This window comes from Meles meles, chromosome 3, assembly GCF_922984935.1.
Source record: "Meles meles chromosome 3, mMelMel3.1 paternal haplotype, whole genome shotgun sequence".
Lineage (NCBI taxonomy): Eukaryota > Metazoa > Chordata > Mammalia > Carnivora > Mustelidae > Meles > Meles meles.
The window spans coordinates 142,765,069-142,909,247 of record NC_060068.1 but is presented as its reverse complement, the minus strand read 5'-3'; the positions used below and the strand labels follow the sequence as shown (position 1 = coordinate 142,909,247).

The 144,179-nt window shown below is 45.8% G+C and overlaps 1 protein-coding gene, 1 non-coding gene and 1 pseudogene across 3 annotated transcripts; 1 reads left to right on the top strand and 2 right to left on the bottom strand.

The window, feature by feature from the left end:
• Positions 1-66,050: 66,050 nt before the first annotated feature.
• On the bottom strand, positions 66,051-117,721 carry SH3TC2 (SH3 domain and tetratricopeptide repeats 2). Of its 2 annotated transcripts, XM_045998917.1 has the most exons (17): positions 117,645-117,721; positions 108,006-108,104; positions 104,215-104,342; positions 100,999-101,104; positions 98,448-98,591; positions 97,173-97,374; positions 96,320-96,393; positions 93,752-93,947; positions 86,071-86,204; positions 83,554-83,595; positions 81,733-83,430; positions 81,446-81,626; positions 74,641-74,791; positions 71,913-72,035; positions 70,578-70,728; positions 68,493-68,689; positions 66,051-66,877 (listed from the first exon to the last, which is right to left on the bottom strand). In XM_045998917.1, the coding sequence occupies exons 1-17, from the start codon at positions 117,694-117,696 to the stop codon at positions 66,686-66,688; spliced, it is 3,870 nt and encodes a 1,289-aa protein (XP_045854873.1). In that variant the 5' UTR covers positions 117,697-117,721; the 3' UTR covers positions 66,051-66,685. The 2 variants fall into 2 exon arrangements, with proteins under 2 accessions (XP_045854873.1, XP_045854874.1); XM_045998918.1 differs by lacking the exons at positions 66,051-66,877; positions 68,493-68,689; positions 70,578-70,728; positions 71,913-72,035 and adding an exon at positions 73,191-73,299.
• Positions 117,722-120,591: 2,870 nt separating this feature from the next.
• LOC123939528 lies at positions 120,592-120,693 on the top strand. Its single transcript, XR_006817900.1, has one exon. It is a non-coding gene; the product is annotated as a U6 spliceosomal RNA (small nuclear RNA).
• Positions 120,694-132,451: 11,758 nt separating this feature from the next.
• On the bottom strand, positions 132,452-137,559 carry LOC123939283 (annotated as a pseudogene).
• Between the last annotated feature and the right edge of the window lie 6,620 nt (positions 137,560-144,179).

The window sequence follows — 144,179 nt, the reverse complement described above, 5'->3', positions numbered from 1 at the left end:
CTTCCTTGGAATGCCTTGGCATCACACCACACCTCTCCGCAGCCAGCTAACCCCACTCTGCAGATACCACATCATCGGCGTAGCTCAGAGTCCTCCCCAGCAGGCATCGTTGCAATGGTGTGATGTGCCGCTGAAGCAAAAATAAATTTTACACACATCCAAGTTTGGCAGCACATTTGTAAATGCTTTAAACCACACAAGGCGAGAGCACTGGCCCCGGAGCTGGTATTCCAAGAAGAAGGAGTGTGGAGAAGAGGCATTCACATGAGGTTATCTCAGGCCAGCTCTTGCCCCTCGAAAGGCCTGCAGGGGTTCGTGGTGGAGAGGGCAGGGCTACTGGACTCCCAGAAGCCAGTGTCCAAAGTCCCTGAAACACAGCGATGGGAAGTAGCATGTAAATCCCATTTTCCTGTTTCCAATGATTTAAACTACAAATTCATTGGAAGCGTTTCAGTATTCATTTATTTAATTACACGCTCGTGATTTGTTATTTTTTAAAGCAACCTACCAGAAAAATATAGGAACCCTTAATTTATTTTTATTAGGAAAATCATGATGTATAAAAGGGCATCAGACAAAAGCAAAAACGCCTGCATTTTCTTCCTGGTTCTGCTACTGAATGAGCAAGTAGCTGCCCCTCTCTGAGGTTCAATGTCCTTAGTAGCCAAAATATGGGTTAGATTTGGAAACTTCTAGAACACTCTCCAGACTAACACTGTTCTGATTCCTGATATGTGCAAAAATTCTATTCTGGTTTCTAAAAAGCACACAAATTAGTTTCAAAATTAACACATTAATGAAATTATTAACCTTAAATAATAAGTTTATTGCTAAATTAATAAAATTAGCTTAAAAAGAAATGAAGGGTCATGACCCAAATAACTATTTAATGATTATTTACCGTTACCATTTATTTAAAACAACATGCCAGCCATTGTTCTAAGTTCTCTGCATGTTATTATCTATTTAGTCTTACAGCATTCCTCCCCATGAGCTGATGTTATTATCATCTTGCTTAACAGATATTAAAATATTAATCTGTTACAGAATTAAGTGGCTTGGCCAGGACAACGCTGATAATAAGTGGAAGGGCTGGAGTTTGAATCCAGCAACCTGACTATAATCAATCACAATGTTGCTGATTTCTCAAAGCATCAAGCTTAGAAGTATGATAACAGAAGCGGGTGTGTGTATCTTTTTATCAAATTGAAATGTGTGTGAAATGTAAAGGTAGAAAATGACACACAGACTCCTAAAGGGGAAAGAATTCTAAAAGGGACTGGTGTGGTAACAAAATGAACACTCTGGCCAGAGCACAGACGAGAATCTCTCTCACGCATGCCCAGAGACCTGACATGTGGACCCAGGATTGCTAAATTGCTGCAGCAAGATTCCGGAGCCGGGTTCAGGAGGGATCGAGGCGTGCAGGGTGAGCCCCAGAGGGAGGAAGCTGGCAAGGGTCCAAGGGAAGGTGGTGGGAGCCTGAGAGTGGAAACTTCGAATGCTTGTATCTTCCAGCTACTTGGAAGCCGAGAGGTCATCCCATCAAATCTCCCACCCCAAATAGGCATTCCCGTTCCAACCCTGTGGTGAGTGTTTACCCAGCCTTGCCCTAGTCTTCCCAGAGAAGCCCGCTCTGCTCACCGGAAAGCCTATTCTATTGCTGGACACACGAAGATATCAGAAAGCTCTGCTCCTTTTAATGAGACAGAGATGTCTCATGGTGATTTCTACCCTAGGCCTTGTGGCTGTTTCTGGGACACCCAAAAGTGACATGGGACCTCTCCTTTTCTATGATAGGCCTTGGAAATTAGGAGACTCGCTGAGTCTTTGACCACCAAGCTAAAGAGCCGGGTTCCTACAAATATTCCTCACGGGGCCGGCCTAGCCCATCACTCCCTCACCACCATCCTGTGGGCCTTGTCGGACTGACTACAGCTTCCTCACCTTGGTGCCCTCTGTGGAACCCAGCTCAGGACCTGCCACATAGGAGTAGGCACAACTATTTGAGTTGAACTGAACAAGGAAGCCGCAAGAGGAAAATAGGGGAAAAAAAAAAAAAAATCTGAGTCTGGGGCCTCAACGCATCACATAGACAGCACCCAGGTCCGTCTCTAGATCTGGGGCCATTTTCCAGAGCCTCCCTGGGAGGAGCCATCTTCCCCTCACACTGTGGTTGGGGTAGAAAGGCACTGATGTCTGCCCAAAACTTGAAAGGGGCATTTTTGGGATCAGCTTTAGGACCCCAGTGCCTCAGCCCAGGGCCCGGCCCGCAGTAGCGACTAGAGTTACACCAAATAAACCAATGAGCAACAGTAGCTTATTCTGTTCCTTCCGCCTGCCGAGTTCCTCTGTGCATGACGCACATCATCTCGTTCACACCCTCCAGAGTGGTGATGGTATTATGAACATACCCATTTTACAGACAAGGGAACCACAAATCCGAGAGGTCGGGAAGCACACCCAGAGTAACTCAACCAGTAAGTGGAAAAGCCACAGTTCAAACCCAGATGTGCCTACCCTCAAAGCCCGCCCGTAACTGCACCATACCGCCTCCTACAGGCGAAAAGGAAAGAGAACAAGGAGGCGGGTTGGAAGACCACAGCCAGGAAAAAGAAAGAGCGTGGGGAACTGCTCTGTCCACCTCTCTGTAGAAGAAGCATCAGGACCAACGTGAGAGAAGGGCCCTTCCGGACCAGTCACATCCCAGTTTTCTAACCTAGACATCAGGGCTGGAAAATTCCAGATTCTGCTGTCCCTGCTTGGCATACAGACAGAGTTTTGGGGTTGAGTTTTCAGAGCTCCCTGCATTCCCAGGCACGTGAAGTCGTGCATCTTTTTCTCCAACTACAGCTGGCAAGCACAGTTTGCCCCCCACCACATTGAGAGACCGAGCCACAATCCTTGAGGCCAGGGCAGCCCTCAAAGAGCACCAAGATGTTCCCTGGCCCCCTGGTATTTCCTTTTCTACCCCAGACATTCTTCCAGACCCCACCAGCTTCCACTGCATCCCTCAAATGCAAACATTGTCTGGCTTTCGCCCCAATTCAGGCCACAAGGGTTTTACAAGGTATGTATCCTGTGCCCAGCTTTGTGCTTGACACCTGCCCTAAAAGAAACCACGGCTGAAACCCCCTCTCCCAGCTGTGCATACACAGATGAATGATGCTGGGCCACTTTGCTCAGAGCAAGGAGCCGAGAGACGTGTGTTCCGCTGTCTGTCTCCTTCCATCCGTCCAGACAGATCTTATATATGCAGTAGGCCAAACCTCATCCCTTTCTTTATTCTTCTGCATGAAGCTTCCATGGCTCTCCACTGTGCTTAGAATATGGACACGAATCCCATGAAGCCCAAAAGATCTCCTACCTGTACCCCGCCCCAGCTTCCCCTGCATCCCCGCTCCGACGTGGGTAAAATTTTCAGAACCTCAGGGTACACGCTGCTCTGTCTGCCCAGACAAGCTCTCCCCTGCTTCTTCTGAATCTCATGCCTCAAGGCAGGCATCACTCAATGCCAGCTTATGTCCCTCACAGAGGGCCTCAAAAGCACCTCTGTTCTCTCACTGCACACCTTTAACTGTTTAAAGTCTATTCCCCTGATAGTGTCCAAGCTCCATGAAGCCACAGACCAGTCTACCATGCTCACCAACGCTCTAACAATCATGGAGGCAACATCTGGTTGTACGCAGGCCTTCTCTCCCAGCCGCAGGATCTCGTTGGCGTCCACCTCGGGCAAGTCCCTCCGAGCACGAGGCCTCAGTTTCACCAGCTGAAAGACAGACAGATGGCTGAGGTACCCCCGGGCCTTTCACCGTGCTAATATCTGGGTTCCACTTGACAGCATTTACTTGTAGCCTCAGCCCGAAGCACGATCCTTCTAGAGCACCAGGGAGGAAGACTCTGGGAATGTAACTGCCTCCTGTGGTGTGGGCTGTGTTTACAAAATAAACTCAAGAAATCATCATAAATCATTCCAAGTGGAGCTGCCTGGGTTGAAGCAACAAGACAAAAATACTTCTGGGCATCGGTCCTCTGGGCCCCCACCCAGCTGAAGAGAAGCAGGGCCAGATGGGCTGTGCCCGCTGAAGAGTCTGTGGCTGGCTTTGTCTCTCCACACCGGGTCCCTCCGTAGGGACTTCTCTCCTGCCCTTCAGACTTTTAATCCCTGCCGCTACCTGCAGTGTCCTAGTCCCTGGCGAAGGGGCAATGACCCCAGAAGACCGGGGACTGGGTTCTAGGTCAGCCCCTCCTGAGATGTGTGTAACCCTCCGCAACTTTTTCTTTTCGTTCTTATCTGTCAAAGAGCAGATATGACATCTGCTCCAAGGACCTTAGAAAAACACGGAGGAGGAATATGTTTGAAATCTTCAGGGGCCCCACGAAGGCAGGCTTACTTTTGGCCACTGTTTCTGGCTGGCTCACTGACTAAAACGTGGCCACCGAGAAGCCCAGCATTTTCTCTCTCGCTGGGGAATGGAAGTCCTGGTCCTCAGGTCAAAGAATCTCAGGCATCCTAGTAGCAGGTGGTTCAGTCTCCTTGGACTGGCACAGCATGCCCTAAAGGTAAACCTAATTCAAGCCTTACACAGTGTCCCCGGGTTGGGGGTCAGGGGCCTGAGCTCGACATCAGGTCCGGTCCCAGGAGGTCTTGCTGGATGTAAGAACACTCGGGGCCCTGTGGCCCCAGGGGCTTTGAAACCCTGATGTAGCTGAGGGGTTCGAACGTGTGCCTTTCCAGATAGGCCTTGGTTGAGTTTCTCTCTGCTGCTCCTGGTTACCCATGCTTTAGTTCACTCTTCAAGGAAAGAGTTGCCTGACCGGCTTATTGAAGGTCATGAGGCATGTAACGCATTTAGTTTTGTGAACATGTCACATGGTAGGCATTTAAAAAAATATATTATTGTTATTGTTGTTGTTGTCATTTATATTCCAGGGCATGCACAAACACACACACACATGCACACACTGGTCTTCTCTGAATTCCCTGAGTGCTTTTTCCACTTCCTGCCCTGTCTACCCTTGCCTTGTCCTTCCTGTTTTCCCCTAACAACACTGCTAGACAAAGATTTCTAAATTTACCTTATATTTTACCTAATTTTACTCAGTATTGCTCAGTAAATACCCCTGGAAACAAAAGTTCTGGACAAACAAGTCTCTTGGTCAACAAGAGTAGCAGCTTCAAACACCATTATGGCGCTCCCTGGGCATCTGGGCAAGATGGCGCAGGAAATTGAGTCTCGGACTGCTTGGAGTTGAGATTTCTAGACCTGGCTTGGCCATGGGTGAGAACTGCCAAAGGATTTAACATTCCTGACATCTTCGTCTTCCTACCGATAAAACTAAACCACCGATTTTTTGTTTGTTTATAAACCTTTTCTTCTAGTTAGAGAAAACTCTTGATTCTGTAAGAAATCTTCTGCAGAAAGTCAATATATACAATATGTAACAGAATAACAGCTTTGGATACAGGAGGGGGCCAGATAGCCCTTCTTGCCTTCCCACAGCCTTGCCCCTGCCCCCTCATCCCCCACGGGGCACCCAGAAGGCTGCATAGAGTCCGGTTCCCATAACTCTGTTCCTCTGTCTCCTCAGTGGTTGAATGGGGATATTACCCACCCCCCACCCAAATACACAGGGGTGGTTATAACAACTAAATGAGTTAACACAGATAAAGCCCTCAGCATAATGCCTGGACTAAAGTACTTAGTAACCGCTACACGTCACTATTATCACTACTGCCGCTTGGTGGCTAAGGGGCCTCCTATGCAGAAACATTAGGAATTTGTGATCGCACAGACATCATCATAAAAATGTGCCCATGTATATAAATTATAAATCACCCTCCCATTATGCCCCTCCATTATGCCTCCTCCACTGTCTTGATGGACACAGGAGGAGATACGATATTATTTCACAAGATGGGTAAATTCTGTTTCTATGGAAAGCATGTTCTATAAAACAATATTTCAATATTTTTTTCACTCCTTGATTTTTCGGATGCACAGAGCTCCCATTCTGTATGCCGGGGTTGATGCTGGGAGTAAAAATAGAAGGGACAAGTAAAGGAAAAAGAGAACTCAAATTTAACAACGCAGCCAGTCTGTGTTGAATGCCTAGTGGCCCATGCCGTCATTGGTCCGACAAATATTTATTGTGCGATTACTAAGAGCCGGGCAGTGTGCTGAGGACATGGTGACAATGAGGAAAAGCTGCGCCCCGGTCCTTCGGAACTGCATTCTAAGGGGATCAATAGGGATTTCGTGGAAAGGGGGAATCCCCCCGAGCTGAGAGTGAGGGAGGTGGAGACGTGGGAGGAAGGGCCACCAGAGCGCAGAGTGTAAGAGGAGACTGACTTCGGCAGGGTTCGATTCCTGAGCGGAACAAGGGTGTAATCCCAGGTGAGGTGGAGCTAAAGGGAACAACATGTACAGAATTATTTATCAAGGGCTTTCCAAGAACACTACTGTTTGCTTCTATTAATTCGCTTCTAGGAGGACACACATTGCTTTTTTTGGGAACCAACTTCTTATGTTCTAAATAAGCCCTTTTATAAACAGTTGCTGAAGGGACATTTGACATAAGCAACATGATTTTAAATGATCCTAGCATTAATCTTCTCTTCCTGAGTAATAGGCCAGAGTCTTGTTTCACAGAACTTTTCATTCTGGGAAGTCAGCTTGAAAAAATCTTAATTTCCTATAAGGGACACTGAGCATGACTTTCAACGCAGTGCCCAAGAAAGAGCTGAAGATATGGGGAAGACCCGGGTTTGGACCCTAGATTCTTACTAATAGAACTTCCTCCCTCTCCACCCATTTCCTCTTTGGTAAAATATGGAGCCTGATACTCACCACAAAATGGGACTGTTAGCTGAGACAACAGATGGGAAACTGACCTGGAGACCTTAAAGCATATAGAAGCCATTTGTATTTATTTTAATAACTTCCTTTCTTTTTTTCTTTGTTTTCCTTGCTCCAGAGCGTAATGAAAGTGGATCATTTTTATGGCCCCTGTTTGTTTTGTTTAAGAAGGAAGGATCGATATCTAACAATGGCATTGCAATTCCCTGGGGCTCACGTGTCACCAAAGAACCTCCAATCCAATCTGTCACAGAAGCCCGTTCAAGCAAAAAGAGCCTCTTTGGGCTAATCTTAAAAGCCTAATGTCCAAGGTGAGAGGGCCTTGCCCCAGTCCCCACTTGCTTAAAGACAGCCACATTTCTTTTGAAAAAAAAAGGAGGGGGGCGCTTGGGTGGCTCAGTCATTAAGTCATTAATGTGCCTTTGGTTCAGGTCATAATCCCAGGGTCCTGGGATTGAGCCCCACTTCGGGCTCCCTGCTTGGTGGGGAAGCCTGCTTCCTCCTCTCCCACTCCCAGGCTGATGTTCCCTCTCTCACTGTGCCTTTTTCTGTCAAATAAATAAAATCTTAAAAAAAAAAAAAAAAAAAGGACAGCCACGCTGAGCCAGAGTCCACTTTCCAGGACCCCACTGTCTGCCCCAAACGTCCTCGAACTTTAAAGCCTAGAAAAGCCTCTGTCCTTCCTCTCATTGTCCCTTCCTCCATCCCACCAGAATCCATTCGAATCCATCTGAATCCGCCACTTACCACTGGTGTGTCCTCAGATTGGTTAAGATCTCTGTAACCCATGGGTTTTTTAACCCACAAAAAGGACACGACGAAACAATCTTCCCCATAGGACTGTTTTCAGGATTTCAGGTGATTATGCTCCCTAAAGGCTTCACACAATTCAAGGCAATTCTCGACAATCAGAAAGGGTCCATTATGGTGGTTATTACTCGTATTTCCTTTCTTCCCTCCTTCCTCCGTCTTTTCTCTTGCCCTTCATCCCTCCTTCCCTCTCTTGCTTCCCTCTTCTCTGTTCTGTCACTAACCCTGATCCCCTCATTCCTTCCACAGCCCCTGCCTGCTGTCTTCCCCTCATTCTCTGCCCTTGCCCTCATGTGCCCCCAGCTCCCCTCATCCCGACACTGTCCCTGCCATGAGTCATGGGAGTTCACTCCCGCACTGGCTCCCGAAAGCCTCTGGCCAGCAGGCTGGCAGGCTGGCAGGCAGGGAGAGGCAGACCAGGCCCAGAGCAGAAGGCGCCACTGCCAGGGCCAGGATGTGCCAGATGGAGCCAGCCTTGTTCTTGACTTCAGGCTACTTCTAGGACTTGAACATGCATTTATGGAGCCAGTGGTCATTATTTTGGGGAACCATAAGAGACCCAGTCTCTGAGGACAAGGAGAGGATAAATATGGTATTACCCATCTTTACTTAAAAGGGAGAAAGATTGATTCTGGTCATGTTAAGACATTTTTTTGATATCCAGGAAACTCTCCGCTGATTCCTCACTCCATCTCAAGTGTGAGGGCCATGGGCTGAACCCTCAGGTTCTTCCTGTCTCCTCTCATACCATGTTTCTTTCCCAGTTTGAATTTGGGCTCCTATCCTGACCCGACACCCACTGCACTTTTCTCTCTCCTCTACTGGACTGCCAGGTCCTGGAGGACAGTCCTCTGCCCCATCACACCCAATTGTCTCGGCCCTTTGCCCTGGGGAGTTAAGACCATGCCATTTGGATTCAGACAGACCTGGGACTCAATAACATCTTTGCCTCTTTGTTCTGGCGACCTTGCACAGATTGGTCAATTTCTCTACGCTCATTTGCCCCGGTGCTCATCCAACAAATACTCATTGAGCCCCTGTGTCTCAGGCTCGGTTGCCAGGTTTGGATGTAGAGCAGGGAATGAGGCAGGCAGCCTTTGCCCTCCCGTGGCTTTGAGCAGGGGAGGAAGAGAACAAGCGAAATCACAAAGGAACAGTAACAAAATAATACACTGCAATGAGGACCATAAACGAGACACTGAAGAACAGAGTTAAAAAATGTTGGAGGCGGGGAGCAGAGACCATGTCTAGGGTACAATGGACATAATGGCCTGGAGTGGTGCTTCTCAACCTCAGCGCCTTGACTTCTGAGGTTCAATACCTGGGGTGGGGGGCCATCATGCGCACTGCGTAATGTTTAATAGCGCTCCCCTCCTCTACCAAATGGATGCTAGCAGCCACCCCCTCCTGCACTGTGGCAAGCACAAACCCCTCCAAGACGTGGCAGGTATGCTCCAGACAGGCCAGCGGGGCCCAAGACACCCTCAGTTGCGTGTGGGTCACACAGATTTGTGTTTGAGTCCCCCTGCAGCCACTGACTTGCCCTGGTGACTCCAAATCGGTCTTCACACACTGCGAGCTTTTTTCCTCCTGTGTGAGATGGGGGTGGGGGAGGGTGTTCCTGGAAGGAATCCCAACCAGCAGTCTTGTCACGAGGATAAAGGAGATAACCACCGGGCCCTAGTAAGCCCTCAGCAAGGCAGTGAGAACTGCTGAGGCCATCGTCTTTACACAGCTGTCCGCCCAACCAGCCTCTGGCCCCTTGGGAACAGAACTGGCTCGGGATCTTGTCTAGGTCCCCAGCCCACGGCCCAGAAGCCAGGAATCCTCACCAACCTGGTGCTCTCCTGTGGCATAAATGGGAGCAGTTCCCACCCTTGCCCCCCCAGACAGGATAAAGGAGACCCTTCGGGGCCAAGTCAATGACTGTGATTTTGATCTCAGGGAGGGCCAGTGCTCACAGACGCTATCTGCTCAGACTGAGGTTCTTCTCGTGAGGGAGGAGGACACGCCTCCCTGCCCGACTCAGCAAAGTCTGTGCTCTCTGGAAAGCTCGTTCCCTCACAGGGAGGGGCTGATGAAAGATAATATTGCCTTTGGTCTTCCTCTTCTCTCTTAAACAATTGAAGGGGCCTTTCCTTTTCCCGTTTGGCTGGTTTGAAGCCCCTAATTTGCTTTTGCGTGACGGCTCAGCCAGCGGAACAAGGCGCGCTTGTTTTCAGCTTTCCCTGCCAATCCGGGGGACACGGGAGGGCATCTCGCTGTCTCCTTCATGGGACGAGGTTTGCATTCCCTCCCAGAACTGGATTTGAGGGAGTGAGAGCATCAGACTCCCTCCAGCTCCCTATTCGGTTTTCTTGGGGCATGTGTGACCTTGGACACTGGGTGCAAATTTCACTCCTGTCCCCACATCACCGCCCCAAAACCGTTTACAGATCTATGAGTCTGGGATTCGTTTGTCTTTATGGAGCCCCGAGTAATTCCTCGCTGGGACAGATGAAAGCAAATCAAGAAGGGCGTCTGCCTACCAGTTTCCTCTCCGTCGGGATTATGTCAAATACCATCCAGAGATCTTGCTCATGCTGGGGGGGGGGGGGGTGGGGAGGGGGTCTGGCAAACCCTGCTCAAGCTCCCCACTGCTTCTAGATCCTGCATTGAAGCCATTTTGGCAAGAGCAATAGGGTCTGATTTTTAAAACGATATTTCCCCCAACACTCCAATGTTCAAGATTCTCTGCTGGGGCCATGGCAGTTACAGGAACGAGGCAGCGCCCCCCTCCCTGAGTGCCGTGGAACATTGGCACAAAGGTGCTCGGTGAATATTTGTTGAATGATGACATGGCCTTGATGGGGACATGAGAGGACAAACGTCTATGGGATACCGATCATGTAACCGGAACGTACTGACTGTCCAGGTGCAAAAGTGAACACAACACAATTCCTCAGACCAACCCAGTCTTGGTGGAGATGGGGCTGTCCGCAGGAAACATGGGATCATTTGGGCAGTGCGCAGAGAATGCCAGGGGCCCACAGAGGGGTGGTGCTCAGCCCAGCCTGGCAGTCTGGAGGCCTTCTGAAAAGAGATGAGGCCCACACTGACCCATGAGAAGCAAGACTAAGTTAGCAGAAAGGATATTCAAGACAAGGACCAGAGGCATGAAAGGCGTGAGATCTGGGGCACTTCAGCCCCAAGGCATGACTAGAATGTGAAGGAAAAGGCAGGACGTGGCAGAGGATGAGACAGTGGGCACAGGGCCGGGAAAGGAAGGGCCTTTGTGGCAGACATGTGGAGCAATGGCCCAGACCCTGCCTCCAGCCGCCCAGGGCCTGCTTCAGCTGCCCCGCTGCCTGAGCCTCCTACCCCACCCAGCAACAGTGGGGTGGGGATCCCCAAGACCTGGCCATTGGGCCCCACTGTGGGGGAGACGCGGAAGGGCGATGCTCACTCCCAGCTCCCTACCACACTCTCTGGGATTTTGACTTCTGCCTCTGCCCAGCCCTGAGTCTTCCCTTTTCCCTACCCAGGTGTTGATCCCTTATAAACATCTCACACCCCAAACTCCGTCCCCATATCTGCTTCCGGTGACCTCAGCTTACTCCAAAAGAAGGGGTTTATCTGACTGGTCAATGCAGCGACTTAGGGTTCTGGTCTCACCCTCTCTTTTCTTGGGACGGGCTCCACCAGACAGAGGACCACTGTCTAGTCTGAGCTGGAGGTCGTGCAGGAAGCTCAGTGTGGACAATTCTGGGCCTGCTAGGAAGTCTTTGGTGGCCCCGTCCTGCAGGCATGGGAGAACAGCCACAAGCCCATTACTCCCCATGCAAGCAGCACAGCTTACCAGTTGTAATCAGTAATACTAGTATTTTGATCTTTGTCTATCTGACCCTCAGTTCTGAACGTGGGCTGGAAAGAAGGGTGTTATTTTCCAAGGCCTCTCAAATACCCCAACACTCACAAGCCAACCCTTGAAATCGTCTTAATGTATCAATTTCTCAGAACTCAAAGAATACCAGTGATTGCTGTGGGAGAAGTAAAGGTCAGAGAAATGTGTGTTGCTCTATCAGAAAGATACAATCTCACCATAGGAAATATGGCTGTATAATTCAGTGGGGGTTCTACCTGCGCTCAGCGGGAATGATGGACAGAAGCTTCAATTTAATTACGGCTTCAACATTCAATAATGTTGCCTTAGTGGTGAGCCACAGCATGTTTACCCAAGGGAGAAGCCCGTGAACTTAACCTCAGAGGATTTTATACTAGGAATTCAGCGGAATATTTTGAGCCTGAAAACTACAGGACATTCCAATAAAAGATGAAAGCCTCTTTCCCTCTAATGTAAGAAAAAAAAACAGATGAATATCTTTCTTGGATCACCTGCTGGAGGTTAAATAAAATGGTAAGATGTCCAGTCCACTTAACAAGCATAAGGTTAGAAGTCTAAATCTTGTTCCTGACTCACTATGATCAAGGGCTTGCTGAATGATCTGACTCCAGATATTTTAACTCTCTTGGCTTATTTCCATATCTATAAAATGGCTGTGATAGCTGACATCCTGTCTTCATGAGGGGCTTAGGATCGAGTATGATGTTTAATTATAAATCATACTAAGAGATATCAATTATTGGATGCTGTGTGCAAAAACAATGCTAAGCACCTTTCATAGATTTTCACATGAAGTTGTTGCTATTGTTCCCATTTAACAGATGAGGAAACTGAGGTCCAGAGAGGTGAAGTAATTTTCCTGGGTACTCACAGCTCATAAAAGCAGAGCTAGACCTTGCACCCAGATCACAGAACCCAGATCTGATGCCAAAGCCCATGCTTTTACCACCCTGCTGTCTGCCTTCTGTGCTGAAAATAGTGTGAGGGAATAGAAAAATGTTGAGTATCAGATCTGTCCCTCGCCCTGCCTCAGGTAAGTCATTAGCCCTCTCTGGGAAGATAGAATAATAGCCCCCAAAGACGTCCACATCCTAATTCCTGGAATTTGTGAATACGTTCTGATACACGACAAAGAGAAATTCAGGTGGCAGATGGAATTCAGGCTACTGATTAGCTGAGTTTAACACGGGGAGAGTATCCTGGATTATCCAGCGGGGCCAAAGGTAATCACAAGGGTCCCTGAGAGCAGAAGGGACAGGTGCAGGAGGTCAGGTGCTGCGATGGGAGAAGAGTTCATCCCATGCTGCTGACTTTGAAGCTGGAAAGGGGCCACGAGCCAAGGAATGCGGGCAGCCCTTGGAAAGGAATGTAGCCCCGCTGGCATCTTGAGTTTAGTCCAGTGAGGCCCGTGTTGGACTTCTAACCTACAGAGCTGTAAGATAATAAATCTGTGTTGTTTCAAGCCAGTAAGTCTGTAGCAATGTGTTACCGCAGCAGCAGAAACCAATGCACCCAGCACCTGCTTGTAAATGGGAGGGTTGGGCTTGAAGCTGCTGGCTCAGGCTTTTCTACTTCTGACATCCTCTGAGTCTGGTTCTGTCCAGTTCTTTCTAAAGCATGGAAAGAAGCATGGGAATAGGTGACAAGAAGTGACTTGCCTCTGGAACTTAATAGGCAACCAGCCCAGGGCCAAAGTCTCAGCTCATGCCCACCCTCCCCATTGTCCCCTGCCCCCCTCCCTCCCCCCTTCCCCCACCAGCAGAGGCCCTCCTCCAGGCTCCTCAGACTGGCAGGCGGCTCAGTGGGTCTGGAGCCAACAGTAGAATAGAACAGCAACCCTTCCACCCACAGATCCTTTAGTTCCTGCAAAGCTGCCTCTTTCGTGCTGCCTAATGGACATCGGCCCAAAGTGGCTATTTGTTTTAGAATATAATGAGTGGGGACACCTGGGTTGCTCAGTCCTTAAGTGTCTGCCTTTGGCTCAGGTCATGATCCCAGGTTCTGGGAATGAGCCCCTCACTGGGCTGCCTGCTCAGTGAGGAGACTGCTTCTCCCTCTCCCTCTGCCCCTCCACAAGCATTCATGTGCTCGTTTTCTCTCTCTCTCAATAAATAAATAAATAAATAAATAAACTCTTTAAAAAATGGAATATAGGGAGTGGGAAGAAACATGAAGAGCTGAGTGTGAGCAGTCAGGATTTTCTCCCTCCTCCCCTTCCACCCCCTGCAGCGGCTCCACGTTCTGGACACATTCCAAGCCTTCTTGATGCAGCACCCTGCCAACAACACATGAGCCTCTTGGTGGTACCCTATCACATTTTTAGGAGCCATTAAAGACTTAAGTGGGAAGGAGTCAGCCAGGTGCTGGGGCTGCTGGTGATAGGCGAGAGGTCATTACCTAGGGCCAAGGTCTCCAGGCATTTTGGGGAGGGGGGAGTCTTAAGATGGACAGCTGGAGGAGGACTGGGAGGGGCTGGGTAACCGAAGTCTCTGAGCGGAGAGGGGAGGTGACTTGAGGCCCCTGTCCCTCCAGTCTGGGCCTCCTAAGAGAGCATGCCTGGAGGCATCTGCAGGGTCTTGGATGTCTCTGCAGGAAGAGACCTGTGGCCTTTGTCACCAAATCTGACAATTCATAGGAGCACAGGATGACAGATTTGCAGGCTGGAGAGTCTGCCTTAGACCACCTCTATTTTTGTCAGAAGCATAGGCCCTCCATGCCACTCCTTACAGTCATGGTTTCTTTAAATGGCTCCACTTTTCCTTCAAGAAATTTATTTTTAGGGGTGCCTGGGTGGCTCAGTGGGTTAAAGCCTCTGCCTTCAGCTCCGGTTGTGTTTCCAGGGTCCTGGGATCTAGCCCCGAGTCGGGCTCTCTGCTCAGCAGGGAGCCTGCTTCCCCCTCTCTCTCTGCCTGCCTCTCTGCCTACTTGTGATCTCTCTCTGTCAAATATATAAATAAAATCTTAAAAAAGAAAGAAAGAAAGAAAGAAAGAAAGAAAGAAAGAAGGAAGGAAGGAAAGAAAGAAAGAAAGAAAGAAAGAAAGAAAGAAAGAAAGAAAGAAAGAAATTTATTTTTAAAGGACATTTTTAAAATCACCATCTATGGTAGAAACTGCTAGTGCCCACCCTGGGTGGCAGAACTGCATACATAGGGCAAGATGGGCTGGCCGTGAAGTGGGAAGCACCCACCACCCCCTGGCTCCAGACCCCATTACTTGGTACTTGGGAGAAGGATCCCAGCCAAGCCCTCCCTGCCAGTCAGATCCAGAGCTCTGGGAAGGGAGTTTGGGAGCAGGGGAGACCTGGCTGTCCCAAGGACGATGCCAAGGAATTAAGAGAAAGTGGTCTCTGAGTTAGGGAGGAAGCTGTCCATTCTGTCCTTCCTGAAAGCCACCCCTTGTCGAGCCCCGTGAGGGCAATCCTGGTAGCAGCCAGCCGTGACTCCGTTGGCGGATGTCCAGAGGAAAGGTAAGCTCCGTAGAAGGCATGGCTAAGTTCACGCCTTGGCGGCACATGCCAGGTGCCGTGGGAGGGGCTGGGCTTTGGAACCACTGTTCCCGTTCTTTCTCAACTCCCCTGGAGATTCCTGCCATGGTCATTTAGCCAAGAATTATTTATCAAGCTTCCGCTATGTTGATGAGTTAAGTACTATTCTGAATTCTGTTTGACAGATGAGAAAAAAGAGACTTGGAAAGGTTAAGTAATTGGCCCAAGTTAGATACTGGAAACACTAGAACTTGAACTCAGGTCTGCCTGATGCCGAACCCTCCTTCTTTGCTTCTACTCTGAACTGCGTTTTAATCGGAAACTACCATTTATTTCTACATATCAGGTACTATGCTATCATCTTTACGGGGAATTAATGACGTAATATTGGCTGGCCCATAATAAACGGTCAGCAGATATTAGTGCATCATTTTCCCCAGTATCTTAGGATGGGGGAGAAGTGAAGTGCATTTTCTTTCTTTTTTTTTTTTTAAGATTTTATTTATTTATTTGTCAGAGAGAGAGAGCACAGACAGACAGAATGGCAGGCAGAGGCAAAGAGAGAAGCAGGCTCCCTGCCGAGCAAGGAGCCCAATGTGGGACTCGATCCCAGGACGCTGGGATCATGACCTGAGCCGAAGGCAGCTGCCCAACCAACTGAGCCACCCAGGCGTCCCTGAAGTGCATTTTCTTATAACCAAACTCAGTCACCACCTCACTGTGTGCCACTGGGCAAGCCATTTAGCACCCGAGTCTCAGTTTTCCCTTCCAGAGAGAAACAACGCAGAACAAAATCAGTCTGCCAAACTCCAGGGACTTCCGTGATCATGGTTTTTGCCAGACATAAGCACCACCGTGACTAGTTTTGACTCGATGTCGTTCTTCATACATTTAAAAAGGAAATTCTCTATCACTCCATAAATGTCAAAACAGAACCTCTTGTGTTAAAATGCATAAGAAACGCGGAATTATCACAATTTTTATCATTCTTACATGCCAGGCCCCTGAAAGCACGCCCAGCCTAGCTTCAGGAATCACTGGCTTCCAGCTCTGGCATCCCGCCTGTGAAAGACCTTGATCCCTTGCAGTGTTGCTAATGCCCAGGGAAGCCTCCCTGATCCCCTACCTTGGGCTAGTTCGCTCTGCCCAACCCCAGCCAGGGGTTTATTGTGCTTTCCCTGCTAACACACAGTGGCCGAGTTCTGCAATGCCAGACAGCCTGGGACCCAGGGGCCGTGCCCGCAAACCTTACTTAGTGTTAACACCCTTCGCCAAGATCAGTTTCTTTAGCTACAAAATGAGGGTAATCTTTTCTTCAACAAATGGAATCTGAAAATAAATAAATAAATAAATAAATAAATAAATAAATAAAAGTAATATGGGTGAGGAGTGCCTGGGTGGCTCAGTGGGTTAAAGCCTCTGCCTTCGGCTCAGGTCATGATCTCAGGGTCCTGGGATCGAGCCCCGCATCGGGATCTCTGCTCCGCGGGGAGCCTGCTTCCACCCCCGCTCTGCCTGCCTCTCTGCCTACTTGTGATCTCTTTCTGTCAAATAAATAAATAAAATCTTAAAAAAAAAAAAAGTTACATGGGTGAGAAAGGGAGAGGTGACTCCGGTGGTAATCCGGAAGGGTGGAAATCAGGGGAAAGAATTTGTCAAGCAGAGGAGATAGGAGCATGATTACATTATGCAATAATTTGCATTACTCAGTGTAAGTCACATTATTCAGTATAATTATGATGGTCGTAGCTGATCCTTATTGAGTGGTTACTATTGTGTTAAGTGCTTTTGAAGCATGATTTCAATTCATCTTCACCAGCACTATTATTCCCACTCTACAGATGAAGAAATTAAGGTTCAGTCAGCTGAAGTGTCTGGTCCAAAGAACCAATGAGAACGTGACAGGGCAGGGACTGAGCTCAAGTCTGTCTGACTCCAGGGCCCCTGCTCTCAACCCCAGTGGCAGGGGGTTTCTGAACTGGGCACTGTGGGCACGAAACCTCCAGGCTCAGAGCTGACCACCCACTCCCTTCCACAGGCTCTCTTGCTCGTCCTACGACAAAATCGAATTATGATTCCAGATAAGACACTGCAACTCGTGCCTTATCTCTTGCAACGGTTAACTTCCTTTTGAGCCAGCCCCTTCCTATCTTTTCCTTTCCGATCCTTCCTGCATGTTTCACCAGGTTAAAGTGCCTGAGCTCGGCCTTCGTCATGGAAGCCAGCACCCCGCCCTCTGCCAAGGAGTGCCAGTGGCTCAGGGTGCCCAATGGCACAAAGCGCCAGTGATGTGGTGACTTCTAAAGGGAGTTCCACTGTGGGGCCTCAAGAAGAGAGGGGAGGCATACAGCTTCTCCGAGGCAACTCAGCAGAGAAGACGCAGGAAGGGGCAATTGTCCCAGGGCATTTGGAATGAAGAGACCATTGGACTCAATGGGGACATAACACCGAGACGGCAGGCTTTTGCTGGTTAGTTTGAGAAGGGAGATATTAGAATATGTTCCAACCCAAATGAAAATAATCCAGGAGCTAGTGAACAGTGCAGCTAGTAATGCAGAAGGGGAAGGCCATAGGCAGACAAGCAGACGCCTTCAGTACAAGCATGTGTACACGCATGAAGGCGGCATCTGGCTTCTGCGAAGGGACCCTTCCTTCCCGTCGCAGGAGGGAAGAGAGAAGGGGGGCTCCAGGCCCTGTGTTAGGAGGCTGAGGGGGCTCTTGTTGGACTCAGGCCAGCAGTGGAAGTAGAGGTGCTGGGGCTGCAGGACGGAGAAGTGTGCAGAGGTGCGGTCATGAGAGAACACAACCACAGGCACAGACAATGGGCTCTCCACTGCCGAGAGGGCAGGCCCGCTTTGTCTTTACGATACAAGTATTCCCTGCATAAATTGTCAAACCTGGGACACTTCCTGACAGAACAGCTTTGGACACAGATTCCAGAGGCCCCGGCTTGCTCCTGGTCATGCCACTAAGAGCATCTCCAGCCTCAGTCTCCCCATGGGACTGAGGAAATGAGCAGCCTGTCTTACGGCACTGGTGGGGATCCGAGCAGAGACAACGGACAAGACTGGTGTACACAGGCAAAGGACGCATGACGTGTGCATGTCAACAAACCCACGAAGAATTAAGATTAAAAGCATCACCTCTCCCTAGCATTGAAACAATCTCTTTTCCCTTCTTTCCTCCCACACATCCTGGGTTCCATCAATGCTGATTTCCTGTTCATGTCTGTTTTGTCTTCCTCACTCCTCTGGATACCATCTCCTCCCTCCCCGTCAATGCTAATTATAGATGGTTGGGTTCTAAATTGTCCTCTTGGGGCCAACAGCCTGGCCGCTGATTTGGCATGACCCGGAGTAGCCACCAGCATAGACGCACCTGCCACTTCTTGGCTTGTCTATGCGGTCCGGGTCCTCATCACCTCCCTGTCTCTCCCCCAGAGATCTCTGGTCCTCCACAACAGGCAAAAGTGGAATGGGTCAACATCTCCATTGTTAGACCTCTCCTCTCACAACCTGCCAGAGGCAGCCACATGAGGGTGACCACAGCTCTGAGGACCACTGCCCTGCCCTCGGCCAGCCTAGCTGCCTGCTGCCATGGTCTCATGAAAGGTAAAGAATAGATGGGCCAGCGACTGGAGGGACAGGTCAAGGAGATAAGGGTTCTCATGGAAATATAGCTTGTCAAAAGCCAAGACATTGGCATGATGGAGACTCCCCCTCCTTTTTTTTTTTTTTTTAGCCCAGAATGAAGGGAAGCAGACCATTCCCTAACTCCACAGATAGTTGTCCTGGGCAGGAACCATGGGTAACCTCAAGGGCATCAGGTTTTTAGCTTCATCCAGGGGATGCTGGGCCAGGGCTCACCTGTCCCAGGTGGTTAGTGATTATGAATAAATAAATACTTTAACCTGGAGGAGCTTAACTCTAGGCTTTGAGATTTAATTTCTTGTGCCTTCTGCCACGAATGACCCCCATCTCCCCTTGCTGGAAACTATGACTGCCAATCTTCCACAGAGCTAAATTCTAGGTATTTAAAATTAATTAATTAATTAGTTCATGAAGCATAAAGCTAAATTCTAGGTATTTAAAATTAATTAATTAATTAGTTCATGAAGCATGAAGCTAAATTTTAGGTATTTAAAATTAATTAATTAATTAGTTCATGAAGCATAAACAAATGTGACCCTCGTTTAGGACAATTAACACACATGAAAGAACAGGCGAAAATTCACATCACAAATGGTTGACTCCTTAAAGGGAGATCCCTATTCCTGTTGTGAATATAATTTGAATGACAGAAATTCAGGTTAGCCACAGCTTTTCTGGAATACACATAATAGAACATAAACCAAGGGCAGCTGGAAGGCTGAGTGTCAAAAACCCTCTCTACAGAAAGATGGCAGGCACGGTAGCAATCCCCAGACCTTTATGTGCATCCGAATCTCCCGGAGATTTCATTAGTGTGCAGGTTTGGGGGGCTTCCTCTAGATCTACCTGATCTTCATTTGGGAGGATGAGGTCCAAGAATGTGCATACTTAGCCAGCTCCCCAGTGATGGGAAGCAGGCAATCCGAGCCACACAGTCAGAGGCCTGGCCTTGGTCTTAAGGGGACCGTCCTCCTATGCCTGAACCAAGGTCCCCCAGAACTTGTAAGTTTGGAGATTCAGCCCTTTGCACAGGCTGAGTCAGAGGCCATCATTTCTGATTCCCTTTTTCACCCAAGAGTTGGACCCCAAGCTCAGAACCTCAGCTGAGAACCTCATACACGAGCATCCCAGGTATCTAAGGTACAAATTCCCATAGGCAAAAGCTCAGGATTGAAATGCTCTGCAGTTATACAGATGGGAGAGCAGAAGGGGAAAAGGGGAAAGAACTTGCCCAAAACCACGTGCGGCCCGGAAGGGCAGGTGGACAGAGGCCCCATCTTCTGATCCCTCTGCCAGGGACTGCTCAGTCCCTAGGTCTCCACTAAATGGCCCCTCCTTCGAGAGTGAACACAAGAAACAATCAGGGGCACTTGTTACCTCCTGACTTCAGGCTCTGCCTTTCTTCTCTGCACTAACCACAGTTGGTAACTGCAGTATTTCTCCATGTTCTCCACAACTGGGCACCGAACTCCACGAGACAGGGACCTATTTTACACACTGGACATTCTAGCGCCTTGCATAGTGCTTAGCACAGACTACAAAATCAAATCAATAACTATTAATTGGATAGATAGACAGACAAAATTTACAATCGTCTCTCCCACATAGTGGAAAATAGCAATATTGAAAAGAAGAGGGGTTTGCCCACAGCTAGGAACAAGTCTATGGCACGGGGCCAATGAAGGCAGAGGAGACGCTCTCTCCCTCAGGCTTCAGTATCCAGGAATGGACCAAACAGGCGCTGGAGGGCCTTCCAAGTCATAACAGCCTATATGTTTTCAAATTTTATTTGATGAGTCTAGGGTATGGACAGAAGAGAAAATGAGTGAATATCACCCTTCCCCTTCTCCAAACGGGTCGGGGTCCCTGAGGCCACCCAGCTTTATGGTTTCACATCGCCCTCTAGTGGCCAGGATATGTCCCCAGAGTGTGTGATGGTCCTCGAAAAACAGCTTAAATAAATTTATAGGTAGGCCTGGCCTGAGCATAATTAATTTTACATACACACACACATATATACACACACACATATACACACACACACACACATATACACACACACACACACACACACACACACAATATATTAAATCCATGAGATCATCACAGTTCCATTCAACAACTAATCACCTTGCCTAATACGTGCCTGAGTCAGCGTCAGGTAAAAGGGAGCACGTGGGATGTATCCCCTGAACGCTTCTGTCTTGCGGGAATGGGGGCATTCAGTAATCTTTGGGCCCTCTTTGGGAAGGCTTCTCTGAAGCTTAGATGGGAAAGGGGAGAAAGAATTAGCAAGGCAAAAGTGAGGAGTGGGTGGGAGGGAAGGAAAAGGCAGAGAATCCTAGGCAAGGAGTTCTGTGAGCTTGAGGTGGAGGTCAGATGGCCTGGGGTGGAGACGGCCACAGAATGAGGCTGAAGAAGTAGGCTGGCATTTTTACTCCCACGACTGGGACATTCATGTGGGAACTGAGGCCCAGAGATGTGACACGAGTTGCTTGTGGTGACACGGCTTCTGAGTAGTGACGGAGGCAACGAGGGTGGCCAGGGCAGATGCCACAGGGTACTAGGAGCTATGGGGTCTGAGGTACTGCATGACCTGAGAATGAGAGGGGGGAGCCCACAGCTTCTCCAGCCTGACAGGCACTCGGGGGACAGCTGCTGGAAGGTACTTGCAAGGTCACCTAGGCCTCCTGTCCATCTGACAGGTGAGAAAACCCCCAGAGAATGGCAGCTCGTGTAGAGGGAAAAGCAAAGCACTGGCTCCCACATCCTGTATACTGAGGCCCAGAGAACTCACTATTGCCGAGATGCTCCAGCCTGGAGGCCCAGCCTCGAACGAAGCTTTGGAAGGACTCCACGTCTCCTCAGCAAACGCCCCTCTCAGCCTCTGAGTACATCAGTCCTAGGACCCATCTGCCACCACCTTAGGGGCTGCGGCTTCAGAGTCCACATGGACAAGTCACCCATCACCCGCCCCTGCCCTCCAACTGCCCCAGCCCAGACCCACCAGCTGAGGCCACACTCAATGTCTGCCATGTCCCTTGGCAGGCTGTACCCTCTGTCCCTTTGGGGCCTGCCCACCGACCCTTCTCCCTCAGACCACTCTCCTCCCCTCTCACTGCCTGGCTGGCGGTTACGCATTCTCTGGGTCTTAGCCTGGACACCATTTCTCCAGAAGGCCCTTGGCCAGACTCCCCCATCAGAGCCCTGATCACACTGCCCTCTCCAGCAGATCTGAGCATCCAGAGGTCAGGTACATCTCCTTTTCTCCCGTGTCCCCAGCAGCTAGCTCAGTGCCAGACTGAGGTGCCCAGAACTATTCCATAAATAAATAAATGAAGGCAGGTAGGTTACTCTAACCTGAGTCACCTCCGGGTCACCGCCCAGTGCTGCCTTTCTCATCCCCATCCATCCGTCAGCCTCTGTGCTCTGATGTCTAAAGAGGCCTGCTTACTGCTACCATCTGGTGTAAGAGAGAGAAAACCGCTCCGTCCCAACCCAGGTAACAACTCATCAACATTATTACCCGTGGCAGCCGCTGGTGTCCCCTGGTTTCCCCGGGGAAAGCAGAGCCAGAAGCAGTAAGGAGCTGTGTGTGTGCCAGACTTCTCAGGCTTTCCATCTGCCACCAACACTTGTTATCCTGGGGAAGCACTTGCAAGTTGGATTTTCTTTCTTACCATTTCCAAGCATTCTGAGGTTTGCCTCTCTCTGGGTGAACCTGTGAACCAGAGCAGACCGCAGGGCCAAACAACCTGTCCAAGGTGGCCCCGCAATGCAGCAGCTTCTCCCCCAGCTTGCATGCAAAAGGGATCCTGAGCTCTGTTCAGTCAAGGGCACCTGTCCATCGAAGGCCTCCTACATGGCAGGCTGGGGCGCATGCTTCAGTGGAAAATAGTCAGGCTTCGTCCCTGCTCTCTGCAGAGCTACCACTCAAGCAGGAAGGGCAGAATTAAGCAACTTATTACATTATTCAAGGACAGAAGAGAGACGGACCAGGGAGGAAATGGGCAAAGTGCCAGATGAACACAACCTGAGTGGTCCTGGCTCCCCTGGGAGGTCAGGCAGCTGCCCCAAGACTGGGACCTTCCAGCTGAGAGCTAAAGGATGAGTAGGTGTTCATTAGACAAAAAAAGGGGAGTGTGTGCACGTGTGATGTGTGTGCATGCACAACCACGTGGGTGCACACAGATTCGTGTGAGCGATAGCCATCGGTGTAGTGCGTGTGCGTGCGCGCACATGTACGTATGAACACACACACTATGCTGTGCACCCTTGGTGGTCCTTCCCATCGTACTAGGTTGTCTGGATGAAGCAGATTTCAGGGCTGCTCTGCATGGGAACCGTGGGTCTCGGAGCAGGTTTGGCTGGCAGATCACGTCAGTAACAGTAACAACAGCTGGCCCGTGTTAACGGCGTGGCGGCCTTTGTACCAGCCACTTCCTGTGTGTTCTCTCATCTGCTCCAGCAACGCCAGGAGGCAGGAGCGGCTGCTGTCCCATTTTGCAGAAGAGGAAACAGAGGCTCAGGAAGACAAAGGGTTTTTCCCAAGGTCACCCAGCAAGTTAGTTCTGAAGCTGTGATCTGAACACAGGTCTGTCTGACTTCAAAGCATGCACTCCAATTCACTGAACTCTCTTTCCTCTCGCAAAGACAAAGGCAACAGTGGAGGCCCACACGGCAGGTCCCCCCGCCCTCCGCTGCTGCGGCAATGACACCCTCCCAGCAGTGAATCAAAGAAGTCTTCCGTGAAGCCCTGCCTCAGTTCAATCGTGGAGTCACCCTGTGACCTTGGTCAAGTCCCTCCTCCCTCCTGGCTCCCGAGGGCTTCCAGAGCTCTGCCATTCCTTGGTGATGGCTTGGCTCCACCGCCCACACAAGGCAGGCAGGTTACATAAGCTCTCAAAAGCTGTTTCCTCGGGGCGCCTGGGTGGCTCAGTGGGTTAAAGCCTCTGCCTTCGGCTCAGGTCATGATCCCAGCGTCCTGGGATCGAGCCCCACATCGGGCTCTCTGCTCAGCGGGAGCCTGCCTCCTCCTCTCTCTCTCTCTCTCTCTGCCTGCCTCTCCGCCTGCTTGTAATCGCTCTCTCTGTGTCAAATAAATAAATAAAATAAAGTCTTAAAAAAAAAAAAAAAAGCTGTTTCCTCATCTCTTAAGTGGAGCTCACAACGGTGCTCTCCAGACAGCACCGTCCTCGGGATGAACGACTCGCGCATACAGAATTGTCAGCCCACTGACGGCCTCCTCGTGCCTGCTCAGCAAACAGCCGCTGTCCCTGATGCCAAGAATCCAACGGACCAGGGTTCAAATGTCCGCATCTGCCTTCTCATGGCCATGTGACCTTGGCAAGAGCTGCTTTACTGTCCAAGTTTCCTTGCTCATAAAACAGGAATAAAAATAGTACCTACTTCATAGGTTTGTTTGAGGAGTAAATGAGATGACGCCCTGAGCACAAAGGGGTCGTCCTGCAACGCTAGCTCATCGTATTATCAGCCTATGTTGCGCAATATGAGAAATAAGGATTATTCGGGGTCTAATTACATTCCGGTTCAGAGTTTTAGAAGAAAATGCAAGGCAGCATCTGGTTTGACCAGGTTGGCTAGGAGTTGGTTTGTAAAAAAAATTTTTTTCTAAAACCAGACCTGACTCATGGGTCAATGGAAAGTTCGTTTTCCTTTCCTTGGCCCTGAAGCCAAGAGGCTCAGTGAAGTGTATTCTGGTGCTGGCTCGCAGTTTTGTTAGGTTCAAGGCCATGAGCGTGACTAAGTAATCCACTCTTGCCAGAAACTGTAATCACGGTCATATTCTAAATATTGATCCTGCAAGAAACCAAACCTACCCAACGTTCAGGGGCCACAGGGGCCACTCACCAGCTCAATGGGGTTCATTCATTCATCCAGCTCAGAACTGTTGACCATGCACTCACTGCCAGTCACCAGGCGCTCGGCACACTGGTGGCTGAGGGGACAGGAACCCGTGGGAGGCTTGGCTGATTGGAGAGAAGACTGAATCAGAGCCCTTGGGAAGGGTAGCTATTGTTGGGCTGTGCGGAGTCTGGAGAGAAAGCCCGCATGGGCCGGTGTGGCCTGTCTGAGCTAGAACAGGCCCTCGGGGGTCATCTCAGACAACACAGGCACTCGACAGGTGGGGAGGCAGAAGGAAGAGGGAACGAAGCCACAGATATCACAAAACTGCAATAGACCCCTGGTCTTCCGATGGCTAGCGCACCTCCTCCCTCCCGCGAGCGGCTCCCTCATTCCCAAAGAAGCCGCAAGCTGTCAGGTCCTCCTCACACAGAATGGTGAGAGTTCTTGAGACAATTTAGCCCACAAAGCACCCCAAACATTGACAGTAAGTAGGAAAAAGCAACCTCACTAACAACAGTATGTACCATTGCCTGGGGGACCATTCAGTGCCGGGCAGTGTGAAGAATTTGTGGTACCTGCCCTTTACTACTCAAAACCACCTCACTGGGGTGGTCCTTATTATGCCATTTTATAGAGGAGAACATTGAGGGTCAGAGAGGATTTTCCCTTGGTAACGCAGACAAAAGTCACAAAACCATAATTGAGTTTAACTCTGCCTGACTCCAAACCCAGGCCCCAGGACCGCCATGCCATGTCCCTCGGTAGGATACAGGGTGCAGGGGACAAGCCCTGTTTGATCCCCTTCTGAACTCATCCAGACTGTTGATGGGGTGGTGTCTGCTTCTGAGAGGGAGGAAAGAAGAGGAGTGGGTGAGCAGTAGGGAGGCTTGAAATCCGGCCCGAGGACTGAGCACCCACTAAGATCCAGGACGGTGGCAAGCTCAGGGTGATAAAGGTGGAGTGAGGGAGTGCTCCCTGTCTGGTGAGGAGCTGGATGGACAGCCAAACAGACTGTTCCAGAGCCTGTCCCAGGCTCAGTGCGGGGCCAGACACTATGAGGTAACTTGTATCGTGTGACATGGAGCAAACCATTTCCTGTCCTCTACAAGGGGGACACCAGAGAGCAATTAGATCCAGAGCCTCTGGAGCCAGACTGCCCAGAGTTAAATCCTAGCTCTGCTCTGACTACAGGCATGATCCCTTGCAGGATTAGCATTTACTAGGTGTCACTTGCTTATTCTGTAAAATCGAGATAATAATACCTATTTTATAGTGTCATTATGAGGACTAAATGGGTCACTACTTGGTAAACACCCAGATACCTGACACAGGGTAAGAACTATCTACATTTTGTTAGACTTTTTAAAAAATTATTCAAACTTGAGTTAATAGTACCTGATTGTTTAAACGAAGATACTTGCTATAAAATAATAGAATGCCTGACAAATGGCTTTAAAAAGACTTTATTAGTGACTTCTATAATGAGAACTTTTTGAAGGGCAAGATGTCTCCAGGAACTCAAGATCTTCTCATCCTTTCTCCCAATATCCTCTGCATATCACTGATGCTTCCCCTCATGTCCCAAGATGGCTGCAGCAGCTCCAAGCATCACATCCTCACAAGCTCACACCCAGAAACAGAAAGGAAGGAACATGGGGATCTCTCTTGAGCCTATTGCTTTCTTATGAAGAAAGGAAATATTTCCTAGAAACCTCCCAGAAGACTTCCCTTAGCTGATACTAGCCAGAATAAGATTATGTGATTTTCCTTGTCACTGTAGAAGGCTGGAAAAGCACGGTTCTACTATTTTCAGTCACTATCTACAACTGGGCTCCATGACAGAGAGGATGGGAGGAAGAAGAGAGCTGTTGGATGAGCAACCAACCTGCCTTGCAGAATATCTTGAGAAGGAAACTAGAGAAAAGGTACACAAACGGTAAGAAACATAGCTATGCACACTGAAGATATTGTTCTCATAAATAATAATAACAGCAGTGCTAACCCCTGTGGCTTGGAGGCAGAGTCTCCAGAAAAGCAGGATGCCAATAATTCTAGGTAGTCCTGTTCCTTCCCTATGGACGTGGCAAGCAAAAGAAAAATGAAAGGAAGCCAACTGCCTCATGACCCTGACCACTAACACTGACATTATATGACCTCACCATAACCCAGACCCAGGGAACAATCGGTCACCAACTTCCCCTCTCAGTTTGTAGGTTATAAATAAAGCCTGAAGGGGGAAAAAAAAATAAAGTTAGTTCAAGAAACAGTGGTAGAATCCCTCTGAGAGGAGAAAACTTTTGTTTAGAAAACACTTTGATGGGCCATTTTGTAATGAAAAGTCAGCCCTCCAGCCATGGTCTGGATCAGGGATCAGCTAACTTTTTCTATAAATCACCTGAAAGTAAATAGTTTAGGCTTTGTAGGCAATATAACAACATTTTTGCAATGGTATACTCTGAGTAGTGTGAAGGCAGTCATGGGAAATATGTCAACAAATGTGTGCAACTGTGTTCCAATAAAACTTTATTTATATCAAGGTGGAGGGCCAGATTTGGCCCACAGGTCACAGTTTGCCAACCCCTGCTCTACATGGCAAGTTATATAAATATGACAACAACCTTGGCTAAAGGTCTTAAGCTCCAGTGCAGATGAATCTACACAGGTAGAGAAGTGAAGCAGGCTGGGTGGGGTCTGAGCCAATATGGACAACAGCTGACTCATGGAAGGGGACAGTTGTGAAAACCAGTATTGTCAGATCCTCCCACTTTTCAAGTGAAGCAGAAAAGCAGCTATTTTTGTCTTCTCATTTTTAAGTGTCAGCTATCAATTCAAATTTTAAATCTGTCGCAGACCAAACCCAACCCATCTGGAGACCAGCACAGCTTGGGGGCGAGGAGTTTGTGACCTCTGGCCTAGAAGAGCAACGTGCTCTGACAACCAAGCACACATGACACCTGTGAGTGACACAATCCAGGAAACTTAGCACAAAGCCAGTGTGACCTATCACAAATGGAATGCACCACAGCTACCAACCTGCCTGGGTGGCCGGGCGTATGTCAGAGGCCTCACACAGAAAAGACAGCAATCCGCTGGCCTGTGCTGTATTTCCCTTCCTACCTCGCTAATATTTTCCTTCCCATGCACAGAGAGGGCATCACCAGTGCTCTGTGACATCAGGTGTTCTGGAACATTCTTCACCCAGACCTCCATTAAGTTCCTCAGAGAAGCAATGAGGTCGTGTGTAGAAAGGTACTGTGCAAACCATAAAACTACATATATGTCACCTTGACCGGCTTCTGGGCTCCATAGCCCCAAATACTAACTCAAAAGTTCCCATAAAGAGTGTATTTTTTAGAGGGATGTCGAGGTAGCCCTGTCCCAGGACAGACGCAAAACAGAAGGACTCAACAAGATTCCTTGCTGGGATGAAGGCCCTTTTAATCTTTGTCTGACCCGCCTCTGAGGAAGCCCAGGCACCACCCAAACGCCCCAGGCTGCAGACAATTCAGCATGTGACACCCTGTCCTTGGCCGTTTTTGAGCTTCTGTCCTCACCTAGTCACTGACTTCTTTGTTCTTCCCACCAGTTCCTGTAAATCTGAGGCGCCCTGAGTTCCTCTCCTGCCCAGCTCACCTCTCCCATCATGCGGCCTTCTGCCCTTGGCCGCCCGGAGCCTCAGATTTAAAAGATACACTGACCTGCCTTTGCTGGCAAACCATATCTGGGGGCAGAGAGGGGAGGGCGAGACAGATACGAAAGAAAAAAAAATGCAAACGCCTTTGCTCCAGACATCGTTCAGACCGATGACCACCGAACCCAATTCAGTTCAAATCGGGCACGTGCTGGGCCAACAGGTGGCCAGGGCTTCCCTGTCCAATGCTTTCCCCACAGCCGTGACTCTTCAGAGACCCGTCAGGGGCCCAGAGAGGCGAATTAATTCTAGGAGATGCCACAGGTCAGGGGTGACTTCAACAAAGCAACTCCATCTGAGGTCTTTTGTATATTATAGTCCCTCATTCAACTATGATCCAAAAACTGATCCCGTTGCTAAAAAAGAAAAAAAAAAAGTTTGGAAACTTCTATGCAGGCCACGGTGCCTAAAACAGAAGGAAGAAGGCAAGCCGTAAGCCAAAGAAGCCAAGAGGCTAGCTTACGGTAAGCAACATCTTCTGGCAAAGGGAAATTCAGGAAAACCTGAGCCATATTTTTGTTCAGAGTAAAAATAGCTTTGTTGTGTCTCGTGTGGGAAAAAGGTTCACACAATTCAAACCATCTACTTCGTTGATAGTGAAGAAAAACAGTGAGGAAATGAGTATTACTTTGTGGCCACTTAGCCGTGAGGATCTGTTTATATTCACCTAGTGGCCATGCGGGGGCCATTTCTCACGGTGCAGCTGCAAGTAGACTGTTGAGTGTTTCTTGAAGCCTCCACGAGGGCTGGCTCGTCCCTGCAGAGTGGCTGACCATCCTGGGACCATGCCGGGGACGGCACGGGGCAAATACTCTTGGTGTGTCCCAGCTCCTGGGATCTTCACCTTGGTGCTCAAGTTCAGCTTTCTTCTGTGTAGTCTGCAGATTTCTCCCAGGGAACCAGGGCAAGCCGGGGGCCTCTGCTGGTGGGGCCGTGTGACGTGGAGCCCCGGGGTGAGGCCAGCATGAGTAAAGGAATGTGTTCTGTCTGCCGAGCCCAAGTCCACCAGCCATCTCTGCCTGGCTGCTGACTCAGTTGTCAGCTCAGCTGAGTTGTCGATGGCTAATTTGGGAGGGGGTTTGCAGGTATGAACACTGACCAACTCTGAAAGAACAGAAAAAGAGGAATTAATCATATATTAGAATCGTATATCCTCAGATTCTCAGGAGCTTAGAACCTCATGCCTTGGAGCAAACAGAGAGGCAGCAATATTGTGTAATGCTCACTTAGGTTTGTGGGTTCTGGGGGCAGACAGACCTGAACTCTGGATCCCCCCAAGACTTTAGCTAAAAAGAAATTTGCTGAAGAGCATGGGGCAGCTCATAGAGGGAAGACATGAGAAGGTTCAGGACAAACTCAGAGTGAGCAGCAGAAGTTACCTGACAATCTGGTCAGAAAATGAACTACAATCAACATGTCCTGAGGATTTCTTCTGCTCCCAAATGATAAGTCCCGGATTCCAAGCCCTGGAAGAAATACCCATTGGACTTTCCCTTGCCTCACCAGTGTGACTTGAAGAAAAGCCCAGGCTCAGGAGGGATAGGGGAAGACATCTGATTTACCCCCAGCAAGACCATAAACACTGAACATGACCGAACTCTGAAAGGGAAACCGGGGGTTCTTGGCATGTGGGAAAGCTGCCTGGGACCATAAACAACGCCATCTACAACTGCGCACCTGCCACAGGCAGCTCAGAGGACTGGCAGAGACATCTACGTCTTGCCTGGCTCAGAGCAAGCCTTTTTTAACCCTTAGTGGCTTCCATTGTCACTTGTGCTCCTGTGTGGCCCTAGAACCCCTCTATGGCATGCCTGACTGCTGAGACCCCCTCCCCTTGGGAATTGTGGTTTGAGGTTCCTTGAATGTACAGGCCATTTGGTGGGGGAACTTACAGAGATTTTACGCACCGTGATTCATATAGTTCAGTCTGCTGAGCGCCCAGCAGTATCTGGGATGGGACAGACCATGGCTCAGAAAGAGCAATTGACACAGACTTCATTCTCCCCATCATTCGAGACTCTGGCTTCCGAAGACAGGGTGGCCTCACCTGAGACATATTCTGCCTTCAAAATCAATTATGCAGAAAAGGGAGGGTACATGGAAAGTCCTTCTACAGTTGTCTGGCCCGTCGAAGCCACCCTGCCCTGAAGGACATCAGCACAACTGACGGGCAGCAGATCTCAAGCCTGTCTGGGAACTCACTTCATTCCGCTCTGCTGTTTGATGGGAGGACCAAGACCGTAACTCAGTAACACGCATCTTCAGCTTGGACACCTTTGGCTTCCTCCCTCGAAGGCAGCCAGCTCATCATTTTCTCACTCCACAATCGTATACTGAGACCCACTGGGAGCCATTTACTATGTGAAGAGTGAAAAAATCCCAGTTATTATTTATGGAGTGCCTCTGATGGGCACAATGCTTTATCCACATTGTCTCAGTTCATCACCGTGACAGCCCTGGGGAGCACAGCACTCTATTCTTTTTGTAATAACGATCTGTGCTGCTTGAGCAGCTGGACCGCTTTTCAGTGCATTGCAATAATTCTGCTTCCATCCTCCATGCCCTTGATGTTCCTTTGCCCTCAGAAAAGGCTATTAAAGGAAACTGAATGGCTAGAGCTGGGCAGAGGGGGCAGGATGCTCCTATCTGAGACAGTCCAGTCTCCAGCTCTCCGTTCCACCAACTCTGGCTCCAGAGGCAGCCATTCCCAATGATGACCGGAAGTCAGAGTCAATGACAGCTCCACAGGAAGAAGGAAAGGGGAACCAGAGATGGGCAGGGGTCCGCAAGGCTCCCCTGAATCCAGTGTTCCCCCTTGGACCTGAAGAGACCACCTGACCCCTTAGATGTCCCCCGCAGGGGCAGGGATGCCCAGGCCAAGACACTGTTTCTGGGGACTCCTCCCACCGATGACTGTCCCGGCTAGACCAGCTGTTTGGCTGTGTTTACGCTGTCACCCAGCCAAAGCAACTTGGTGACACGCCCAAACTCCAACTCAGCAAACACACCAGGTCTGCAGCCCGCGCCAAAACTTGAAAATTTGAACCAAACAGCCAGTCAGTTTAAAAGTGCTCCAAGCCGAGAACCAATGAAAACTTGAAAACAAAGAAAAGTGAAAAGGAAAGGTAAATGCATGTATTTATTTGTTCATTCATTCGTTATTTAAACTTTGCCTTTTTCCGGAGATGATCCTTAAGATGTCAAGAGACAAATTATATGTATTTTTTAAAAATAGTATTACATGTGTTCTACAAATTCTAATGATACCACAAAAATTCAACTTAGGTTGACATCCAAAATGTAACGTGTTTTTGCACGTGTGGGCACGCATGCACACCTGTGCCTATCACTGCTCAGCAGAGTGTGAATGCATGCATCTCTTTCTCTTTTGTTCCCACCATATTAAGATGTCACAACCCTGTATTTGCCACCTGAATCATGCATTCATTCTTTCAAAATCACTTGTTGAAATCCAACTACGTGCCACCTGCCGGACCCGGTGTTTCAGACACAGTGGCCAAAAGGCCACCTACAGTCTCTGCACACACAAGGCTTACATTTAAGACAGCTGGAGCCCAGCAGTGTGTGCTCCGTGCAGAAACTGGGGTGTTCACATCCACGGAACCTCAGAGCTGGAAAGGCACTGAGAGGTCATCTCGACCAGAGTTTTCCACAGGGCAGCCTTCTATCTACGAACCTCATGGGTTTTTCCATGATGCCAATACTGCCTTGATCTATTTCTCTAAATGTTCTCGTCTACATCAACCCTTTTATTTTAAGGGGAAAGCTCCACATTACTGTCATAAATGGAAAACCCAGGTCCCTTGTCGTACAAAAAGTAAGTAAATAAATAAAAGGTAACCATAAAAACAAATAAGAGGAAAACAGCACAGTACGCTTAAATTCTCATCCAGATAGTTATGAGCAGTCCAAGGAAGACTCTGAGCCCCAAGTCCGCTCTCAGTTTATAAAAAAAACAAAATCAGGAGGTGTTGAAAGGTGTTAAAGACACATGAACACTCCTGAGACATTCTCCTTTCCCTAATCAGGAGGATGAAAGGATTAGATTATGCACAGGTTTCTACTATGTGACTTAATGGTTTATAATGTTGTGATAATTAGTCACAGTGTTTAGGGAACCGTGATCTAATTCAGGTTTCTCATTTTCCAAAGGAAGGTGGGGCCCAGAAACATGTGGCAACTTGACCAAGGGCAAACAGCTACTGAGTGGTAGAGCGAATACCCAACCCCAAGTCCCTGTCTTCTGCCCAGACCAGTATGCTCCACCACAAAGGGCTGCAGACCACCAAACCAACATTAAACAAATCCCTCTGTTTGCAATTCACCGTGACCGAAGACCAGGCTTGATCCACCTTACTTTGGGACTGGAAGAAACCAGAGTTCATCTCAAACTGGCCACCGTGGCGATCTCTCTCTTTAGCAAAACTGGAAAGTTTTCTTTTTTTTCTTTTTTTCTGTTTTGTGACTCCCCTCATTTTCCATGGGTTCTGGAGGTCCTTGTAGTAGAAATATCCACTAAGATCCCAAGCAAAACCTAGAAAGTGTATAGAGACTTCTGAACATCCCAGAGTTCAGACGGTGTCCCTAGTTAACCTGCTTTGAAAAAGAATTCGATGGGGAGAGAATAGTCAGCCCCACCCCCTATGGACTCTTTGTCTTGTACAACCCTCCATGGGCCCATCCTGTCCTCGGGCCCTCATCACATGTCTATTATAGCATTTTAAATCAGGCATAGGAGATAAAGGGAGAAAAAGTCCTCTCTGACCCACTGAGAAGGCCACCTACAATTTGCCTGCCCTCAGTTCACCTCCAAGAACACCTTTTGGCAACAGTCCCTGGGAAATACTTGGATATCGGAGTACACAGAAGCCATCAGCCTCTCAAGGAGGGTGCATTCCAGCAACCTTGCTCACGTGGCTTCTCTGGGAAGGTGAAGCCAGGGCTTCAAATTCCTCTTGCAGGGCAGGAGGGATGGAAAGGGAGAAATGACGGTTCATGAAATCTGGCCACTTTTTCCTCTTTCCTTTGAAGCAGGTGTAGGAACATGTTAAGCCTCCTTGGGTGGACTGAAATCCATATTTTATGGTGACAACTCTTAAGCTCAGCTTTTTCCTGCCCTTCCTGAGGGCGGGATTCCTGCTTCACCCCCAGGACAGGCTGGAACCATCTATAGTGTCGAGCAGCATAACCCTGGGGCCTTGGGGCTGGTGCTGTGAGAGCACCCACAAGCAAAGAGAAGTGACCCTCGTTCCTAATGTGGAAAGAGCTGGACTTCCTATGATGCAGCTGGCGTTTCCTGAAATAGAACAGGATTTGAGCAAACGGTTTTCACTAGGCGGGCAGGAAAAGCTGAGTGTGGTTCCATGTTTCATTAGCGGTGACTCAGACTCTCGCTCCTGGGCACGCACGCACCCTGCTTGGGTCTGACATTTTTCCAGTTATCATGCTCAGCCGTTGGATTCCCTCTTTGCCAATGCTCAATGTCCTGCCAGTGTATTTGATTTCCCGGGGAGACCACGCTTCTGTCCTTACTCTTATGTCATTTACACTCCGCACTCAGTTCCAGTCTCTCTTTCGAAATTGATTAGGTCTTGATCAGCCACAACCTGTGTTCATTTCCAGAGCCCCTCCAGTCTGGCTCTGCCTGCATCTGGAAGAGACGGTGATTTATGTTTATCTCAACCAGAAGCGGGACTTCTGGAACCGTTTTTCAAATTTAGGACATATACCCAGTGACTGCTGGAATTAACTGGAGAAAAATGGATCAAGGGTGCCGATTCAGCAAAGATGACCTCAGGCATGCTGCACCATCTGGAATCCATACTGGACTCTCCATCCCCATCTCTAATGACACCTCATTCAGGCAACATTTAATGAGTCCTGACTGCGAACCAGATGCTGTGCTGGGGCTCCAGGCCTGGGAGGGCCCAGTCCCCGGTGCCACAATTGCACTCCAACACGGAAAGGACTTCACGGAGTTCTTATCAAAGCAAGCCAGGGGTGACAGAGAGAGGCCGCAGGATCTGGCAACCCCTGCTTCCCCAGTTCAGATCACAGCGCTCTTGTCCTTGCTCTGCATTGGCATCCCTGTCCCTCCTTCTGCGCCTCTGGCTTTCTCTTCTCTTGCCTGGAATGATCTTTCCCCATCTCTTCACTTGGCCAGCTCCTCACCATCAATCAGCCTCAATTATACACCCTCCTCAAAGCCCTATCACATTACATTTTACCCCCGGGTGCGTGTTTCACCATCTGACATGACCTTGTTTATTGATCTGTACCCTGCATATTGTCTGTTTCCGCCCGGAATAAAATGCATTCTCCACCAGAGCACGAACTATAGCCTCAATGTCTAGAACAGACTTGTCACGGGTTAGATATGGCAACAGTAAATGATCACTGAATGGGTGAGTGTTCTATGCGGAGAAATCAGGAAAGGCTTCGGGAGGATGTGACTTTGGGAGGTCGCCAGGTGAATAGTTATGCAGGTGAGCAGTTCCCAAAGAGCTGGAATTTGAACCCAGGAATCTGCCAAGCCCGTGCCTGACCTTCCATGAAAGGATGGGCAAGACAGGGTGTTCCAGAGTCTTTGCTCTTCCCATTTTCAAGCATATCATCCACTTTGCTCTCTGTGAAGAACGTTGGCTTTTGCCACCTGCATTCTGAGGTCTTCCCTGAGGATGCCAGGCCTGGCCATGACCTTGAGTGAGTCACCCCACTCCAGTGTAATCCCACTGGGTCTCATGCTGCCACTGAAGACCTGATCTCTGTCTTCAAACATGTCTCAAGGAAGCAGGAGAATATGCCAAGTTTGAAAAGGGTGCTGTAAGGTTGGTGCTAAAGAGTTTCTATGAAAAACACATGCCTGACCTGTCACTGCTGCTCAGCCTCACCAGCAGCCTCACAGGACGGTGGGGTAAAGTGCCAGGTCCTCGCCAGGGCCCCGTCTGCTCATCTCCAAGTGTCGGCTCAGCAGCCACATCAGCCTTCTGTTTCATGCCAGATCTCCCTTTGTTTGGTGCTCACAGGGACACGTGTCTCTCCTTCACAGCTCATCACAGCTTGCTAGAATGTGAGCTCCACGAGGGCAAGGACCTGTCTGTTTTTCTCCATATCGAAGTCTCATGTTCCAGGACGACCTGCGCGCCCTGACTGCTCAGCAAATATCAGCTGAACGAATGAACTCGGCATCAGAAGGCAGATACCTCACGGGTGCGAGTGGGTGAATTATTTTTCTCTCATTTTCTTAATTACGGAATGGATTATATCAGTTCTACGTCCTTTTCACATAAGGTGAAATCTTTCAAATAAGATGAAGATCTTTGTAACTCACCGAGGGCCCTATAGACCATTTTTATTAAGGCCCTACTGACAGAGCACGTCCCCGGGATTTGGAGCACTTCCAGAAATGTCAAGATCGAAAGCAGGAGCCCAGCCGCTTGTGAATGGAGCGTAACCTTATCTCAGAGGTGGCCTCCTTGTTGAAACGGAGGTGGCCATGGAGACATGCTTGAAGCCAGCCAGGAATCAGGGCATCTCTTCAAGACACCATGCCCGGAACAGGACAGATCTCTGTGATTCAACTAAGGGCTTGGTTTTTGTTAGAATAGACAAGCTGTGAGCATGTGGGGCAAAAGGGAAAAAAGAGAATAAAGAACATGTGGTCCGTGTATCTCCCATGCAGGCAGGGGAAGGGGAGGTCCTGATAGGCAGGAACCAGCTCCGAAGACACAAATATCTCAAGTGGAAAACTGAACTTGACCCACTTCCCTGGGAAAGGTACCCGACCAGCTCCAACCATCTTCAATTCTTGCTAAAGTTTTTCAACCTTAACTTCATCTTCTAGCTGAGACAAACCCAGGCTTCTACTAACCTGAGGGAGAGGACCCCCAGTTTTAGACTCAGAAAACCTGGCCTTGAGTCCCAGAAAACAAAAACGCTGCCAAATATTGAAGTCTTGCTGTATGTCAAGCCCTGAACTAAACACTTGGCTGTTTCATTTACTCTTGCCAGAGACCCTCTTTTTTTTTTTTTTTTAAGATTTTATTTATTTATTTGACAGACAGAGATCACAAGCAGGCAGAGAGGCAGAGAGGCAGACAGAGAGAGGAGGGAGCAGGCTCCCTGCCAAGCAGAGAGCCCGATGCGGGGCTCGAACCCAGGATCCTGGGATCATGACCCGAGCTGAAGGCAGAGGCTTTAACCCACTGAGCCACCCAGGCGCCCCAACCAGAGACCCTCTTAAAGCAGTAGTTTTACAGATCATTTTAATCAGCCTCATTTTACAGATGAGGAAAGCAAGCCTGGCTCCCTGTCCAAGGTCACGCAGCTTCATTTTAAGCTCTGCGAGGGTGTTTCCCGATACACATCATGCGATCAAACATCTCACAACAGGGCAGGGTCTTGAAAATTAAGTGGGCTCACACAAGGGTCCTGCAAGGTTCCGGGCCCTTGGGCTTGGAACAACAACAGCCCTTTTGAGCTGGCTGGGAATGCAGAAGTTGGGGTCCCCCTCCAGATCTATGGAGTCAGAATCTGCATCTTAAGATTCCCAGGCGATGTGTCCACACTTTGGAGTTTTGGGAAGCACTAATGTATGAGGTCACTAGCCGCCGCTCTGAAATGTTGAGCTCCTAGTCAACTCGTTACTGTCCTCTCAGCGTGGTTAGTGAGAGGCTACTCCTCCATGCTGAGACGACTTCCAGGCCAGTCTTTCTCGAACGTGATAGCTGAACACAAATCAAATGGGCATGTGGATTCTGAGTCCCACCATCTGGGGTGGGCTCCAGAGTCTGCATTTCTCTCATGCTTTCAGGTGAGGCAGCAGGGCTCAGGGACCACACTCCCAAACAAGGAATCTGACAAATCAAACATCTGAATCAGCCAAGCAGAAAGCCACACGTTGCTGGATCCTGTCCACCTCCCCAAGCCCTTCTTCCTTCTCCCCAACTCATTTCCACAACACTGGCCTTTTCTTGTTTCTTACACACACCAAGCCTTTTCCTGCCTCAGGGTCTTGGCACCTGCTCTCCCCTTTACCTGGAATGCCCTTCCTCCAGCTCTTTCTCTGGCTGGCTGCTTCTCCTCATTCATAACTCACCTCAAATTTCACCTCCTCAGCAAGGCCATCCCTGACTGACCTGTCTAACCTGGTATACACACTCCACCCCAAAACTATCTATCATCCTTTTTTTTTCTTCGCCCTTATCAACCGAAAATATTTTCTTTTTTTATTTGCTTTTTTTTTTCCTGATTCTCCTATCAAAAAGGAAATTTTATGAAAGCTGGGACATTTTTGACAACCCCCAGCTAATAACAGATACTTGATACATGGCTCTGGACTGAATAGATGAATAATCTAACACACCCCAAGGAGCCCATAATTTGCCCCGTGGCTGCAACAGGAAAAGGAGAGATTGAGCCCTGTGTGAGGCCAGAAGAGGAACAATCACATCCTCCTGGATGAAGAGGTACATGGAGTAATCAGGGCAGCCTTCCTGAAGGAGGTGGTGTTTAAACTTCCCCTCGAAGCATGGGAAGAACTTTCTCGGGTGATGAGAAGTGGAGGGGCCTCCCCAGGTGGAAAGAACAACTGGGCAGAGGCTGACCGAGTGGGAGGCCTTAGGGAACACAACACAGAGCTGCGGGTGGAGACTCAGTCCCTGCCCTGTCCCTGCCCAGCCCAGGGCTTCAGGCAGAGGCAGCCCTCACTGTAGGTGTGACAGAGTCTGGCAGGGCTCCCGCAGCTGAATAGCTGTGGTCACCGCCTTTTCCAAAGCCGGCCTAGCCACACCCTTGGCCAAGATGACTCGGCCCAGCTCTCCGAAGCAAGACAAAGTTTTAGCAGAGGGCAGGTGGGCCTGAGGGTCAGGCTTCACCCCCCAGTCCCCCTCCTCCTTTCCGCACCCCGTGGGCACCCAGAGGCCTCCCTGGCTCTGAGAGTCAGAGTTAGAAAGTTGTGATTATTGCACGAACCTCCGTGGTAATCTGTTTCGAGTCCAAGTTCCAGTTTATCCCTAAACTCAGTACAAGAAGGAGCTACAGTTCTATTGGCCAGCCTCATCCACGGTTCTAGCCACAGAGCCAAGGGCAGGGAGCCTGGCCCATGAAAACTCCTCAATGAAATTCGTTCTTCATTTACCACGACTGATCAAGGTCCTACAAGAAACCAAGTGTTGCAGGGTACATCGAGGCCGCAGGAGTGACACATGGCAGCGAAAGTCTCTATGCTCCCAGAGGCGGGATTTTATTTGAAAGTAACATATCGTAGAGACTGGATCCGGCCAGTCTCACTGTGTGATCTGAGGGAGCCCCTTAAATTTCTGGGCAGCCTACAAAGTAGAAAGGAATAGACTAAATCACCTGGTTCAGAGTTTTAAACTAAATTTCCAGGGTTCTAAGGGTCTGTGATGCCTCTTGGCTCAGTAAACCATGATGTGTTTCTCTTAGCCTAAGTTGTTTTTTCCTTCCTTTTTTATTGTTTTCTGTTTGGGGTTCCATTTAAAAGTTCATGTGTGAAAGAAAAAGATGGTTGGAAGACACTGCCCTTGGCCACGGTGTGGGCCAGAGTGGAAGAAGGCATGCCTGTGAGTTGGGGACAGAAGAAGCAGGCCAGCTGTAGGCAGTGGAAGGCCCCTCTGGGAAAGAGAAGCCATGTCTGAGGAAGGACAGTTCGGGCGCTAGCCCGAGAGAGGGGGCAGCCTAATGGAGATCCAGCAAAATGAGGCAGAGACAGATACTCTTCGGGTCCTGGGCACACAGAACTGTCTGCCTGGGAGCTGGCGGTGGCCAGCAAATTTTCCGGTAGTTCTGAGAGACAAGACTTAGACCAGAACTGAAGTCCAAGGTGGAGATCCGGCTGGTTTCTGAAAAGGAACCATGACCCACGCAAAAGCCAGAGTCAAACTGCAGCTGACTTTTCAAGCTCCGTGTCCAGAAGTCTTTGAGTCTCCTGCAGAGGCTTGTCCGCGGTCACGTGGGCAGCAAGGGTGGCCTCAGAAACACAGGCCCCTTTACCAGATTCTCTGTGCAACAGCTCTTTGCCCCTCCTAATCTGTATGCGGCAAACTGAACCAGATTCCAAACCCAGACAGGATTTTCTAAACCTCCAAGAGACAATGCGTTGTTTCTGGAGTGCTTGGTGAAAGGGAGGAAACAATTTTTTTTTTCTTGTTTCTCACTCGTGATCTCTGGAATTAGCACCAGCCCACTTGGAGGGACCCGAATGGCTTTTTCCTTCGCTCACTCAGTGCCCCCGGGGCAGCCTTAATGGCAATCTGAAAGTTCTGTTTACATAACACCAAAGCAACATGTCAGTTCAGGCCAAAACTAATAAATTAAAAAATTACTATTATTAACAGTAAGTTTGTGAGAGCACTTTGCTCACTTTACGCACTGACCTTTTTGCTCCTAATGATATCCGGGGAAGGGGGCATATGGTTCTGCCCCCACCTCCGCTCCCTCTACCACATGTCCCGGTGTTCTTCTTTGGAGTACTTGACTTTCTCCTGGATGATAGTCTTGTTGTTCATCCATTCTGTAAAGACTTCACTGCTAGAGTATAAGCTCCACAAGACAGGGAACATGTGTCTTATTTGGGGTTTTATCTCCAGGATCTAAAACCTGATAAGTACTCCGGAAACTGCTCTCTATCAGATGATGACTGAAGTAGATCTGTACGTTCTGGGTAATGACAATGATGTCTTTTGAGTGGGAAAAAAAAAAAGCTGCAAACACCTGAGAGTCCTATCACCAGGGTGATAATAGAAATTTATCTCGGAAATGGGATTCGGAAGAAATGGGAAACGGACATTCAGTGATTGCTTCTATTTCTGTAGTTCGAATTGAGAAGCAGTGAGGTAACATCTCAACACGATCAAATATACAAAGATAGGGGCTCGTGGGTGGCTCAGTTGTTAAGCGTCTGCCTTTGGCTCAGGTCATGATCCCAAGGTCCTGGGGTCTAGCCCTGTATCGGGCTCCCTGCTCAGCAAGAAGCCTGCTTCTCCCTCTCCCACTCCCACTGCTTGTGTTCCCTCTCACTGTCTCTCTCTGTTAAATAAATAAATTAAATCTTTAAAAAAAAAAAATATATATATATATATATATACAAAGATACAAAATTTGGCAACAAAATGTTACCTGAAGAAAGAGGCAGAACTATCATGGAGGGCAAGTTCAACCACATCTGGGAAAACAACAAATGGATGTACCCTTAGGATTTTGCTATTTTGTTTTGGGAGAAATTATCTTACATGTGCATTCACAGACAGGTGAAATGACGTGTTTATAAAGTTATTTGTAGCAGCATTGTTGAGAATAGCAAAACGTTGAATGTCATCAAAATTGCCGCCATTACAGGACCAATTTCATAAACTATGACCCCCATCTCACAATGGAAAACTTTGCAGCTGTAAAATTGAATGAGGTTGTGCTTCAGATACTCATATGGAAAGTTTTCCAAGATAAGCACCTGAGTGAAAAAAGCAAAATACAAAGGAGAGCATATAGTATGTTATTACTTTTTTTTTTTAAATAGGGAGTAAGTATGTCATGGAATGGTTCACATACGCACAAAATATTCCTGGAAGAATACACAAGAAGCAATAAAATGCATTGCCTGTGGGTAAGGGAAATGGAAGCAGGGAGGGAGAGAAGTCTATATGCCTACCATTCCCTATTTTTTTTTAATATTTTATTTATTTGACAGAGAGAAATCACAACTAGGCAGAGAGGCAGGCAGAGAGAGAGGAGGAAGCAGGCTCCCCGCGGAGCAGAGAGCCCGATGCGGGGCTCGATCCCAGGACCTTGGGATCATGACCTGAGCTGAAGGCAGAGGCTTTAACCCACTGAGCCACCCAGGCGCCCCTTCCCTATTTAATTTTTGATTTGGGAACCATGACAATGCATTATCTGTTCATATAGGTTGCCAAAAGATATTTTTTAAATAAAAATGAACTCTTTCCACATGTGTGGACCCTACGGAAGATCATTTCAGGAGGAAGGAGCAGCAGAAATGTTGTGTCTGAAAAAAGAACTGTGCAGGAAAAGATGTTGGTCCTAGGCCAACCCTGACACTGACATCGACATCGACATTGCTGCTGATGTGGACTTTCGGGAAGTCACTCCTTCCCAGGACCTAGGGGCCCCATTCGTAGGATAAGGAGAGTGGACTAGGGGAATTTTTTTCTTTTTAGATTTTTTTAAAAAGATTTTATTTATCCATTTGAGAGAGAAAGAGTGGGTGAGAGAGAGCACAAGTGGAGGTGGGGCTGGGGATTGGCAAAGGGAGAGGGAGCGGCAGACTCCCCACTGAGCAGGGATCCCATGTCCCAGGACCCTGAGATCATGACCTGAGCTGAAGGCAGATGCTTAACTGACTGAGCCTAGGTGCCACCCAGGTGCCCCTGCTAGGGGACTTTTTAAAGGTCCCTGACCATTCTGATGCTCTGGCATCTAATCTATGACGACACTTAATTTGAATTAAACCACATGTTCTGTAAAATAGATCCTGTTAAGGCATTGTGAACTCTGCATTTTGTTTTACTCTGCTTCAATTGTTTCCTTTTTTTTTTTAAATTGCCACTTACCTATTTAGTAAGGGCTTCTTTTGAAAAACATTCACCTTGTCTCTGCTGAAGGTCACCTGGCCATGAAGTTGACTATGGCGCAGGATTTGATGGAGAAGACACGCAGATCCTGAGTGTATGATGACCCAAACAGAGACACACAGCAAGCAGCACCAAGAAACAAATTCCCTAGGATGGGAGCAGCATCTTAAGTGCATGCTAAACACCTGGGCTCTGTTTTCCCAGTGAATGTTCCAAGAAACCAAACTCAGCTCCCTTCTTCCCACTCCACATACCTGGGGCTGACCTGTTCTGAGTCATCAGATCTGAGATGAGGTCAGACACATGGGTTTCATCTCTCCGAAGTGAATCTTTCCACTTCCAGTAACAACATCCCAGTTTTCTATTGGGGAAGTTTCCTGCCCACCCCCACTGTCCCCAGGCCACATATTCCATCCTTGGATCCGGATGTCCCAGGCTGGCCCAACTCCAGAATCCTCCCTCCCTGCCACAGTGATCGTCAGACCCAGAGCTTTTGTGCAAAGCATTGGGAACAAGATGCTCTCTTTGCTGTTGCAATCAAACCTGGGGGAGGGGATGTGCAAAGTGGAGCTGCCGGTCACCATGCTCACCCTGCATGAAGTCAGGGAATGGAGGGAAGTAGAGACAAGAGATGGTGACATCATGGATACCATTAACCCGTTCCTGGAACTGACTTGGTTTTCAAGTCACGTAAACCTGTTCCGTCCTTCCTTCTCCCCTCCCTTCCTTCCTTCCTTCTTTCCTTCCTTCCTTCCTTTGTAATTACATAGGATTCACCTTCAGTCTCTTGCTGTCAGAAGGACCCGCAGACCAATGCCAGCTCCAGCAGCCTGAGAATGATGTCATAAAGAGCAATATTGAGAAGAACCTCTTGAGGCTCCCTACTCATGAGGAAGGAATGCCAGGAGACAGAAAAGAAGATGTGTAACATGGTGCATCCCTCGGCGAAGATGAAACCACTGACTCAGTCCTCTGCCTCACTCTGGACTGGGCAGTGTTTCATATTCTTCCAAGGCGTGGTCCTTCAGGTGGGGATACGGGAAAGCACTCATCAGTATGTGCCCCAGAGCGATGTACGTCCACATTTGCTTAGAGGTTTAGCGGGTGTTCTTGCCCTCACAGAACTGTGCTTGGTCCCATAAGTAAATCAGTTTCTAGGAGCTGTCCTCACAGAATTTATGCTATGAAGGGAAAATCTGCCTCAGCCACATGCTTTGTGCTCCACTCACGTCCCTGACCTCAAAAAATCTGCCAACTATATTTGGTTAGAATGAGTGACAGTGCTCAAAACATAATGGATTATAGAAGTCACATTTTATAAGTTTACAAAACAGAGGATAAGATGTGAGTCCTAGGGACCAAGGCAATAAAGATTCCTGGCTGATTATGTCTAACCTAGTATTCATGATTCCTCCAACTTGGACAAACTGATCTTATTAACTCAGATTCTTTCTGACAGAAATTTTATTAATTCTGAGCCCATCTGACATCCTCAGAAAATAGACACGATGTAAAAATGGGGTACCTTGCTGACATTAATGATTGACTAGAAATTCAAAACATTTTAAAATCAAAACGCACACAAGTATATATTATTACATTTTTGCGCTCTCTCGCTCTCTCTCTCTCTCCCTAAAAGGAAAAAAAATTAAAATTAAAAAAAAAAAACCAGTCCCATCACTTCAAACGATTCCCTGCGTTCCCTGATCATCCACTCCTCCCCCAGCTCCTAACATCTGGTAGGCATCATATATCTGTTTTCCAAACTGTCACATCAATGGAATCATACAGCAGACAGCCTTCTGCACCTGACTTCCTTCAATTACCATAATTTGCTGGAGGTTCATCCAAGTTATTGCCTGTGTTGGCAAGCCATCCCTTTTTATTACTGAGTAGTATCCCATTGCCACGACACACCACACTTTATCCATTCTAGTTGAAGGACATTGGGGGCTCCTGTTTGGGGCAATGATGAATAAAGTCACCATAAACATTTGTGTACAGGTTTTTGTGTACACAAATTTCCATTTCTCTCCTACAAATACTTAGGAGCGGAACTGTTGGGTCATTTGGTAAGTGTATGTTTATTTATAAGAAACCAGCCAAGCTGGATGATGAGCATTAGGCAGGGCACGTGCTGTGATGAGCGCTGGGTATTATACACAACTAACGAATCATTGAACACTACTTCAAAAACTAATGATGTATTACATGTTGGTTAATTGAATTTAAATTAAAAAGAAAAAAGAAACTGGCAAAGCATTTTCCAAAGCAGCTGTTCCATTTTACCTTCCCAGCAGCAATGTGCCCACCTTCATTTTCCAGTGGGTGACTCTCATTTTATGTTTTGCTACATTGTCACATTGCCTTCAAGGCTTACAGAACTTCCTGTCTACATTAGCAGCAAAGCAGCTTATAGATATCACTCAATTACTCAATCGTACCTGTGGCATCCTAGTTCCAGAATGTTTTTTTTTTTTTTTTAAAGACACAAAAGTGGAACTTTGGTGTTGGAAGGCTATCAAAGGTCTCTGGTTTAACATTTTTGGGTAGGGCTGAGTGGGGGGGGGGTAGTGGTTCCTGCTTTATTGAGGTATAATTGACCAATTAAAATTGTATATATTTAATGTGTACAAGGTGATGGCTTGACATATGTATGCATTGTGTAATGTTTACCACAAGCAAGTTAATTAACATACGATCGCCTCACATAATTAGCTTTTTTTTTTTTTTTTGGTAACCGCAATTAAAATATAGTCTCTTAGCAAATTTCAAGTATATGATACAGTACTGACAAATACAGTGACCAAGCTGTGCATTAGATCTCCTGAACTTACTCATCCTGAAAATCTGGAATTTTGTGCCCCTTTGGCCAATATTTGCCCATTCCCCACACCCTTAGCGCTACTAACCACCATTCTCTTTGCTTCTAAGAGTTCAAGTTTTCTGGATTCCACGTGGAAGTGGCATCATGCAGTATTTGTTTGTGTGTGTGTGTGTGTGTGTGTGTGTGTGTGTGTGTGTTTGGCTTATTTTACTTGACATGATGTCCTCCAGGTTTGTCCACGTTGTTGCAAATGGCAGGTGTCTTTATGTGGCTGCAGCATTGTTCACATCTGCTAAGATATGGAAACAGCAGGAATGTCTGCCAACACAGGAGTGGATAAAGAAAATGTGACATATATATAATTGGATACACACGTATACTCCACCTTAAAAAAGAAGGAAACACTGTGAGTTGAGTAGGGTTATTTTGATGTGATCACAATCAACTGTCACTCAGTAAGACCCTGCCCCACAGGTCCTATGTTCACTGCCCATGTGAAACCGGGCACATTACTTTGCTGCTTTAAACCTCAGGTTCTTCAGCATTTTTGTGAGGATCAAGAGAAAAATATGTAGGAAAGAGATCTGGAATCAGAAAGTAATTAAGCATCCAATATTAGAAAACCCAGTCCTTGCTAGTGAGTCTAGCTCTCTATGGGCAACCTTACCAAGCCCAAATGTCCTTAAAATCTAAAGTACAGACCACATGATTTTTAAATATTAGAATTAAAAGAACATTTGAGATTGTCCACTAAGTCATAGCTGTTAATGACAGTCTTAGAGAGGAAGCAGAGGCTGTGCAAGGCCAAAGTCACACCAAGTCATCATTGCAAAGCTAGCTGGAGAATCTAAACTTCTGTTCCTATGCCCACGGTTCTCATTTTTCTGTACAACCTTCTTCTAAAGGCTGGTCTGACCAGAACTCACACAGAGGCAGTTTTTAGGCCAGTCCCCACCATGATGAAATTACCACCCAACTTAAAATAACCCCCAGCCACTCCCTATCACAGCTCCCTGTTCAGCTGCATGGCCCTCATTCCCACCTTCACTTATTTGTTCTACTATCTCTGCCCTGTCGGAATGGAAGTTATGCTCTGCCAGGTTAGGCACCTCTAGTAGCTGTATTGCCTGGTACATAATAGGTCCTCAATAAACGTGTCTGGAGTGATGATTAGGATCAACTTCAATCAAATTATTCATTTGATTAAATGAGTTTGGCTCCATAACGCATATCTTCTTTGACAACATTTTGAAGCTGTTTGTTTGGGTGCCCTGTGGGTGTCACCGGTCAAACCAAAGCACAGGAACTGCTCAGCCAGCCAGGTGCGAGGGACCCAAATCCCATTCCCATGCCGTAATCACCCAGTCCTGCTCTGTCTTGCTCCTTTGAGGGACACGTTGTCTAAACAGCATCAAGTGTTAACTTGTTAAATCAGTTACACCCAAAAGGATTGAGATTATTTAACAATGCAATAAGATGAGGTCATATCAAGAACTCCGAGGAGAGGCAGAGTTTCCAAACTGCCCTGTTCCATGCCAGGGAACTATTGTTTAGGAAATGATTTTTGGAAAACGAAGAATTAACTCAGTCAACTAATCTCTTTCATGGGAATTCATTGTTCTTAATTCTCTAACTTGAAATTCTTTATTTTAGATCCATTCCATAACTGTTTTACGAGTCTCCTTTTTTTTTTTTTTTAAAGTAGGCTCCAAACTGGGCGTGGAGGGCTCAAACTCACAACCCTGAGATCAAGATCTGGGCCGAGATCAAGAGTCAGATACTTAACCAATTGAACCACCTAGGTGCTCCAGTCTCAATTTTTAGGAAAAAAAAAATAATATGTGAAGGAAATGCTTCTAAATTTAATTTAAACTTTAGCCATTGTAACCCATCAGTGTGGGGAAGAAACCCCAAATTGCCAACCATCTTTGTTCTGAACAAAGGTTGGTACCATTTGCCATCACTGTTCTATGCTCCAGGAGGTCAAGGGCTTGATAGACCTTGTTCACGGGTATATTTCCAGAGCCTGGGACAGTGCTAGGCTCATGGGAGAAATCTATAACTATTGGCTGAGTGCATAAATAAAGTTGGGGTTATTTAATCACGTTGAAACCCTCCCATGGCTTCTTCAGGGAGAGAGAAGACAGGGCCTCCAGCCTCCAGGCCTGTCCCAGAGGAGACCTGTGTGGCCTTTACATCAGTGATCTCAGGCATATTCCATAGGCGCACCAGTGTTTAGCTGGGCTTTTGGCTCAGGCTAACTTATGGTCCTTTTCTGAGAGCCTCACTACATACATGCCCTGAAATAACGAAGTGCCAGGAACCACTGCAGAAACAAAGGGAGACCTTTCAGGGAGGGAGCTAGAGTGACTCGGTGAGGATCATCGGATTAAGACTCAAAAGAACACAGTTCTGGTCACTCCCACATCACTTAACTAGTGCGCGAAGTTCACCATGTCATGTCCTGACCGGAGACTTCATTCAAAAACTGAGGGGGTTCTTTAAACCTTAGGTTTTCTCGCCCAAAAATCTCCACTCTGTGGCCTAGAGTAAGTTTATATACCCTGCACCCAAAGCTGAGCCCATCTACATTTCTGCTACTCCTCCAGAGGCCCATAAGAAAAGTCTGACAATTCTCTGGCACCTGCCTTTGGCTGGGGAGAGAGTCATGCCTGCCCACTTGGGGACAGAGAAGATACCTGGGCTACTACACTTTCTGCAGCTCTTCGGGACAAAGCTGGTTTCTTTTGGCCTCACTAGGTAATAAAAACTTGTGCATGCATGCTAGGAGCTGCATGACAGAAGGTTCAAGATAACCAGCTGAACTTTAAGAAAAACAGGCAGTGAAGCATCTTTACTCCTTTTCCATGGAAACAAAAGTAATTTTCAAAAATACTACCTAGATAACAGTGCTATCTGATCTCAAAAAGCCTTTTGATATCTAGTCTTCAAAGGTGACCCCAAGAAACCATACCTCCCAGGTTTCACGCCCTCCCACATCAAATCGGGCCGGGCCTATACAACCAACAGAACACAGCAGCAATGACACTGTTGACTTCTGAACCTAGATCATAAGAAGTCTTGCAGCTCCCATTTTAGTCTCTTGGAATGTCAGTTCTTGGAATGCTCACTCTTGGATCCAGTCACATGCTGCGAGAAGCTCAAGCTAAGTGGAGAGGCCATGTCTCAGCACTGCAGTTGACCATGGCCCTGGTTGGGCTCCCAGCAAACAGCCAGTATCGACCGCCAGCCCCCCAAGGGAGCCATCTTGGAGGTCTGACCCTTTCTGGTCTTTGGATGACCCAGCCCCAGCCACCATCTGACAGCAACCACGTGAGAGAGACCCAGGTGAGAACTGCCCAGATAAGTCCAGCTAACCCACCAGACCAAGCGAGATAGTAAGGTATTGTCTTATGTCATCGTGTTTTAGAGTAGCTTGCTATCCAACAATAAAAACTGGAACACTGCCCCAAATCCCTTCACAAGTTTCTGGGACCCTGAGCTGCCCTCACGAGTCACTCACACTCACAATCCAAGACTTTGCCCTTTCTTAGCAGAGGTTCACAAACAGCTGATTTTGTTGTAAATGCCTCCAATTAAATTTTGAAGTTAGGGTTTCTTTCCTATTAAATTTGGAAAGGTTTGCGCTAGATATGGAACAATGAAGTTAAATTTTAAAAAATATAACATAAGACCAGCTTTATAAACTTGGCTACAAATGCATGTCTGTGACCATGGCTCTATAGCTCTTATAATTATGTTTTTCAAAATTATCATGATTTCAAATAATCTTGCCCATAATTCACAGGAATTTTCTGGAAGTTACAAATCTGCATCCAATCTGCATCTTGCAAGATGCCTCTCACACCAAAGAACTGTACAGAAATCCTAGGTCAGCTCAAGTATTTCCTTTTATAGTTCAAAGAACATAAGCCCTGTAACTCCAATTTCCCAGGTTTGTCACTTTGCTTTCTTCTTTCGATTTGGGATGCTGATTTATCTGGTATAGTTGGGCCCTAGTGGGCCCAAGGAGGAGGGAAGTAAAAAGAACCCCCAACTGCAATTCCAATAAACACACAAAACACACATAAAACAATACGTTGGGTCATGGAAGACCTTGGGGGTCAAGGTTGTTTTGTGACTTATTTTCTTTTTTTTTTTTTTAAAGATTTTATTTATTTGACACACAGAGAGAGATCACAAGTAGGCAGAGAGGCAGGCAGAGAGAGAGCGAGCGGAGGAAGCAGGCTTCCTGCTGAGCAGAGAGCCCGATGCGGGGCTCGATCCCAGGACCCTGAGATCATGACCTGAGCCGAAGGCAGCGGCTTAACCCACTAAGCCACCCAGGCGCCCCGTGATTTATTTTCTTTATGTTTCTCTGGGTTCCTTTTGGAATTGTTGAATGCCCTTTGTGAGTCTTTTTTCCCCAGATAAATATATAGGCTTAAACAGAGCCATGAGGTAATATCTCCTATATTCCAGGCACCACGCTAAATGCTTTAGATACACTTATTACCCCCACTTTACAGTTGGAAGAATCATGGCTGGGGACAGGGACATAATTTGTTAACACTTCACGGATACTAGGTACCCTGAGCTGGGATCTGAACCTAGGACCTCCTCTCAAGTAGAACGAAACATATCTGAAATCCCACGCACCCAGAAATCACCCCTGAGTTATGGAATCCCTGGGCAAGAGCCATAGCTTGGCCAACAGAACTGTGCAGCCTTGGGAATCACCCTGAGGGAAGCACTTAAATCTGAGTTTGGGAGATTGCAAAGTGCTGATGTTTTCCAACTGCTTGCTTATATTAGAACCATCATTGGCACAATTCTCTTATCTGTCTTATCTGACCGATAAGAGTTTGTGCCATCTTTCAAGTGCACAGATGCTGGGGATTACCGATTCAGGGGGCTTTGGACAGGGGCACGGTAGTCACAGAGACCCACAAGATTCAACCCTCTGGAACTCAGAAGCAGCTGGAATGGGCTACAGCAGAAGAGCTAAGTAGCAAACAGAATATTTAGAAATATCACTAGGAAGTGACCCATGACCACTGGGGAAAGAACAGGATAAAAAAACAGAAAAGAATGGGTTCTTGGAGTGGGTATGTGGGTACACGTGTGTGTGTGTGTGTGTGTGTGTGTGTGTGTGTGTGTGAGTGTGTTAGATGGGGTCAGGGCTGCTTTCTTCCCTGAGTCATTGCAAGCTGTCTCCCCTTCAAGCCAGTTTGCTCTGCATTCTTTCATAGACAGACAGGCCTGGGGAATCAGGCAGGCTGACAGCCTTGAAGTGAGAGTTGATGCAGGAACAGAGGGCGGGGTGGGTTGCTCTGTTTGTTCTTTTTTTTCTGACTTATTGCTGTGTCTAGCCACACCTGCAGTCCGTCTTTCCTTCCAGAACATCGGCCACTTAAAATATACTCACATTAAGATAATCAACAGTCCTTCTTTGGCAATGCAAACGTGTGACTCTTGGAGCCTCAGTTTCCTTGTCTGTAAATGTTCATACATCCTCTCACAAGTGGGGTGGCCTTTGTCAACACAGACACACACACACGTCATTCTACCAGTTCTATAATCCACAGTTCCCTCAAAAGCAAAGTTAACCCCATCTTTATGGGATCATCTTGTATGTCCCAGTGCCTTGGTTGAATTCAGAAATTTCTCAAGCAGCTTTCTACCTTGGTTTTTGCCTGGGGTCAGATAATAAGGTGATTGGGTCAGAAGGGTTTCCCCTGGAGGTTCTGGTCCTTTCAGGAGTGGCGACGTTAAACAGCCCCCAGATATGGCAGCTGGGTGGTTGAAATGCCTATTCTGGGAGGGGCGGCCAGTCATGGAAGCCAAGGTCATCGAAGTCTTGTAATTAGAATTTGGGTGACTAATTTCCATGGAATGAGAGGCTCCTACAAATTGCTTTTGCAGAAGTCATACCCACTGGTGTTCAACCTGCCCTGAATCATCCTGTGCTCACGCTCAGAAACAGCTGGTAATTGGGAAAGTCTATACATACAGCAGATAATCACATGGGACTTGGTCTGAGAGCATAGGCCTCCTCTTGCACTGAGAAGTGGTATGCTGATGATGTCATGTTAGTTGCCAAATTTTTCCAGTATCTAAGGGGAGTGTCAGAGAGCAACATTGAACTGACATTGGTGAGTACGGTGAGGCTCCTCCTTTTTCTGATCCTTCCTAAAATGAAAGAGTTGAATTCGATGGTTTCCTAAGGCCACAGGCTTTAGCAGTTAACCCCTTGTATGACATAAAATTCTTTAAGGATTTGTTCATATAAGAGGTGATAGGAGGTGATTTAATCGAATCTCTAGCTGGCTCACACAAAAGCCCTTTGAAGTTGATACTATAGTAGTCCTATTTTACAGATGCAGAAATTAAGGTCCAGAATGGTTAAGTGTCTTGCCTGATATCATGCCCAGAATGGGGATTTTAACCCAAACCTTATAATCCCAGGATCTAAGCTCTCAACCATTTACAGAATTAATAAAAACACTAATGAACCAGCCATGCATACAAAGGATTGCAGATCCTTCTTTTCTGGATTTCTCCATTTTTATCTATAAACAGTGTATGTGTCAGATCTCAGGAATCACCTGGCTGATGTGTATATATCCCCTACCTTGGTGCTGGCATGTCAACCCTGGACAGGTCCTAGCAGATCGCCTGGGCTGGGTGTTCCTAACTCATCTTCCTAGGGCATGCGCTAAAGGGTCCTGGGGCTCTCTGAAGATATGTACAAAATGTAAGTGTGTGTGTACAGTTCTGAGGCAGATCTCACAGATTTCCTTAGATTTTTCCAAAGGGCCTATGAGCTTTTAGGAGCAATCCATCCTTTGGCAGTTGACAAAACTGAGACCTAGAGAGGAAAATGGACTTGCCTGAGGATCACAGCAAAGAGTAACAGAGCTGGATTCAGACCTCAGAGCACCTAACCTGGAGCTCAAGGCCGTCAGCTGTATCACACTGACCTTACTCTATTCCCTCTGAACACCCAAACCCCGCCAGAGTCTAGCTGCCTTGGTGGGGATCCCATGTGCCGCTCACAGGATTTGGGGACTGTTTAGGAAGTCACTGTACTTCATGTATGTCTTTGAGTTTAGCCTTGGGCCTCTGCATCTCACTGTTGCTCCTAAGTTCTTGTTGCTGATATTTACTCGCTGATCCACCTGTCTGCTCTGGATGAAAACTTAGGTGATGGCACGTCCCTAAGACACGATCAGTCGGCCTGTGCGTGGTCGCATCCCTGCATAGATGCTGAAGGTGTCTGAGCTTTTGTGTCTCGGTGTTTTGCTTGAAGCAATCAATCCAAAATAAGATGGGCAACAGTTAAACCACACAAAGTAAGATGTATTAAAGACTAAACACTAGTGAAAGACTCAAATTGCCCTGACACAGTTCAGACCAACCAAATGTGAACTGGGGAAATGGGACTTACCAGAGAAAAGCCCCAACGCAAAATTCACTTGGGCAGAAACTAAAATGTGGTACAATTAAATTTGATACAGATACATCACACTCAGTAAGTTAAGACGTTCTCAGAAAAATTCACATGCGATAGAATTAATCTCTATAAAATGATTTTGATCGAATCAAAAGGAAAATGGCAAGAAGTAGAAATAGTTTCACCACACTATATTGAACATCGACTTGAAATTAAAATGGTTTAATGAGAATTAATTAAGAACGTTCTTGACAAAAATTCAGCCCTGTTGGTCCTTTAAATGTTGGTAGTTACAAGCATGAAATCAAAGCATCCTCAGTGGCAAATCACAGAGGCCACAATGTCTGCCATATTAGGGGCACCTGGGTGGTTGAGTCAGTTAAGCCTCCAAATCTTGATTTTGGTGCAAGTCGTAATATCAGGGTTGTGAGATGGAGCCCTGTGTCAGTCTCTGTCCTGGGCATGGAGCCTGCTTAAGATTCTTTCTCTCTCTGTCTCTCCCTCCCTCTCCCTCTGCCAACCACCTCTTGCTCTCTCTCCCTCTCTAAAAAAGAAAAAATTAAAATTAAATTGTCTGCCACATTAAACAAAAGGCTCAAATGGAAACTCCAAGGTAAGGAGGACAAAGCTTCCCATAGCTGTGTTTGGTAAGTAAGGAGGCAGTCACCTGCAGGCGAGGCTCTGAGGAGGGGCAAACTGAGCTAATCACTGCCTTTGCAAAGCTTGCTTGAAGGCCAAGCATCTGGCATGGACTACATTCTTCTTACACATGCTTTAACCCTACAAGGTCAAGGACAAAGTGAAACACCAAAGAATATATGTTATAAGTGAGTGAGTGAAGGATGTTCCAAGCCTTCTGGAGGGTTCCTGGAGAATTTCCTTTACTTTCTGACCAAAAAGGGTCTCTTCCTTCTTTGCATTTTGGGAGGCCCCATCAGTTTACTTGTCCCATGTCATCTCCAGTACTAGGCACTGGCTCATCCACCAGACCTCTGGCCCACTCACTCTCATGACCTCATCTTCTTTGGTGGAGCTGGGGTCAGTGGTGGGCTTGAGCTGGCTTGAACCTACTCCCGAGAGCCAGTTGTTAGATTTCAGGAATTTTGTGAGCTGGTTGTTAAACATAGCCACTATTAACAGTTAAAGTACACAAAGAATACAAACTTAACGATTTCATGTATCACATTAAAAAGAGGTCATAAATACTCAGTATTCCTCACTTCCTAGTAAGCTTAGTAGTCTCTGCTGTTACATGTGCTCTGGAATTTGTTCACATCCATCATCTCTGTGGTACAAATCCTATATGGCCATGTGCACCTCTTCCCCAGCCTAGACTCAGCGACATCACATTAGTAGCTTGAAATCAGCCAAGGCGGGAGTATTTATACCACAGAAATTTGCAAATCCTAAAAATTGGGACTTAACTGATGGCTTCATTGATTGTCTAGATTTAAGAAAGTGATGCTAATAATGCAGATTATACTTAAAATGGTCACTTCTGTAGCCATTCCATTTGATGAGCACAAAAAAAAATTGAGGCATTATTCTTTCAAATTCAAATACAACATTATATGCTTATAAAAAATAAAAAAATTATAAGAAATAATAAATTCAAATACAAAAAAATCACTCACGCTATTGACAAGTGATTTCAGACCTTCTTTATCTTACTTCTAAAGGAAATACCAGCCAATATTCATATCACAACTATACTTGTTATTAATTGCAACCATAGCTGACTCTAGGTACAAGAGTTCCGCATAAATCAATGAATGTGTTCGTTGTCTGAGAATCGATTGGCTATATGAAAATTTATAATGAAAGTATTCATATTTATTGTTACTTGTAAATTGTTGCTGTACATCCTTTAGAAAAGAAAAATTTACGATAAACTTGAGTATGCATAAATACACACACATTTTCTTTTTCAGAGAATCAGTTGTTAGACACTTACCTCTATTTCCCTCAGGAGCCCCTCCAGCTCTTCCTACAAGACCACCAGAATCTGCTGTGGACACCAGGCCTTTAGGCCAAGTGAGGTCGTGCTGGGCCCAAGGAAGTACCTAGAAGCTTCAGGCCAAAGAAAAGGAAGGCCAGTGTTTACAGCGAGGCCTGGCTTCAGAATGGCCTTTGTCTACCCAGGGACTTTATTTATTTTCCAACCAGCCTAATGCCTTTGACCCCAGCTTGAAGTCAAAGGACAGGAAGAAAGGTTCTTTTCTTTGGGATGGAGATTGGCCACATGGCTTGGCGGGGAGAGAACTTCGGGATGCTGTGAAGGTCTGGCCCAGGACCTCCCAGAGCCCTGGAATGACAGCTCATATTAGAACTGGAAAGAGAATGACCTTGCTTCTTCCTGGAGGCCCCACGTCGCACAGAGGCTCTGCAGGAAGCCCATACTAACTCACTCACGTACATCTCTAATTCAAGTCTGCTGATGTCCTACCAAGGGCATATTTCTTTATTTCATCATGTTATCTAGGTATAATCTATACCATAAATACTGTCTATGGTCCATTCATTTATTCATTCATTCATTCATTTGTCTAATCAATCAATATTGAACACCTTCTATGGATCAGGCTCTGTTCTCATACTGTGGCTGCATCAGTGACCCAGAAGATCTCTGACCTCAGGGATATGAGGTCAAGGGGACAATATGGACATTAAACTGGTTTCACATCCCACTGGATGCAAACTATAAGTTCCACAGTCTCCAAGTTGAATTCGTGATCTTCACCTAAACCCATACTCTTCTGAAATGTCTATCAGTAGAGCAACAGCCATCATAACCACCACATACATGGCATGGGCCCAGCACTAGTCTAAGCACTTCACATACATTAACTGATTTAACCCTCACAAGAACCCCACGGATGAGTATTGTTAATACCCTCACTTTACCAATGAAGAGAGTGAGGCACCAAGACCTAAAAATTTGTCGGAAGCCACACATTTGATAAGCTATAGAGTTGTGCATTGGTACCACCATTCATCCTGGGAAGAATGTGTAGGTGAACAAGATCAATCTAGCTGAAGTCCCAGGAAATTTAGCAAAAGTCTAACTTCAGTTTTGGCAATAACAATATCAGCAAGGCTTAGACTGCTTTCCTGACTTTACCACTTTCTACCTATAGGACTTTGAGTAAAATTTCATCTTTTACTTAGCCTCTCTGAACTTGTTTTCTTTTATGTACCGTATGAACAGCTATCACATGCAATTACTTCTTGGGTAGAGAGAGACTGTTAGGAGGAGTCCATGATATAATGAGAGCACACATTTAGCGTAGCATCTGGAGTCAGTGTTCAAATCTCAGCTGTGAAGACAAGAATGTTGGAGAAGTTCATAAGAGGACCCTGGTCACCCAGGAGCCCCTAGGCTCCAATGGGTCATGGACTGTGGTTACCTTGCTTACTGGAGTATAAAGCCTAGTACATGAGAGGTGTTGAACATTGATTGGTTGGGTGGTTGGGTGATTGGTTAGTGGTTAGCTGGTTGGATGGAGGGAGAGAGAGTAAAGCATGGTTTGCTATCCCCTCTGTCCCACAGGAGCTATCCCATGACCCTCCCTCCTAAAGCTTTTCACATGAGTATCCAGTCTCCTCCAAGCAGACTACTAATGGATATTCCAAATCCGGGACTGGGTTTTTTTGTCATTCGTCTCACTACATCCCCAAATTCTGATTTCCCAAGGAAGGAGCCTGGGGGTTCCGAAACAATATTCTGTGCACTCAGGCCAGAAAATACCTTAAAGATGTCACCTCTCACCTGGCACTCTTTACTCCATAGGCCTTCAGCACTGAAACACCTGTGGCCACAGGTGATGGCACAATGTTTATATAAACCAACGGTCCTGCCCGCGGGTTTCCTGGTCACTGCTCCTCCTTAAGACAAAGGGGAACCAGCACATGCTCACAAGAGAAATACTTCTCTGGGAGATCCTAAGTTCTAAACAAGAAAATGTGAAGCCAAAATTACATAGTTATTAAAAGCACTGATGTTGGGGCGCCTGGGTGGCTCAGTGGGTTAAGCCTCTGCCTTCGGCTCAGGTGATGATCTCAGGGTCCTGGGATCGAGCCCCACATCGGGCTCTCTGCTCAGCGGGGAGCCTGCTTCCCCCTCTCTTTCTGCCTGCCTCTCTGCCTACTTGTGATCTCTCTCTCTCTCTCTCTCTGTCAAATAAATAAATAAAATCTTAAAAAAATAAAAATAAAAAAAAATAAAAGCACTGATGTTCAAGTCAGAAAATGTCTGCGAGTATCTTAATGACTTTGAGCCTTGATTCTTTCACCTGGAAATTGGAGACAACAACACCTTCTCTGTGAAGCCATTTGGGGGAAGAGGTCCTATACTGTAGGTGAATGGCACAAGGCCCACCACAGGACAGGTGCTCCGTAACAGATCAAGACTATCCCCGGTCATAACTGCTACCTCCTTCAGAATTAGGAAGACACCAGCACATATTTTGCAACTCATCCTAAACAAATGACAATTATGCTGACTATTCTCAATAAACACCAACTAAGCATCTGCTCTGAATGTAAGCAGCCCTATCACCCAAGTCCTGAGTCACTCATGAGCAATGAGTAGGTGGATTATTGTTTTAATAATCTCTCCCTCTCGTAAGTGATAAGAAGTGTCACAATATGAATCCAAATTCCCATTCATTCATTTTTCTACCATTCACCAAGCCTTTACTGAGATGTTACAATGTGTCAACACTGGGCACAACTCTGAAACCACAGAGCTGAATGACCCAGACCAGGTCCCGGCTCTCATGGAGCATCCAACAAGGTGTGATTATTTTTTTAAAGCCACACAGACACTGTAATGATAAACTGAGATAAGTTCTCTGAAGGAAAAGCACAGGGATCCTTGAATGCTTGCAAAAGAGAGAACTTAATCTAAGAATACTAGAAGAAAGAAAGAGACAGACTTTCCCTAACTGGAAAGAAGAGTAAGGAATGCCACATAACTTGAAAGAGTATCAGGATTTCAGTCTATATAATCCCTTAGGACTTTAAAACAATCCAAAGTGCAAATCCTCCAGGTCATCAGTCTGTTTGGCTCTCTTTCCCTCCACCCACCAGAGTCCCCAAGCTACGTGTTCTAGGACAGACAAAAGTCCATTTTGTTTGTTTCATGAGTAAGTGGCTGTTTGGTCCCCAGGATTACCATGCAGCTGTTACTTAGCCTGTCCCACAGCAGGTCCCCAGGGAGGAAAGCAGATGTAGCAGGTGTCACTGCCGTCTGGTATGATGGGCAGAGAAGTCAGAGGCGTTCCTGTGAGCATCTCTACGAAGCAAATGTCCAATCTATCTCCAGATGAACAAACAGCAAAAGTTTACAATTTACAAGAAAGTTCCAAAACAAACATTTCACCTTCGCACACAATAGTTGGCCCAGGCGGGAACGGTAAAGTAGTTGAGAGTCACCTGCATTGTGTTTATTAATATGATACTCAAGATCTGAAAGGTTAGAATGGAAGGCAGAAGAGATCACCTATTTTTAAAAATTCTTTCCATAGATCAATAATTTGTAATCGGTGAAATTTCATAATCCCAAATAAAATAGAAGTTTAAGAGCATAGATAAACATTTCTGAATACTTCCAGTCCGTGAGAAACTGTTTCTAGCACTCTCTATCCATAAGAATTAAAGCATCTCCACGCAAGCATGACTTTCCCCAGCGTGTTTGTTTCACGAGATGGGTCTGGAAGTTGATGGTATTCCCAAGAGCTCCTTCATTATATCAACAGTAGGCAATTCTTGATGGAACTGGAGGGTATTATGCTAAGCGAAATAAGTCAGAGAAAGAGAAATGCCATATGGTTTCACTCAATCTGTGGAATTTAGGAAACAAAACAGATGAACATAGGAGAAAGGAAGGAAAAATAAAATAAGATAAAAACAGAGAGGGAGACAGACCGTAAGAGTCTCTTAACTAAAGGAAACAAATTGAGGGTTGCTGGAGAGGAGATGGGTGGGGAAATGGGGTAATTGGGTGATGGGCATTAAGGAAGGCACGTGATGTCATGAGCACTGGGTGTTGTATGCAACTGACGAATCACTAAATCCTATCCCTGAAACTAGTAATATACTATATGTTAACTAAATTGAATTTAAATAAAATTTTTTTTTAAATGTCTATATCTCATTTCTGCCATTCGAGCTGCTGGTACCATGATGAGTGAGGCCCTCAAGGTTCCACCCGGCAGCCTCCCTTGCTCAGGTGTCCACATGCTTCCACTGCTGGCTCTGAGCTATCCTGCAAATTCCTTTCACTTACCCCACGCCTCACCTGCAATCTCCAAAATCTAATTTGTAATTTGTTTTGACCGATCACCACTATGCCATTGTAAACTTTGTGTTCCTCTTTTCATTTTCCTTTTGGGAAAAGCGGTTTATCCTCTCTTCTAAGCTGCTACTTGACTGGTCAATGATAACCTCCATATTTTTCTTAAGACCTTCTAGAAAATCAGTTCTCTCCAGTCCTGTTCTGGAGCAATTAATTTTCTGACCTATCAGACTCACTGTGTTGATTTCAGCCCCATATTCCAGGCTGATGAAACAACTCTTCATCCTGCTCCTATGGGTGATCTCATTAGTGGTGGTGTCTGTCCCAGACACATGTCACCTGATATGGACCCATAATACAGTGTAATCAGTTAATGCTCTTGTTTCAGTATCAGGGAGACATGAGTTCAAATCCCACCTCCACCACTTACTAGCTATAGACTAAGCCACTTCTGTTCTTTCAATCTCAATGGAGATGAAAAGCAATTCTATCTTCCTCCAAATGTTGTCAGATTACATGAGAAAATAGGTCCTCCTGAATAATATTTATTCAAAAATATCAACCCCTCTTTTTATTTTGATATTCCCGGGTCTCAATAAAGTTGTCCATCAAATGATACGTAAGGAAGAGCAAAGGCCAGCACTCTCCTGTGCTCTGCGACATCCCCCCAGGCCAGCACTTCTCAAACTGCAAGTTAGTGAGTCTGTGAGAAACCAATTTAGCAGGTCATAAGCTGAATATTTTTCAGTTAGAAAAGAAGAGTTTGGGGGCACCTGGGTGGCTCAGTGTGTTAAAGCCTCTGCCTTCGGATCAGGTCACGATCTCAAGGGTCCTGGGATCGAGCCCCATATCGGGGAACATGCTTCCCGCTCTCTCTCTGCCTGCTTCTCTTGCCTACTTGTGATCTCTGTCTGTCAAATAAATAAATAAAATCTTAAAAAAAAAAGAGTTTTAAAGTGGTTAGAGTAGGTCAGTGCACCTGTTATAAGAACTAAACGATGTTCTGTCAAAACATGTATTATACGTATGTTTGTGCACATGCATACTGAGATACAAAGTAAAATGCATTTCTCACTGTGTGTCACGGTGGCGGGGGAAATGTCTGAAAGCCACTGCTGGAGGCTGATCCAGGACTATTATATACATTCTTTGGTAATGTTGTACTATTTAAGAAGACATTACTGCCCCCTACTGGAACTCTTGATTTCTCACAAAAAGAAGTCTTGCTTCTCTTTGCCCTTTGTGACCTGGTCACCCTCCCTGTCTCCTCTCCCAGGGCTCACCCAGAGGGAACTCTTCCCGGGAGCTATCCTGATGCCCTGAGCACTGAGTCAAAGGCACCCGCAGAAGTGGGAGCTGGAGTTCTCACCTCTAAAATAATCTGGAAAGTGCTGTGTTCTTCCCTCCCACCCACCTTCCACAAGCCAAGCAGCCGGATGACTGAGTCTCCCCCGCCCGTGTTCTCCCTGGGCAGCACGGAGCCTCCCCAGCCCCTGAGCGGCCAGCTGTCTCTGCTTCCTCTGGGGAGACTTCAAGGCGTACATCAAGAAACACATGATTGGATTACAAAGCGGCAAATAAGAAAGTTTAAATCTTGGCTTTAAAATAAAACTGATGGATGGAGTCAGGCATTTTTTGTAATGTAAACCATTTGTATTAACCCCCTTAAAAACAGCCTCGTTTGTTTTGCATCTTGAATCAAACTTGTTTCTTCCTTGGGTAAAGGCCTGCCCCCAAAGAGAGATGTGCTTCAGCCATTTCCTTGTCTACGAGATGAAGAAGGTCAACAAAATGTCCTGTCATCCTGTGTTGTACCAGGTGCCAGCCACAGTGTGTTCGGGACTTTTCTATGTCATCTCATCTCATTCTGGCGATGCTGGGTTCAGAGAACTTAATTAACCTGCTGAAGGTCTCACTGCTAGTAAGAGCCAGATTCTTCTGACTCAATCTGCCTTCCTCCCTCGCCGTCTTCGGGCCCTGCTGCCTGCGTGACTGAGGGCCAGGCCCACTCCCTGGGATTTCTCCTTCCTCTCCTCCCCTTGTCCACACATCTCAATGGGAGCAGTTATCAAACAGGAAGGAGGTCACAAGGGCCAACCAAGTCAGGAAGAACGAGGAAAGACTGAGAAACTAACACAGACCAGAGGTGACTAGGGGTATATGACAGTGAAATGCAGCATGGTACTCTGGGATTCTGGATCACAAAAAAGGACTTTTGTGGGGAAACTGATGAAATCCATGTAAAGACTGGAAGGTGGTATTGTCATAGCCAGGTCCTAGTGGGCTTACCAGCTGCCTTGCCTATTAGGGTCCCTTATCAAAGGGATGAGACTGAGACAGAGTGAAAGTTATGTAAATCTTTATTTTATGCCAAGTATTAGAAGTCAGACTGACCGGCCAGGGCTGTCCCAGAAGAGAGCGACCACCCCCAGCTTACAGACTCATGATTGACTGACTGACTGACTGACTGATTGGTCAGGGCCGCCTCCGAAGAGAGCGACCCCTCCCAATTTTACAAGCTACCTTTTATTGGGTAAAACTGCAACCCATATCTTGGTATCTCAACCCACCAGTTTTGTGTGTCTCTTGCTGATTGGCTCATTTCATCCGGTCTGGTGACGTGTTATTCAAGATTACTCCATACTAGGAACTGTTACAAACAGTATTTTCTGGGAAGGCTTTAGTCAGCTAACATATTCAGTGTGAATAATAAGATCGCTGTCCTTCCCAAGATGGAGTCATTTTGGTTTGGCCAAGACCTTCTCACTGTTACAATCAGTACTTCGTACTGATTAGATGTCTCTATCTGGCCTGACTCGTCCTTGTATTCTGGGCTCTGTTATCAGGAACTAGCTGACTACATTTTACTGGTTTCTCGGACTTGTTTCTAAGTAAGTTTCTCTGGGGGAGGTGGGGGGGCGGACAATTTAAGTTTACTGCACAAACAACAAAATGGCTATTTAACCGAGATAGAGTAGTTCTGGCTAAATAGGTCCTTACATTCCCACGGCCCTGTCAGCCATTCCGTACAGCTTCCAGAATCATCTTTCTAATGCACGAATCTGACCATATCTTGCTCTCCTGCTTATAACTTTTCCATGGTTCCCACTCACTCTCGGCTCCCCTTCTAGAAGCTTCTCCCACTTCTGCTTCCCTACCTCCCTAACTCTGCTCCAGCTTTACTAAACTCAATGCTGTTTTCAGAAAACAGAAGTTCCCCTCCACCTTCTGTAATTTTGCTTGACACATGCCTGTCAACTCCATACCCCACAATCTGCAATTGGAATTAAGTAGATCTCTGTCTATCTCTCTCTCTGACTCAGTTCAGTTGTTACTTCCTCCAGGAAGTTCTCCCTGATGCCCTGGGTCCCATGCTGGGTGAGGTGCCTTCCCCTGAGTTCCCATAACACCCTGTAATTTGCTCCCACCACAGAACTTCCCATCCTGGATCACATTCATATTTTCCCCTTCCATCTCTCAACACAACCCCCACTTTTGTGAAGTGGGAAGTAGGTGTCAGGCGTGGCACTGAATAGCACTGACTGTCATTGTGAGGACTTTAGCCCTTTGCGCTGCTGCCTGCATTTCTTTGATTGCTCCAAGACAACCGTGTTAGTCGTTTGCAATGTTCCCTGCCACTTGTTCATCTCTTTATTGTCAAATAATAATGCCAGATCAAGCAGAGGCCAGGCACTTGCCGTGGGCAACAGGACCTAGCTTGAATGTTGTGCATTGTTTTGTTTTCACTGTATTTGTTTTCATTTATGAAATTCTATTTCTGGAAAGCACAACTTGTGTTTTCCTTCTACACAGATCAGTCATCCTTTATAAAATTAATTTATATGAGTAAAGAAAACAAATCAATTTAGAAGAAGTTTGAGAAATGGTTGCTCAGATGGCACATATAATGAAAACTTCCCAAGTGCCTACACAAATGCGCACACACACATGCATACACACACGCACACAGATGCATGCACACACACACATGCACGCATGCGCACACATGCACACACACGTACGCAGGTGCATCCCTGCAGGAAGGTCGCCCTGAGCAAAGTCGCCCTGAGCAAGAGAAGCACTGTTAGTGCCGCGAGGTCCTTGGGCCATGAGATCCAGGGTACTACTGTCTTTGCCACTAACATTCTCTGTAACAGGGAAAAAAAATACTTTTTTTTTAATATTTTTTTATTTGACAAAGAGAAATCACAACTAGGCAGAGAGGCAGGCAGAGAGAGAGGAGGAAGCAGGCTCCCTGTGAAGCAGAGAGCCCGATGTGGGGCTCGATCCCAGGACCCTGGGATCATGACCTGAGCCAAAGGCAGAGGCTTTAACCCTCTGAGCCACCCAGGCGCCCCCCAAAATTACTTTTTTATTTCTCAGTTTACTCACCTACAAAAGAAGAGAATAAAATAGGGTCATAAAATATACATATGATTTCATCTCCCAGATACAAATCTCATTTCCTGCTCTCATATGATATGGAAACAATTGTCATTGCTGAGAAGGAACCCGGAGGTGACTATCCTTTTTATATCACATATCAGAGATATGACAGGTATAGAGTCTCAGGGACTTACCCAAGGTCACAGTGCAATTTAGTATCAAATTCAAGACCAATATACAGCTCTGCCTGGTGACCTGTTTTCCCCCTAATTCTGACACTTTCCACCCCTACACACTCCCTGCCCAGGTAAACTTCTGTCAGAAGAGTTACATAATACTTACAAAGCACAAGCAAACACACACATACACACAAACACACACGCGCACATGTACACAGAGAAACAATTTGAAGACATCTTAAAATAACCAAGAAGCAAATAAGAAAAGGATCCAAGCAATATCAGATTTCAGAGTGGTGACACTGTTGGGTAGAAAACAACGCACCTGAAAGCTGAGAAAATACATTGCGGGTTTTTCCACAATGGTGCGATTCCCTTCTTTATCTTTATTCAGGTTAGGTACAGGCAGCCAGGAGCCGGGTGGCTCTCCCAACTTTTAGGGGAGGATTAGGATAAAGAGTGTAATCAATTCATTCCCCTTCTCTACTATATATGTAAAAGAGAACCTGCTTAAATACGGACCAGATCCAATTACCACTCCACGCTCTGTGGATTGGGGGCGGGGGGAGCATCAACATGATTTCATATTTTTTAAATGGGATTCTTAAACACTTTTAAAGACTATGTTAGCAGAGTGATTTCATAGAGGATGTAGTAATGGCAATGATACCGTGCAATGTTTTTCTCATTTAATAATTAATCCTACCTTCGTCTTTGGAATTATGTTGAACGTTTTTTTAAAAGATTTTATTTATTTATTTGACAGAGAGAGATCACAAGTAGGCAGAGAGGCAGGCAGAGGACAGAGAGAGGGAGGGAAGCAGGCTTCCCGCTGAGCAGAGAGCCAGACCTGGGGCTCCATCCCAGGATCCCGGGATCATGACTTGAGCCGAAGGCAGAGGCTTTAACCCACTGAACCACCCAGGGTCCCCTATGTTGAACATTTTTATAACTGACCTGCGTAGAGGCAAATGTACCAGGTTTACAGATGAACCAAAGTGTGTAGAACCAGAAAATTTTAGTCAAAATTCCCAATGAAATATAAAATGGTGTATTAATGCCCTTCCCATAATATCTATATATTACATATACAGATTTGCAGCAATTGAGAAAGATCTAGAGAACAGAAGCTCATGTAGAAAGAGGTTTCAACTGATCGTAAGCTGAATGTGAGCCAGAGGAAAGATGCGACTGCTGGAGAGAAGAAATATCTTATTGCAACGTTGGACTACAACACGAAATCACATTAAGTACAGTAACCTCACACCGTACGCTCCCCACAGCCCATTCTGAAGACTGGTGGGTTGTGGGAAGCACACTTGCAGAGGAGCTGAAACTGGCATCCGGCCAGAGGAGAGGAATAGGTCAGGGGGCAAAGGGAGAGGGACTGTAACCTGAGGCAAATGGGGAACGGTTCATGGCATGGGTTGCAGGGCCAAACAAGCTCTCTTCAAAATAAGATGTGTAACTGCTCTGGAACGCATGTGCCCCTGTCTGTCTCCCAGGAATGTTGTGGGAAGGACGCTGTGTGGGAGGTTAGACCCATCCACAACATCTCTCCCCGCTCAGGGATTTTACGGTTTGTGGTGGGAACAAAATCACATCTATTTTACATGGTAGTGGATTAGGTCACTTCATTTCCTTCCTGGAGAAGACTATTCTAGAACAGAGAGCGTTTGACAACCACCGAGATCCAAAGGAAAATAAGATATACTGATGCATAGATGACCTTAATGACTAGAAGATGCCATGTGGACTCAACTCCTCACCCCAATCCCAACTCACTGCCCTACCAACCATCTGGTGGGCCCAAGAAGCTAGAAATTAAGGGCAGAGAGTCCAACAATAAAATCTAAGCTGCTGGACGTCGGTGGCCAGCCCTATGGCTAGATCATCTTGGATGTTCCCACATTGCAGAACAAGGGTGAACCCCCTGCATCAGGATCATATGAGTTGCTCATTTTAAAACACGTGTACCTGGGGCATCTCTCAGACCTACCGAATCAGAATTCCTGGAGTAAAAACCAAAAAGTTCATTTCCAGCAAGTTCTGTGGGCAATTCTTTTGCACATTATCTGAGAGCCATGGCTCCAAAGCAGTGTTTCTAATGCTTTCATGTGCATTAGAATCATCTAGAAAGCAAGGCAAAAGCTAGGGCTCCAGAGATTCTGATTCAGAGGTCCTAGGTGGGCCCCAGAATCTGCATTTCAAACAACCACACAGGTGAGGCTATTGTGGCTGGTCTAGTCAGCGGACAGTCGTTGGAGCTCACTGCCTTAGGGAATTCCTGATTCGGTTCTCAAAACACTCAGATACGGAGGGAGGCAGCTTCTGAAAAGGCTCCCAATGATTCCCTGCCTCCTAGTGTTTACACCCTTGGTATATACCTCTCCCTCCTCCTGTGAGCTGGACCTAGCGACTCCCTTATAATGAACAGAATAGGCAAAACTAATGGGGTGTCACTTCTGAGATGAGATTCTGCCAAGACTCTGTCCTCACACTGGGCTCTCTCTCACTCACTTGCTCTCTGACGAAGCTGGCAGCCATGTTGTGAGCTGCCCTGTGGAGAGGCCCACATGGTGGGGATCGGGGGCAGCCTCCGGCCAACAGCAAGCAAGGAACTGACTCCTGCCAATAGCCGTGGGTGTGAGTTTAGAAGCAGAGACTTCCGCTAGCTAAGCTTGAGAAGACCGCAGCTGACAAGCCTTGACTGTAGCCTTGTGAGCCGCCCTGAGCCAGAAGACCAGCAAAGCCACGCTTGGGTTCCTGCCTTCCAACAGAAACTGTGAGATAAAGGGTGTTTCAAGCCACCACACGTGTTATGCAGTGACAGAAAACTAATAGAGATGATTTTTTGAGGAGCAGTCCTGAAATCCTTATGGCACCTTGGTACTTAACCCAACCTTCAGGCCTCTCCCTCCTCACCTCTACCCGTTAGAAAGGACACAAATATACATAAATGTAGATGAGCAATATTTAATAATATACACTATTATACACATGTAATGTGGTAATTTTCTTAGTGTTCGATGTTTCAGCCTTGGCCCTTGGGGAGCCTCCTGGAGTTTCCAGAAGGTTATGGAGGAGCAGAGCCTCAGGCAGGACGGAGAGGTGAATCTGTATGAGACGCCCCGGGACCTTTGCACCCACCTGGCTATTCTAAGGCCGTCTTTTGAGCTGAGAGCATGGTGAGTTCCCAGCCACCAGCCCCAGGAGCAGGAGGAGGAGCACCTCCTGTGGCTGAAGAAAGACCAGTTTCTCTGGGGCAAGGGGAGGGGGCTTTCCCTGAGAGAAGTCAGTGAGGGGAACAAAGTCTGGCTTCCAGGCTCTCCAGGGCAGTGCCTGATTTCTCCACTGTGGGCAGGAGAGAGGTTCCCCGTAGGGGCAAGCTTTCTCCGTTTCTCTAGGAGAACTGCGTGTTGACAAAGTACGTTTCAGCGGCTGTACCTGAGGACTAGAGTCCACTGGAAACACTCTAGACACAAAGCTAGGACTTCCAATCCCCACTCTATTCATCTACTCCTTTTGTGACCCTCCTGGAAGGAGCCCCTGTCCCTCTGAGCTCTGCTTGTCCCCTGGAAGGACGCTCCAGGTCACGGTGGAGGACCCCGGGCAGGGAGGCAGCTCCGGCCACAGCCCCCCGGTCAGAACTGGACCAGCGGTCCTCAGAAGGCCAGCCCCCCGCCGCTCAGCCACCGTGCCCTCTCTGAGGAGCGCCCAGAGGGGCTGCTGTGCCACAGGGGGCTCTGGCAGATGTGGTCCAGCCTGCTCCTGATGCCGTCCTGCAGCTCCTCGTCACCCAGCAGCACTGCTGCTGCCAGGGCCAGCTGGAAGTACTCAGTGGCATCGTGGGCATCCTAACCCCATGGCAAGGGGGCAGAGAAGAGACAGCGGTCAGCAAACATCTCCGGGAGAGGCCAAGAGGCGGTGCTGGGGACTCGAACTCAAGCTTTGGTCCGCCCCACACACTTTCCAACCCCCTCCCCCTGGTTCCTGGGGGAGCTCCTGCCTCACTCTACTGTGGACTGGACAGGTGACAATGCTCCCTGCAGTGGCCCTCTGCCATGGCCACAGGGGTGGCACCTTACCCAGGCTCAGTCAATCATGAAGCAGCATCGTCCTGGGCCCGGGACCTCAGGGATCCCTAAATGACCCAGGCGGACCTAGCCCAGTCACTCCCTGGGACCTCTCAGTGTAACCTCACAGAGCTAATGGTCCCTCCCCCTTTTAGCCACAGGCTAATAGCTGGACCCAAAGGACCCCCAGGAAACAGAGAAGTAGAAACATACAGAGGAAAGAGAAACAGGAAAAGGTGAGGAAATCCATGATGACGTTTGAATACCAGGATCCAGAACTCCCTAAAACTCCTGAATTTGTACTCAGACTTGCCAGTCACTTGAGCCAATACATTGCCATTTTTGTTTAAGCTCATTTGAGTTGCATTCTTCCGCCTGGCAATCCCTAGATCCCCTGGTTGGGCGAACCTGAGCAGACGCACTTTGTCCCTGAACCATTTCCCGGGAGCTATGGGACAGAAGCAAGATGGCTGCGAGTCCTTCACTACCCCGTGGTTCCTCCCCACATGATAGGAATGAGGAACAGATGCTTCTTTGGGTGAGAACCAAAAAGGGATGTCTGGTTCCCATTAACCCTCACAAGTCAATAATTAATTCAGGCCAGAAACAACGTCTGGCAAATAAGAAAAGGACAACAGAGTTGCCCTGAGGTTCCCCTGGGGGCCAAACACAGGCGTGACTCAGAAGGATATTAAGAGATTAAGGGCCATAACTGGTGCAGACAGGGACCTCTGGTAAGGGGAAACCAATGCCAGAGACAAAGTTTGAGGGCCAGGATGGTAACAGAGACTTCCAGACCACCAACACAGTTCTAGAAGTGGCTGGGAAAATAAGTTCTAAATTCAACTCTCGCTGAACAAACAGGAGGGTCAGGGCTGAGGCCTAGTTAGGACAGAGGCACGCCTGCATTCGTAGACCCCGCCTCACGATCTCAAACGTGGTAGCGTGTACCCAGATTTCTCCTAGAGTTTCACTTAACTTTATAAGAAGTACACCATGACTGACCAGTTACCCTTTATATTTTGAAGACGCACTGTTAAGTATTAATTTGATCTTAATGTTGGAGGTTATAGTTCCTTTTTTTCATGTCTCACGTATTTCTGTAGGCCCCTTAGGAACTCCCAGGCACGGGGCAAGGTCCCCAGGGTCCCTGACAGATAAAGGGGCTCCAGAAGTCATAGCAGGGCAAGGAGAAAGAGGAGTTAGGATCTCTCTCCTCAGCGGACAGGAGCATCTTTGAGGTCTCCCATGGGGCTAAGTGAAAAGAGCCATCATGTCTCCAGAGGAGTCACTCCCCACCCTATGAGGTGTGACTTCCCATCTTGGGCCACCCGACTGTACCCTGAAGGCTTCCAGGGAAGAATAAGGTGGGAATGCAGCTCTCTCAGGACCTTACCTTCAGCTGGTAGAAGGTGAGTCGCCCCAGGCGATAATACACCTTCACATAGTACAGGGCCTCCTTGGGGCTCTGCAGCCAGGGGGGACAAAGGGACAGAGTCTTCAGGTAGCAGTCCTCAGCCATCTCGTACATGCACAGGGAATAGTAGACTGTAGCCAGACGGTGAAAAGCCACCAGCTCCTGCTTCTGATCTCCTAGGAATTGGAAAACCAAGGGAGAGATCTCGCAGCTGACCCTTGCCGACATCCAATCACTCACCCAGGCACTGCTATTTTTTGAAGGTCTTCTAGGGATCGGGGACTTTGCTTGAGATGCACGGAACAAAGCAGAAGAGGTCCCTGCCCACGTGGGAGTTTCATCGTGTCCTGGGACAGAGACGTTCCTCAAATAATCTCACACTTCATCACATGCAAAGGCAAAATTACACCTGTGGTAAGGGATGTGAAAGAAAACGCCAGGCTCTGGGAGTGACTGCTCAGAGCACGTGTGCTCTTCAAGATTCGAGGACAATGCCCTGAAAAAAAATTTCTCTTTATTACAGAAATCTCTGTAACTCAAGATTCTGGGAAATAATTATCCCCAAGTCCCTGTAATGAGACCTCGTGACAAGACCAGCTTGATGGGGTAGCTAAGGATTCTTTATAATGAATGACTCTGTAGTACAAACGTCTTCACCACACGAAAGTCTCCCCCTTCAGAGAGCTTCCTAGGGCTGCCCCCAGAAGCAATCACCCTCTGGCTCCTTCACCAGTCTGAGGTCTCAGATGACTACAGAGAACCGAGCCCCCCTCCCCGCCACTTTTAACTCGTGTTTAGAACCTTGGTTTCTAATGGGTCTATGATTTGTTACTTTGGTTTCTGGTGGCTCTGTTGTTTTAATAACCAACTCCTGTAATACACAGTGGCCTTTCAGGGAGAACAAAGGCTTCCCATTGTGTTTCTGGAATATTTGCAAGGTGGCTGTTTGATGCAATTTGAAAAACATCACTTTTAAGCTTCAAAGAGACAAAAGCCAAAAATAAAAGAAAAAAATCCAAGGGAGAGAAAATTTTCTGATATGGAAAAATCCAGTCACAGGGAAGTGCATAAAAGGGTGGATATATCCTCCTTTCAGCTTGTGTCCAGGGAGGGATAAAGAGTGTTCAGAGCGGGAGCTGCCTGGGGCTCCCACCGCCTTTCCTGAGATAGCAGACTGTCACTCAAATAAGATTTTCTGCAGTAACGAAAAAGGTAGGAAAAACAGAGAGCTCTGAAGTGCAATTAGACACAATAAAGTCCAATGCCATCCACATCTCAAGCCCTTGAGAATGCCCAGAAGTCCCTTCTAGAATCCTCTCAGAAGACTCCATTTGCCCCTACATCGAATCAAGCCTTCTCTAATCAAACCTGCTTTTCCTCAAGACCAACATTCAAGAGGACGGGGTTGTTTTTTTTAATTTTTTTTTAATTCTGCCTTTTTCTATTCTTTTTTTTTAAGACTTTATTCATTTATTTGACAGACAGAAATCACAAGTAGGCATAGAGGCAGGCAGAGAGAGAGAGAGGAGGAAGCAGGCTCCCTGCTGAGCAGAGAGCCCGATGCGGGGCTTGATCCCAGGACACTGGGATCATGACCTGAGCTGAAGGCAGAGGCTTTAACCCACTGAGCCACCCAGGTGCCCTTGCCTTTTTCTATTCTAATGGCACACATTTTTTCCTACCAGCATCTGTGGTCATTGCAAGCTTTTTCAGCTACACAGTGAGTTGGGTTCACGGGAATTTGATCTTCATTTACTTTTCAATTCCACGTGGAAAATGTGCTTTTGACTAATCATCAACCCTTTAAAAATTTAAGGCAGAGGCCTCTGGTAACAGGGGCACTGCCTGTGCACAGGATAAAATACCATTTACCCTGCACTGAGAAACAAACCCAACAGTGGAACCATCCCCATTTGCAAATGACACACTTGCTTACAATAGAGATCGAAGTTGGACCTGGGATTCGAACCCACATGGTCTGACTCCAGAGCCTCTGCTGTTACTGCTTTGTCAGAGGTCCGTTAGCCCTCTCATTCAATATGGCCGACCATCAGGCCCACCTACCTATGACTGTGCTGAGTCTGGCTGTCAGGGTGGCAAACTCCAAAGCCTTCTCATAGCCTTCTAGGCTGATCTGCAGCTCTGTCAGCTTGTTGAAAACCCGGAGCTCTGTTCTCATGGCCTTCATCCTCCTCGCTAAAGGAATGGCCCCAGCCTGAGAACAGAAGCACGTGGAAGCTTAGTCCAGCTAAGAATCCTCGGTATAGACCATACTCTAGGAGGCTTACATTCTGCTGGTAAGGGTTGGGGGGGTGGCTGTGTTTCCATGCATGGCTTTTTACAGCTCACTCTCCTGGTCCTTGCCCTTGGTTGCTCTGCCCAGATTTCAGAAGTGGGAGAATTGAAGGTCATGAGACCTCCGAAGACCAGAAAAATGCAGATGGGGAAAGGGAAGATGACATTTCTTGAGGCCACGTGGGAATGTAGTCACCTCCCAACCTCATGATCCATTAGCACCCAAGTGTTATCTGTGGGGTATGCCCATGGTGTCAGAGAGCCCAACAAATGGTCATTTCTATTATTTTTATTACGTAGAATTGTAGGCAGGTCACTTCATCTCTCTAGACTTAATTTTCTCATCTATAAAGTGCATACGAAAATGACTAGCTCAATAGTCAGGGACATGCTTCTTGTTCTCCCCACCCCTAGCTCAGCGCCTGGCATGTACTGGGTGCTTGACAAATGTTTGATGACTGAATAAAGATCTGAACAAGCAAATAAATGCATAAATGAAATTTTAGGGTCAAATAAGATCATGAGGTTTCCAACCTTCAGTCAGTGATGAACAATTACAATTTGACATATCTGCTTAACATATGCACAATTATTTAATTACTATTATTTTTAAGTCAACTCTCTTTTACTACTCTACCTCGAACTTGACAATAATACCTGTGAAGTCATGGGTTTGATGTACTGGTGTTACACACTTTAAATTTTTAAAACATATTTGAATGCACACTTGATAAAAACATAATAAAACAAAAGTATTCATCTGGGGAACCGTCATCTCCCACCATGCCACTAGTGACACACAGGAACGTTCTGGTAAACACAGAACTATGCCAGAAATGGTAAAGTACGGCATACTCAAGAGGTGTAATTATTTTGGTGTGTTTTCCCAGAAAGGACAATTTATCAAATCTAGGAATGACAGAGTTTATCGACCCCTTCTTTGAGAGCCTATTGATTGGAAAAAGGAAGAGCGCATGGGCACTGAATGAGGAAGGAAAGAAAAAGGAATCCCAGCACGAGAGGGGACAGGGACCCCAGGCCATGTGGCCCTGCCCACATTTGTTCCAGGGCCCAGCTGGGTGCATGGCGCAGCCCAGGACTTACTCGGTAATACTCCACCGCACGGTGTCTGTGGCGTGTCCCATTGAAGAACACATCACCTGCTTCTTCATAGAGTTTGAGAGCCAGAGAGGGCTCCTCAGACTTCAAGGCCTTCTGGATGGCTGCCTGGATGGGACAGAGACAGGTGTCAAAGGCAGAGAGGTCTTCCAAATATGCACAGGGGGGGCAAGAGTGACATCCTAACCACCTGGTTTAACGCTCTGCTCACATTCTCCAAATGCTGAATTGTCCTCCACACTCACAGGATCAGTAGGAAGCTTTTGCGACCCCCTAGTCCAGCATTTCCCCATCATGGTATGATGGTATTAGGAGACCTAGAGACGATTTTGAGCAGTACATAGACAAACATCTTATGTTTTAATAGCTCAGTATTTATTTTGATGTGTTTTAGAGAAAAAGCTGAATAATACATCCACACTTGTGATTTCAGATAGTGTTACTTAGTGTAGAAAACTAAGTTGATTTGAAGTTGAGTCAAAGAAAATAGTAACAATACAGAAAATACGTGAACATGGCCAAGCCATGAACTTCACCTATAAATGACTGCAGTTTGGAAAACAGTGATCTCATCCGACACCTGCACTTCGCAGATGGAGAAACTGAGGCTCAGAAAGGCGAAGGAAACTGTGTTTACATAATAGTTAGTGGTAAAGACATCCTAGTGCCTTCCAGCCCCATACCCTTCTCCTGGCACCCAAGAGCTCTTTCTCTGTCTCTCAGGCACTTCCATATTGCATCTAAACAGAATTCGGAGACGAAGTTCAAGTGGGGGATGGACCCCAGAACATCTGCAGCACTGCTACGGGACCTCAGAGAGCCTGAGGTCAAAAATGGCCCTAAAGAACAGCGGGCAGCAGTCTGGGGTTGTGGGGGCCTGGGACCAGGCCTGGGCAGGGAGTCAATGGGGCAAGACCCCCCTGTAAATGTTACTGCGTGGCTACACAGTGGAACAGGCAAGGAGATGGGATCCTGCCATCTGGAGGTGCTGCCGCCGAGCAACACACGACCCCATGGCTCCCTCTGAGTCTCCCCTCCTGGAGAGGGAAAGGCGAGACCTAATTATCTGCTCTCTGAAAGCCCTTCCAGCTCTAATATCCCATGGCAGAAAAATGTAGAGACTGAGAGCGAAGGCATTATGTCACAATGACCGTGTGCAGGTCTCACCACTTACCATCCGTATCACCTTGAGTAGGTTACTCAGGCTCCATCCATAAAATGGGAGGTTGAGTAGAAATTCCTGCTGCATTTGGAATGAGGGTTCAACTACAGGAGGTATATAACGTGCTTGCAAAGTCTCCTGTGCACAGTGAGCTCGCACTCAATGTCACACAGTCATAGTTAATCCTCTGTGGACGTGGGTTTGTGTGAGCTTAATAATAAGGGCAATAATAAGGGAGTAAATGAGAAATGGGAAGGAAGAAAAGATAACTGGCATATTTTCAATGGAACAAATAATATATAACATCATACTGTCAGCATTGTGAAGATAACAGAAATGATGATTGAAAAGAAAAAAAATCCAAGGGATTTTTAACAATACAGATTTTTTTTTTAAAGATTTTATTTATTGGGGCACCTGGGTGGCTCAGTGGTTCAAGCCTCTGCCTTCGGCTCAGGTCATGATCTCAGGGTCCTGGGATCGAGCCCCACATCGGGCTCTCTCTGCTCGGTGGGGAGCCTGTTTCTCCCTCTCTCTCTGCCTGCCTCTCTGCCTACTTGTGACCTCTCTCTCTGTCAAATAAATAAATAAAATAAAATAAAATAAAATAAAAAAACATTTTATTTATTTATTTGAGAGAGAGACAGTGAGAGAGAGCATGAAAAGGGAGAAGGTCAGAGGGAGCAGACTCCCCATGGAGCAGGGAGCCCGATGCGGGACTCGATCCCAGGGTCCTGGGATCATGACCTGAGCTGAAGGCAGATGCTTAACCAACTGAGCCACCCAGGTGCCCAACAATAACAGATTTTTAATAATAATTTTAAAATACCATTTATTAAGAATTTATCTTAATAGATCTTAATCTTAAGATTAATAGATCTTATTAAGATCTATAAAGATCTTAATAGATCTTTATCTTAAGAATTAAGTCTCAAGCATTTAGTAAACGCTTGCTTTGCATAGGCATTTATGCAAGTGACGCACCTAAACCTTATCCTAAGAGACTGGGTTTGCCCATGAAGACACTGAGGCCCCATGACATAGCAGAAGTAGCTGATGTAGCAAGCCCAAGGTCACACAGTCCAGAATCGATGGCCCTGTGATTGGATTCCAGGCCTGTCTCTCTCCAAAGCCCAGAATTTTAATCACTACACTCTACCGTATCTCAGGTATTAAAGAAACACAAGAAAAAAGACTGGAAGAGGATGATAATGTTAATGCCTTGTCCACATCAACCTTGCCTCACATTGCAGCAAAACCCCAAAGTCAAGTTGTGTGTTGAGCTCAGCAAAAATAGATCTACTTGACGTGACAGATGACTGAGTCTCCTACCACATTCTTTGAGAGCTCATACAAGTATCTGGGACTCAGGGATTGCCGGTCATCAGACCACCCTGGTCTCTATCTTCTGCCCGGGGAACATCCCAGGGTCGACCCTCCAAGGGCTTAGCATGGATATCACCACTCTCTAGCTACATCTGGTCTCCTTGGAGGGTAGATCTGTCTCCTCCAATGGCCCAGGTGGGCAGGTGAGCTCTGCGGGAGGCCTACCTGCAGGTACAACTCCACCAGCTCGTCCTCCTGCATGAGGTAGTGGAGTCGCCCAGCTCCAAGCCAGGCCTCAGCAGCCTTGTCTTTCTCCCCAAGGTCGATGAAGATACGCAGGCTCTCCTTGATGCAGGTGAGAGACTTCCTGAGAGACCTGGGGGGACAGATACAGACCCATTAGCTGTGAATCAAGGGACCCCTCCAAGAGGTCTTGGAGTCATTCAGCATGAGAGGAAACTGAGGCTCTGGGAGGGAGCAACATTGACCCTGGTCATCCAGAGAGGTTGGGCCCTGATTTGAATCCTGGCTCTGCCTCAAACATCTGTGCAACCTTGAGAACATACTAAAAAAACAAACAAACAAACAAACAAACCTTTTTGTGCCTTAGTTTCCCCATATGTAGAATGAGAGTATCATTGTACCTGACTCAGAGGATTGGTGGAAGAATTAAATGGGATGGAGAAACTGGAGTGCCAGGAACAGTGCCTTCCACAGAGCAAGTAACAGTGATGAATGCTCACGTAAGTCGTCACTTTCATTAGTAAGGCCATCCATCTTTCGACTGCACTATAGGAAAAACTTATGATTTTCCCATAAGCACCTATAACATATAGGGGATGCCAAATGCATATTTATTGAATAAATGCGTGAACAAATGACCATGGTGGTAACTTTAAATCCTCAAAAAGATGCTGATGTTTTGTTTAAGAAGAAAAATCAAAGAAGGGCAAAAGTTTTAAAAGGTTGATGCTTAATGGAGGACTCTAATTATCTGGAAAATTGTCTTATGCAGAAAACTCTTCCCCCATGACAGGCATTAATGACAAAATGAGGCACAGGTAATGTAGTGTGGCACATACTCGGAATTCTAGAACAAGAAGGAACATCGAACATCATCTCGTAGTTCTCTGTTCCAGCAGCAATTAGAATCACCCAGAAGCTCTTTAAACATACAAACACAGGCAAAGTGACCCCAGTGCATTGACACACCATGGTAATTAGGAAACTCTGGGAGAATTTTGTCAACTTGACTGCAAGATCCAACCCAACCCCTTATGTTATAGAGGAAACAGACCCAAGGGTGGGAAGTAATTTGCACAAGGTTGCACAACACTTCAGGGGAAAATCCAGGGGTAGAACTCCCTTCTCTTGAGTCCCAGCCCAGACCTCAACCCACAGTGCCTACCCTCCTCTGAGACTCATGGCACTCCAGCAGCAGCATTATCTGGGAGTTTATTAAAAACCCCTGGGGTGCCTGGGTGGCTCAGTGGGTTAAAGCCTCTGCCTTCAGCTCAGGTCATGATCCCAGGGTTCTGGGATTGAGCCCCGCATCCGGCTCTCTGCTTGGCAGGGAGCTTGCTTCCCTCTCTATCTCTGCCTACTTGTGATCTTTGTCAAATAAATAAATAAGATATTTTTAAAAACACACATACACAGACTCCCTAGAGCTATCTCAGACTCACTAAGTCCAAATAATTATAGATGCAAGCCCTGAATCTGATTTGTAATGCACTGAGGTTATTGTCTGTTATTGTTAAAGTCTGAGAACCACTACTCCAAACCATACAGATCCTTCTAGAAACACTGGTCCTTAACAACCGAGTGTATGAACAGTTAGGAGGTCCTCATCAAACCTCATGATGGACAGCTCAGCCCCAGCCCCCTTGTGCACACTGATGGAAACAAGCATCAACTTCGACTGATGTGGTCCTGATTTTATCTTGGTGAAGAGGTAGCTATTGGCCTTCTAGAGAAAGTGCCAGGTGTTTGGCCCTTGCGAGTCTTGAGAAGAAAGAAATCAGGTTTTCCCCACTGCCCAGCTCCCAGTATGATATCCAGGATGGGCACAGGCCACCCTCTCTCAAGTGTTAGAATATCAGACTTGCTGCTGAGACCACACCAGGAGCTGAAAGCTGCAGGCGATGCTGGGCTGTTCAATGGCCTCCCCGGTTGAGCTAGGACAAACATGGGCCTCTTTTATCACTGAAGCCCTGTTCTTCTCTTGCCTGCTTCGTACCTACCCCTCCCAGACCTCAAGCACTGTTTCTAAGCTCTGCTCTTGCCACTCTCACTGGAACAGTTGATGAAGACAGAACACATAGACCTCATCCTCCTACTTCCTGCTCTGCTTTTCTTTATTACCATTTGCTGTCCTGGGAGACCCTTAGGCTATGGTTGTTTTCTCCAGATCCCCAGGGAGCAAGATTTGGGTTATAGCAAAGAAGCCAATTACAGAGGAAGAGAGGAACTTCTTAGACCCTTTTCTCTCCAAGCTCACTATGACTGCGAATGAGAGATCAGCATTTCCAAGAAACCCCCAATAAAGGCAGGCAGGACTTACAGAAGCCTAGCTACTCACACACGCACCATCAAGACTCCTTGTGCATACAAGATTTTCTAGACATCACTGCCTCCCACCAGCAGGTACCCCTGATCCATGATGTCCAATAAAAACACGCATTAAGTTCTGGACATGGGAGGTGGTTTCCAGTCTCCTTGGTCTTGTCATGCCAGCCATCGCCAGCCTTTGCCACCCCATTCGTCTGCATATGCCAGTAGCTATGGCGTGTCACCCATTGGCTTGGCCTAGAATGGCTCAACGTCCCAGTTCCTTCAGCCCTGCCTGCCACAGGCTCTAGGTGTGGTTTAGCTCCCAAATCAAAAGAAGTAAGGAGCCTGCTGGGGCGGAGAAGGGGACGGGGCCCGGGGACAGCCTTCATCCCAAATGTGTACTCCTGGGCCACCTATGCGCAGGCCCTGTCAGGGTATCTCTCCTCTTCTCCAATCCTGAGTCCTCTGTTTGCCATTTCTCCTTTCCCTAAGTTTTGGTCTAGTGTTATAGCTAGGTCCTATTCCTTCCTTCCCACCTGGCCCTCAGCCATGAACTTGTGGCCAAGTGACTCCAATGTACCTGCATTCCCAGACTTCCTCTTTTCCTCCCTTACCGGGGCTTTCCAGATCCCTGCCCCGCCCGAATGAGCAGCCGTCTGACCTCCGGGCCCAGCCCTCATTCGTTGGTCCTGTCCCATTGCCATAGTAAGAACAGCTACTTGCCAAGGGCTGACCCTGTGCCAGGGGTTGACATATGAATTTTCAGTATACATTCTCCCATGTAAACCTCAGAAACACTAAACCACAAGGGACCTTAGCCCATTATACAAATAAGGAAACCCAGTGGGGACTTTTTATCTTTTCCAAGGTTGCACTGTTCATTTCTAAAGCTTTACGTTGAGCCCTCTGCGGTTTTGTCTTGTAATACGTGACAGTAATTGTTCCCTGATATTTACTGAGCACTCAGCATGCATTATCGCATGTAATCGTCACAGCAACACTAGGCGAGCGGTAACATTATTACATCCATTCTTCGCATGGGAAAAATAAGGCTCAAAAAGGGTAAGTGACAAGGACCGGGTAATAAATGCTGTTTAAACCAGAGTGTAACCCTGAGAATCTCACTCCAGAATCCTACACACTCCCTCAAGCAGGGCTCCATCATGGGCTCCAAAACCAGCTTATGGGAAGGTTTCTGATTCTTCTACCTGTCCAACAACCTAGAAATTTTGAAGAACATAAGGTACTTCAGACCCCGAACAAAGTTTCCTCACCTACTGAAGTGGAGTGGTGAAGTGCGTCCTAGCCTCATGAGCAAACAAGGACACGTCAGTGAACGCAGTTCTTTCCTTGCCTGGGATTACAGAAATGGTCGCATTCATTACATTGAAAACCAAATGGTGAGGCATTTCCTTTTTTTTGTTCCAAGGGAATAGGGAGTGTAAGAATGAGAAGAAAAGCCAGGAGTAGTGACTTCCGGACTATGGTTATATTCATGTGCAAAGAACTACCACTTTGTGAGGTGTTACTGCATGCCAGGCATGTCTTCTTTATAAAGATAACATGCACGTCCTCCGTGGCACCTACCGCCATTTATAGGATACCTTTGGCGAATATGGATATAAATATTGTCAATTTCTTGAACTAGTCTGTAAGCGTTGTGAGCTCAGGGACCATATCTCTCTGTCAGGTGTCTGGGCTATAGTAAATGTTCAGTAAATGCTTGTTGCATGGATTCAATAGAGCCTCAGAATTCCCATGGATCCCACCTGGTTCAGCTCTAGAACAAGGTACAGTCTGTATTATGTCACCTGAACACAAAAAACAAGATCCCCAAAGACTGTGTTTTGAGAGATCAAAAACACCAACTCCTACAGTTGTCACCCTGGAGGCAGAGAGAGCCAGACTCTAAAGGTACTGGACAAAGGGACAGCAAAGTGTTACAAGGCAAAACCCCAAAGGCTGGGCCACATCATTTCATTCTGTTCCTACAGTTCCCTGTGCCCCATGCAGTTATCCTGAGAGTGCACGTTGCTTGACAAACGCCGTGTGCTCACTGAACGCATCAGTCACCATTACGACCGCCATTTTCACTATGGCTGCTCGCTGTGTCGATCTGGAGGCCCACTGCTCCCCACCCCAGCCCACCCCCACACCCCCTCCTAGGGCACGGGCTGGAAGCCTCTCTCTCCTCCACTACCCACATCCACTTGAACACCCTCCTTCCTCCAACCTACAGAATGCTTTCCAAATGTGTCCCCATCTTTCCACAGCTATTGCTGGTCCCTCCACCCAAAATGCTTGTTCTCTTACCCTCCTCCACTTTCCAAAATCTTACTCATCCCTCATGGCCCTCCTCAAATGTCACCACCTTCATGAAGCCTTCTGTGACAGATCCCCAACCCTCAGCTGAAAGTGTCCTCTTCTTTCCACATCCGCCCTGGCAGATGCCTGCCACCTCGCCCAGGAGCGTTTGCTGCTTTTGAGATTCGTGAGGGTGGAAATCTCACTGGGAGAGTTTCGTTGAAGAAATCTGTCTGTATATCGAGACCCGCTTCATACATACCTCCTAGAAATCAGGGCCAGAAAAACACTTGCTCCAACAAATACATTTGTTTCTGTTGGGGTTTTTTTTTTTGTTTCTTTGTTTTTGTTTTTTTAATCAGATGGTGAGAACCTCTTGTGGCTTTCCCCTTTCTACCTCAGCTACCAGGAAGCTTACAGTGAAATTACAGTAACCCCTCCAGGTGTGTGCAAATACTGTTTACCGGTGTCTGCCAGGCACCCTGTAGGAGGAGATGATTTATACATGCTAAGTAAGTGTAGCCTCATAGCACGTTCTCTCTGATGGACCGTGCGTCTGGTAAAGGGATAATGACCTTGTGTTTGCAGGGTTTCCTCTGACACCCGAGGCACTTCTCCATCTACTTCTTCTGGTCACTCACACTGAGGGTAAAGCAGGAGCGGGAGAGGTTTATGTCCTCCCAATTATACAAGCAGAACCTCAGAGATTAGACTTATAGAAGATTAGGGTTAAAGATCTCCATTTGAATCAACTTCCAGAACAATGGAATGAGGATGGTCAAAAACCCATTCCCCCATAAAAGGACATGCAAAAGGTGTCCTAGAATGAAAGCAGTGTCACACTGAGGCCACACATCCTGTCCCTTCCCATTCTGTAAGGATCTGCAACTCCCTTCCCCGAACAGAAGGCAGAGACACTCGGAGATTTGGAGGACACCTGATTCTTGCAAGAGAGGGAAAGGGTGAGGGAGACAGAGTGAGGGGAACAGAGAGAGAGAGAATTTGTTATCTGATTAGCAGTCTGGTTGTCCGGAGGCCCAAGGTTGCCACATTGCCTAGAAAAGCAACACTTGTCATTCGATTAGCTTCTTCTCAACCACCTCTCTGGTAGCAATGATCCCGGCTCTGTTTTAGATGTCCTTCATAATTATGAATACAATGCCACGATGCTAATCTGTTGCCAAATGAAGGCGGACATCTCGTAAACCATGCAGAGTGTAATGGAATCAATTAAAGGCCTGTTGGGAAGCAGAACTGGACGAGGGGTAAGCAGATCCCAGCCAGCGAGGAGATGAGAGAAGAGAAAGGCAGCAGGACATGGCGGGATACTTCACATGGGAATAATTTCAAGATCAAGAGGTTAAAAGAAGAGGGCCCAGTGGAACAGTTACGTTTTGGTATATTTTTGCACAAAGGAGCCTTTTGAAGAGAGGGCTGAAAAGTCCATCACAAAGGATGGTTCACGGGGCTGTTAGGCAATCCTGCCCAACGCAAGCTAAAAGTCACCACTTCTTTGGGAGTTGAATCTGTGACTTACCACAGGGCTGCCTTCTCACCTAAGTCTCTCCACTAAACGGTGGAAATAAACTCAGTTCTGTCATTTCCGGCCTCGCTTTAGAGAGAAGGTTCCAAATCAAACTTTGTTACAATGAAGTTGTCCCCACCTGCCCATGCATTGATTTGCTTTGGGCTGTTGCTCTAATACCCACCGTCCTCAGGTAACCAAGGCCTCCTGAGGGGGCCAGCCCGGGGAGTAACTGGCATCTCCCTGAGTTAGGGACCCTCAGCCAGAGTCACATGATGCTGGTTACAGACACACCCAAGCAGCTGTAACCCAGCCAATGTCACTGAGCCCCCTCTATGGATCGGGCCCTGTCCCAAGTGTTCCATGGGTGTTGACTCATTTATTCCCCTCGTGAATACTAGAGTGTAGATGCCACCATTATTGTCTTTGATGAGGAAGCTGAGGTAGGGCGAAACGAAGTAGCTTGCTCAGAGGCACACAGCTAATCAGTAAGAGAGGACACTGTGCAGTGGCCAGGGGGCCACACTCTTTTCCATGATGCCATAAACACACCATGAGTCTGCGAACTTTACTTCCGGAGGAGGAGAATGCTGTTTCTCTTGAAGGGAGATGAACTGTGTCTAGGCCTGTCCCCAAGCCCCAACTCACCTGGCCGTGTTCAGGTTCTGATAGAGCTGCCCGAGGGACTCCAGCAGCCTTCCCTCCATCTCTCGGTCCCTGAGTTGCTGAGCCAGAGTCAGCCAGTGCTCGTGGTAGGTGATACAGGCCTTGGGGTTTGGGCAAACAGAGCTGTAGAAATGGCAGAGGGATTTGGTGACCTGAAGCTGACCTGAACATAAAGCGGGGACATGAATGAGATCGCTTGAGATAGGATGAGGGCAAACTGTGCTCTCACACTTTTCTCTAAACCTCCCAGTAGCACAGGACATACTCACTCTTTAGGTGTCGATGCCTTAAGCCAAACAGCAATGCCATTTCATAACAAAGGCGGCTACTGGCCAGCTGGCGTCCATGCACCAAGACTTGGGCCAACCAGAGAAGGACCTGTACTAATTCCATGTCCGTCTCCATGCTGGTCTGGAGTTCAGAATAGAGTCGGATGGCCTGCAGGAAATAGTCCTTGGCTGGCTGCTGAGCCCAGAACTTAAGGGTCAGGTGGCCGAGATTGGCCAAAGTCACTGCCTGGTTACGCACATTCCCCATTTCCTGAGCTCTGTTCAAGGCCCGGAGATAGCTCTTGGCTGCCTTGTTCACCCGGCCTTCACCTTGAAGGGCAAGTCCCAGGAGGTTATGGACCACCCCCTTTTGGGTGATACTCTCTGTCTCCTTCTGGGAGTATAGGAGTGGCTCGAGGATGTCCAAAGCCTTTTTTGCCTGGCTGGCTAAGAGATACGCCCATGCGAGGCAGAGGGAAGACTCGAAGGCTTTCTGCTCACTCAGCAGCTGCCCTAGCACCAAGGCCTGGCTCAGGTAGTGGATGGCCCCATCGGGAGACCTATGTTGGAGGTACACTTTGGACAGGATGAGACACAGGGCCCTCTGGGTGCTCCAACTGGCCTGCCCCTCACAGGCAGCCAGTGCCTGCCTGAGTGCTGGGCAGGCCAGGGCAGAAATTTCACCCCAGCTTGAAGAGGGAACTCCAAGGAGCTTGGTGGTGTTCTGGAGAACCAGGTAGACCTGCCAAATTGGAAGGGACATCCCTTGGCTGCTCTGGGTGCCATGCTCCTGGACAGAGGCCACTGTGAGGTGCGGGAGATATTTCTTATCATACAGAAAACTCAAGATGGTTGCTGTAGCCTCCAAGTCAGGAGGGTGTCCGGAGAGGAGCTGCAGGCGCTCGGCGAAGGGCAGGACCTCCTCATGGCGGCCCAAGCTTAGGAGCAATCGGATGGCCAGGAAGCAGGCCCTGGCCTCCAACGGACAGCTGCCTGTCACAATACCCTGGCGTAGTACGTAGGCCACCACATCGAGCTCGTTCTTGGTACTAGACTCCCGATCAGGCAGGCAGGCCAACAGGGCCCCTGCTTTTTCCAGCAGAGCTGAGCCTCTATGCCTCAGCCTCTGCCTCAGATAGATGGCAGCCAGATTGGTGTACAGAGCGGCCACCAGGGATAGGTCTTCAAACGTCCCATCAAGGATGTACATAGCCTCCTCAAAGTACACCCGGGCCTGAGAGAGTTTGACCTTCCTGACACTCAGCCGGCCGAGGAGGAAGCAGAGCCGGGCGTGGGCCCAGGTCCTGCGGCCCCGCTTGGCCCACTTCCTTGAGGCCTCCAGGTAGGCCACAAGTTCGTCCTCCTCAGAGAAGCTGTAGAAGGAAGACGTGAGGAAAGAGAAGGAGAAATCATAGAGGCTCTTGAAGTGCTCAGCGTAACCCTCATGATCCAAAAAAGCCAACATGGGGGCGAAGTTCTCTGCCTCCTCCTCTTCCTGACCAGTGTCTAGGTCCACGAGCAGTTCCGGGTCATCGAGGTCATCGGGCTCAGGCAAGTGATAGCTGTCCGAGGCAGCTGAGAGGAGCTCCTCCTCCAGGCTGGAGTCCTCAGAGCTGCTGGACTGTCTGGAGCCCATGGCCTGATGCTCCTCCCAGGCTCTGCCAGGCCTGGCCTCCTTGAAGCCTTCCGGCTGGGACACTGTAAGGGACAGGCAGAGTTGAGCATCATGAGCACATGCAACTGTGGCGGCCAGCTCCTGGCAAGAGGACAGGATGCTGTTCTGAAGGACGGGAGGTCAGGTTCAGCATGATCTCTACTCACCACTTAGATCATTTGGAAGATTCTGGATGGATTCAAACCCACCTGGATAGAGATGCAGGACAGAGCTGGTGTTAGGTCAGAATGGGCCACCACGCCTGTGTCTGCAGACGCACCCCAGACCCGTGGTTCCTGGGGACACTTTGTGTTTAAATTTCTCTGAGAAACTGGGCAGAATTCTCTCCATCATCAGTTTAACAGCCCTAGGGACCTGCAGAGCTTCTTGGTTAAGCCGCTCATTTTACAGTTGGGAACTGAGGGAGAAATAAGACTCAGAGCCAGAAAAGAAAAACAGAGAAGCTGGAAACACGAACTCTTTTCCAGGAGGTGGGGGTATAAGGAGGATGACGGATTCCGAAGGCCCAAATCTCCCAGCTAGCGGACAGCAGAGCCATGAACAAAACCTGTGGCATCGCCTCCCGTTTCCATGTCTACATGCCTCCTCCCTCCCACCTCCATTCAAGCCTCACCCATCCTCTCAACTGCCAGGGACTCCACTGCACAATATGACACAGGACTAGGTGAGCAAAGGTGACTAATGAAGAAAAGAGAGCGAAGGGGCATCTAAGGTCCTAGTTTTGTCCCCTGAAGTGACTTCGTGGGATGAGGTGGAAGAAGGGACCGTCTGGAGCAGAGCTTCAGATATTCTGCGTCTGAGGGACTCACAGGAGCTCTAGGCCAAAAAGGAAGTGGATCTGTAGGCAGAGGGAAAAGGCTGAGACTTGCAAACACAGACTTAGGAACCCCAGCGTGTCACAAGGAATGGGTCCGAGTGGTAGGAGAAGCGTTTGGGCAAGAAGGCAAAGCAGCTGGGGGAGGGGAGTTTGTGAAGGAGTCAGAGAATCATCGGCATTTCCCAGCAGGTAGGAGGCAGCAAAGGCACACTCTGAGAGGAAAGGAGAGACACAGAGATCAAGGTGGCTCTGGGACAGCCACCCAACGTTACAAAAGCAGAAGAAACCTAGGTGAGAACCAAGAAGACAACTTGAGTTTGGCAGCAAAGAACCGGACCCTCTTGGGTGGAACTGTGGAGGTGAAGCCTAACCGTGGAGGGGAAGGCCAGATTCACGCCCCGCAAGCTTCCCGCCCCCGCCCCCGCCCCGGCTCCCAGGACAGGGGCTGCTGGAAATGAGATTCTACCTTTCCCCGGCCAAGAAGCAACAGCCGCCTTTGCCCTCACTCTGGGGTCTCTGGTGGGCTTTGCGGACAGTGGGCCCCGCACCCGGTCAAGCCTTGGCCTACTGCTCTCTGTAAGAGTCGTTGTAGCTACTTGAGATCTGTAACCTGCAAAGGTAGAAGGGCCCGCCGCCAAACATGGCAGAGCTAGGGAGCTGGCCTTGTGCCCTGGCCCTCGTTGACATTGAGAACACGTGCCAATCTCACTCCAGGCCAGGGCCACCGAGGACGCAATGGGCATGAGTTACAAAAGATGCTCCCTCTGGGAGGAAAAATTACAAAGGGCATGCCTTCCCGGGGCGGAGCGAAGCTGGAGTTTACCAATAGGACGCCCCTCTGCTGGTTGCCATGGTGCCGGGAGACGCCTGCGTCATCGTAAGGCTCCGCCCTGCAACCATCAGAGCAGCGCTTCTGGTCTTTACATAGGAGGCAATGGGCTGCCTGGAACCTGCCCCTAGATCTCCCCCTACCATTGGATCAACAGTCGGTGGACCCGTTAGATCCAAGCTTGTGGCCCGCCTGTGCCCGAGGCACACCCAAATTCCTCCGGGATTTTCAGACCTCAGCTTCCCCTCCCAGGCGGTGCCCGTAGCTTCAGCTTCCTAGTTGAGCCTGGTGGCTCGTGTGGTCTATTTGTGGCAAGAAAGTTCGCGGCTAGGCGCTCCTCGCAAATGCCCCGTGTGCATGGTGACCCTGCCGCCCACCTCTGCCCCAGGGAGCGGGCCTGACGCTGCTTCTGCAGGTTTTCTCTTCTGTGGCCATGAACTGTGCCCCATCTAATCTGCCCCCACCACGGGGGGACACAGTACCGCCATCGCTGAAGAGATGGGGGAAACACGAATCCTTCCTCCAGCCACCGTCACAAGGTGAATGCACTTCCTGACACGGTGAAGAGGGCCCTCCCAAAGTAAGGGAAGGGAGTGGCATTCATTAGCTCAATCAATCATTCAGACCCTATTGAGAAGTGGCTGCACTGAGGACCCAGCCCCCACAAAGTCAACACACCTCGACAGTCCAGCGTCAGTGTTAGGTGCAGTGTGGTAGACTAGGGATTGTCTTGACTAGAAAATGAGCAAGGCACTAATTGACCAGGGTCTCAGTTTCCCAATCTGTAAAATGGGAGGAGAAATCACCTCTTAGAAATCACCTCTTAGAAGCTGTAACATTCTATGGTCCTGCCTTTGTCATCAGGGACCTAGGCCTCCCTCAGCCTAGAAGAGGTGACCTCAGTCACAACTCAGGAGGTTTTCTTCTCCAAGGTTAGAACAGAAGGCTCAATAGGGCTGGCCTCTCAGGCTAGCACTGGGCTGAGCTTTCAGAGGGGTCCAAGGAGCAAACACTCACTAAGCCGGTAGACAGACGCTATGTCAGTATGAGCAAGCGTGTGGAGGAAGCTGGCACACTCAGCTTTCCTGTCACTTCCCAGGACCCACAGAGAGCATCTTTCCTCGTCACTGAAAAAGGCAGAGCTCTTGTTCCTGTGTTGAGACAAAAGACATGGATACAGATCAGTGCAAGGCTCCAGACACACCCATTCTCTCTCCAGCCCAGGACACAGTGAAGGACAGAGAAGCCATGGACCCACTTGCCAAAGTGACAGCCAGACTCCTCATCTCTCTGTTGTATAATGTACTTATCTCTGCTGCCCGGCAAGAAGAGCTCTGAGCACCCCAGCAGGAAGAAACAAGCTACGTGGCTGCCCAACAGATCAAAGAGGGGATGAAAACACCTCTCCTGTTAAAACTCTATCTCTCGAGAAAAACAAAGTCCCTTCTCTTGACCCCTACCCTTTCTTTGAGACCACCTAGTGCCCATTTCTAATAGAGAAATACGAATTCGCTACCCCAAGGTAAGGGTTGAAAAGAGGCCATTAAAAGATGTTTCTTTGTTGGGTTATTTCAAGAAAACACTACGGACAGGTGACACAGTCTAGAGAAGCAATAGAGAGAGTTTGACTCTGGTCTGAAGAACCTTTCACAACTGTTGACCTCTGATTCCATGGCACAAAACAAGAGCATTATGTGACATTCAGAGGGGAGATGGGAAGTGGGTAGAAGGAAGGTCAAGGGATAGGAGAAATGTCTACAAATAATAGAGATCCTTATACTCACTGTACTGAATAAACTCATTGTTAAAACTAATTTGCTTACTTGCCATTTGTCATTGAATCAAAGAATGTGAAAACTAGAAGTGCCTCAGAAAATGTTCAATCCAGAATGTCTACCTGAACAAGTTCTAAGATCTCTTTCAGGCCTAAATAAAGTTGGAGGGGTGGAGGGTTAACCTCAGAAACCATTTTTTTAACAAAAATAACTTGGAAGCCCAAGAGGTAATAACAGCTAGTCCTTGGAAGGGTGGGGGGAGCCTATTACAAATCAGACACACTTATCTCATTTAATCTACACAATTACCTGATGAGGCTGGTACTATTCTTACTCCTTTTTACAGAGGACAAAACTGAGGCACAGAAAAATAAAGTTGGTAGCTAGGAAATGGAAAAAATAAAAACAAAAAAAAACCCACAAAATACAACAAACAAACAAACTTTTCTAGTTCAAGCAGAATTAAGGGAGTGGCAGGGATGGGAGTACCATGTTCTGCCACCTACGTCTGTCCTCAGACCTCTAGACTCTCCCAGCACCGTGAGAGCAGCCATCCGCAGAACAACATCTGGTTGAAATCTACAACTAAGCTCATCTGAGATCAAAAGAAATCAGTAAAAGATTTCAAATCATCCCTGTATGATTCTATAAAATCATTATATGATTTCGAATTTCTGTAGAACGCTTAAAGTTTGCAAAGCATTCCTGAATTTGCTGTTTCATTTAGTAGCGTGCTGAGAATGACACAGCAAGCAGGCAGTCAAGCTGAGACAGAAACTGTGATCTTCAGCCTCTGTGGCCCATTGCCTCACAGCTGATCTGCTCATGTCCTGAGTCCCAGGTATTTAGAAAGAGTCCAAGAAGCCTGACAAATTACCTTAGGGTGTTCTGAATATAGAAATGGGGTTAGAAGAGTAAGATTCTAGAAATATAAAGCCCCCACAGGGGGCTATTCTCACCCACAAACACAGACAAATAGTAGATAAAATGTGACAAGGATAAATATTTTCATATATTCTTTAACTTGAAAGGAAGAAAGGGAAATGCCCGAGAGTCAGAAACAAAAGATGAAACCAAAGTCAAGTTGGTAAACACCAGCAGATGGCCCAGAGGCTCCCGGGAGTTCTCAGGTGGGACCCTGTCCCTCAGAGCTGGGGCTCACCCTGTAATGCTACCCAGGGACCGGACATGGGACTTTGGGTCCGGGCGAAGCAGGGAAGCTGAACTGAGCTCCTTACATAGATATGAGCTCACTATTGCCTGACGCGGCAAGAACTGCAGCTTCTGTGAAGAGGAGATGGGAAAACTCACCTGCCAATGACACACTTACCATTTGTCTGAGACCCCAGGAAAAAAATCAAACACCTGGACTTACACCATTAGAAGGTGTGGGCTCTGTACAGTGTAAGTACAATGAAAGAACTTGACATTAAAAAACCAGCCCTGGACCACTGAGTTTCTAAATTTCCAGGGAAAGCCAGTGCCAAAACTGCTCTACCAGGATATTTTCTTCAGTCCGGTCTTCATGCAAAGACCATCTTTAAAAACATTGAAAATTCAGGGTGCCTGGTTGGCTCAGTCGGTTAAGCGTCCGACTTGCAATTTCAGGTCAGGTCATGATCTCATGGGTCATGGAATGGAGCCCCACATCCAGCTCACACCCATGGGGTATCTGCTTGAGTTTCTCTCCCCCTGCCTCTCCCCCTATGTGCACGCACACTTGAACGTGAGCTCTCTCTCTCTCTCAATAGATAAATAAATCTTTTTAAAAATTAAAATAAAAGTAAAATGTTGAAAATTCATTCACATAACCAAAACTACAAACACAAGAAAAGGAACTACTGACAGTGAAGGCCAGCAGTGCACAAATGGGTAAATCAACACTACAAAAGCTGGAAATAACAATTTAAAGATTAATTTATAATATGCATGGTTAAAATGATGAAAGACTGGCTAGAAGCTACAGGGAAAATACAGAACCTGATAAGCAAAAATAAATATATGTGGAAAATAGCAAAATACAAATTCTAGAAATGAAGATAAAGGCATGAACACTTAGAACTACATGAGTGAGGTCAGCAGCACATTTAGTTCCAGCAGGGGAATTAGTGAAACTCAAGACTGTTTGGAGGAAATCATCCAGAATGCACCTAGAGGGACAAAAAGATGAAAAATACAAAAGAACTGATAAAGCAAGACTGAGCTAGAATGGCAAGTCCAACATACCTCTGTTAGGAATTCCAGAAGAGAGACTAAAAAGAATGAGAGAGAAGCAAATATTCAAAGGGAGAATGACTGAGAATTTTCCAGAATTGAAGAAAGACATGAGTCTTCAGACTGAAGAAGTACACCACATCCTAAGCAAAATAAATAAAAATAATATCATTTCAACATGACTTCATTTCTTTAGATTTAACCTTTCTTTTCATGTTTTCTATTTCTCCTGATCCTTCTTTCAGGATTTGGTGATCTATCACTTGACAGTTCAATTTACAGGATGAAAGAGTTAAACAGAAAGGATAAGGGCATAAATCAATGAAACAAAAACAAAGCAGAAGAAAATAATAAAGATAAATAAGAAATTAGCGAGATAGAAAACAAAGAAACAAAGACAGTCAACGCAAGAAAAATTGTTTTTCTCTAAGGATTAATGAAAAGGACAAAACCCTGGCAAAACAGATTTGAATATTATACTAATACTTATTTTACCCTCCACTTCAAAGGTCATTCTACACTTAGCTGAATGATCATTCACAAGTATATTTTAAGTATATTTAAGACAAACAAGCATGATAGACCGAGAGTAGCAGCAACTCACAGATCTCCACTGAAATAGCTACTAAACGATATACAGGAGACACCTTACAATAGATATGTAACAGAATATATCACATCTTGATGTATCATAGTACGAAACATCAGTAAGAAAAACCTAAAAAAAAAAAAAGGAGAAAGAGAGGAAAAAAAAAAAAAACTGTCTACCTGCCAAGAAATGGCTATAAGACTAACAGCGAACTTCTCATCAGCAAAAATAGATGCCACAGGAAATGGAATCATTAAGAAGACAGAGATAAACAACAGGAAGAATAAAAGAGGGGATATAAGAAACATAGAATTTTTCAAACTTTCAGTGCTATAAATTAGAGGCTTATCGCCTGTGTTCTTTTTTCTGGTATTGAGTGCATTAATTTTTCAAATCTTCTTTATTTTTTAATTTACAAATTTAAGTACATACATTTCCTTTAAGTAGCACTCTATTAAAAGGAACTATATCTACTACAATGTGAGTAAGTCTTAAATTTACCATAACTGAAAAAAAAGGGGCAGTTACAGGAAAAAAACAAACAAACATGTATATATATTTTTAAATACACAATACTCATGTGTGTGTGTGTGTTTTGTTTTGCTTTTTGTTTTTTTGTTTGTTTACAAATATCCATTTCTAAAATGTCTCAGAATGATGACTGGGAAGTTACATATCAGTTTCAACTAGTCTTCCCTGGAGTAAGAATCAGGGTCACAAGGTGAAAGTAGGAAGGAATAACAGGGGTCTTCAGTTATATCTAAAGACATTTTCCCCTCAACACACACACACACACACACACACACACACACACACACACACACACACACCAAATACTTTTTAAAAGCCTAAAACCAAAGGAAAGGAAAGGTGTGGCATTCTGTTACCATCAATAACTCTTAAATCTCTAAAGGCACTCTGGCCAAAACAAATACCCTGTCTAGTCAGACAGAATGCCTGCCCCCTTTTAGCAAGTGGTTTTCCAGCTGCTGTTCCTGTGAAACCAGGTAGTGGGTGTTGAAATACGGGCTATAAATAAAAGGAAACCCACAACTTTTCTGCCACGGAAAAAGAGGATCCCTTGCCCATGTGTCAGAGGCATAGAATAAATCTGACTCACAAAACAGCTTCTGAGAAATTTCACTCTCAAAAGACTGCCTATTTGGTTAAATAAATACAGGTGGATGGATGGATGGATGGATGGATGGATGGATGGATGGATGGATGGATGGAAAGCTGAGTGAGTGAATGAATGAATGAATGGATACACTTTAAGGAGTAATATACTATCTAGCACAGCCTGAGGGAAGAGGATGGAGACCAGCAAATGCTGGATCTTCTTCAGAAACCTTGTATCAAGTGAACACAGACTAAGAGTGACACCCAGTGGCCAGACCACCTGCATAGCACACGGGATGATTCCCAGGACTCCACACCCTGGCCGCTGCCTGCAAACAGGTTGTTTGAGGCTTTTTCTCTTACTGCTGTGTTTTGGAGAGGTCCGTGATCTAGAGAGTGCTGGGGGGGGGGGGCGCAGATTTGATTAACCAGTTTCCCTCTCTCCTCCTTCTTCCACCTCTCCCCGTCTCCTGGCTCACCCTCCCCTTCACTAGGCAATCATGTGAGGTCTCTGGTGATGGGGTACCACAGGTGACCAGGTAGAGAAGCCAACAGAAGACACCGCAGAAATAAGGAGAATTCTCAAGCCACCACTGCAGTACAGGGGGCCATGTTCCTCATGGCAAGAGTGGATCCTCTACTAAGCCTCTTAAAATATGATAATCAAATTAATTTAGTGGCATGAATTATTGCTAGTTAGTACAAGGTAGGAGGTAGAGAAGTCCGAATATAGTTTGTGAAATCTGATGCCTATTAAAACTGCCTCTCAAAGAAGACCCCCCATGGCAGGAGCGGCCATAGGAAGAGTTAGAGCATATTGGTCACACACATACACACACACACACACACACACACACTGTGCCAGACACCATTCTAAGTGCTTCCTATGTGTTAGCTCATGTCAACTCCTGACAATCCTATGGGCAAATACTAATATCATAAGCATTTTACAGATGAGAACCCTGAGGCATAAAAAGACCAATTAACATGTCCAAAGTCGCCAATCTGGTAAGCTAATGAAGACACACAATGTGCTTACGTGGCCATGAATGTCTTTTGGCGGTCTGGCTCTGGAAATCTGATCATTAAGCTACTCTGCCCCCTGAGGACCAGGTTCCCTCCAATGGCCACTGACCTCTCAATGACCAGTGACCTTCCAGGGTCCAGTCCCCAAGGCCTTTCAGCAGGCAGCCCTGTTCTACCTCTTGCAGTCTGCAACAGTGTTAACTGCCCTCCCAACCCGCTTCCTTCCCCTCATGCGCCTCCTTTGTTCTTTTGTCTCCTTGGCTACATCCTTTCTTCCTCTGTTCTGTAAATTGTTCTTCCTCACCAAATCTCTGTGTTTATTCTTTCTCCATCTTACCAGGACCTCAGCTGCAGAGCTGGTAGAAAAAGAAACCTAGATTTCACGTCAGGATTCTGGAGTTCCAGACCCAAGGCCTTGGGTTCAGCCCTTTCACTCTGGGGGTCCTCCCTTGCCCCTGCAGTAAATGAGGGTGTGCTTTGGGCAGTGGTTCCCACCTTGGCTGCCCATTAACCCCACCTGGGGAGCTCCCATAACCCTGGCTGCCAGGCCTCACTCAGAGCAATGAGATAGAACTTCTGGGGACAGAACACCGGCATCCATATTTGTGAAATTCCCAGAATCTCTCAATTCCTATTGATTGGTCCTTAGCCATGCCCTCTCCTTCCCGTTCCCCCACCCCTTCCCAAGTGCCAGCCTTCATCTTGTCCTTGGTCTCCTACCTCCAGGTTCTCCCCTGCTCTCACACGCCCCACTTAAAGCCAGGGTTCCACTCAATGGCTCCCCATTCTCTGCCAGGCCCTGAACAGGAATTCTCTGTCTGCCACATCTCGTCTCGACCCCACTGACCTTTGTCACACCAACGCCCTTGCCTCTCAACCAACACGGGTCATTCATCACACAGCCCCTCGCTTTCCTACCTGTGATCACTTTTCCCCATTTCCATCAGTTGAAATGCATCCTACAAAGTTGAACTCAAATATTGTCTATTTCACGAAAGTTCTCCTGACACCCTTTTCCTGCTTATAAACTCCCACTCACTCCATAATCCTCTAGGGGCTCAGCGAGCGCTCTTCCTTGCTTCAGGTCACTTGAGTTCCCACATTTCTGTGTAGGGGAAATGACCTGTCTCTTCCCTTACAAAGGACAAGGCTTAGAGGGAGCTTCTGCCCTTGGTCCACTCTCTTCGGTGGCTCTTTTGTACAAGCGAAGACATTCTAATCTGGGTGCGTAAGGCCTTAGACAATCCTGGGGCCACATTTTCCCAGTGTCTCCACGCTATCAGCCAAGTCTGTGTTCCATCTGGTACTTACTGGGCCAGGTTTCCTCTTAATTTCCTATCCTCATGCAGGAAGCCCACCCCAGAGACACTGTCAATATTCCCAAGCTCTGCTCCTCCATGGGGGGTGGGCAGCCCAAGCTGGCCATCTGGTCCTCACTGGACCCATGGATGGGTCTGCTCCTCAGAACTAGCCCTTCCAGACCCGAGGCAAAAAAGAGGAAAGGATGCCCTCTATCATCCTGGCCCACGCTGTCGTCATACATTAAGCTTTCCTCAGACCTCCATGGGAGGGTGTCTCCTCTCACTAAGCTGTAATCTATAGGTCCCTGTGTGTGCCCTTCTCTCAATGGAGCCCCTTGACTGGATGGGGTGAGAGGCAGAATACAAGTACTGATACCATGCCTGCAGGGATAACAGCAAAGCCCTATGGCTTGGAGTTGTGCCTCTCTCCTCGCATACAAGAAGGCCTCAGTGACCATCTGCTGGACAGAAATGAACTGACTCATTCCCGGATCACTCATCCTCTCCTTCCCAGCATCCCTTGCGGCAGCTGTGGTGGTCAGGACACGCTCCTCTGACTCCATCTTGCCAGGAAACCCTGAAGCTCATCTGCAGCTCCGCTCAGCATGGGGCGGGGCCCCTGGGGAAGGCATCTCACCCCAGGACATCCCAGAGGGCCCCTCTGCCATACTCACATCGGGGAATACGACTCAGGATCTATGTTCCTGGTGGGAACAAAGCCCACTTCTCCTGAGCGTGTCGACTTCCCAATGAACCACTGAAGCCCGGGTATGACAAAGCCGATGATCTCAATGCTTTCTCCCCGGTGAAAATTCAGCTCATCCTTTTCTTCCCTCTCATATTCCTTCCAGGCCTTACATTTTCCTCTGCCTGTGGAGAAATAACACCATCAACCAAATAAGGCAGAAACTGCTCCTGGTGTAATAGGAAATGAAGGGTTCCCTGAATTTAGAATTTTGAGGACCAGTATCATCACCCCCTCCCACAAAAAAGAAGAAATTGGCAGGAATGACATAGGGTAACTGGCTTTTAATTTTTCCAAACTGGGACATTCAAAGAAAGGAACTACCATCCATGTTCACTAACACTTTACAAAAAAAAAGATGTTTTAACAAATGGAGGAAAGCTCACCTCAGGATACCTAAAACTGAATAAAGTTCACTCCTGGAGAACTGGAAAGCTTACTCTATTGCCTTACTGTGTCTGATTTGCCATTATCATGTAAATACTTCATCATGGTTAGCACAAATCCACAGACCAGAGGGAGAAACATTGTGAGATCTCTCCATTCTTTTCCTTCCAGTCCTTTGGCTACAATGACCCTCAGTCTCCCCAGCTATAAAATGGGAACAGTAAGAATACTCGTCTCATAGATATTAGGAAAAGTCAAAGAGATTAAGTGCACCATGCCTGGTACCTAACCAACTTTCAGTAAATGTTAGCCTCCTATTACTGGTAAACGGAAAACTTCTCAGGCTCCAGAAGGATTTGGAAGACTTGCCTTCTGACTATGGTCATGACTCAACTTGGTGAGCTGTCCAGCTAAGCTCTAGTAATGACATATTTACAAGCTCTGTGCTGTCCAGCTTACAAATCTTTTCTCAAATCTTTCCAAGGTCCTAAAGAGTAAATAGAGCATTTTCTCAAATCTTTTCATTTTCTCAAATCTTTCCAAGGTCCTAAAGAGTAAATAGAGCAGCCATCACACTCTCCTTCTTACAGGTTAAAAGGTGGAAGAACAGAGAGGATCTGTGATTTGTCCAAGGAGCTGGGTTAACCAACTGCTGGTTAACCCTTCTTTCCACTAACGTTGCTTTCCTGGAGATAATGGCTCTTATGTGTCTTGGTTTCCATGTTTCCTTTAGCTTCTCTGCTGTAGCTACGGGCTTTGTTTCCACCTCCCCTGACATTTTTGATCAAGTGTCTATGGATTGTATCCTCAGGAGCAGAAATTTTCACACTTTGTAGGCAAATAGTGTGTTGAACACTTGCAGTGTGAGAAAACTGTACTGAGTGATTTTCAGATGTCACTCAATCGATTTTCCATGGCATTCAAAGTCAGTTTTATAATAAAATTTTTAAGTATTTCTCATGAGAAATTGTAGTATAGTGAGAGCTCACGAACTGGCCGAGGTCACACTGGTTTTCAGCTGTGGAGCCAGAATTCAAACCGAGAACAAATTTCATAGCCCTGTATTCATAATTCCAAGGAATGCTTATCTTACTGCAGATAGTCAAAAATCTTGTTTATGGTGAGTCAACTGATTAGCCCTATCTGGGTTCCATAATTCCCTCCATTTTTTTTTAAGATTTATTTATTTATCTTAGAGAGACAGAGAGAGAGACAGAGAGCGCATGAGCAGGGAGAGAGACTGGGGGAGAGGGAATCTGAAACATGGAGCCCAACACAGGCCTCGATCTCGGGACCCCGAGATCATGACCTGAGCCGAAATCCAAGAGTCAGACGCTCAACAGACTGAGCCACCCAGGTGCCCCTCCCTCTATTTCTTTTTTTTTTTTTAAGTGTTATTTGGGCTCACGGCTTACAAAATTGCACTTGAGCTAGGCTGGTTGGTGGTGGGAGGGGCTCTAAGGATGAAGATGAAAGGAATATATGTTCTAGATACTAGAGAACATTGAAGTTCATCTCCAGTAGATACATATGTCCTTACAGAAACGCTTGTATATGTATGTATGTGTCTCTGTACACATAAACATATACATTCCCATGGAGATTACCCAAAATACATGCATGTTTATATAATGCATACCTTTATATATCTATTACATTTATTTATTCAACAAATATTTACTGAGTATATCCATCACATGCCAGGCATTCTTACTCTTCCTAAATTCAAGACCAATTTCACAGAAGTTTAAGGGAAATTGAAAACATTTTGACCCGAGATTGAAAACAGGCAGCCTGCAGCCAGTTTGGCTCACATTGGGCTTTTTTCACCTGACCCATCATTAAATCCCCATTTGCTAACATCTCCTACCCAGGCTCTCACTCATGTGTGCGTTCTGTCTGCCACTGTGAACCTTTGTACCAACAGCCCCAGACTGAGAACTCTCATGTCACAGGCAAGGAAACAGCAGGCAGCAACTGGCTTCTCCACGTCCAGCCAGCAGTCCAAGCTAGGCAGGAATTCACACCAAATGACTCCAAACTTGCAGATAAAATTAGGAGGCAGGGCGGTATTATCTTTCTGACGATACTGTCTTCAACTCAGCCATACCGATTTGATAGGAGCCTGTCCAATCCCTCTTCCTGGAAAGGCCACAGCTTCCTGGATAATTTTTTAGGAACCATCTGCCAATGGAAACATGGGGTTTGCAAAGACGGATTTCAAAAAATGCCACCAGCGAGGAGAATAGTTCATTAGAATAAAAACAATGGCCATGATCATAAGTATCATGGTTAGTACTCCTAATAAAAGGTGACAAACATTTATTGAGAACTTCTTTTGTATCAGGTGCTGTGAAAAGGAGAGTCCAGCAGGCCTAGATGTTTTCTGGCTCTAAATTAGTTTGCCAGTTAAATGACTAACAGAGATCTCTTTCCATTCAACTGTCAGATTCTCTGCCAAGGCCAAGCACGGGGTCCACAGCCTGGGATCATGTGTATGGCCCCTCTGGATGTTTGAGGTTATAAAGCCTTCAGGTCCAGATTCTCAAACTTCAGTATGGAATACATCCCCTTAGATTCAAGGGGAGCTTATAGAAAAGGCGAATTGCTGAATCTGATCCCAAAAGAGCCTGAGGATGGCCAGGCAGGCTGAACTTGTAGTCAATCCCCAAGTAACTCTGATACAAATGGTCCCCAGTCCCCATACTGAGAAACACTGCATTTGAAGACCAGGTAGTAGGTACAACGTCCAACTGAAATTTTGAGTTGTCTCATATTTCACCAAATTGTACAAATTTTGACTGTTAAAAAAATAAAGGAATGACAAAAGGGGGGGGAACCCACCCAGATTTTGTTCCCTCCATAGGACCGTAGATGACTGCGTCTACAAACCTATCTCCCCTGCACTGTGCCGACCTCAGTCTGCTCTGGGACCCACTCCCAAGATGTAGTTGGTTACTCACTGGTGGAAAGGGAGGGGCAGAGGTTCCAGAGCTGACAGGGGCACTAGACCCCGCTGACCGGTCACCAAGGACATGCCCTCCCACTCGGATTCGCTGTCAGTGATCTTCACGGAGATTAACTCCTTCTTGCACAGCGTCAAATACTCTCCTTCCTTCTCAGGTGGCGGAGCCACGGAGCACGTGGCTCTGCAGAAGAAGTGGCCTGTACATAATGAGAAAAGCCCCTCCAAGGAGTAGCACTAGGTGGAAAGGGATTATCACACAACATAACATTTCTAAACAGAAGGCCGGCTACTTTTCTTCCTAGGAGTAAAGGACACGGTCAAGGGAGAAGCACCACGGGAAATCTTTGCGGTCCCAGAAAAACTGGATGGAGTGGGGGGCAAGGGACTAAAAAGCCACTGGGAGGGAATAAGCTCAGAGAGGTTTGTGAGAGTAAGGTTGAATTGGAACTTTACCTTGAACAAAAAAAAGGGGGGGGGGGACAAAAATTAACAGAAACTTAGTTACAACTGTAACCTTCTACTTAATCTTAGAGCCAAAAAAAAAAAAAAGAATAAATTTGGTTGATGTTTCTCTAACCAGATTTTATAGTAGCACAGTATGACATTCTTTCCTTCCATTGTGCTTTGTTCAACGTGATCACAAACAGAATCTAGAATGCAAATCTAGATTGCACTGCAAATCTAGAATCTAGAATGCAAAACATTCTAAGCAAATCTGACTCTTTCATTGTGCCTGCCATGTCATGGGTCCTTAGCTGGTTGGTTGAAGCACCTGTTGGATCCTTCCTTATAAACAGATTGGCCTATGCTCCAAGAAGTTCCCCAACACCATTTTCCTCCATCTCAGGAAATCTTGCAGGTTTTGCAAGATTTGCAATTTTATTTCACAATCACATTATATGATGAAAAGGGATTCTTACTCCTGGATGCACGTTAGAATCATCCGGGCAACTTTTAGAAAATACCAGAGTCTAGGCCCCGATCTCTGGAGATTTAATTGCCTGGGTGGAAACTTGGCATGGGGCATCTTCTCCAAACTCCACAAGAGGGTCTCACATCAGACAATCGGTGAGCCTCACCCACACCTGTTCATTCGATATCAGTGTCAAACGGACAGAGATGTTTGGGGTAATATGTAACAGGTGGGTCCATTTATGAATATTCTTACCTTGGAAACATTTTTTTTGCCTCCTTTGTATCCTAATTATTTCAGGGGCTCTGATAATAAATACCCAGATAAAACACCACCCCATCCATCCCCCATGCTCACCTTCCTGTATCAGGAGGCCCAGGTATATTGTTTCCAGGTGTTTCTCATCCACTGACACTTGGATCTCTGTATCTTCCACCAATCTGCAGCTGAGCCAGTACTTATGGTCAAAGAGGAGATGTTCCAGACATGCAGATACATAGCCTAAGAGGTCAAGTCAACATGATTCCTGAACAGCATGATTTCTGCCACGAGCTGAGCACAGAAAAGGGTGAGGAAGCTCCTTTCTGAAGGTCCCTCCCAGACCTTCGTCCCCAACCTGATCCCATTTAACTGAAATTAGAAGAGCATAAAGAGGTAGCTAGAAAATTTCTAGAGCGACCTGATTCTTCTCAGCATCTGTTGGGAAACACAAGTCATTTTTAAATGACATTTACTCCTTTCAACACATTATGGGTCTCCATAATGAATGATAAGATGACCAAACCTAATTACCTTCTTCTAATACATCCATAGAGGAATTTCGAGATTCTAATTTGATCTCTAGGGGGTCCCGGTTCCCTCTCCTTAAAGTTTTCCTGACTGAGGTTCAAATTCCTGTACCTCTCCTCCTACACTGTTGGTGGGAATGCAAGCTGGTGCAGCCACTCTGGAAAACAGTTATGGAGGTTCCTCAAACAGTTGAAAATAGAGCTACCCTATGACCCAGCAATTGCACTACTGGGTATTTATCCTGAATATAGAAATGTAGTGATCTGAAGGGATACTACACCAATGTTTATAGCAGCAATGTCCACAATAGCCAAACTATGGAAAGAGACCAAATGTCCATCAACAGATGAATGGATAAAGAAGATGTGGTATATATATACATACAATGGAATATTATGCAGCCATCAAAAAATGAAATCTGGGCGCCTGGGTAGCTCAGTGGTTTAAGCCGCTGCCTTCAGCTCAGGTCATGATCTCAGGGTCCTGGGATCGAGTCCCACATCGGGCTCTCTGCTCGGCGGGGAGCCTGCTTCCCTCTCACTCTCTCTGCCTGCCTCTCTGCCTACTTATGATCTCTCTCTGTCAAATAAATAAATAAAATCTTTAAAAAAAATGAAATCTTGCCATTTGCAACCACGGGAATAGAACTAGAGTGTATTATGCTAAGTTAAATAAGTCAGTCAGAGAAAGACAATTATCATATGATCTCACTGATATGAGTAATTTGAGAAACAAGACAGAGGATCATAGGGGAAGGGAGGGAAAAATGAAACAAGATAAAACCAGAGAGGGAGACAAATCATAGAGATTCTTAATCTCAGGAAACAAATTGAGGGTTGCTGGAGGGGATGGAGGTGGGAGAGATAGGGTGCTGGTGATGGACATTGGGGAGGGTACGTGCTATGGTGAGTGTTGTGAATTGTTTAAGACTGATGAGTCACAGAGATCTGTACCCCTGAAACAAATAATACATTATATGTTGATTAAAAAAAAAATTCCTGAACCCCTAATGATGCAGTGTCTGGAGGATTGTCCATGATCCACAAAGGAGTCAGGATTGGCTTTATCGTCCCTTCTCTGATTCTTTCCATCATTCATGCCCAGCATGTGCTCCCTTGTTAAAACCGAACTAGATACTAAGCAAATTGCAATTATGGATAGTATTTCAAGCATTCCTATGAATGCGAGTTATTTGTGTTAACATTTTGCTTCTTTTGAGACATCCTCTTCCTTAAGATGCAAAAACTTGTTTCTTTCCATTCTGACTATTGTGATTAGGCCTTGTGTGTTTTCTATCATCATGCTTCCTATACTTTAAGGTGCACACAAATCACCTGGGGATCTTATTAAAATACAGGTGTTGGCTCAGTAGGTCTGGGGTGGGGCCTGGGATTCTACTTTTCTAACAAACTCCATGCAATGCCAAAAGTTCTGGTCCATGGAGCACACTTTGAATTAAAGACGGGTCTCTAAATGATCACAGAAAGAGACACACAGTGTGGTGAGCAGGAAATCAACATGACTACGAGAGAAATTCTACCTTCTAGCCAAGAGCCATCTTGACCCTCCACCCCATGCAGTCATTTTCTAGAAAATCCTGCAATCTGAGTCCCCTTTAGCAGATAACTCGCCCATCTCTTTCTTTGACTCTTGTCCAAAAACATAGGCTGAAATATCCACAACTTCAGTATTTTGAGCAGCTACTTTGATCTGACTCAAGACTGGTTCCTTTTTTTTTTAACCGTCGATCTGCCTTTCAGTTCGTCCTTCAAATTTAGTGATCACCAAGAACAGTTTATCAATGGATTGACTGTTGAAGAAAGTAGTCTGTCCCTGAAAACAAAGTAATTTGAGAGTACCTAACATTTGAGTATCTAGAATTACTCTCAAATGCTAACAAATCTAGCAAAATCTAGATTTGCTAGCATTTGAGAGTAATAGTTAATACTTGCTTTAGATTTAGTTCCAGGCAGTTTGTGATATTTCAAAATTTAACCATCCGTGTCAGGGCTCTACTTCTTTTAATTATCAGATACCGATCAATTCCCTAATGACAAGCCCTCCTGATGGGTGGAACCAAGATGTAGGTTCTCTTCCACCTGCCTGCTCCATGTCATACCTAAGTTCAAGTAGGTGGAAAACTTCCAGATTTCCTCCATGGTCTTGAAGGTGATGAGGAATTGAGCCCTCTGGGACTGAATGCCCACCAACCTGGCTGAGAGGTCCTGCGTAAAGAGAAGAGTGAATCAGCCTGGGATGACCCTATCCTGTTAACAAACTCAGACAAGTGCAAAATGCTTCGTATAAATTTCTTGATTGTAGCACTGGGGTTTTCTTACACCACACACACACACACACACACACACACACACGCACCAAAAAAAAAAATAGAAAAAGAAAAAAAGGAAATAACCTAAAAGTCCATCAATAGGAGACTGGATAAAACGATTTCTGATTCACCCATGCATTAGAATATTATGATACTACGCAGCCGTAAAAGAGAGTGAGGAAATTCTTTGTGCTCTGAGGCAGCCTCCAAAAATACCCCGCTACACAGAACAATAGCAGCAACAGAAGGAACCAGGAGGCAGAACTACGTGCAAAGAATTCTACCTTTCATGTTAAAAAAAAAAAGGAGGATGGGGGAAGGTGAAGGATAAAAGAGAAGGCACATTGGAAGGATGGGGGAAGGTGAAGGATAAAAGAGAAGGCACATTGGAAGCAAGTTTGACTGTGAATCTGTGTCTAATGATTATTTTTATAAAGCTGACAAACGGAAAAAGCAAATTACGCAAAAAAAAAAAAAATCATCCACAGTCTCTCCTCCAGGAGCTCATCCGGTTTAACACTTCAGTTTATTAACTTTGAATCTTTTTTCCTATGCATGATTCTATTTATATAAATAGAATCTATTTATAGATTCCACAAACCACAAATTGTTCTGTAATCTTTGGAAACGAACTATCTCCCACATCATTAATCAATTTACAGTATTTGTAACAGTTACTCATGCCATTATTACATTCACAAAGTTCTTAGCATTTCCTTACGGTTAGATGATTGAGTTGTTTTCATTTCTTTTACCATCCTGAACAGTACTATGATAAACATCCTATAGCAAAATCTTTGAGGTTTTGACACAAGTAATTCTGCAGTTGGGAATGTAGATATTCATGTTTTCCATCCTAAAATGCCCTCTAGAAAGGCTGGGCTGTGCCAATTTGCATGCTCCCCCTCTCCCTTTTTTTTTAATACCTGAGAAAATAGGCCTGACCTACTGTACAGACTTGATTTTCCCCTAAAATCTTTCTCTGTTGCTTGTCCAAGCTTCTAGAGTTGACTATCATGAGTGATGGTCAGAACATCCTTCCTCCCCCAGGCCAGGTCCTGCCATCAAAGATCAACCCCTGGAACACTGTCCCGGGGAACCCTGTGGAAAGAAGAAGAGGATAGAAAGAGAGGAAGGAAGAGAACCCATACCAGGTCCCAGGAGTCCCCAGATCCTGTTGATAAGGGAAGGGATTCTGGATAAAAACTGATATCCGGGAAATTCATCCATTGTTATGCACTTCACTCCTCTACGAACAATGCCTCATTTAACTCACAATAACCCTATGTAAAGAGTACAATTACACTACTTAATCCATTCAAGATGCACTTCTACCACACTTAATCATTTCTGAAATTAAAGATAAAGAAGTGTGACATCATACTTAATTGGCAGCATTTATTTCCCCTTCTTCAAGGTATAGAAAATATTGCTGCATTTTATAATCAAGCAGTATCTCAGATTTAATAGAAAATGGCATTATCCATGTGTAATAGGCAAGGAAGCCCAGGCATGGACAGGTTAAGCAGTTGCCCCAGGTCACCTGTGCTTAGGCTGTGGCCCCTGACCGGAGCCTAGATCTGGCTGACTCCAGCTCTCTGTTCCCGCACACAAGCTGGCCCAGCTCAACCTTCAGCCCAGCAGATCACCTGACTCAATCAAACCCAGCTCTTGCCCACACCAAAAGTGACTCAAATTTTTAAAAGAACTATGGTGCCAGTTAGCAGCTCATGCCTCCAACTTTCTGAATTCTGGAGATTTGAAAAAAAAAAAAAAACCTACTATTTATACTTTCTCTGCTGTTTAGGGAGAACATGCCACCACCCAAGCAAAGTGCCAAGCTCTCTACAGATACTGACTCACTGGCTCCTCCCCACAAACCAGTCTTTTTTTTTTTTAACGTGACAGATTAATAGAACATGTTTCCCTTTTTAATTTGTATCACATTAATTCAGAGACTATAAAAATAACTAGAACATATTAGTTTATTACATAAAGTAATATTCTTTTCTCCCATCTCTAGTTGCAACAACTTTTAACCATTTCTGACTTTGGTTCTCTTTGAAAGTCCCTCCTAGGGGACATCTGGGTGGCTCAGTCATTTGAGTGTCTGCTTTCAGCTTAGGTCTTGATCCCAGAGTCCTGGGATCCAGCCCCATGTTGGGCTCCCTACTCAGCAGAAAGTCTGATTCTCCCTCTCCCTCCTCCTGCTGCTCCTCCTGCTTGTGCTCTCCCTATCAAATAAATGGATAAGTTCTTTAAAAAAAAAAATTCCTCCTAAACTGTAAATAATTTGGTCATACCCTTCTTCCTTGGTTTAACAACTGAAGGTACTAGCTACCCACTATGAAAGAGGAAGGACTGGTTTATTTACTTTATTGCCTTTTTCTCCTCTCATTCTAAAATATATAGTTACTAATTTTTTATTGGCAATTTTGGTACTTCAAAAAAAAGTATACTTAGTGGTTACCAGTGGTGAGGAAAGGGGTTACTATTTAGTAGATATGGAGTTTCAGTTTGGGATGATGAAAAAGTTCTGGAATGAATAGTGGTGATGGGTATTAAAAATGTGAGTGCATTGATGCCATTGAACTGTACACAGAAAATAATTAACATTGAAAATTTACATTACGTCTATTTCATCACAATGAAAAAAAACCAACAAAATTCAAATTTATCACGTTTTTTAAGAGGTATACTTCATGAGGTAAATATCATAACAATTCTCGTCCTAGACAGGTGAGTCACTTGTAGAAGGTCACAGAGCCATGAGTGGCAGATTTTAAACCGTTTTTTCTCTGACTCTGCAACCCCAGAGATTGCCCCCTTCTGAGTCATGCCTATTCTCGCCGAGCAGCAAATGTGTAGATTTCATTCATTCTTTCCTTCCTTTAGTTGTTTTCTTGAGAGCCTACTCAGTTCCCGGCGCTGTCCTAGGTGCTGGCGAGCCTTGCCACAGCCTGACACAAGGCAGGCTCAGCGCCGCATGGGGCCACTCCAGCTCACCTGAAACAGGGCACGCACCTCCTGGTCCTCATTCTCCAGCGCCCAGAGTCGTCTCCTGGCCGCTTCTTGCAGGAGGCCATTTACACACCTCTGGGAGCGGCTCTTCACACTGAAGGAGAGCGTCAGATCTTAAAGAGAACAGAGACAGGAATGCCAGTCAGGGCAGCTGGAAATGCAACAAAAGGGAAAAAAGAATTAGGTAAACCCCAATGTTGCCCACACCTAAATCTTACATTGGTGCCCTCCTTAATTAGAGATTATAAGTAATCTTCACGATCTCCTGAGCACCTCCTTTAAAATGACCTCCAAGGGGAAAAAAAGAGAGAAGGAAGAGGCTGAAGCCTCGGAATGTTCTGGAATCCCAGGAGTTGCTGTTGTTATTTCTGCTTTGAACAAGGTATATTTCTAGGCTGCCTGGCACCGAGGTGACAGTGCCAACAAAAAGAGCTAGACATAAACACCTTCCTGTGGATGATTTGTGAAAGTTTTGAACAAATACTAATTTATCTATATATGTGGAAATCATTTATATGTCAAATCTATGATATGTAATAGATAGTCTATACTTTATGCATTATGTATACACCATACATTTTCTCCAAACTGTTTCTAATGATGAGTCCATTAATGTTTTCCAGGATAGTTGCTTAATGTATTAAAGTCTATGTTTAATTTCTTTGAAATGCACATTGATTCAACCAGTACTATGAGCAAAGGTCCTGGGATACAGCAGGAAACAAAATAGACATGGTCCCTGTTCTCATGGAGCTCGTATTCTTTGTAAGTAACTGATTCTATGAACACAATACTTTCAGATAGAGAAAAGTGCTAGGAAAAAGTGCTAGGAAAGCAATGTAATCAGGTGAACAGTGTGATGCAGTGGTTGCAAGGGGCAGGGCTGCGCCTCGGACGGTGTTATTGGAAAAGGCCACCTTGAGGAGGTTCATCTTATAACTGCATTTTGCCACATCTTCTTTAGACAATAAGTAGCAATCTTGTTAATTATCAACACAATGAACCAAAAAGTCATTGGACTGGATAATTATGGAGGTCTCTCTTCAAGCCTTAACTTGCCAGGGACTTTGCCAATCCCTGAGCCCATTAAAGACAGCCCTTTTCATGCTGGCCTGGGTAACACAAAGCAGCCCAGACTCCTATGTTTAAAAGGCCCATTTTTAACCTAGAAGTCCTGAAAATGCTGTGGCTGCCGTCCAGCTCCAATAGGACATCCGCAACTGACCTGGCATGGGTGCAAACTGCGGGCAGAAGTTTTCCGCTCTGTTCCTCCCTGGCCTGTGTTCTAACCTCAACCAAGCCCTCCATCTCAGCCGTCCCAACCAGCCCCCAGTCTGGTAGCCTCACGGATCAGCACACTGACCTCTAAGAGGAGGCGAAGCCAGGGAGGTAGAGTCACACAGACCTGGGCTCAAGGCTTGGCTCTGCCCTCGCTCACTATGCCATGCTGAACAGTTAATTATCTCTCTACACTTGACTTTTCCCATTAGCAAAATGACTTGCCAAGTATCTACTTCACAGGGCTTTTAAGAGGCTTACAAAGGAGATTATGCATAGAAAGCTTTTTGTTCAGGGCCTCCTACATAATAAATATTCAATTAACACATTAAGCCTTAGCTGTTGACTCTCACAAACTCCCCCACCCCAGCGCTGCAGGGATTACTGCTCCCTCTGCGCTCATCTTGTCACACCTATAATCAACCCTGATTCTGTGACTTTTTTCCACCAAATCCATCTCTCCTGTCCTTCCAAAGTCTGATCCAAACTTCCTTCTAGAATGTCTCACAATAGTTCCCAGTGAATGACAGTCTTCAGTGTGTATCTCCTTGCCCGTATATGAATCCATGGATATGTCACTCAAAAGACCTGAATTTAAATGAGCACACTGCCTTTGAGATCTCGACATGTAAGAGCTGCCGCTCAGAGCCTCCTGTCTGGGCCCACTGTGGGGATCCAATGGTGCCCTCAGCATCACCAGACAGGGGAATAAATCAAGTTCACCTCAGTGTTAGTATGAAATACTCTTCGCCATTTTTTTTAAGTCCTTCTGAATACCGCTGGTTTAATCATGCTAATGTATCTGATTGATTTTGTCCGTGACTCTTCCACATGAAGGAGAGATTGGAGGCTGGGGTAGAATGTCCCCTTCTTACTCAGTGACTTTCCTGGAAACAGCATCACTGTGGAAAACGCTGAAAGACAGACAAGTTCAACCCCTCATTTGCTCATTGGGCTTCATGCACTGATAAGGCAAAATGCTGACTGTACTGCTTTCTGGAAACAACAGGTGGCGGGTCACCTTTTGTCAAGGACAGCCCAAGCTAACAGGCAAAGAAGCAGATTGATACAAGAACAAGAAAGGGCAAGGTTTTTCTCATGGCCAGCCCAACAATTTGACTGAATTTGCAACTGGGGAAGGAAAGAACCCGATATGACATGTACACACCATCTATTTACCTGATCTCCGTCCTTTGAACCATTCTTTTTTTTTTTTTTTTTTAAGATTTTATTTATTTATTTGACAGAGAGAGAGAGAGATCACAAGCAGGCAGAGAGGCAGGCAGAGAGAAAGGGGGAAGCAGGCTCCCGGCTGAGCAAAGAGCCCGATGTGGGGCTTGATCCCAGGACCTGAGATCATGACCCGAGCCAAAGGCAGAGGCTTAACCCACTGAGCCACCCAGGCGCCCCTGAACCATTCTTAATGTAAATCTTTTTCACAAACCAATCGTTTGTCTGCCCAAGAGAAGCACATGTTTGGAGGGACAATGAAGCATGGCGGCTATGAACAAGGACTGGGGCTTGAACCCCTGTCTCATCACAGACTAGCCGTGTGTGCGGCAGTGGGGAGGTTGCCTTTCTCTCTGAGACTCTGGCACCTTTGACATGGGGTATTTGGGGGCACCTCTTAGACGTGTGCACGTGAGAATGAGAGGCAGTCATTTAGCACCTACTTGGCACACGACTTGCCCTCCAAAATGGCCCCTGTTACTGTAGGACAGATGCGGGGTTTTCCGCGGGTTGATCCCCAGAACTTCCGGCACGAAGTTCAACCCAGGCATAGCGCCCTCTGCTGCCAACTTCCCGCCAGTTCCGCTGAGGTCTCTAACCTAGAACCTTGTGAAAGACATGTCTTGAGACATGAATTTCCTTCATGTTAATTTCAAAATCTTGTTCTGCTTCTGAAAGATTCATACAGGGGCTTTTCTGCTCGTCGCCTCTCACCCTGCATATTCAACCCTTTATTCACTTACGCATTTATTTAACAAGGGATTATCAAGAACCTGCTATGCATAAGGTACTGTGTATAAACTATAAACATGACCTCCAAATATTTATTCAACTGTTTGTGTATTTATTTACAAAACATTTTCTGAAAAACCAGCCATGTATAAATAACTCTTTAGGATACCATGTAGAATAAATATAGAAGTATCCCCAAAATTACCTCTGCCCTCTGGCACCTTAAAATTTAATTGCTGATATACTTTTTTTGTAGAGCAAATATGTATGGAGCTCCTAATATGGGCCAGATTGTGAAGGTTTTTGAGTGTTCACCTGAAAAACCTTCATCTTGCAGGCAATGGAGAGCACTGGAAGGTTTGAAAGCAAGTGGATACCATGGTCAAGGTCGTGCCTACAAAGATGCATTTGGTGCAGGTGCTTAGAAAGGATAAAAGGAAGGGAGCCTGCAAATGAGAGAGCTAGGGAGGGTACTGTGGTATTCTACATGGAAAATACTTTAAAAAAATAGGGCTTCTCTTTGGGGGCTTCGATACCTGGATTCATGTTCTGTGGTAGGCAACATCTTTCCTTGTCTTCAGATGAGGCTATAAACTCACTTGATACAGTTGGATCTTTGGAAGGGGTTTCTTTACCTGGAGGAGAGCAAATGAAAAAGCATTCATGTGAGTGTAAGCAAGTTATAAGCATGGACTGCAAATCATTGTCAAGTGACCATTTTTTCTCCAGGGCAGGTGGCCTGGAAGGATTCTCCTTGCTAGCATCCTTGCCTAATAATTATTCAGTACTCAACGGTCATACCTCTCATCTCAATTCTTCAGTAGCCTGCGTATTATTGTTTTATTTAAGGTGAATAAATTAAACAGATTCCTACCGACAGGTCAGACTGAGTTTCATGACTGAGGACACTGAAATGCTCAATATATGTTGAAGCTACAAGGTCATTATAGATCTGACTGCAGCAAGGTTTAAGGTAATGGGTGGATAACGGAAGTGTTGGAGGAGAGCCAGGGAAGGTGGCATCATGAGGGAGATGGTGGGACATGCTTGTAGTGGACTTGAAATGTATTGATGGCCCCAGACTGTTTGCCCACTAGAGTCCTGTATGGGGCCTCTCCTCAGATCTCCAAAATGTTCCTGTCTTTGCCGCTGTCGAATTGGAGCAGAAAGGGGAAGAAAGAAGATCCTGGCGAGGGCTAGGCTTAGGGAGGAGGCACTTTGGACAGCAGAGAGTTGAAAAGAGAAGAGAGCACAGCTGTAAGGCATGAGGCAGTGGATATAAAAGAATAAAGGGAAATTTCACAAGCACCACTATGAAATGTGGGCCTCCCTCGTGGCATCCCCAAGATACAAGAGAACTCAAGTCTGTAACACATTACTTTTATTTACTCTTTTCCTTTGACCATGAGACTGTTCAAGGACTATACCAGGGTGGGGGGTCAGAGTATTATAAGCACTGCCTGGGCCTGGAAAGAGGGATTCAGAATCTTGGCTCTGCCACTGTTTGCAAACCCCTCACTTCTCCCAGTTTCTTTGATTGTAGAATTGTGCTGGATCGGAGTCAAGCAGACCTACCCATTTTGCATTGTGAACCTGTTCTTCTACTGATGCAGCCCAAGACGGAGAAGGGACCAGTCATCACACTCCATCCATTTACTGTTGATGAATGCTGACCCCAGATCCTCACACGGCTGCCAGGAGTCTGCGCCTCCGCTCCCTGCTCCAGGCCTACACAGTGAGATTTTTGACACCAAGTGTCACCCATTTTGACACCCAAGTGGAGGACCTTCCATTTCTTCATAGCAGGAGAGGTTAGCACTTTTGGCGGTGATGTATAGGGAGAATGAAATGGACTTGGGTTTGAATAGGCAGAAGGAAGGACCCATCAGCTCACAGCTTCTCGTCTTGTTAGGGATTCAGTGTTGAAAGCAGCTTAGCGGGAAAGCTGAGAGTAATGAGCTATCATTGAACAGATCATTTTGTACTTCTGCCCCCAGGAACCAAAGGTAACTGTAGCAAAAAGGCACTGGCTTGGGAATCATGAGATAAGAGGTTGAGCACAAATCAGATTCTCCCATACATTAGTTAATGACCTTGGGCAAGACATTGCATCCATCCGTTTTCTGAGGTTTCACTTTTCCCACTCGCAAATGACAGATTGATCTGAGTGAGTGGTTCTCAACTCTGACTGCCTGTTTGAATCACTCAGATTGCTTTTTAAAAATAGCAGCGCCTGAGCCACAACTCCAGGAAGGCTGATTTACGTGGTCCATAGTGCAGCCCAGCCATAGAAATTCTTTTAAGTTCCCCAAACGATTCTAATTTGAGTCAGTATTTGGAACAATACATCTATACTGGTGCTTCTCAAACTTTCATGTGTGTATGAAAGGCCTGAGAGTATTGGTAAAATTTAGATTCTGTCTCAATAGGGTGAAAGCGTAAGGTTCTGCGTGTCTAATGTGCTCCTGGAGTTGGGGGGTGATGAGGTTGTCTACTGCTAGTCCCAGGATCACACTTGGAGTGGCGGCCTGCTTCTCTACTCTGTGACAATTTGAAAAGTGATAGACAAGGGGCCAGAGGTCATCACAAACAACATTTTTCTTTTTCCTTTCTATTCTTTTTTTGTTGTTCTTTTTTGTTATTCTTTCTTTCTTTTCCCCACCCAGTGAATTTTCAAAGTTTGAATTTGAATTGCTTGATATCACTCAGAAATTGGGATATTTTACATAACCCAGATGCTTGGCTTGGCTTTGAAAACAGGAAGATCTGTAGTTTGGGACCCTCGATCTCATGTGGCCCCAGTCGGCTGTCCCTCTGTGGTCATTCATTCTTCTCTGACCACCCAGTCTGCACACCGTCAAATTTACTCATTCCCATCTGGCCCCCACGAGCTTTGAGAGAGTGTCCCTATCGCAAGACTGCATGGAAAGAAACAACGGCTTAAAAATGGTGAATGCCCATCCTGTAAGCCCTCCTTGAAGAAGGACGTTCATGGCCACCCTGGTTTGACGGAGAGGGCAGCGCAGAAAGCTCTGAAAAGATGTGTGAGGTTTAGAGCAGAAAATGGCAGGTTTCACAGGCCATAATTTGTAGACTCCATGACAATTACCTAGGCGCTGGTTTTTGGTTTTTAAAGAGTTGTCTGTCCAAACCAACTGGTAGAAAAATAGAGAAGAGGGATGCCTGGATGGCTCAGTCAGTGAAGCATCTGCTCTGGGCTAAAGTCATGATCCCAAGGTCCTGGGATGGAGCCCCACACCGGATCTCTGCTCAGCGGGGAACCTGCTTCTTCCTCTCTCGCTGCCCCTCCCCCTGCTCATGTATGCTCTCTCTCTCTGACAAATAAATAAATAAAATCTTTTTTTAAAAAAATGGACTAAAGGCACGAATAAGCACTTACCAAAGGCAATATCCAAATGCCAATAAATTTATGAAAATTTTCTCAAACTCATGAGGGACATGAAAATTAAAACTACAGTGCAACACCTCCTCACAGACCAGCTAAAATAAAAAAGACAGATAAAACTCCCATCCCGTATATAGCAAGTGTGATACTAAGCCTTGAAGATTTTTTGCTTGGGAGAAACTGACTTATCAGTTCAAGTTGGATATATGCATGCGGTAAGACCCAGAAATTCCATTCCTAGGTGTATACTCAAAAGAATACGTATATGTGTTCACCAAAATGTATCTACGAAAATATTCACAGCAGCAATATGGTTAATACGCAGAACCTGGCAACAGCCCAAATGTCCCTCTACACGAGAATGGGTAAGTAAGTGGCAGTCTATACCATTAAGTACAATAAATGATCGGCAACCCCAGGAAGCAGCAGAGAGGGATATATTCACCTTGTGAAAATTCACTGGGTGGTACACATGTGATTTTGAGGATGGTTCTGTATAAACGGTAAATTTTAATAGAAGAAAAATTTAGAATTATTCCTTGAGCCCTTCTCTACCTACTTCACCTCCGAATATCCAGGGGTAGATCTGGAGATGTGCATTTTCCATGAGCATCTTAGGGATTTCCTTGTCCTCTAAAGTGTGAGAATCTCCGGAGTAGAGAGAGCCTGTGTGCCAGCTGCCTGGGGACCCATGAGCCAGGGGGCAGCCACTTGGGAGACAAGAAGGAATCTGGAAAATTTGGGTGAGCCACATAATAGGAAGAAGAATTAATGGCTGCACAGGGATTCATAGTTTACGGAGCTCTTTGGCACATGGACTGTATTTCAACATGAAAGAATGTAAAGACTTAGCTGGGCCTTAAGAAGGGACTAGAGACAAGTCAAGCCAAAAAGGTATCATTTGGAATGCAATATGTTTAAATAGATGTATGATTTTTTTAATGACTAAAAGGAAAGAGACCAGAAGATCCATAGAGGCTAGTGCTGGGTCATTTTTCCTTATCTTTTTGTCTACTCTTGTCTACTTCCCAAGTATTCTGTAATAGGTGCACATTTGTTTTCTAACACGGAAGGCAGGTAGAGAAGTGGCTAAGGACTAAGACGGCAACGACACAGTCCCAGACTCAACCTTGAGCTTCCTCATTAGCCAGATGAGCCCCATAAACCCAGTCCATGGGGTTCAAGCGGGGCTGACTCCATTCTCAGCTCCAAATGTGGGCACCGGACTCAAGCATAAGCCGATCACGTTATGTTATCCCATGGCCACATAACCAAGGTGGAGCTGATGAGAACTAGCCCTCAGACCCTCATCTGCACTCTGCAGGAAGAGATTTCTTTCTGTTGCACCTGCAGCTGTGGCTATGACAGCCTGGAACAGTGGGGCTTACCTCACGGTGAAGGTGTGCCTGAGGTTGAGGCCAAACCCAGTTAAAGTTTAGGAGTTTAGGAAAGCTAACTTTCTGATAATATAATTTGGCTATCTTGATCCGACCATACCTAAAGCCAACAACCCCTGGACTTTTCATTTATGAATCAACAAATTACTTTTGGTATAAGCTAGTTTCATTTTTGTTCTTATTATTATTATGGGGGAGAAAAAGTTACTAATTTTAAAAAAATTGACATATAGTTAAAAACTGCCAAACTCCTTCCCATAACAGCTATACCGTTTTGCATTCCCATCAGCAATGTAAGACAGTTCTGGTTTCTGGTTACTCCGTATCCCCCACCAACCTCTGATAGTACCAGGATTTTTAATTTTAGCCATTCTATGAGTGTGTAGCTTTATCTCACTGTTTCAGTTGACATTTCCTTAATAACTAATCATGTTGAGCATTTTTTTCATGGTCTTATTTACCATACATACATTTTTCTGAATGAAAGTGTCTTTACTTTGTCTTTGGTCCATTTCATTAGGTTATTTACCTTCTCATTACTGAGTTATAAGGGTGGGGTTTTTTTTTTTAAGATTTTATTTATTTATTTGTCAGAGAGAGAGAAAGAGCGGAAGGCCAAGCAGGCAGAGGGAGAAGGAGACTCCCCACTGAGCGAGGAGCCCTATGTGGGACTCAATCCAAGGACCCTGGGATCATGACCTGAGCCGAAGGCAGATGCTTAACAGACTAAGCCACCCAGGTGTCCCAGGGTGGATCTTTTTGTTGTTTGTTTTTTAATGTTCTGGATACAAGTATCAGATACATGGTTTTCATGTATTATACCTGAGTCTGTGGCTTTCTTTTCATTTTCTTGGGTGGGGGGAGCAAAATTACTGGCACAGAGATCAGCAAGATAAGGGGGAATGAACTTTGCATACACAGAGACAGCAGAAGCCAGCCTTGTACGTACCAGAGAGGTCAGGGATCACAGGGCTAAAATTGATAAATAAGGCAGAGTCAGGATAGGGAAGGCATTTCAAAGCAAGCAGAGGAATTTAGAATAGATACATCCAGCAATAGGGAGGCATGAAGCATTCTTGAGCATGGGAATAGCCTAATAACAATGGAAATTCTACCTGGGGTGGTATGAGAAGGACAGGGGAGAAGGGAAGCCGAGAGGGAGGAAGGCCAGCTAAAAGCTGTATGGCAATCCAGGAGTATATGTGTGAGACTGTGCACTGTGATTTTGGCAAAGGAGAGGTGAGGGGATATCGTGAATGACGTGGTATTTTAAAGATAGAAAAGAGAAAGCATCTTGACATATCGAGGATGAGGGATAAAAATAAGGAAGAGGCAATACTTATAGAAAATGAAGAGATAAAAGGGATTTAAGAGATAATTTCGTCTACTCCTCATTTTACTGCAAAGAAACAAAGGAGTAGTGATTCTACCAAGGTCACATAGCAAGTTCGTGACAGAGTCAAAGGTCCTCCAGATCCCTGGGGGCTGACCGTGCTGCAGTCTGAAGTCACTAATCTGGAAACATCTCACTCTCGGCAACTTGCTGGATGTGAGCCGCCACCTTCCACCCCAACTTTGAGAAGAAAACTTGAGGAAGGGTTTCCCTGCATGCATATTTTTTTTCCTTCTTTGTCCTGATGGTCACACCATCAGCAGGTTTTAATATGTAAACCTACACTGTCCTTGTTAGGACAGATGCTAATCACAGCCGTGGCTCCATTTCTCTACATGGATGTCTCTCCGATCATCACGTGGAGGGAGGGGGGGAAAAGCAAGGTGCATAAGCGTATCATTTTGTTTCAGTATCAAAATCTTCAGAAAAAATTCTTTTTTTTTAAGATTTTATTCATTTATCTGACAGAGATCACAAGTAGGCAGAGAGGCAGGCAGAGAGAGAGGAAGGAAAGCAGGTTTCCCGCTGAGCAGAGATCCCAATGTGGGGCTCAATTCCAGGACCCTGAGATCATGACCTGAGCTGAAGGCAGAGGCTTTAACCCGCTGAGCCACCCAGGCGCCCCCAGAAAAAATTCTTTGCAATGATTAGGGGCACATGGACATGTACTAAAAGCACAAAATCACTGAATTCATAAAAGTGATGAATGCTAGGAAGGAAGGGAGGGAGGGAACTGAGATTGGGGAGAACTACCAGGAGACCCTACTTGCCCCTGCAATGATTTTTTTTTAAGATTTATTTATTTATTTGACAGAGAGAGAGAGAGAGAGAGAGAGAGCACAAGTAGGCAGAGAGGCAGGCAGAGAGGCAGACAGAGAAAGAGGGGAAAGCAGGCTCCCTGCCAAGCAGAGAGCCCGATGCGGGGCTCGATCCCAGGACCCTGAGACCATGACCTGAGCCGAAGGCAGAGACTTAACCCACTGAGCCACCCAGGCACCCCTGATTTTTTTTTTAAAGTAAGAGAATGAAATAAAAATATTCTGAAGTGGATATGGTGTAACGTAGAAATGTGCTAGAACTAGATGGTGGGTTTATTGTTCTGAAATTCTCTATTGTCAGTAAGTTCAAAATGCCTCACAAGCTTTCTAAAGTTCATATATGAGGCATCATTCACTATGACCAGCATTCCCCCTCGATTTCCTATTATTATACTCATGATTCACATTTACCGAAAGTGTTGAAAGTTAAAAACACCAGCAATCAATATAGGCAAATGTTCTCTCTCACACCCCCTGTTTAGGAGTGTAAGTCTGCCAAATTTCTTCAAGAAAGCGTTGACGATTACAGGGCAGTGCTAGAAGCTTTTAGGTTATTGAACGTTGACATGGCTTACTCTGCGATCCTCTGTGAGCAATTATAATTTATTAAACAGCAGCCAGACTCTTCAAGGTTCCAGAAAGACAGACATGACGGCAATTGACCAGAACCAGCACCTCTCACCATGCGCACTGGGGAGATTTATGTGAGCCAATGAGAAGCATTATGGGGAACTGATGCCGCAGGCAGAGTCCACGGGAATGTGGGAATGCAGGTCACCTGGGGTGGCCAGAGCCAACTTTCATCATCATGTGACACCGCGGCAAACCAGCTAGGCATCCGTCCAGGCCTCAGTGTTACCAAGGGCCTCCTCCTTTCCTGCCTCCCTTCCCCTGAGGACTACTGGTTCTCCCTGTTGACTCCCCCTTAAACAGTTGTAATGGCAGAAGCAGCCAGAAACAGGAGCACAGTGGAGCTGTGAATTAGGGACAAGGGTTGTGGGAATAGTCTTTACTAGGGAACAGTAAAACAGCCCACTAGTACTGAGGGGTGATCAGAAGCCAGACCCTTCACCAAATCCATGAGATGAATTATCTGATGTAATCCTCACCCAAAACGCCGTGTGACAGGTAGTATCATTCAATCCAGTTTACAGACAGGAAAACTGAGGTTTGAAGAATATAAGAGATTTGTCCAAAGTCACAGAACTATGGAGTCACTCCAGGATATGTCTCATACTTTGATCCATTTCTCTAGGATAACTAGGGGAGCGTAACAGGGGTTGTTTATATCAACGGTCCTCAGACCTACAACTCCCCTATCATCCTCCCTAGGGAAAGGCCCCGACAAGTGCAAGAAACAGTTTGGGGACATGGCATGAGAAGCCTCGGTAAGGGAAATGGCAAGTTGACTCAGAGAAATAGTGGATTCAGAAGCCAACCTTATTGATGCCCCAAACCAGGTGAAACAATGAAATCACTGGGTGATAATGTCATAAGAACTCTGAGGATGCTTTCTTCGGGGTTGGTTGGTTGGCTGATGGTTTTGAGCCACAGAACTCTTGTACATGAAATCTTGGGCTGAGGACAGGATGTCAGACAGAAGCAGATCTGAACCTGGGGCTCAGAGAGCAGGAGCAGAGCTCCCGAGGGCACCTCTGCAGGCCACGCCTACAATCCCTCCTCTTATAGATGAGCAAACAAAGGCCTAAAGAGAGAGCTTGATGTGCTAGGGTCATAGAAGTATAATTAATACGGTTGACATTTCTTGTTCTTAATTCTCTGTGTGTCAGGTCATTTTAAGTGTTTCACACATAGACCTAATCCCTACCACAACTCTATGAAGAATGCATAATTATATCACAAATCTACAGACGGGGGAACTAAAACAGAGAGGGTAAGTAAATTGCTCAAGTCAAGTCTAAGAACCATGATCAAGCCAGACACTGTGGCCTCAAAGACCCAGTGATTCACCATGATGATGCCTGCCCAAGTGTGGGTAGACTGAGTCAGAGCGAGAACTGAGGTCCCTGGCTGGCAGACCAGGGATCCCGCATGTTCCCCCACACCCATTCAGCATCTGCTCCTGTGGGGTACAATGGCAACAGGATTTAGGGAAAGGATCTGAAAAATTTCTAAATCTTAAAAATCTAGAGAAGCAAAATGTTTTCATTTTGCTAGCTAGAGGTTGTGCCTTTTGTACAAAGGGCATCATTTACGAATCTGTTTGCCTTGGCTAGGGATTCTCCTGGGTTCCCTGACCGAGGAACCACACGGTGCTCCAGGAAGACATGGAATACTAACAAGAGTTAGGAATGATTCCTTGGCGTGACGCTCTCCTATCTCCCAAGAAGTCCTTCCTGACTGCCACCTTCCTGCAAAGCTGCCACGCATCCTGATAAATTCCCTACTCAAGAAGGCAGGGCCCCACCTTGGTCCTGCTCCAAAAAGAAGCAAGGAGCTTCCATTAGGGTGACTAACCACCCCGGTTGCTGGGGACTCTTCTGGTTTTAGCAGTAACTACACCCTAAGAAAGTCTTCAGGTCCAGGCAAACTGGAATGGTGGATCACCTGATGTCAAGTCCCAGATGGCTTGACAATTTCTTAAGGCAACAGGTCTCCATGGCTTCAAGTTGACGTACCAAAAAAAAAAAAAAAAAAATCACACTGCAATAGGTAGGAGGCAGGAAATTGCCCGTTTCTCTGGTGACAGCAACCCTGATGAAAATAGGTTTGAGTGACAGAGGCCAAATTTATGACCACCCATGGGTCCCAGAGGCACTCCCTGCCTGAGGTTCCTTCCTGACCTAGGGAATCCTGGGAAGAAAAGACGGAAGGGGTTAGTCACACCCTGCGAGCGGCAGCCAAGAGCAGCACCGGCTCCTCACAGAGTGAGCTCAAAGTCTCTCTTCAGGAAAAGTAGAAGTTTCCCAGGGTCTACTCCCTCTTTACAAAGCCAGAATGACAAATACTGAACGAGGGAAGGAGGAAAGGGGGTCAGAAAGCAGAGCCATCTCCCCATCTTTGGAAAAGTCACTTTCCTTACCCAGCAGATCCCTGAGTCATCACTGGACCAACCACCTCAAGGGAAGCCCCAGGCCAAACCCAACCCACCCCATCCACCAACCACCACCACCCCCCAACCCCCCCGCCAGGAAACTCACCTGGGCCCCAGGACAGACTCGGCTCCCCGGGAATGCAGAAGCAGCCACCCATGTGTGTATCATTCTCCCCAGGCCAAGGCCCCTGGGAACACCAGCCAGAAGAGCACTGGGAGGGGACAGCCTCCCGACAGTGTCCCTCCTCCCGCCTCCTCCCTGGCACACTAGGGACCAAAATCCAGCTCAATGCACAATGGAGCCTTTGAGATCCAGCTGCTGCAGGAGGCCCAGGGAGGAGGGGAGGGGCAGCCCGGCCCTCAGGACCCAGAGTCCTTACCCTCTCAGGCCTCTGACTGAGGAGCAGCGCTCCTCCCTGCCTCTCTGCAGATCGCTTCAGGCCTATCAGGCTCTGGCACATTCCTCACATTCTAGGACAGAGATACACAGTTAGGTTCCTGCCGGGGGAGGCCAGGGTGGGGGAGGAGGGCAGAGACCATCCCAGACATCCAGGCTGCTGTTCTTGTTCTCCCCGGACTGACTGGGCCCACACTGACTTGCCTGCCAATGAGAAAGCCATCCCCACCCAGCGTCTCCCTGGGCACACCTCCCTGGGCTCTCTGGGTGAAGGTGGGGCTGTGAACCCCAGCAGCACCGGGGAACGACTCCTCGCTGGTGAGTGTGCGGGGCCCCAGCCCCTGCTCCCAAAGCTTTGGTCAGAAGGGATCTGGGAAATGGCCCTATGGAGCCCAGCACCTTTACAGACGCTGGAGGACCACGTCTGGTAGGGCTCTGAGTATGCACAAAAACCTGGCCACCCCAGACCAGCCTCTTTCCCATTTTGGCCAAGGAGCTGAGCTGGAGAATACAGCGGACACAGTATAGAAAACCTCCCGTGACATCTTTCAAAGGAGGCAGAGAAAATATGGTTGAATGTACACAAGACTGAGCAGAGACATGACTGATTTAGTGACCGAGTTCATGGGTCACTAATTACTTATTTTCTTAATGCCTAGAGCAAAGTTCGGTGGTGAGTGAACCAAAGAGGGAGGAGGGGAGGCCAAAAAGATGCAGGGTCTTAAGGGCTGGCATGCAGGCTCCGTGCAGGCTGGACTGGAGGTGAGTGTCACACACATTTTAAGGAGGGGGGTGGCCTGGCCATGTTTATATTCTGGGAAGAGCACTGGGGTGATGGTGTGAAGGATGGCCCAGGGGTCAGTCTCCCTGGAGCAGTCACGAGTGTCTACCGCACACTGCAGCTCAGCCTCGGGTGACAGAGTCCGTCTTCAGTTTCAATGCTGACTCATCTTGACTCCCAGGCACTGAATGCTTGCCACGGGCCAGGTGCTCACTATACACAACTGCGTTTAAATCCCAGAACAGCCCCATAATGAAGGCCCTACCAGCTCTATCCTAAGTGAGGAAACTCACAAAGAGAGGCGTATAACTTGTCCAAAGCCCCACTATCTAGGATGTCACATTTGGGACTGGAGCCCTGTTTAATTGATTCCACAGCTCGGGAGATTTACTCTTCCGACATATGAGCTCTTTCTGTGATCATGATGAAGACAAGTAGATGATCTGAAGTGAACCCTCAGAGCTTGCCGACCACGATGGAAGGCCCAGGAGAAGTGGGCTGGGGTGGAGGGTCGGGGGCAGGACAGACAGGGTCTCTCCGATCACATGGGGATCATGTGGAGGATGTTTGCTCTGTGCACATCTGCCTAAAGCATCTACTTCCCATAATGTCTCATGCCTTTTCCCTCACAAAGCAGTGTTTTAGGATGTTTTCTCAGATTTAAGATAAAAGAGCAAGAGTTTCTTGAGAAAGTAGTCACTCAAAATTTTGGGAGGTACATGAGAATCGGGCAATGAAGAGAAAGCAAGGTTTAATGTGCACATGATGACCAATACTCAGATTTATCATTTCTCCTTGAGTAGCCTGCACACCATTCTTACACAGGTGCAGCAACAGAGAGCCAAAATTGCACATGACCAAGACCAACGAAAAGAAGCCCATCTCTCCCAGATGACACCCTGAGGCAGTTGGCTGAGACATATTTTGGCAAGTCTGGATAAAGTCATTGCTTCTCTCGAGATGCAAAAAACTAGTGCTATCTTACATATGGGTAACTCAGATGGATTAGCCTGCACAAAGGGCTTTCCAGGCAGAGAGAGCAGCAGATGCCAAGGCCCTGAGGCTGGATCATGGGTGGCAAGTGGAAGGAAAAGCATATGTGGTTGGAGGCTATGAGGCAGGGCAGGGTATAGAGATGTGGTTGGAAAAAGCAACCGTAGGCCAGATTGCATAAGACCTTAAAGGCCATCTAAGGACTTCAGCTTCTCCTGTGAGTGGGATGGGAGACAATGGAGGTTACTAAGTAAAGTTGTATCATGATAGACTTAGGGCTTTAAAGGGTCACCCTGGCTGCTACTTGGAAAATAGGTTGGAGGTGCCTGGGTGGCTAGGTCAGTTGAGTGGCCGACTCTTGATTCCACCTCAGGTCATGATCTTGGTGTCCTGGGATCGATCCCCGCATTGGGCTCCATGCTTACCGAGAAGTCTGCTGGATATTCTCTCTCTCCCTCTCCCTCTGCCCCTCCCCCCACTCATTCACACATGCTCTCTCCATTTCTCTCAAATAAATAAATAAATCTTTTTTTAAAAGAAGACCAAAAAAAAGAAAAAAGAAAAAGAAAAGCTATAGCTGGGATTCTAGGTATGCAGCAATTGTAACATTCAGAAGAGAGATAATGATGGCCTGCACCAGAGTGACAGCAGTGGACATCGTAAAAGGAGCTTAGATATTAGACATATTTCTGAGTGAAGAGTGTATTAACTGAGGCTCTCCAGAGAAGCAGAATCAATAAGAAGCCCGTGCTAGGCTTCAGGCAATGAAGACTATGGTGCCATGTTCCTCTGGTAAGTAGCCAGACATTCTGGTTTGTCATGGAAACCTGACATCAAGATTTGCATGTGAATCTCCCAAACTTTTTAATGGTCACAGAATAATCTCTCTTCAGCAGCACATACACTAAAATTGGAACGATACAGAGACCAACATGGCTTCTATGCAAGGAAGACATGCACATTAATGAAACATCCGCCATTTTGAGCATTGTATAGAACTGTGGAATCAGTATGTTGTTCACTGGAAACTAATATTTCACTGTATGTTAATTATACTTCAGTAAGAACAATAAGAACTAAAAAATGAATGCTCACAGACTAATACAGAAAATCTTCCACAGCATTGTGTAGGTCAATATTTCAGAGCAGACAAACATGCCTGTAGTCCAGATCCAGCCCAAGAGCAGCCAGCTGGACCCGTCAGATGTAAAATTGAATTTTCTTTCCTGGGAAATTCACAATCTAGTTAGGATAAAAAAATATGCACTGTAGAACTATAACTCAAGGGGAAAGCTGGAAGACAATGTCATGGTGGAATTCTGTCCCCTCCAAAAATGATATGTGGAGGACTTAACCCCCAGAATGTGACTTTATTTAAAAATAGGATTGTTGAGGATATAATTATTTAAGTTGAGGTCATACTGGAGTGGTGAAGGCCCCTAACCCAAAATGACTGGTGTCCTTATAAAAAGAAAACCATCTGAGGACACAGACACAGAAGCAGAACCCCTGGAAACAAAGAGGGGACCAGAGTTACACATCCACAAGCCAAGGAGTGCCAGGATTGCCAGCAAACCACCGGAAGTCAGGAAGAGGCAAGGGAGGCTTCTCCCTGAAGACTTCAAAGGGAGCAGAGTCATGCAGATGCCTTGATTTGGGATCCAGACCCCAGAACTGAGACAATATATTTCTGTTGTTTGAAGCCCCCCAGTTCGGGCAGTTTCTTAGGACAGCCCCAGGAAACTCCACACTGCTGTGTTGTTACCACTCAGAGGTCAGTTTGGGCATTAAATTTGTGGCCAGAAGACTGAAGTTCAAATCCTGGCTCTGCCATTTCCAAGTTGTATGTTGTTTGGTATGGAGTCCCCTTTGCAAATAACAATGATGGCGATAGTCACAACGAGATCACAAAAAAAGTTCTGCCTCACAAAACAATTGTAAGGATTTAAAAGGTGTTTATAGGTGTTGGTTTTTCACTTGGGCAAATCTTGTGTGTGTGTGTGTATGTGTATGTGTGTGTGTGTGCGTGATCACTGTCATACCAGTTTTTAGCATGTTGTTCATGTGTCCGGACTCTGAGGAAGAAGGGACAACGTTGGTGAGTAGAATGTACCTATCAACCATGACAGACACAAAATCTCAGTTCCTATCAGAAAGACTACAAGGAAATGCATCCAAGTGAAACCAGGTCTTCCTGTCCTCAGATAATCAGGAAGATTCCTTTCACTACCTCAGGCAAAGGCATCCAGCCTAGCCACCCTAGTTGCATTTCTCTCCTTGACTGGCCATTGTTTTTGACAGAAGCGAGTTCTGCAAGCAGTTTAGTTAGGAAAGAAAAATGAATCCGCATGCCCAACTGTTTTCATCACTATGGTATTTGGTTTTTGTGATTTAGTAAATCAGTTTCAGGCAAAAGGAAATATATGTCTCTTTTGCAGGTGTTTTCATTGATAAATTTCACTGGGTGACCTTGGGAAAGTGAGCCATTTGCCCTTTTGGGCTTTCCTTAAGTAAAGTCATTTTGTGTCTCCACCCATTCAGGTCTTGTTCCCGTGATGACTTTGCTCAAGTTCCTCTGGCAGTGGGGTCCCCAGATCTCCATCTACTGTGCAGCAAAACTGTGTGTTCTGTACACAGCTCTGAGGCACTGTCCCCTCCTTTGTTTCATGTATTGTTCTTCTGCTAATGGATCCCAAGCTTACATTAGCCTACAGGAGTCAGGAGATAGAGATCATATTCTATCCACTTGGAGAGATTTATCAAGATTCAGATTCCTAGATCTTACCCAGCCCCAGTGAAACAGAAACACTGATTAGACCCATTCCATCTAATTCTAATGTGCATCCAGATTTCAGCAAATAATGCCCCAGGGGTTTCTTTTACAGGGATGAAAGACAGGCCCAGGTGTAGATTTCAGGGATCTTAATGTCTATCTAGCTCTCCTTTTCTTAATCTTCTGATCTAAGCCAAAGTTTTTTTTCTTTAAACATTTTATTTATTTATTTATTTATCAAAGATAGAGAGAAAGGATGCACAAGCAAGGGGAGTGGCAGGCAGAGGGAGAAGCAGGCTCCCCGTTGAACAAGGAGCCCGATGTGGAACTTGATCCCAAGACCCTAGAATCATGACCTGAGCCAAAGGCAGATGCTTAGCCAACTGAGCCACCCAGGCACCCCTGATCCGAAGTTAGTTAAAAGCCTTAACCATAAGGGGGAACCACATGCAGGGACTCTGGCTCTCTCAAAGAAAAAATGTGAGGGGACAACAGGGTGGCCCAGTCACTTGGGCCATGGACTCTTGGTCTCAGCTCAGGTCATGATCTCAGGGTCAGGGGATCGAGCCCCAAGTTGGGCTCCATGCTCAGTATAGACTCTGCTTAAGATTCTCTCTCTCCCTCCCCCTCTTTCTCTCCCCACTGTGTTCTCTCTCTCCCTCATATGAATAAGTAGATCTTTAAAAAACAGAAAAAAGAAAAAAAAAGAAAAGAAAAGAATGTGAGGTGAAAGAGTCCCTCTTGTCCTCAAGGTTCAGCATCCACAAAAAACCAAAAAAATGACATAATCATTCAAGAATTCCTTGTTGATGAAATCCTCCATCTTACTATATCCTCACCCTTGTATCAGTAGCATAAGAGTTGGACCGACCATTTTGTAAGCGATGAAAGAGTTGTGTGAGAGCAGTCATGTGACTTCTCCAAGGTCTTACTGCTAGTAATTGACAGAAATAGCTTTCTCAAACATTTCAGCCAGCATCAGCATACACAGTAGGCTTCACCACTTAAGACAGCCAGGAGGAAATAACCAGACACATATACACAGCATCCCAGCCCCCAACCCCTCCCTCCAGCAACGTCTGTCTAGCAATAAAGATCAGAATTGTCTTAATCTCCACAGAACCACATATGTACGGAGGTCAAGCAAATGAGAAAAACAAGCTTATCATTCATGCTCTTAATTTAAAAAGGTTTCAACAACATGTGAACATGCAGGGAAAGTAGGAAAGGAAAGCCATTTAAATACAATGGGCCAGTGCTTCTCAAACTTTAATATGGATATTAATTATCTGGCATGACAGGCAGAATAATGCCCCCCAAAGATGTCTGTACCCCCAGAGCCTGTGAATATGTTACCTTACCTGGCTCAAGGGACTTTGATAATAAGATTAAGTGAAGGAACTTGAGAAAGGGACATTGTTTGGATCATCTAGATGTGACCACAAGCACGGTGGGAAGGTCAGAGTCAGAAGAAGACAGGTCAAGAAAAATAGAAGCTGAGAAAGCGATATGAAGATGTTGCTACAATGTTGGTTTTAGATGGAACGTGGGGCCACAAGACAAGGAGTGTGGGAAGCCTCTAAAAGCCAGAAAAGGTGCAGAATGGATTCTCCTCTAGAACTTCCAAGAGAAACACAGCCCTGCCAAACCTTGATTTTAGCCCAGTGAGACTCACTTCAGACTTCTGACATTTGGAACTACGAGATTAATTAAGCTCCTTGGATCAGTGTAATCTTTTGGATTGGGTAGCTTAAAAAAAAACTCAGTTGTACAAATACAAGTTATGAGAGATATGGCCAGGCATCTACTTGAAAAAAGAACTAATAATTCTAAGTCCAGGTGTTCATTTATCATCTCCCCCTCACATTTCTGCTGCCCTGTTTCCACCATGCGACACAGTGCCTGACAGAGAATAGGCCCTCTTATGTGAAGGAAGGAAGGAACGAACAAATGAACAAACTAAAAAAAATTAAGAAAACTCTTAGTTCTTTTTTCTTAATTTTCTGAGACTGGCCTCTATGTTCCAAGCAGATGGAATCAATCTGAATACTGATCTTTCCCATCCCTGTTCAAGATTTCTCCCCCAATCCTGAAAAGCCTTGCGGTCCATTCCCAAGAAGCAGACTCTGAGGGGAAGACTGGCAGGTAGGAAGCTTCTGGAGTTGTGCGCGCAGGATCCCTAGGGGTGGCGGTGTGGAAAACAGAGGACGAGTGGCCTGCAACGCAGACTCAAGAGAGTCCCCAGCTGGTTCCCACAGGGAGCTCAGGGGTCAGTGGGTCCTTGCAGAGTCATCCTGGGCCAAGGGCTCCTGATTAACAACCAGTCACTGAACCGGCTACACCCTCGTCATGGCCAGTCATTGAGGGCAGCTGCCCCCCGTGGGGAGCATGGACTATAGATGGCGCTCTTCCGTTCCTGGTGAGCCCCAGAGAGGGATCCGCTGAGAGCTGTCGACCTTGAAAGCTTCCGGCAACGGGATGGGGGCGGGGGGTGGTTGGGTGGAGACAGTCGTGATAGGTGCGGCTCCAGGCAGACTCCACAACCTTCACCACACATGCCTTCTGTTTCCTCAGGCGCTGCTGGAAAGACTATTAAATCAAGCGAAGCCCAGAATAGAGCTCTGTGTCACACCAGTATGAACTAGAGAAGAATAGAGAAGAAGAGAGAAGAACACTGATGTGGAAGAGTCCAGAAGGAGGAGAACTGGGATGGCCTCGAGGGTGGGCGCAGAGCCTGTCTTGGAGATAGGGTTCCTCTGAGGTGGGATGTGTGGTGAGAGTACAGAGGAGCGAGTACAGAGACAGTACGGAGGAGTGAGGTGCGCGTTCCGAGCAGCTCATGGGCGAAGGCCACAATGTAACCGGGGAGAAGGAGAACAAGGGGGTCCATGGGGGGGAAGCATAATAAGAAGCTGATTAGAAAAGAATGAGTGGGTCGCTGGGACCCAGTCATGGGGTTTTATGTCTCTCTTCCAGGAACCTCAACATGGAGCTGGGACAACACACAACAGTTCAGAGCTGGCAAGGCAAGGGCGTCAGGGGGCACTACGGTGTGAGAATCCGGGGAGCCAGTGAGATGGTGACTGAAACGGGCCACTTCAGAGTCAGGCTCAATGAGGAGGCCCAGGGGGACGGACAGAGATAGGAGATCAGACAGACCACAAAGACAGATCAGACAGACCAAAGTCCTAAGGAGACCGTCCAGCAGCTTGGATGATTTCGGGGAGCAGGTGAACCAAAAGGTGGGAGCTGCCAAAAGGAATTTCAGAGATCATGTCTGTAGCGGTGGAGGAGGAAGAGGAGCCTGTGCAGGGCATGGCGAGGAGTGATGTCCTGCGGGAAGGCCAGGTACTCGTTTAAAACGGTGTCATCACAGCCACGGTCATGTATGTGTGCAAAAGTTCAGACTGCGTATTGAATAAAAAGGCGAGTCACTTTCAAACCACTTGGCTCCTACCCAAAGCCCGGTCCTCTCCCTGAAGGCAACTACAGGCAATTTGCAGTATCCTTCCGAAGTCTGGTTCTGCATTCTAGACCACACGTGTCTGATCCCATCTCTGCAGGGTAAATTATATATACATGGATTCTATACACATGGTTTATATAAATAATACATTTATTCCCTAGAGGATCATCTTACACATATGATCATATATCTTAATGGGCTCCTGTTCACTCTTGGCCTGGACTTAGCCCACATTGTGAGAATGACAATTCTGACCTGGCCTGTTTCGCTTGACTCGTGGCTGGAGCCACAAGTTAGAAAGATGGGAACTCCTGTGGGAAAGAGAGGTTTTAGGAGGGCAGCTCCAGCAACAGGCATGGGCAAAGCTGTCCCAGAAAGGGCTCCTCTTTCCCCTGCACAAGGTCAGAACAAGTGAGCCCCGATGGGTTGGCCATGTGGATGGCTAACATTTTCCTATTTCTGGGTGAGAGTTGTTAGCCTTGCTTCCTGGAATCGAAACAAAGTTCAAAACAAAATTCTAAACAAAGGCATCCTCTGCTTCCCCAGATCTCGAGTCCATTCCCTGAGAGGAGGGAGCCAAGATACTCCTCCTCTGATGATTTTCCCAGCAGAGCCCCATGCCTTCCTCCTGCACCTTCCTGGTCCAATTGTTGTGAACATCCTCATGGGGGTAGATTTTTATTCCATTAACCCCTTTCTTCACATCCTCATAATGATGCAAGGAAAAGATTGTTTTCTTAATAGAAATTATTCGGAACTTTTAGATGGCCCACAGTTCAATGGTCTCCCCTAAAAGCCTAATCTATCAGCATCCAGCTGAACAAGGTGAAAAGGAGTCTAGACCAAGGTGAGGGACCCCACATCCAAGCCTGATGCTGTGCCTACCTCAGCGGGAGGCTGAGAGGCTGCGTGGTGGATTCAAGGGTGGGGTTCATCAGCTGTCAAATGGGAAAGGAACTCCTGACATAAGGGTTTTCCATAGTGGCTGTGACGAGAAAAGTAGAAAGATTCCTGAAAGCATCTTCTTAATTTGAAGCACTGGGAAGTATGGCGTGTGTTTCTTTAATCTGAGTCCACACAACTGGGGGAAATATTTGGTCAAAGAGAGGGAAATTCATCTCATCCTAGAATAAAGGGAAAGAATTCAAGACCAGGTCGCCTTCCTCTATGAAGTTAGGCTACTTTGAAAGCCTTTTCATTCAGACCCTCATAAGCCTGTGAAAGGAAGAGGCAGGGTGAAATGCTTATTGCATTTGCAAGAGAAGGGATGGAGACTGAGAAGGAGGCCTGCTCTCCTCAGCCAGGTCCCTACATGAGTGCTTCTCCACAAGGAGGTGGAAACCGGGGACAAAGACCAGCTTCATTTAGCATCCTTGTAATTGGCCAAGAGAAAGGACCACACCCTGCAATCCCCACAGCAATGGAGCTCCCTGCACATTCCCAGGCAGGGAAAGGCTGACAGGAACAAACTGTGGGAAGGTCCAGCAGGCCTGCATGAAAAGAGAGATGATGGGCTTGTCACATGGGTAGGTATACGTGAATAATGATAATGCAAGTTAACATACACGGACAACTTCATACGGATGCACCACACGAGTATTTTAAAAGATCTACTCATTTAACACACACAACCACCCGAAGAAGCAGGTCCTATCATTATCTCCATCTAAAGATGAAGAACTTGGGGGTCTAGGAAGCCAAGTAGATTTCCAAAGGTTGCATAGCTGACAAGTGGTAGAGTTGGGATTCAGAACTCAGTGGACTGAATCCAGAGCTGGGCTCTTGACTGGGACACCACTGAGTTTTCCTAATCTTTCATCTGGCAAAGAATAATGCAATCTACTTTTGTAGAGTTCCGGAGTAGGGAAAGTGGAAGAAATCCTGAAGATGACCTGAGGATTTCATTCAAAAGAGTTTGATTAAGCACTAGCTATGGGCAGGCACTAGGTTGGGTTTTAGGTTGGGGTGGGGAAAGTAGCGCAGTGGTAGAGTCAACAGACAGGGTAACTTCTTTCATGGATCTAACATTTCATTCGAGGAGAAAGATAACAAATAAGCAACAAATTAATTAGCAATTGAAGTGGAAGAGGGAAAGGTAAAGTGACAGAAAATGTCAGGCTATAACATCATAGGCTTATCGAAACTCCTGATTTCTCCTCCACCACCTTCTACATTTGAAGAAAACTGAAGTACAAAACTTATACTCTGGGAGCTACAAAACATCATTGAAAGAAATTAAGGCTCTCGATGAAGGAAAAACATTTATGTTCATGAATCTGGAAGACTTAATTTTGTTAAGTCCCCAAATTAATCTATAAATTCTACATAATCTCTATAAAAATCCCAGCAGCTTCTTCTCTGGAAATTGACAAGCTGACACTAAAATTCATATAGAGACTTAGGAATCCAGAATGGCCAAAACAGTCTTGAAAACAAAGGGCAAAGTTCTCAATTTTATACTTCTTGATCTCAAAAGTTATTGTAAAGCAATCAAGATAGTGAAGTACTATTGTAATAGAATGGAGCCATGTCAGTTGATTTTCCACAAGGGTACCAAATCAATGGAGGAAAAAAATAGTCTTTCAACAAATGGTGCTGGGAGAATTGTCTGACCACATGCAAAAGAATGAAGTTAGATCCCTACCTCATACTGTGTATATAAATTAACTCACAATAATGGAAATAGAGCATTGCCTTTTACTAATGAAATTTGTTCATTTTGATAATGAGGCAGCTTTTGGCCTTCTGAAGAAAGTGTCAAATTCTGGCCCTCAAAAGGACTGGGAAAAAAGAACCCACACTTTCCCTGTGACCCTGTGTTAAACATGATATATATAGCAATCCCACAACCGGCTCTGACCACCTTCTCTCAAATAGCAGAATGCCATCCTTATTGCTGAGACTGTGCTATGAGCTCCAGGGTAAGCTAAGGTGGTCACCAACTCCCCAACTGAGCTAAAGTAATCCAAACCTTCCTTTTCTGAGGGACCCCTCAACCACATTATATCCTCAAACCTCAGTAGAGTTAAGAGGTTGGTCAGGACTGGCTTCCTATTCTCCCTGCTTCCACTAAGTGCAAGACAACATGCTCTATGTAACCCTGGTTTTTTTTATACCAATTGTACCAATCAGCTGTTATCCACATCATCGACTGAATTATGACCATATCTCCAAATTCATGGATAGGACTAGAACTATCCATGATTTCTATTCACAGTTAAAAAGACCCTGTTGATCTTGAGGAGCTTGGCCTTCAGAAGATACTAGAAACATACAATCAGCTGGTAGGCAGATGTTATGTCAAAATGGGCAACCTACAGAGAGGCAGGCCCACTCCAATCTTCTGTCATTTTCCAAAACCTAAAGAGAACATCTCACATCATCACTGAAAGTGCTAGCATTTCTTGCACCTGAATTAAGGCTCAAGGAGGGTGAGAAGAGGGGGAGTCACTGCAAGGCTTCAGGCCTGCGACTTCTTGCCCTTCACAATGGGAGGTGGTAGAAGATCATCAACCCTCACTCTTCATGGCTGAATCCTGACTCATCATCTCATTGATCCATAATGTAATTATGCTCGCAAGTAAGTAGCCCTGTCACTAGCTCATCAGTGTGTACCTGGACTGAACATTTGTCGAGTAGGTTGAAGTCAGAATGAAAATGTCCCTCCCACTAGCACTCTCTCTTAGAAAACAGAGCAAAGCCCTTTCCCTAATCCTATCCTTTTTGAGACTACATGGCCCCCACTTTCATAAGAAATGGAGAAAAGGTTACTGTAAATGTAAAGCTTAGAAAGTGTCCATTAGATGCAATTTCTTTATACTTCGGCAATTTCAGCAAAAAATCGAGGGACGGGTGGCACAACGTTGACAAACCATGAAGCAAGCCTGACTCAAGTCAGAAGGAAGCTTGTACAGCTGTTACAACAAGTTCATTGTGCAGCATTAAGGAAAGAAAGAATTGCTATGGGTTGGGAAGTGGGGTTGAAGGAATGTCAGGGGGCTGGAAGAAAATTATCATAAACAATAGAGATCTTTATGCCTGCCTTGCTAGGCACAAGCCAAGCTTGGCTAAAACTAACTTTGCTAGCCAAGCTGGGCTCAAATTAGCTTTCCTGCTGATAGAGTTAGCATAGAAATAAAGAATTTTCAAACTAGAAGTTCTTTTAGAAAAGACCCAGTTTAGAACATATCTATCTAGCTTTTTAAGCCCCATCTATCTGAAAAGACTTTTCTTTTAGCTCAGAATCATTTTTTTAGAAGAGATATAACTTGGAGCTCAATAATTAACAACAAAGATCACTTACTGCATGCTTATTTTGAACCAGGCATGGAGTGCTTTGTGTATATCTCATTTGTCCCCACAACAGTCCAGCGAGTCAGCACTGTAATTGTTCCCTTTTTACAGATGAAGAAACTGAGGTACACCAGGATGAAGTACTTGCCAGGGTCACACAGCTTGGTTGCTATGGAGTAGGACACAAGAAGAGCTTCCCTGTTGGAAGCAGGGTAGAGGGCAGGGTTCAGAGTGAGGAAACTGTCACTATCCCTGCAGCTCATCCTGCTCGCCCCACAGCTCACGTGACCCTGTTTGAAGACCTCTGATAAGAAAACTGGGAGATGGAGATAGAAAATGGCAGCGACAGCTGGGTCCCAACTTTCTGCTAGGTCGGTTCAGGGCACAGCTGGGGCTGCCCGTGTCTCATGGTAGTCATGGCGAGGAGGGGTCAGCTCGCAGGGGTAAGGCCCTCACCTACACTGTGACACGCCCCAGCACAGGGGTGAGCGTGCTGAACGTCTTCCTGAAGTCACATCACGGAGAGCAAGAGAGACCCCAATGTGTCACTTACCCTGTCTCCATAGGAGGGCCAAGCCCTTTCCCTGGGGAGATGGTAATCAGACTCTATCCTTAACGCTCATGAGAATTCACTTCTGACTGGCTATGAGGAGATGAATAAGGAGAACCCAGACCACTACCCACTGGGGACCACAGAACTGGTTTGGACCATTACTCTGCCCAGGGACCAGAAAAGTATATGGGACCTTAAGCTCACTTCCTTACTTGTATCAAGTGATGACCCATATACTGAGCTTCCATCCCTTTGCTTATGGCAGGAGATGGCTTAAATAAATAACCTAGATTGTTCTACTGGGGAAAAAAATAAAAGAAGAAGGAAAAAAACCAGAAGATAAACTGAGTTACTAAAGGTCAAGGAAGGATAAAAATGTGACAAAGATAAATATTTTAATACATACTTACTTTTAAGGAAAGTAAGTACTTTTTTTAAAAAATATATACTTCTAAGGAAAGAAAGGGAAATCCTTAGGATCCAGAAACAAGCATAGAAATTGAAAGCCTATGAATAAATGGGAGCAGATGCCATGGGAATCCTGGGGGTTCTCAGTCAGATGAGTTGGAGCTGGGGCTGCAATTCTAATTCTCCTTCCTCCTTCCTAGAGGTGACTTTGGGCTTAGGTCAAACAGGGGAGCTGGAAGGTTGTTCCCTGCATACAGCTTGAAGTCTGGAAGTGCTGCTATTCCATCAAAAAGGGATTTGAAAACTTCCTGCCGCCTTCCAAGGACACCCCAGAGGAGCTATGTGTCTGCCTGAGGACTTGTGTGGAAAAATCAAAATCCAGTGCTTCTCCTTGAGAAGTTATGAGATCTGAATTTATCCTAAAGGCTCTAGGTATGCCAGTCAAGGGGCAAAAACTAGCCCCTGAATGTTAATTCTCTAGAGAGACAACAGAAACAATCATAAAAACTACTCTTCCACAGTGTAGGGTTCATGAGAAACCCAATTTTTTTTAATGTTAAAGAGTAGCTCAGAGTATGGTTGACCCTTGAATAACATGGGTTTGAACTGCATGGGTCCACTTAAGTGTATTTTTGATAGAGTACTGTAAATGTATTTTCTCTTCCTTATGATTTTCTCTTTTTTTAAGATTATTTATTTATTTTTCATGAGAGACAGAGACAGAGAGGCAGAGGGAGAAGCAGACTCCCCACTGAGCAAGGAATCCAATGTGGGACTCAACCCAGGATTCGGGGATCATGACCTAAGCCAGAGGCAGAGGCTTTAACCCACTGAGCCACCCAGGCGCCCCCTTTTCTCTCTCTCTTTTTTTTTAACTCCAACACTTAATTGGCTGATTTCCACAAGCTGTACATGAAATTTCTAACCATCACAATTCAGTGAAGTACAAAATGGTACATTGTAGGCTGCAGGAAGGGAAGGCAAGCAATCGTGGTGGCTGGTCCAAGGGTAGGAGTGGGGGAAGGTTTCTTTTTAAACGGAACCTCTCATTTCAGTGTGCAAAGAACTTACTCTGATCTCTATTAAATTGTATTGAAAACAAGTGGACTAAATAAAAAGCAAATACAACTCAATGTTGTATTTACATATTTACATACAAATATTTACATATTTACATACAAATATTTACATATTTACATACAAATACAACTCTATGTTGGGGTGGAAATGGGAAGAAAGAACGAGTCCTTCAAAGCAGGAGGGAGACAGTTGGGGGAAGCTTCTGTGGTTCATGCCGCCGCTTCATTTCTACTTTCGGTGGTCTCAGGAGGGCCAGTTTTTCTTCTCTTTCTGCGTCTTTGGATATGCTTGGAAGGTACACCAGTTGGCCACACCATCATCCCGACTTTCCTCAATTTTTTTGCCACTCCCTTTCTCATTTGGCTTTTTCTCCAGCTTCTACCTGTTCTTTCCTTTGTTGCTTCCTTTCATGCATCTCTTTAACTTCTCTTTCCTTTTAATTTCCAGGTCAGCAAAGAGTTTTATGGTCTGTTTTTTTTTTTTAAGATTTTATTCATTTATTTGAGACAAAGAGTGAGAGCGTGCACACGTGTGCAAGCACGCGTGGAGGGGAGGGGCAGAGGGAGAGGGAGAAGTAGACTCCCCACTAAGCAGGGAGCCTGTTAGACGTTCCATCCCAGGTCCTTGGAATTATGACCTGAGCCAAAAGGCAGGCATCCCTGGTCTGTTCTTATATACTGCTTGTTTGAACAGCTCAGAATCATCCTCCCCCACATTTGTGGGTTTTCCTTCGCCCTTCATTGCTTCTTTCACTCTCACTGTGTGATCTGTGTATTCTTTTCCTGCTTGAATGATATCCACAGCCCTTTTCTTTGGTTCCTGACCCAGGAGCAACTTGTAAGCTTTGTCCACAGCCTCAAAAGACTTTTGTGCTGTCAACATCATCCTGATTCTGGTCAAGATACACTAATATGGAACACTGTAGGAACTTCTTTTTTATTCCTTCATCTGTCACTTCAGGATCCATCTGAAGAACCTCAAATGGGTTCAAAGTGAAGTTAGAGGAGCCAGAACAGCTTTCAAGCTGATTTTTGGGTGTTAGAACTAAATCTCTCTTCTCTATTCATTTCACTTCATTGTAGAAGGTCATAAATGCTTCCTCAGGGCTCCCTCTCCCAGCAGGAGCCCCGCTCTTTCCTGGGGTCACATTTCTCCTTCCTGATGATTGTCTTAACTATGTTTTCTTTTCTCAAGCTTACTTTATTGTAAGAATACAGTATATAATACATAGAACATACAAAATACGGGTTAATCAACTATGTTATCAGTAAGGGTTCTGATCAATAGTAGGCATTAAGAGTTAAGTTTGGGGGATTCAAAAGTTACACACGGATTTTCAACTGTGCAATGGGTCAGCATTCTTAACCCCTGCATTGTTCAAGGGTCAACCGTAGATCACAGAGAGATACAAATCACACAAGGAAATTAACTACTGAGACAGAAAACCAGCAGATGCAGCCAGCCCATATATCAGCATTGCAAGAATGGGAAATGATAGAGTTGGAAATGAAAGAATAAGCAGGTCAAAGTAATTTAAAAGATTTTTAAACTGGGGCACTCCGATGGCTCAGTTGGTTAAATGTCTGACTCTTGATCTTGGCTCAGATCTCAATCTCAGGGTTGTGAGTTCAAGCCCTGTGTTAGACTCCACACTGGGCATGGCCTACTTAAATATATATATATATATATTTAAACCTAGGGAACCATAATGAAAGAATAGACTATTACGGGAATAGGAAGAGACAGATTTGATAAATAGCAAAATTCAACTCCTGGAAACAAAAAACAAAGGCCCTTCAATTAAGGACTCACTGGATAAGTCAAATAAAAGATTCAGCATAGCAGAGGAAAAAATTCATGAACTGGAGCACAGATCTGCAGAAACCACTCAGAATGTAGCATGGGGAAACAAGTAAATGGAAGAATTAACCAAGAAAGATGGAAGATAGAATGAGATGCCCAGCATAATCTACTAAAACTTCCACAGGAGGGACTCACGAGTTGGTATTCACAAGGAAAATGATGGAGAATATTCCAGAATTGAAGACATGAATCTTCAGATTGAAAATGCACACCAAGTTCTAAAGAGGGTAAGTAAAAAATAACAGGTCTTGTTATATGATTTCTATTTCTTTAAAGGCTTTATGTGTTCAGGTCTTTCCTCCCAATCCTTCTTTCTGGGTTTAATTTCTACTTCATCTAAATGTTCAATTTTATCAAATGAAAGAACTAAAGAAAAGTATAAGAATATAGATTAATAAGATAAAAAAACAAATACTATATAAAGGAGGAAAGAATAGCAATAAATGATAAAATCAATGAGATATTTCTGTGTTTTTAGAGTTCACTTCCTAGATGCTCTTGCTGTAGAACTAGTTACTGCTTGCTTCTGTGGCAAACAGACTACTTTCCCATGTGCAGATCAGAAATCCGCTTCTGAGTCATTTCACTCTCAGTGTACTGTCTATGCAGTCAGTAAAGTTGCCCAGGGAGATAGACCAGCACAGGGAGGGAGCCTGTGGGAAGTGGAAGGAGACCAGCAAATGCCAGAAACCTGATACCAAATCAAAGGAACACAGACTAACAGTGACACCCAGTGGCCAGACCACCTGCATAGCCCACAGGATGATTCCCAGGACCTCCACACCCTGGCTGCGACTTTGTGGCCATGTGGTTTGTGGGCTTTTTTTCTTATTGCTGTGTTTTGGGGAGGTCTGTGATCTAGAGCGTGGTTGGGTGGGGGGATAAGCCAGTTTCCCTCTCCCCTCCTTCTTCCACCTCTCCCCATCTCATGGCTCACGCTCCCTTTCCCTAGGCAATGTGCAGTCTCTGGGGATGGGATGCCGCAGGTGACCAGGTGGAGAACCCAACAGAAGACACCGTAGAAATAAGGAGAAGTTCTCATGCCACCACTGCAGTACAGGGGGCCATGTTCCTCATGGCGAGAGTGGATCCTCTAAGGAGAAGTTCTCATGCCACCACTGCAGTACAGGGGGCCATGTTCCTCATGGCGAGAGTGGATCCTCTACAACTAAGCCGGCTAAAATGTAATAAATTAATTGAGTGGTACTAACTTACTGAAATTCAGGGAGGGGATATAACATACTGGAGTGCCAGTATAGACAATCCATTTCATCACAAAAAGGCCCTGATGAAATTAGACCTGGTTAGATCCAACTCATTTCTGCAAAGAGAGCTGCGGGTATATTTCTAAACTCTCGAACAACAGCCAGCTTGGAGATTATGCTAACAAAATGCTGGCCGAGATGCAAAAGCCCATAAGAAAATTATAAAATCTGACACCTGTCCCACCATCCAATTACAATGGTTTCTCAAGTTACCACCAATAATAACCACAAAATAAGAACTAGCACGTATTGATCATACACATACACACTGGGCCAGGAACCACACTAAGGGTCTCACGCATTAGCTCATTTAGATTCATGACAATCCTATTGGGCAAGTATTAATATTATACACATTTTACAGATGAGAAAACTGAGGCGTGGGCAGAGAAATCAATGTGTCCTAAGTCATACAGCTGGTGAACTGATGGAAACACATGACGTTCTCACATGGCCCCCATATACCTCTGAGGCAGTCTGAAACTTGGAGGATGCAGATGATCCCAGGTGCAAACGTGACGGAGGGTATCAAAAGTAGTGGGAAAGAAACGGATGAAGACTTGGCAGTCAAATACGCAATGTATGCTTAGCAGATAATACAGAGTCCATATGAGCTACAGCCAAAAAAAAAATTATATGGGAGTATCATGAGTCATGATGGTAGGGGGTGGAACATGGCAGGCAGATTGGGCTGCATTTCGCATGTCAGCCTGAAGAGATTTAAACTAACCTTGTAGGCAGCGGTGAGTGATGGAAGATTTATAAACAAGTAAATGTCATAGCCAAAATTAATTACAACGATGTATTTGGTTGTGGTGTCTAGACCGTATGCAGATGAAGTATGAGTTTGAGTATGGGTCATATTCTTCCACACATTTGGTCTGTCTCCATAAAGGTACCAAGTGCAGGAGGAAAAAAATAATCTATGGTGATAGGATATAGTGTTCTCTAAACATTGATTATGTCAAGATGATTGTTTTTCAGATGACTTTTCCTTTTACTGATTTTTTGTGTTCTTTCAATTGTGTGTGATTTTTGTTGTTGTTGTTCTTTTCATTACTGAGGGTGTTAAGACCACCAACTGCGATTGTAGAATTTCTATTCCTCCCTTGAATTCTCTCAATTGCTTCTTTGGACTTTAAGGATCTATTACTGAGCCCACACGGTAATGATGGCATATCTTTTCATTACCACAGCCACTTCAGCCTTGTTGCTGCTTACGGTTTGCATATCTTTTCCAATCCATTTGTTTTTAATCTGTTTTTATGTTTAAAGTGCATATCTCATGAAGAGTATTCGTTAGGTCTCAACTTTTTTTTTTAGTTCTGACAGTCACTCCCTATGAATCAGAGTGTTGTTTTACAGGGTTCTGGCCCCCATGGTTTGTGATGAGAAATCAGACGTCTTTGGAATAATTTTGTAAGGAAAAAGTATTTATGACACTTATTAAACATGATAAGAAATGGTCTGTTCAAGAAGGGACTATTACAATGGGGTTTTGCAGTAGGGAAGAGAGATCAGCCTCAACCCCAAATACAACAAAGAAAAACGAAAACTTATAGCCAAGTAGTAGGATAGGGGGAAGTAAGTGGAAAATTACTGAGACAAAACATCAGGGATAGGATTATTGCTAAGCTTGCTCAACAGAGTTCTTGCTGAAGGCAAGCCAGAGTGATAAGATATTGAGGGTAGATGAGGAATTTGATCAGACATCAAGGGTGATCAGATACTAAGTAAGGAATTTTTGCTAAACTGACTCAACAGGATTCTTCTTTTTATTATTATTATTATTATCTTATGTTATGTTAGCCACCATACAGTACATCATTAGTTTTTGATATAGTGTTCCAGGATTCATTGTTTATGTATAACACTCAGTGCTCCATGCAATACGTGCCCTCCTTAAGACCCATCACCGGGGGGCGCCTGGGTGGCTCAGTGGTTTAGGCTGCTGCTTTCAGCTCAGGTCATGATCTCAAGAGTCCTGGGATCGAGTCCCACATCGGGCTCTCTGCTCAGCAGGGAGCCTGCTTCCCTCTCACTCTCTCTGTCTGCCTCTCTGCCTACTTGTGATCTCTCTGTGTCAAATAAATAAATAAAATCTTTCAAAAAAAAAAAAAAAAAAAGACCCATCACCGGGCTCACCCATCGCCCTACCGCCCTCCCCTATAAAACCCTCAGTTTGTTTCTCGGAATCCACAGCCTTTCATGGTTCATCTCCCCCTCCAATTCCCCTCCCTTCACTTTTCCCTTCTTTCTCCTAACATCCTCCATGTTATTCCTTATGTACCACAAGTAAGTGAAACCATATGATAATTGACTTTTTCTGCTTGACTTATTTTACTCAGCATAATCTCCTCCAGTTCCATCCATGTTGATACAAAAGTTGGGTATTCATCCTTTCTGATGGAGGCATATTATTCCATTGTATATATGGACCATATCTTCTTTACCTATTTGTCCGTTTAAGGGCATCTTGGCTCTTTCGACAGTTTGTGACTGTGGCCATTGCTGTTATGAACATTGGGGTACATATGGCCCTTCTTTTCACTACATGTGTATCTTTGGGGTAAATACCCAGTAGTGCAATTGCAAGATCATAGGGTAGCTCTATTTTTAATTTTTTCAGGGATCTTCACGCTGTCTTCCAAAGTGTCTGCACCAACTTGCATTCCCACCAACAGTGTAAGAGGGTTCCCCTTTCTCCACAGCCTTTCCAACATTTGTTGCTTCTTGCCTTGTTAATTTTTGCCATTCTATCTGGTGTAAGATGGTATCTCAGTGTGGTTTTGATTTGAATTTCCCTGATGGCTAATGATGGGGAGCATTTTCTCATGTGTCTGTTAGTCAATCAGCAGGATTCTTCTTAACCCTGGACTAGGCAGGTGGACCAAGGACAGAGCCTAAGATTGGGACCTAATCAGAAGAAGACTCAGAGGAGCTTGATTCAAGTTTGGTTAAAGTAGAGAGTTTGTCATATTCCCCTGTATGTCATGTGTCTTTTCCCCTAGCTCTTTCAATATTTTCATTTTACCTTTGGTTTTCAATGCTTTTACTATGATGTGACTAGATATAGTTTTCTTCTAATTTATCTTGTGAAGCTTCTTGAATTTGTACCTTTGAGAAGATGTCTGTCCCATTCTCTCTCTCCTCTTATTTGAGGAGTCCAGTTATGCAGGGAGTCTATAGTGTTACACCTTTTGATATCGTCTCCCATGTCCGTGAGGCTCTGTTGATTTTTTAAAATTTCTTTGGAAGAGTTTCAGGTTTACAACAAAGTTGAGAAGATGACAGAGATTTCCTATATACCCACTATCCACCCCCACATGCACGGCCTCTGTCATTAACATGACTCAACCAGAACTGTACAATTCTTACCAAGGATAAACCCACATTGACACAGCATAATCATCCTAAGTCATAGTTTTAGGACTCATTCTTTTTTTTTTAATATTTTATTATTTATTTGACAGAGAGAGTGAGATCACAAGTAAGCAGAGAGGCAGGCAGAGAGAGAGAGGAGGAACCAGCTTCCCGCTGAGCAGAGAGCCCGATGCGGGGCTCGATCCCAGGACCCTGAGATCATGACCCAAGCCAAAGGCAGAAGCTTAACCCACTGAGCCACCCAGGTGCCCCAGGACTCATTCTTGGTGTTGGATATGCTATGGCTTTTGACAATGTATAATGACATAGAGCCATCAATATAACATCATATAAAATATTTTCACTGTTTTAAAAATCCTCTGTGCTCTGCTTATTCATCACAACCCTCCTCCTCCACAACCACAGATATTTCACTGTCTCCATAGTTTTGCCTTTTCCAGAGTGTCATATAGTTGGAATCATACAGTACATAGACTTTTCAGAGCGACTTCTTTCACTTAGTGATATGCACTTAAGTTTCCTCCATCGTTCTATGGCTTGATAACTTATTTCTTTTTAGCATTGAACAATATTCTGTTGTCTAGATGAGCCACAGTTTATGTATCCTTTTACCTACTGAAGGACATCTTGGCTGCTTCCAACTTTTGGCAATTATAAACTTATTATAAGCATCCATGTGCAATTTTTTAACCGGAACACAAAATTTCAACTACCTAGACCAACTACCTTTACACCAAGATGTAGAATTACTGGATCTTATGATAAGAGTATATTTAGTTTTCTAAGAAGCCACTCAACTGTATTCCAAATTGTCAGTACTATTTGCATTTCCACTAACAATGAATGAGAATTCCTGTTTCTCCACATCCTCACCAGCATTTGGTGGTGTTAGTGTTCTAGATGTTAGTCATTCTACTACATATGTAGTGGTATTAATTTGCATTGCCCTAAAGACAAATGATGAAGAACATCTTTTCATATGCCTATTTCCTTCTGCATTCCTTATTTGGTGAGGTATCTGTTAAGGTCTTTGGCCTATTCTTTAATTGGGCTGTTTTCTTATTGTTGAGTTTTAATAGTTCTTTGCGTATTTTGGACACCAGACCTTTATCAGATACATTCTTTGCAAATGTGTTCTCCCAGTCTGTGGCTCGTCTTCTCATTCTCTTGACATTGTCTTTCCCAAAAGCAGTTGTTTCATTTTGTTTTTAACTTTAATATAGTCCAGTTTATCAATTGTTTCTTCCACGGATCATGTGTTTGGTGTAGTATCTAAGAAGGCATTACTATATCCAAGGTCATCTAGGCTTTCTCTTATGTTACCATCTAGGAGTTTTTTAGTTTCATGTTTTATGTTTAGCGTTGTCATCCATTTTGATTAATTATTGGGAAGGGTGTAAGGTCTGTGTCTACACCAGACACAGGTCTAGGTGTCTAGTTATTCCAGCACCATTGTTGAGAAGACTATCTTTGTTCCATTCTTTTGCCTTTGCCCTTTTATCAAAGATCAGTTGACTATATTTATAGAAGTCCATTTCCTGGGCTCTCTATTCTGCTCCATTAATCTATTTGTCTTTTGCCAATACCACACTGTCTTGATTACTGAAGCTTTATAGTAAGTCTTGAAATCAGGTAGCATCAGTCCTCCAATTTTGTTCTTCTCTTTCAATATTGTGTTAGCTATTCTGAGTCATTTCACTCTCCAAAAAATTTTAGAATCAGTTTGTCAATATCCATAAAATAACTTGCTGGAATTTTAATTGAGATTGCATTGAATCTATAGATCAAACTAGAAAGAACAGACAGAACAGAACATGGAATATATCTCCATTTATGTAGTTCTTTTTTGATTTCATTATCAGAGTCAGATAAATGATTTCATTTATCACATTTCCTCATAAAGAACTTGTACATATTTTGTTAAATTTAAACTCAAGTATTTCCTTCTGGTGGGTGCTAATGTAAACGGTATTGTGTTTTTAGTTCGTTCAAACAACATTGTTGTTCATTGTTAGTATTTAGAAAAGCAATTGACTTTATATGTTAACCTTGTATCTTACAACCTTGATATAATCACTCATTATACATAGGTGATGAATGACAGTTTTAAGTATTCCTTCCCAACCTGTATACTTTTGGTTTCCTTTTCTTGCCTTACTCATTAGCAAAGACATCCAGTACAATGTTGAAACAGAATTGTGAGTAAGGGCATGCTTACCTTGTACCTGACCTTAGAAGGAAAGTCCTGAGTTTCTCACAATTAAGTATGATGTTAGCTGTAGGTTTCTTGTAGTTTTTAATCAAGTTGAGACAGTTTCCCTCTATTCATAGATTACTAAGAGTTTTTATCATGCATGAGTGTTAGATTTTATTAAATGTTTTTTCTGCATCTATTCACATGATCATGTGATTTTTCTATGGGATAGATTACATTAATTGATTTTGAATATTAATCCTGTTTGCATATCTGGGATAAATTGCAGTTAGTCATGGTAAAAATGTCTTTTTATACTTTTTTGATTCAATTTCTTAATATTTGCTGAGAACTTCTGCATCTATGCCCATGAAAGATATTGGCCTGTTTTTGTCTGGTTTGGGTATTGAGGTAATGTTGGCATCATAGATTGAATTAGGAAGTATTTCCTCTGCTTCTATCTTCTAAAAGATTTTAGAGCTTTGGTATAATTTCTAACTTCAACATCTGGTACAATTCACCCATGAACCCATCTGGGTCTGGTTCTTGCTGTTTTGGAAGGTTCTTAATTATTGATTCAATTTCTTTAATAGATATGGTCCTATTCGAATCATTTATTTCTTCTTGTGTGACTTTGGAAATTGTTCATTTCAAGGAATTGGTCCATTTTGTCTGCATTATCAGATTTGTGGGCATAGTGTTATTCATGGTATTCATTTATTATCCTTTCATTTCCATGGGATCTGTAATAATGACCCCTTTTCATTTCTGATATTAGTGATTTGTGTCCTCCTTCTTTTTTCCATCTATTTTACTTTTTACCTGTTTAATGATTTTTTCAAAGGCCAGTTTTTGGTTTCATTGTTTTTTCTCTATTGACCTCCTGTTTTCCATTTCACTGATCTCTGATCTAATTATTATTATTCCTTTTCCTCTATTTACTTTGGATTTTATTTGCTCTTCTTTTTCTAATTTCCTAAGGTGGAAACTTAGATATCAATTTTAGGTCTTTCCTTTTTTTTTTTTTTTTTTGACATTCAGTGTTATAAATTTCTCTCTAAGCCTGCTTTCACTGCATCCCACAAACTTTGATAAGTTATGATTTCAATTTCATTGAGTTCAAAATATTTTTTAAATTTCTCTTGAATTTCTCTTGAGATTTCTTCTAGAATCCATGTATTATTTAAAAGTGTATTGTTTAATTTCCATATATGCTGGGATTTTCCAGTTATCTTTCTATTATTTAAAATTTTTTTAAGATTTTATTTATTTATTTGACAGAGAGAGAGAGAGCACAAGTAGGCAGAGAGGCAGGCAGAGGGAGAGGGGGAAGCAGGCTCCCCGCTGAGCAGGGAGCCCGATGTGGGGCTCAGGACCCTGAGATCATGACCCGAGCCAAAGGCAGAGGCTTAACCCACTGAGCCACCCAGGCACCCCTATCTTTCTATTATTAATTTCTAGATTAATTCAATGGTAGTGTGATAGCAGAAATTGTAGGATTCTATTAAATTTGCTAAGGTGTGTTTTAAAATTTTTAGAAGTATACCTAATGTTAAATATAATCATTAAAAAATAGGCAAACCAAAAGAAGGCAGGAAAAAAGGAAAAAGGAACGAAGAACAAATGGAACCAAAAAAATAATAATAATTGGGGCATCTGGGTGGCTCATTCAGTTAAGCATCAACTCTTGATTTCCACTTAGGTCATGATCTTGGGCCTTGAGATCAAATCCTGAGTTGGGCTCTGCGCTGAGTGTGGAGCCTGCTTAAGATTCTCTCTCCCTCTGCCCCTCCCCCAAACGCTTATGGGTGTGTACATGTGCTCTCTCTTTCTCTCTCTTTAAATATTAACAACAACAACAAGTAAACCCAAACAACTAATAATTACATTAAATGAAAATGGCCTAAACTCTCCATTTAAAATTCAGAGATTGCCAGAGTGGATAAAGGGAACCAAATATATAAATATAAAGACATAACTAGGTTAAAAATAAGAGGATAAAAATAGAAAGGTCATTCAAACACCAATCAAAAAAATACTAAAACACATCAAAAAAAAAAAAACAATCAAAGGAAATGCCTCATGTCAATTAAAGTGAATTTCAAAACAAGGAACATGACCAGGGATAAATAGGAACATGAATAAAGGGGTTAATTTATTTTAAAAACATATCAGTCTTCAAAGTTGGGACATTCGGTTGCTCAGTCATTTAAGCATCTGACTCTTGATCTCAGCTCAGGTCTTGATCTCAGGGACATTAGTTAGGCCCTGCATTAGGCTCCATGCTGGGTGTGAGGCCTGCTTAAAAAGAGATAAAAAGTATATGTACTGGGGCACTTGACTGGGTCAGTCAGTAGGGCGTGTGACTCTTGATCTCCAGGTTGTGAGTTTGAGCCCCACGTTAAGTATAGAGATTACATAAAAATGAAATCTTAATTAAAAAAAAAAAAACACCACCACCACCAAAAATCAGTAAGCATACGGAAGACTTGAACAACACTTTCAATCAACTTGGTCCAATTGACGTTTATATAATAATGCCCCCCAAAATTGGAATAGACAGTCTTTTCAGGCTTATACAGAACATTCACCAAGAGGAACATATTCTGAGACAAAAAAACAGATGTCAAGAAATTTAAAAAATTGAAATCATTCAAGAATGTTCTCTGAACACAAAGGAATTAAATTGGAAACCAATAAAAGAGAAATATCAGGAAAATCCCCAGATATGTGCAAATTAAACAAAACACTCCTAAATAACTCAAGGGATGAGGGAGAAATCACAAGGGAAATTAAAAAATAGTTTGCAATGAAGTCAAACTATCAAAATTTGGGGGATACAGCAAAAGCAGTACTTAAAAGGAACTTCAGCACATTACATGCTTATATGAGAAAAGAAGACAGTTTCAAATCAGTTGTTTAAGCAGCACAAACAAAACAAGCAAGGCAAAGGAGGAAAGAAAATAGTAAAGACAAGGAAGGGCAGGAATGATATAGAAACTGAACAAACACATAGACATTTAATTTAAATTTATTGTGATTTGATGATAAGTCAAATCCTTGTGTTACATATCTTCATCTTCTACAATGCTGTATGTTAATTACATCTCAATAAAACTGGGAAAAAATTGAGAACATCAATAAAACTACACAGCTGTTTCTTAAAAAAAAAAAAACAAAACAAAAACAAA

Excerpts from the sequence above, each read along its gene's own strand:
- SH3TC2 (XM_045998917.1), bottom strand. The coding sequence starts at position 117,696 with ATGGGTGGCTGCTTCTGCATTCCCGGGGAGCCGAGTCTGTCCTGGGGC. Across the intron at positions 108,105-117,644 it reads GAGTCTGTCCTGGGGCCCAG|GTAAAGAAACCCCTTCCAAA; the intron begins GTGAGTTTCCTG and ends GCTCTCCTCCAG. Across the intron at positions 93,948-96,319 it reads GACAGGCTCCTATCAAATCG|GCAGAGGAAAATGTAAGGCC; the intron begins GTATGGCTGAGT and ends ATTTCTCCACAG.